The sequence below is a fragment of the Oryctolagus cuniculus genome, chromosome 8, assembly GCF_964237555.1.
Source record: "Oryctolagus cuniculus chromosome 8, mOryCun1.1, whole genome shotgun sequence".
Classification (NCBI taxonomy): domain Eukaryota; kingdom Metazoa; phylum Chordata; class Mammalia; order Lagomorpha; family Leporidae; genus Oryctolagus; species Oryctolagus cuniculus.
This window is the reverse complement of record NC_091439.1, coordinates 33268214-33412392: the sequence shown is the minus strand read 5'-3', so window position 1 is coordinate 33412392 and position 144179 is coordinate 33268214. Positions and strand designations below refer to the sequence as shown.

Here is a 144179-nt window from a genome sequence, read left to right as displayed (position 1 = left end):
AGCCATACTATTCTCAATGATTTCAATAGTAAGCTTAAATTCATGATCTAGTCTCATTTCTATTCATAAAATCCAGGCAACCTATATGGGAAATGATGCTCCATCAAGGGTATATGTCAAGGATTTCAATATTCAAGAAAGGATTTCTAAAATTTCTACTGAGTTCTCCATATTTTTGCTTATAAATGATATGATAATATGTATTTGAGGGGCAGACAAGAGTATTTATGAAATACATTCACCCATATATTGGAAGATTAATATTTGGACACACAAAGCTGTGACATGGCTTTTGTAGACAGTTCTCATATTTGCTATTTTATTCCACACTAGAATGAGCAGCAGAGCAACACTTTCTATTATTTTTAAGTTCCATCTCCAAGCAGTTTCTCCCTTTATTAAATGTGTCATCATCCTTAGCAACTGTGCAGTGTGTGCACTGGACTGCACAGCCTCCTGTGAGCTTTCATCTGGTTTAGTTGATCCAGAATTTGCCATTATTCCTCCTACTAAACCCAATTTAAAATATTTTGACACTGTATACAATGTGTACAATTCTACACTGACTTACCAGCTTTTGGGATAGTGCAATCATCTGAGTCTTTTTCAAGGCTTTATTTCATTCTAGCATGTTATTACCTTCCCCAGCTGACTGGCTGCATATTGCCATCACTGTTTTATTCTTTGGAAACTGAGTTAGGGACCCATCTGTATTATATCCCAACTGTGGTAATTTCTCTTGTATCTTGCAGCAATGAGCAACAACATTTTCTTAAAGATTCATCTACCTATTTATTTATTTATCTATCTGAAAAGCAGAATGAGCAGAAGAGAGAAAGAGAGACAGAGAGACAGAGACAGAAAGAGAGAGAGAGAGAAAGAGACTTTCCATCTGCCAGTTCACTCTCCAAATAGCCACAACAGTTGGGTCTAAGCCAGGGCAAAAGCAGGAGCCAGGAACTCTATCCTGGTCTTGTATATTGGTAGCAGAGATCCTAGTACTGAATCCATCTTCTGATTCCTTCTCAGGGACATTAGTTGGAAGCTGGGTTGCAAATGGAGCAACTAGGGCTCAAATCAGCCTACCAATGTGGTTTGCTGGTGTCACAAAAAGCAGCTTAACTGAACCACAACACTGGCCCAGAATTTTCAATAATTCTTACAATAAGAGATGACAATAATTTATTATAATCAAAACCAATATTGTTTATTTCCAGTTTATATTCAGGGTAAGCAGTTGTATTTTCCTTATAGCATTAAGAAATTTAATGAAATACAACTCTACAGGACATGCAAAATAAGTGTTTTGCAGATCTATATTTCCTGTATTCACAGTTGATTTATAGCTGCATGTTTCCAGGCTTCCCTTGTTCTCCATACCTATGAGCTCAATCTGTGACCACAGCAATAACAGATATTTTAAATAATTTATCAGAAATAATTAATTTACAACTAACAATGTAGATAAATTACCCTATTGTATTATAGCTTTAATTTTATTTTCCTTTGATGATGGGCCAATTTTCTTCCTTTCTATCTCAAGCTCCTTAAACATGTATGTGTTGCCTCTTTTATTATCTTCCTTTGTAATTTTTTAAGGAATACAAACTTCATAAGTACAACTTTAGGAATATAGTTATTCTTCCCACCCTATCAGCCCTCCCACCCACACTCCCACCTCACCTCCATCTCCTTCTCCCCTTGACAGTCTCATTCTCCCTTAAGATTCATTTTCAATTAACTTCATACACAGAAGACCAATTCTATACTAAGTAAAGATTTCAACAATTTGCATACACGCACAAACACACGCAAAACTGTTTGGGAGCTGGTTTTACAGTTAACTCTTAATATAACTCATTGAGGACAAAGGTCCTGCATGGAGAGCTAGTGCACAGTGACTCCTGCTGTTAATTAAACAATTAACACTCTTATGTATGATGTCATTGATACCCAAGGCTTTTGAAATGAGCTGCCTAGCCTTGGAAGCCTTTTGAGTCCACAAACTCTGTCAGTATTTTAGACAGGACCATAAGCAAAATGGAAGTTCTATCCTCCCCTCAGAGAAAAGTGCATCCTTCTTTGATGGCCACTTCTTTCCACTGTGGTCTCACTCAAAGATCCCCTTCATGTAGGACATTTTTTTTGTCACAGTGTCTCGGCTTTCCATGCCTGAAATACTCTCATGTGCTTTTCTGCCAGAGCAGGAAGCTTAAATGGCTGATCCTGATTTCGGAGTGTTATTTAAATCAATTGTCATATGATTCTGCTACATAGATTCCTCCCATGTTGGACATTCTCTCCTTTTTAATTCTATCTATTATTATTACCAGGCATTTGATCCTATTTATACGATGTTCACCTTAACACTTGATATGATCACATTAACAATGAAGATGGCATTATTACCACCAAGTTTTAATGGAATTTGAATTCCCATGACAAGTTTTTAAACTGTACCCTTAGAAGTAAGTCCATAGAAATGTATGCAGAACTATACAGCTTTACAGTTACCTCCCTCCTCCCTTATTCCCACTCTTATTTTTTACTGTGATCTATGTTAAATTGACATTATATACATATGATTAACTATATGTTAAGTAAAGAGTTCAACAAATAGTATGAAGAAAAAGAAAAAATAAAACAAGACTGTTCCTTGACAGTCAAGACAAGGGCAGGTCAAGTCATCCCTTTTCAAAGTGCCAATTTAGCTTCTACAGATTTCGTTTTAGGTGCTCTATTTGTTCTCACAAATCAGGGAGATCATATGGTATTTGTCCCTTTGGAACTAGCTTCTTTCACTAAGTATGATGTTTTCCAGATTCATCCACTTTGTTGCAAATGACCAGCTTTCATTTTTCATACCACTGTGTAGTATTCTATAGTGTACATATCCTATAATTTCTTTGTCCAGTCTTCAGTTGATGGGCATTTATGTTGATTCCATGTCATAGATACTGTGAATTGAGCTACAATAAATATGGATGGGCAGACAGCTCTTTTGTTTACTAATTTCATTTCCCTTGGGCAAATACCCAATAGGGGGATGGCTGGGTCATATTTTAGGTCTATACTCAGATTTTTGAAGAATCTCAATTCCATCTTCTGTAGTGCCTTTACAAGTTTACATTCCACCCAACAGTGGATTTGGTATGTTTTTCCCCACAACCTCACAACATTTGTTGTTTGTTGACTGTGTGAAAGCCATTCTAACCGAGGTGAGGTGAAACCTCATTGTGGTTTTGATTAGTATTTCCCTGACAGCTAGTGATCCTGAACATTTTTTATGTGTCTCTTGCCCATTTGGATTTCCTCTTTTGAAAAACGTCTGTTTAACTCCTTGGCCCATCTTTTTAACTGGGTTGTTTGTTTTGTTGTTGTGGAGTTTCTTGATCTCTTTGTAGATTCTAGTTATTAATTCTTTATCAGTTACATAGTTTGAAATTAATGTCTCCCATTCTGTCAGTTGCCTCTTCACTTTGCTGACTATTTCTTTTGCTATACAGAAACTAATTGAATTTGAAGTAATCCGATTTATTAATTTTGGCTTTGATTGCCTGTGCCTTTGGGGTCTTTCCAAGAACTCTCTGCCTGTACCAATATCTTCCAGGGTTTCCCCAAAGTTCTCTAATAATTTGATGGTGCTGACTCATAGACTTAGATATTTAATCCATGTTGAGTGGATTTTTGTGTAAAGTATAAGATAGGGGTCTTGTTTCTTACTTCGGCATGTGGAAATCCAGTTTTCCCAGCACCATTTGTTGAATAGACAATCTTTGCTACAGGGATTGATTTTAACTCCTTGGTCAAATATAAGTTGATTGTAGATGTTTAGATTGGTTTCTGGTATTTCTATTCTGTTCCATTGGTCTATGAATCTATTTTTGTATCAGTTTTGATTATAACTCATTTGAAAATAAATGCCATGTACCATGTTTTGAAATCTAGTATTGTGATGCCTACGGCTTTGTTTTTGTTATATAAAATTGTGTTAGCTATTCGATGAGTCCTGCGCTTCCAGATGAATTCCAGCATCATTTTTTTTTGATCTGAGAAGAGTGTTTTTTGGTATTTTGATTGCTATCACGTTGAATCTGTAAATTGCTTTTGGAGGAATGGACATTTTGATGATATTGATTCTTTCAATCCATTAACATGGAAGATTTTTCCATTTTTTGTCTTTTTCTGTTTCTTCCTTTAATGTTTTGTAATTCTAATCCAGAGATTTTTGACATCCTTGGTTAAATTTATTACAAGGTATTTGATATTTTGTAGCTGCTATGAATGGGATCGATCTTAGAAGTTCTTTTTTAGCCATGGCATTTTCTGTGTATACAGATGCTGTTGATATTAGTGTACTGATTTTTTTTTTTTAATTTTTTGACAGGCAGAGTGGATAGTGAGAGAGAGAGGCAGAGAGAAAGGTCTTCCTTTTTGCCTTTAGTTCACCCTCCAATAGCCACTGCAGCCGTCGCGCTGCGACCAGCGCACCGCGACCAGCGCACCACGCTGATCTGAAGCCAGCAGCCAGGTGCTTCTCCTGGTCTCCCATGCGGGTGCAGGGCCCAAGCACTTGGGACATCCTCCACTGCACTCCCGGGCCACAGTAGAGAGCTGGCCTGGAAGAGGGGCAACAGGGACAGAATCCGGCACCCCGACCGGGACTAGAACCCCGTGTGCTGGGGCCGCAGGCAGAAGATTAGCCTAGTGAGCCGCGGCGCCGGCAGTGTACTGATTTTGCATCCTCCTTTTTTTTTTTTTTTTCCAAACTCCTCTTTGAGTTCCAATAGTCTCTTGGTGAAATTTTTGGATCCTCTATATAGAATCACATCATCTGCAAATAGAGATAGCTTGACTTCCTCCTTCCCAATTTGTATCTTTTTATTTCTTTTTCTTGCCTAATGACTCTGGCTAAAACTTGCAGGACTTTATTAAATAGCAATAGTGAGATGGGCATCCCTGTCTGGGTGGGAATGCTTCCAACTTTTCCCCATTCAATATGATGCTGGATGTGGGTTTGTCAAAAATTGCCTTGATTAATTGTGTTGAGAAATATTCCTTTTATAGACAATTTGCTTAGTGTTTTCATCATAAAAAGGGTGTTGTATTTAATCAAATGCTTTCTCTACATTGAGATAATCATATGGTTTTTGTTCTTCAATTTAGTCAATGTGATATATCACATGGATTGCTTCGTGAATGTTCTACCATCCCTGCATACCAGTGTTAAATACCACTTTATCTGGGTGGATGATCTACTAATGTGTTGTTGGATTTGATTGGATCGAATTCTGTTGAGGTTTTGTGTCTATGTTCATCAAGGAAATTGTTTTGTAATTCTCTGTTGCATCTTTTACAGGTTTATAAATTATAGGGAAGCTGGCTTCATAGAAAGAATTTGGAAGGATTCTCTCCCTTTCAGTTGTTTTGAATAACACGAAAAGAATTGGAGTTAGTACTTTTTTAAATGTCTGCTAGGATTAATCAGTGAATTCATCCAATCCTGGGCTTTTCTTTGGAGTGTTTTTATTATTGATTCGATTTCTCTCTTGGTTATATGTCTGCTTAGGTTTTCTGTGTCTTCATGGTTCAATTTAGGTAGGTTGTATATGTCTAGGAATCTCTCTGTTTCTTCTAGGTTTCCCAGTTTGTTTTCATACAGCTCATTGTAGTAATTTTTGATGATTTTTTATTTATGGGGTGTGTGTTGTTGCATTTCCTATTTAATCTCTAATTTTATTAATTTGGGTCTTCTCTCTCTCTCTCTGGTTTGTTAATCCATTGTCATGTCAATTTTATTTGTTCAAAAAAACATTTCTTTGTTTTGATGATTTTTTGTATTGTCTTTTTGGATTCATTTTTTTAAATTTCTTCTCTAATTTTAATTATTTCTTTTCTCCTACTTTTTTTTGGTTTGGTTTGTTGTTGTTTTTCTAGATTCTTTTTTAAAAGATTTATTTTATTTATTTAAAAGACAGAGTTATAGAGAGCTAGAGACAGAGACTCTGAGAGTTCTTTCATCCTCTGGTTCACTCCCCAGATGGCCATCATGATCTAATATGCGCCGATCCAAAGCCAGGAGCCAGGAGCCTCTCCTAGGTTTCCCGCATGGGTGCAGGGGCCCAAGGACCTAGGCCATCTTCCACTGCTTTCCCAGGTCATAGCAGAGAGCTCGATTGGAATAGGAGCAGCCGGGTCTAGAACCGGCACCCAGATGGGATGCCAGCGCTTCAGGCCAGGCCTTTAACCCGCTGTGCCACAGTGCTGGCCCTCTAGATTCTTGAATGCATTAATGGCTCATTTGTTTGGTTCTTTTCCAATTTCTTGATGTAGGCAGCTATTGTTCTAAACTTTCCTCTTAACACTGCTTTTGCTATATCCCATAAGTTTGATATGGTGTGTTGACGTCTTCATTTCATTCCAGAAATTTTTTGATTTCTCTTTTGAATTCTTTTATAATGCACTGTTCATTCAGGAGCATGTTATTCAGTCTCCATGTGTTTGCATATGTTATAGAAATTCCTAATTTGCTGATTTCCAGCTTCATTACCCTGTGGTTCAAGCAGATGCGTGGTGTTTTTGATTTTTTTCTTATTTTGATAGCACTTGTTTTATGGCCAAGTATGTAGTTAATCCTGGAGAAAGTTCCATACACTGCAGTGAAGAATGTGTATTTTGCAACTGTAGAATGGTACGTTCTGTAGATATCTGTTAGGTTCATTTGGTCTATAATGCTGATTACACCTGCTGTTTCCTTGCTGGTTTTCTGTCTGGCTGATCTGCGCTATGCTGAAAGTGGAGTTTTGAAGTCCTGTAATACTATTGTCTTGGAGTCTAAGTCTCCCTTTAATTCCTTTAACATTTCTTTTAAACAACCAGGTGCCCTGTAATTATGTGCATATAAGTTTATAATTGTTATATTTTCCTGTTGAATTGATCCTCTGATTAATACACAATGCCCTTCTTTGCCTCTTTTTTTTTTTGTGTGTGTGTGTTAAAGCTTATTTTGTCTGATGTTAGGATGGTTACACCAAATCTCTTTTGGTTTCTGTTGGAATGGAATATCTTTTTCCATCCTTTCACTTTTAGTCTGTGTGCATCTTTGTTGGTGAGATGTGTTTCTTGTAGGCAGCAAATAGATTAGTTTTTTTATTTTTTAATCCATTCAGTCATTATGTGCCTTTTAATTGGAGAGTTGAGGTCAATTTCATCAAAGGTGACTATTGATAAGTAACAACTTTGCCCTGCCATTTTTCAAAAAATATTTCTAGTTTTTTCTTTGAATTTCATTTGAACTTTTACTGAGATATTTTCTTCCTTTACATTCTTTTGAAGAGATGATCATGTTTTGTGTTTCTGTGCATCACACAACCTTAAGCATCTTTTGTAGGGCTGGACAGGTAATGACAAATTCTTTCAATTTTTGTTTGTTATGGAAAGTCTTTATTTCATCTTCATTCATAAATGTGAGATATGCAGCTATTCTGGGTTGAGAGGTTTTTTCTTTTTTTTTTTTTTTTTTCTTAAGACTTGGACTATATCTCACCATTCTTTCCTAGCCTGTAGGATTTCTGATGAGAAGTCTACTGTAAGTCTAATTGGGAAACCTCTTAAAATAATTTGGCATTTTTTGTGCACATTTTAGAACCTTCTTTTTATGTGTTTTTTTTTAACTTTTATTTAATGAATATAAATTTCCAAAGTACGGCTTATGGATTACAATGGCTTCCCCCCCATAACGTCCCTCCCACCCGCAACCCTCCCCTTTCCCATTCTATCTCCCCTTCCATTCACATGAGGATTCATTTTCAATTCTCTTTATATACAGAAGATCAGTTTAGCATACATTAAGTAAAGATTTCAACAGTTTGCTCCCACACAGAAACATAAAGTGAAAAATAGATGATTTTTTAAATGATGATGAAATCAGATCAGACCTATTGTCATGTTTAATCCCAGTGAGAGTCAAGTTGGGAATTGATATTTTTTTTTTTTACAAAAGATCAGTTTAGTATGCATTAAGTAAAGATTTCAACCGTTTGCACCCCCATAGAAACACAAAGTGAAATATATTGTTTGAGTACTCGTTATAGCATTAAGCCTCAATGTACAGCACATTAAGGACAGAGATCCTACATGAGGAGTAAGTGTACAGTGACTCCTGTTGTTGACTTTACCAACTGACACTCCTCTGTTTATGGCATCAGTAATCTCCCTACGCACCAGTCATGAGTTTCCAAGGCTATGGAAGCCCTCTGAGTTCTCCGACTCTTATCTTGTTTAGACAAGGTCATAGTCAAAGTGGAGATTCTCTCCTCCCTTCAGAGAAAGGTACTTCCTTCTTTGAGGACCTGTTCTTTCCACTGGGATCTCACTCACAGAGATCTTTCATTTAGGTTGCTTAGGTTGTGTTTTTTTTTTTTTTTTTTTTTTTTTTTTTTTCCAGAGTGTCTTGGCTTTCCATGCCTGAAATACTCTCATGGGCTTTTCAGCCAGATCAGAATGCCTTTAGGGCTGATTCTGAGGCCAGAATGCTGTTTAGGGCATCTGCCATTCTATGAGTCTGCTGAGTATCTCGCTTCCCATGTTGGATCACTCTCCCCTTTATTTATTCTATCGGTTGGTATTAGCAGGTACTAGACTTGTTTATGTGCTCCCTTGAACTCTTAGTCCTTTCATTATGATCAATTGTGAACTGTCTTACTCTGATGAGTTTGATTACAATGTGCCTTGGTGAAGATCTTTTCTGGTAATGCCTATTCGAAGTTCTATGTGATTTCTGTACTTCTATGTCCTTTTCTTTCTCCAAATTTTGGAAGTTTTCTGTTATTATTTCACTAAATGTCTTCTAATCTTTTCTGTCTTTCCACATCTTCAGAAACTCCTAGAACCCATATGTAGGGTTGTTTTACAGTATGCTATAGTTTCTCAACAGTATTTTCTTAATTTCCTCTTCTTGTCTTTGGTTTGACTGTATAATTTCCTGTACTTTGTCTTATAAGTCTGATATTCTTTCTTCTGCTTCACCAATTCTATTGTTAAGGTTCTACATTGCATTATTATTTGTTCTATTGAATTCTTCCTTTCATTCTGATTTCTCTTTAAGAGCTCATTTAAGAGCTTCATTTCATGGAAGAAATTTTCTTTTCTTTCTTTTTTTTTTTTTTTGACAGGCAGAGTGGACAGTGAGAGAGAGACAGAGAGAAAGGTGTTCCTTTGCCATTGGTTCAGCCTCCAATGGCCGCTGTGGCCAGTGCGCTGTGGCCGGTGCACCGCGCTGATCAGATGGTAGGAGCCAGGTACTTATCCTGGTCTCCCATGGGGTGCAGGGCCCTGCCGCTCCCCCGTGGAAGTGGGGAAAGTGGCAGGGGGAACCGCCCTTCCACGGAGGTGGAAGGGACGGTAGCCAACCCGGGAAGAACCAGCAGCAAACCCGGGGAGGGCCAAGCAGACAAAAGAACAGTGCAGGGTCCTGTGTCGTTCCTCCACGAAGACGGGGAGCGACATAATGGTGCCGTGACTCGGATAGGAAACCTAGGAGGGAATAAATGGGAAGAAGTGGGAAAATACCGGAGAGAGAGACTAGCAAAGAGCCTAAGGAAAAGCAGGACAGAAAAGGTGCGGGAAGAAGCTATTGAAAGCCTAGGCATAGACTCGGATACGGACTGTGGAAAAGAAGTTAGGAGAAATCTCTAAGATTGAAAGCGAAAGTGAAAGCTAGAACAAACAGACTCAGACACGGACTGTGGGGAGAAGCCAGGAGAAATGAGAGGGGAATATTGTTGGAAGAAAACTTAGGGAAACATACCGGGTAGAGAAAAATGTTAGGGAAAATGAAGCTGCGGGGGCAGGCTGAGGTGGAGACGTAAGCCAGCTTGGGATTCTTCAAGTCAGCCCGGGGAGCAAAAGTCGAAAAGCTAAAACTAGAGGCGGACGCGTAAGCCAGGTTGGAATCCGTCAGATTAGCCCGGGGAGCAAAAGACGGGAAGCCAAACCAAAAGGCGCAGACGTGAGCTAGGTTGAATTCGCCAGGTTAGCCTGGGGAACTTAGACCGAATACCGGTGGCGGAAACGTGAGCTAGGCTGTGTGATTCGCAGAAGCTGCCGCGCGCAGAGAGAGCGCTCGGGGCACGAACGGGGAGAGCGCACGTGGCGCTAATAGAGAGAACGCAGGGTTGGCACGAAGACCGCGGAGCACGTGAAGCTGGAAAGTGGTGCAGAGCCGGGAAGCCGCCTCAGGCCAGGCGCCGAGAAGCAGCCTCGGGGCGAGCGCCGGGAAGCCTCGGGGATAAGAGAAACAGAAGTTTAGAAGTAAAATGAGAGAAATAGGAATGCTGGTAGATAGAAGTAAAATGGGAGAAATAGGAATGCCCGGAGATAGAGAAATAGAGAAAAATAAGGCCTCCCCACAATATGGCAATGAGAGAGCTTGGATTCGGTCTGCCTGATTAGTAAGACGATAAGCACCTGTGGGCGGCTGCAGGTCACCGAAGACAGGCACGTTAATCAACACCAATAAGTCTCCCCACAAGATGGCAATGAGAAGGCTCGGATTCGGTTTGCCTGATTGGTAGGGCTTGTAAGCACCTGCAGGCAGTTCTAGCAGAGCAGAGCATGCGCTGCAGGGCACCGAACACAGGCACGCATCAGCGCTTAAAAACCTCCTCACAACATGGCAAAGAGAGGACCCGGATTTGGTTTGCCCGATTGATAGGGCTTGTAAGCACCTGTGGGCAACTCTAGCAAGCAGAGCAGAGTGTGTGCCACAGGGCACCGAAGACAGGCGCGTATCAACGCCAAAAATAAAAAAGAAAGGGGGATCTGTGGGGAGCAACTGGGAGCAACTCGGACTAGACTAAGTTACTGGAAGTTCTGGACTAGACTAAGTTACTTATTCTATGCATCTGCTCTCCTACAATATGGCGCTGGGAGAGGAGGAAACAGCTTCTACCCAGCTGCCTCTCACCAACTTGATAAGCTGGAGGAGTTGCTCCTGATTGGAGGAGAGCAGTGTACTAGGCGTGTGGGTAGCAGAGTTGGGATTGGTGGAAGAGGACTATAAAGGAGGAGAGAGACAACATGCACCGGGAACATCTAAGGAGAACATCTATCTGAAGGAACACCTGTGCAGCCCCCGAGAGAGCCGGCCGGCAGTGTGCTGCTCCCCCGCGGAAGTGGGGAAAGTGGCAGGGGGAACCGCCCTTCCAAGGAGGTGGAAAGGACGGTAGCCAACCCGGGAAGAACCAGCAGCAAACCCCGGGAGGGCCGAGCAGACAAAAGAACAGCGCAGGGTCCTGTGTCGTTCCTCCACGAAGACGGGGAGCGACAGGGCCCAAGCACTTGGGCCATCCTCCACAGCACTCCCTGGCCACAGCAGAGAGCTGGCCTGGAAGAAGGGCAACCAGGACAGAATCCCGTGTCCTGACCGGGACTAGAACCCAGTGTGCCAGCGCTTCAGGCAGAGGATTAGCCTATTGACCCGTAGCACAGGTGAGAAATTTTCTTTCATGTCCTGTTCAGATTTCAGGAGTTCACGCATTTGCTTCTGATTCTTTCTTTTTTTTTAAGATTTTTTATTTATTTATTTGAGAGGTAGAGTTACAGACATGAGAGGGAGGGACAGAGAGAAAGGTCTTCCATTGGTTCACTCCCCAAATGGCCATAATGGCTGGAGCTGTGCCAATCTGAAGCCAGGAGCCAGAAACTTCCTCCTGGTCTTCCATGCAGGTGCAGGGGCTCAAGCACTCCGGTCACCCTCCACTGCTTTCCCAGGCCATAGCAGAGAGCTGGATTGGAAGAGGAGCATCCGGGACTAGAACTGACGCCCTATGGAATGCCAGCACTGCAGGAGGAGAATTAATCTAAGGTGCCACGGTGCCAGCCCCAACTTCTGATTACTTCTATGTAATCTTATGATTAACTTTTTGAATTCCATTTCTTGCATTTCTTCCATCTCATTATCTGCACAATCTATCTAGCATTGAAATGTTGTGTTCTTTTGGGGACTTCATCTTGTATTCCTTATTTTTGATTCTTGAATTTGTGCATTTATTGTTCAACATTTGTGGAGATAGTCTTTGTTGCTTTTTTTTTTTCCCACTGCAGTGGATTTTATATTTGTACTATTACTCTGTAGATAAGTGGAGTGTCTGCCTTCAGTGAATATCTAGAGACTTATAGTTGCTGTGGCCAGGGAGTTCTCTTTGGTTCTTTAGGATTAAGGGCATCCCTATGGTGACACACCCAGGTTTGGTGAGGTAAATCTTCTCATTTATTTTTAATCAGGAGGGAAATTTATTCTGCTCACTAAGCTCTTCTCCTCAAAGGACACCAGTGTCTGAGTGCTATCCCCAGTGGGAACCACATTCGTCCAATCTGTCCCAAAGAACACACAAATGATTTTTGCACTTCTCAGTGTAAGTTGTTTCACCAGGTAACCAGGAAGCCCTGAGTATGTGGTGTCTCTCACTACGACTGCCCAAAGTCCCAACCACATGGTGAGCCGTCTCACACCAACCTTCAGTTTTTTTCACAGTCCCGATACAGAAGCCTCACACAGTCACATACTCCTAGCCCCTTGTTAATTCTCCCCACCAGAGTGAGGAGTTTCCACTTGGCTGATTGCTAGATAGGGACATGAACTGGTAGAGCTGATACATATGTCCAAAATGGCACCCATTCTATAGGCTTGTTACAGGACACCCTTGTAAATTGATTTGGGCAGAGAGAAACATGTCCATTTGTTTTTCTCCTCTAGCTTGGCAGGTACACTATGCCCAATGGGGCTTCAATCTGGGTTCCCTCTAGGGTCTACGTGCAGTTTTTCCACCGGTGGCTTGGGCTGCTGAGGTCTGGTCTCATCTCACTTTCTAACACTGGTGTGTAGGCTCTTGGCTGCTGGAGTCCTGAGTTGTAGGTGTCCAGGTCCTCCACATAGGTCCACCAAGTCTCTCTAATTTCAGTTGAGTTTCATCTGCTGTTTTCTCCCTAACTCTTCCCTGAGATTATACTCTTCAACTTTTTTTATTCATTTAACAGGTAGAGTTATAGACAGTGAGAGAGAGGGAGACAGAGAGAAAGGCCTTCCTTCCATTGGTTCACTCCCCAAATGGCCGCAATGACAGGAGCTGCACTGATCTGAAGCCAGGAACCAGGTGCCTCCTCGTGGTCTCCCATGTGGGTGAAGGGGCCCAAGCACTTGGGCCATCCTCCACTGCTCTCCTGGGTCACAGCAAAGAGCTGGACTGGAGAGGGGAAAATGGAACTAGAACCCAGCACCCATATGGAATGCTGGCACCCGCAGGCAGAGAATTAACCAAGTGAGCCACGGTGCTGGCCCCTACTCTTCAATTTTTTTTAATTATCTTCTCCTGGACTAGAGGAGTAAGCTCCCTTCCTACTCTGCCATCCTGGAACCCAGATTATGTCCCTCTTTTTGATAGAGACCTCAGGGCTCCCCATAAAGGAAAGAAAAGAAATGATGCAACTTTCCAGAATCCCTGAGGAAGCAGCAGATGATGTTGAGTCTGCACAGAACTGATGAAGCACTCTGCACACTTCTGTGCAAGACAGGCTACTCCAATGTTGTTTCCCTTATTATTTCATGTAGCATGACTCTTTAGCACACACTTTCAGTTGCCTGATTGTTTGTGTAGCATATCTCATTAGCATGCAATTTCAGTTTCCTGATTGGCTGTTTTCTTGCCTCTTGATTGGTTGCTATTTTATGCCTCCTGGTTGATATTATCATGTTCCTCTCTTGATTCAGTGAATCTGTACTCACTTTTCAGAAAGAAGCCACTCAGAGAGAGCCAGTTTGTGTATAAAAGAGACAACACTTGCAAGCTTCTCTGGCAAGTCCTCTATTGGTAACCCTTCCTAACTTCTGTGACAGAATGTTTCTTGCTTTTAGTAAACATTGTTTTGCTCACTGTCCCTGTCCATTTGTAAATTATTCAACATGAGATTGACATCATCATGCTGTAACACTTTGAATCATATACTTGATTCCCCCTCTTTTCTTTCCTCTTTTATTGTACATTTCTCTAAAGTTTTAAAGATCCTTTCATTCTACATTTTTTGTTCTGTTTGGTTCCTCTCTCAATATGACAATTCTGAGGGATTAGGGTTAGAGGTAGGTAGTAGTGTTGATTAATAATATAGATGCTGAGATCAAATTAAGTGGTTTTAAAACTATGCTGTATTACTTCTAAGATGTGAAATGGTCAGTAAACTAAATAACCATTCTTCACTTTCCTCATGTATTAAATGTGGATTATAATACCTACCTCACATGATTTTTTGTGAAATTATTTATAATATAATTAAATTTATAAATGGGCAACAATAGAAATTGTCATAGAGTGTGTACTCTAAAATTATTAATATTATTAATATGAAATTTTCTCTAGTTCTATAACTTCTATTTATTTGTCTATGCAGTGGTTTCCAAGAGCAGAGTATTGTTCCTTCAGGGATGTTGCAATTTCTGGAGATGGTATTGATTGTCAGAAGCTAAATATGCTATTCTATACAAGACAGTATTTGTAAAAAAAAATCTAGGCTAAAATTTTGATATTGCCATGATTGAGAAACCCTGGGTAGGGCAATGTGGAACAGAATTGATACAATCAACAGAACTTTACAAAGAGTCTGGTTCATGAAATTACCAGAATTAAATTATCAAGATGATATCAGAATAAATTCTTTAATAAAGGCAAATGAGCAAAGGAGTAATTTTATTGTATGTAGTTCTTCACAGGGCATTGGAACTCAAACAAAATTTGTGGTGAGAAAATCATAGCTTAATAAATGATTAAATCGGGCTTCATCCCCATGTAATGAGTATCTCATTACTAAAGAAGTTTTCAAATAGAGCTTTTAAATAAGGTCCCCTAAAAAGATTATTCTTTGAATAAACATTCTGAAACAGTCTTAGAAAATGGCAATACAATTTCTCATATTTGATTGCATTGAATTGAGAGTTATTGAGAGGCTTAAAATAACTAAAAGTCAAAAAATATATTTACTGTGAATTTTACAGTGAAGATAAGAAAGTTAATGGACCAGTATCCTAAAAAGATGATAGTCATTGTGGCACAGTGGATTAAGCTGCCACCTTCAACACCTGTATCCCACACAAATCTCACATAAGCCCCACATAATCCCACGTAAGTACCAGTTGCTCCATATCTGATGCAGATCTCTACTAATATGCAGCAGAAGATGGCTTAAGTGTGCATGCCACCACCACATACATAGGAGAATCAGATGGAGTTCAAGGCTCCAGGCTTAGGCCTGTTCCAGCCCTGGCCATTATCACCATTTAGGGAGTGAACAAGTACATAGAAGATCTATGTTTTATTGTGTGTGTGTGTGTGTCCTTAACTATGCCTTTCAAACAAATAGGCAAATATTTTTTAAAATAGATTAGGAAAATACTGTGATATCATAATAATCAAATGTAAGAGGCTTAATCACTATGCACATATGAAAAATGTGGCATCCAATTGATACATTTGAAATATATCATATAGAGGAGCAGCTGTACTTGCCAATATAAATAACAAGTGAACACAGTAGACAAAAAGAATGATAACAGCTTTAGTCCTTGAGAACAGTGAGATTGTCTCTCCTTCTAAGAAAATAAAAATAGTTAAGGAAGTTGTAGGTACATTTTTGAAAAGGAAACAAATCATTCAAGTTGCAGTAAAGCCAGAAACATTTATGAAATTTAGAACTCACTCCAAAAGAGAAGAAAAATGGCACAGTGAAATATTAAAGAAAGGGGAAAATATTGCAGAAAAAAGGATTATGCCTTCTGCACAGGCACAGTCAAGTTACTCAGTGAACTGTAGCATTTGAATTTGGAGAACAAATATTCCAGTGACATTTTAAAAACTTCATTATGCTTGGGCCAATAAAACTAGCAAAAAACATGGCAAGTTTCAGTTTTTAATTTTGTTTATTGTATTCCTAACTTATTACTCCTTTAATTGCTTGAATAGTTTATGTATTCATATACTCTATTTGTATTTATATGCATTCCAATACTTTATATATATATAAAAAAGTATTGTGAAAGACATTTCAAATTATAAAAACAAAAAAAATCATATTGATCTTAGAGAAGAAACTGATACATGCATTACAGTGGTATTATTTAGACAATTATTTAGAATTATAAGAATACAGTTACTCATAAAAAGATTCTCTTTTCAATAATAAGTAAGGTATCTATAATTGAATCCTCATTGCACTTTGTCAATTTGATATTTATTACAGTATGCAACATAGTTTTATTCATGCAGATGTAATCTCTTTTCAAATGCTCCTTGTTCTCAGTAATATTTTATATACAGAATGTACTATCCATTTTAGCCAGTGAGTGTATATTTTATTATTTTATTATATGGTTTAATATACATTAAGCTAAAGTATCTTACTATTAAATATAAAATTCAGAAAAATTATTACAATAGTAAATTAGACATATCATGGTCTATGAAAACAAAAATGTATTGATTAACAAGAAAAATTCTTATGTAAAATTTAGAAAGATATAAAAGTACTTCCTAAAATTGTTTGATCATTTCTTAACTGATTTTCTTTTGCTTTATAGTTGATTTATTTAGTTACTTATATATTATGGATTCTAATCCTTTATCAGTTACAGAGTTCACAAATATTTCTGCCATTCTGTCAGTTGCCTCTTCACTTTGCTGAGTGTTTCCTTTCCGGTACAGAAGCATCTTAGTTTGATGTAACTTAATTTAACTATTTTCACTTTTATTGCATGGGCTTCTGGGGTTTTTTCCAAGAAGCCTTTATCTATGCCAATGTCTTGTATAGTTTCCTCAAATGAAAAGGGTAGACAAAAAGAATGATTAAAGTGTTAGTCCCTGATAAAAGTGAGATATAAATTGAGATCCCTGATCCTTTGTGAGTAAGGTAGGAGTCCTGTTTCATATTCCTGTATATGAGATTCAACTTTCCCAGCACCATTTGTTGAAAAGACTGTCCTTTCTTCAGGGATTTTAGGTCATGTGTTTAAGATCAATTGGTTTAAGATGTGTGGATTGATTTGTGGGTTTTCTTTTCTATTCCATTTGTCTACATATCTATTTGTGTACCAATATCAAGTTATTTTGATTAAAATTGCCAAGTAGTATGTCCAAATCTGTTACTGTGATCACTCTGACTTAATTTTTGTTGTTTAAGATTGCTTTAGTTGTTAAGGGTCACTTGCATTTCTATATGAATTTTATGATAATTTTTCTATATCTGAGAATAATTTCCTTGGTGTTTTGATTGGGATCACATTGTATCTGTAAATTTATTTGGATAGTATAGACAGTTTATTGATATTAATCCTTACAATCCATGAGCATGATAGATTTTCCACATTTTGGTGTCTTCAATTTGTTTCCTCAATGTTTTATAATATTCATTGTAGAGAATTTTCAAATCTTCTTTAATCTGAAGGCATTTTAAATATTTCTAGCTATATTTAATGTTACTGACCTTGAAATTTCTTTTTCAACACAGCATTGTTTATTTGAACATATGCTACTGATTTCTGTATATTGATTTTATAACTTGTAACTTTGCCAAACCCTCTTGAGTACCAAAAGTTTCTTAGTGGAGTCTTTTGCTTCCTCTGCATACATACAGGATCAGAGATAATTTGACTTCCTCCTTTACAATTTGTATCATTTTAATTGTTTTTATTGTCTAGTAGCTCGGGTTTCAACTTTCAGAACCAGATTGAATAGCAATGGTGAAAATAGGCATCCTTGTCTGGTTCCGGATTTTAGTGAAAATGCTTTTCCCAAAACAATATAATGCTGGCTGAGAGTTTTTAATATATTGCTTGATTGTGTTGACATATGTGCCTTCAATACTGAATTTTCTTAAGGCTTTTATTATGAAAGGATGTTGAATTTTGTCAAATGATGTCTCTGAATTTATCGAGATATAATGTACTTTTTATTCATCAGTTTGTTAGTGTGGTATATTGTGTTTATTGATATGCATGTGTTGAACTATCCCTGCTTCTCTGAGCTAAATCCCGCTTGGTCCAGTTGGATGATGGCTTTGATGTGTTGTTGGATTCAACCTTGTTGAGTATACTTGCATCAGTGTTATTCAAGGATATTGGTCTACAGTTCTCTTTCTGGTTTTGGAATTAAGGTGATGCTGGCCTCATATAATGGATTTTAGAGGATGCCATTCTTTAATTATTTTGAATAATTTAAGAAATGGGATTAGTTATTCTTCAAAAGTTTGGAAGTATCCAGTAATGAAGCCATCCAGTCCCAGGCTTTTTGTTGGGATAATATTTATTATGGATTCAATCTCTATCTTGATTATTAGTCCATTTAGGTTTTTATATGTTTCACGCCTCGATTTTGGTAAATTGCATCCATAAGTATCCATTTATTCCAGATTTTCCTACTGGTATATAACTATTTGTAATAATTCTGTTTATTTCCATAGCATCAGCTGTAACATCCACTTCTTAATCTCTGATTTTATTAATCTGGGTTTTCTTCTTTTTTTTTTTTTTTTGTTTATTTGGGTTATAGGCTCATCAATTTTGTTTAGTTTTTCAAAAAAAGGCACGGTGCGCTGGCCACAGCGCGCCGGCCATGGCGGCCATTGGAGGGTGAACCAACAGTAAAGGAAGACCTTTCTCTCTGTCTCTCTCTCTCTCACTGTCCACTCTGCCTGTCAAAAAATAATAAAAAAAAGAATGGTATCTATGAAATACATGAAGCCTGATTCAAAGCCATGAGCCAGGTGCTTCCTCCTGATCTCCCATGAGGTTGCAGGGCCCAAGGACTTGGGCCATCCTCCACTGCACTCCTGGGCCATAGCAGAGAGCTGGCCTGGAAGAGGGGCAACCGGGACAGAATCCGGCGCCCCGACTGGGACTAGAACCCGGTGTGCCAGCGCCGCAGGTGGAGGATTCGCCTAGTGAGCCGTGGCACCGGCCTGATTCCCTCTCATAATTTTTAAAGTGATATACTTTCAGTTTACTTTATCATCATATGATTAACCCTACTATAAATAAAGACTTCAATAAATAGTAATGATCAAAAAAACACTGTTCCATGACAGTAGAAACAAGGGCTATAAACAATCAACAAATCTCAAAATGTCAATTTAAACCTTATACAATGCAGTTTTGACACTCTATTAGTTACAGCAAATCAGGGTTGTCCTTTTGGGACTGCCTTATTTCACTAAGTATGATCATTTCCAGTTTTGTCGATTTTGTTATAAAAGACAGGATTTCCTGTCCATCTTGTTGCAAAAGACTCCTGTTGCAAAAGACTCATTATTTTTTACAACTGAATAGTATTCCATAGTGTTTATATACCATAATTTCTTTTTCCAAGCATCAGTTGATGGACATCTGGGTTGATTCCATATCTTAACTATTGTGAATGGAGGTGAAATAAATATGGGATATAGATCACACTTTGATATGATTATTTCATTTCCTTTAGGTAAATTCCCAGGAGCAGGATGGCTGGGTCATATGGTAGATCTATATTCAGATTTCTGAGGTATCTCCACATTGTCTTCCACTATGGTTGTACTAGTTTACATTCCTACAAACTATGCATTACTGTACCCTTCTCCCCACATCCTTGCCACTTTTGATGGTTTGTTGATTTCTGTATTAGAGCCATTCTAACTACGGTTAAGTAAAACTTAGAGCATTTGTCATTCTGTGTCTGCTGTGTATACCACTTCCCATGTTAGATAGTTCTCTCCTTTTTAATTCGATCAATTATTATCAGCAGACACTAACATGCCATAGATTTAGACCTTTCACCTATTCTGAGCTGATTTTTTAATAACATGTAAGGTAGGGGTCTTGTCTCACACTTCCGCAGGCAGAGATCCAGTTTTCACAGTGCTATTTGTTAAAGAGAATGTCAATGTTCCAGAGATCGATTATAGCTTTTGTTTAAAAATTAGTAGGCTGTAGATGTGATCATTGATTTCTGGGGTTTCTATTTTATTCCATTGGTCTACATGTGTTGGAACACGGTTGGGAGGGAGGGTAAGGGAGGAAATGTCCCTATGTTTCTAAATCTGTAGTACATATGAAATACATGAAACTCGTATAACTTAAATAAAATTTTTTAAAAAAAGATACTAACATTATTTGAAGCTGAAGATATTTTTGCTGCAAAATTACATTGAATGTTTAGGATGTGCAAGCCGATATAATAGTTCTTGTCATTACTATTCACTGCTTATCAATTTGGTAGTCATATTACTTCTTTAGTCTTCCAATTTTATTAAAGCCCAAATATTTCCTGTTAACAATTGACAATATTTGAATGATATTAATTTTTCCAATCCTTGATTTGAATTTTCCCTCTTTTGTTTCTTCTATTTTTTCCTTTAATATTTTGTAATTTTCATTGTAAGAGTTTTCATCTACCTGGGTGAGTGTATCCCAAGGTATTTAATTTTTTTCTTAGGTACTGATAATGGGATTGATCTTGGACATTCTTTCTCAACCATAGCACTGCATATCTATTGACTTTTGTGTGTCAATTTTATATTTTGCCATTTTACCACATTCTGTTATGAGTTCTAATAGTTTCTTAGTGGAGTCATTTAGTTCCCTTATATATAGAATCATGTCATCTGCAAATAAGGATAATTTGACTCTTTCTTTCCAATGTACCTGTTCGACTTTTTCATATTTAGAAAAAAAAACAATGCTAAAATTCATAGAGAAACACAAGAAAATAGCTATACATTCCTTTACAACAAAAACAAAGCTAAGACATCACAATAACAGATTACAAGACATACTATTGGTAATTTATAATCAAAATAGCTTGGAACTCACCCAAAAAACAGACATGTAAACCAATGAAATAAAATAGTAATTCTGAGCATTTGCTGAAGTGTATGTTGATCATTTGAATTTCCTCTCTTGAAAAATGGCTGTTCAAGTCTTTTGTTCATTTCTTAACTATATTGTATGTTTTGTTGTTGAATTTTTTGAAATCTTCATAGAATCTAGATGTTGAACTTTTATCAGTTGTGTACTTTCCAAAAATGTTCTGCCATTCTGTTGGTTGTCTCTTCACTTTGCAATGCTTCTTTTGCATTGTAGAAGATTCTTGGATTGATGTAATCTCATTTGTCAACTTTAGCTTTGATTGCCTGTCCTTCTGGGGTCTTTTCCAAGAAATATTTGCCTATGCCAATGTCTTGCAGAGTATCTCCAATGTTCTCTAGTAATTTGACGGTATTGGATCACAGATATAGGTCTTTGATCCATTTTGAGTGCATTTTTATGTAAGGTGTTAGGTATGGGTCTAATTTCAAACTTCTGCACATGGAGATCCTGTTTCCCCAGGACAGTTTAGCAAAGAGACTGTCCTTGCTCCAGGGATTGACTTTAACTCATTTGTCAAAATAAGTTGGTTGTAGGTACATGGATTGATTCTTTTCCATTGGTCTATAAGTCTGTTTTTGTGCCAGTACCAGACTGCTTTGATTATAACTGCCCAGTAGTATGTCTAGAAATCAGATATTGTGATGCCTCTGGCTTTGTTCTTGTTGTATAAAATTACTTTAGCTATTCAGGTTTTCATGTGCTTCCACATGAATTTTAGCACTATTTTTCTAGATCTGCAAAGAATGTCATTGGCATTTTGATTGGTGTCACATTGAATCTGTAATTTGCTTTTGGTAGCATAGACATTGCAATAATGTTGATTCTTCCAGTCCATGAAAATGGAAGGCTTTTCCATTTTTTAATGATTTCTTCTATTTCTCCCTTTAGTGTTTTGTAATTTTCATCATAGAGATCTTTGACATTCTTGGATAAATTTATTCCAAGGTATTTAATTCTTTTTGGAACTATTGTGAATGTGACTGAACTTAAAAGTTCTTTCTCTGCCATGACATTACCAATTTATACAAAGGCTATTGATTTTTCTGCATTGTTTTTATACCCTGCCATTTTACCAAACTCGTTTAGGAGTTCCTATAGTCACTCAGTGGAGTCTTTTGGATTCCTTATATATAGGACCATATCATCTGAAAATGGGGATTGTTTGATTTATGTCATTCCAATTTGTATCTCTTTTATTGATCTATTTCAATCACCTTGGCTTTTGTCTACTATTTTGGCATATAATGATATTTTACAAGTTAAGTTATTTTCATCTGAATATAACTTATTGGCCACCTGAATTTTATATTTACCTTTCAATTCTATAAATGCTATTTTTCTCAGGGAGGCTATTTTTTTAGTCTTCACTGTAAAACTTTATTTATACATACAATCATTTTAGTTGGGATATTTTTTTCTTAGAAGAATTATCAAAATGTATAATAAGATACTCGTGTTTCACTTATAAATATTCATTTACAGTCTACCTATCTCTCCTCAAGTTGCTTTCCATTTGAACAATAAGCTCTTTGAAAACAGGAATCTACTAATCTTTTTTTACAAAAACTTAATTTGTAATTTGTGACTCATAACACAGAATGAACATTCACAGTATTTTTGCAACATGTACAATAGAACAATCCAATGTAAAAAAGAACTAACTAGATTCAAAGAAAAACTAAAAGAGCATAAATGATCATAGAAAAAACAGTGTATATGTGGATATCCCATAATAATTTAAACAGATTAATATTTAAAGTAGGAAGAAATGAAACACAATTCAATGAAAAAAATGTATTAGGTGTACAAAAGTAAAAGGTTTTGAGAGAAAACATAAGATGTAAAGGAGTCAGCATGTAATAGAAAAAATTGAAGACAATGAGAAACCTTTAAAACCTAATGATGAATTTTTTAACATCAAGGGTAAAGAAATTCCCTAGCAAAAGAAATGCTAAATTTTACACGTATCTACAATAATAGGAATTCAAAATAATTACAAATCTGCAAGATGCTTTAAAATACATTAGAAGATTCTAGAAATGGGTACAGCCTGACATAATTGTGTTTCTAGACTAAAAAAGGAAGAAAAATTACTTTATCACATTAAAGTAAAACAAAATGATGTTATGGAAATAGAAACAACCTAAACAACTAAAATCTCACCTTTACACCTGATTCAAGTAATTATGCATACTCTAAGAGTAGTATGTTATCTAAATAGAAACTATAACACTTTAGTCCACAAAAGGTGTATTGAATAAAACTTTTTTAAGATTTTTATTTATTTATTGGAGAGGTAGAGCTACAGATAGTGAGAGGGACAGACAGAGAGAAAGGTCTTCCTTTCGTTGCTTCACTCCTCAAATGGCCTCAAAGGCCAGAGGGAGCTGCGCTGATCCAAAGCCAGGAGCCAGGTGCCTCTTCCTGGTATCCTCTGCCGGTGCAGGAGTTCAAGCACTTGGACCATCTTCTATTGCTTTCCCAGACCACAGCAGAGAGCTGGACTGGAAGAGGAGCAGCCTGGAATAGAACCGCGCCCATATGGGATGCTGGCGCTACAGGCAGAGGATTAACATACTGCACCAAGTCACTGACTGTGAATAAAACTTCTTTTACTGGAAAATATATAAAGTTAAAATGTTATGATCACTTCCATGTGTGAGTATATTCATATTACAGTATTTTAAATATTGGGCAATATATGCACAGCATATGTAACCAAATTTTGAAATACTTGGTAATCCATATTTTCCTACTATATTTTAATCACTATACGATTTTGTATAAAGATCATATTTTCCTTAAAAGCAAACAGCTATTTTCCTATGTATGTGAACTGCAAACACAGAATCTTATGTTTTTAAAGCATTTCCCAAATAAAGTCAATTTACATTTACTAGGAAATCTAACAGAAAACAACTGTTAACAAAATCAAAAATGAAACTAAATTTTTGTGTTTGTTCTCATTGAGTCTGATAATGAATACTGTTTGTTTATTAATGCCAAAGCAGTTACATCAATGATATTATGAAAATAAAGTTTATAATGTTGGCAAACCTCTATATTCTAGAAAAATCCCTTTGAATATAATTAGTTTTGTTTTTGTTAATCTCATACATGTTAGCTAAAAATAACAGAAAATAATACAACCACTGAGAAAAGATCCTTAATAATTTTAGACAATTAATAATCTTGTAAATAACATTTGCTTCTATAGTATTTTAGAAAAACAATGCAGTATCTAACAGCTTTATTTTTAAAGTGACATACGTTGTGTTTATTTTGTAATAATGAACTTAATCCTCTGAAATAGGAGATGAGCCCCTAAAATTTATACAAAATGTGGCCTTTTAGAGTTCCCCAGAAGTACTGTATGGGGTGCCACATATGCTACCGGAATTTGGGTTACCATACAATTTCACTATATCCTTATTAATAAATCCCCAATACTAATAAGCCCAAGAGGGTCCTTGCCTAATATTTAGAGAAGAATTCTAAATACCGGCACAGATAAACAAGGCAGCATGGTACATTTTAAGCTTTATTTAGTGCGAAAGATGCATAAAAGAGTGAGAGCTTTATCTAAGGAGTGGTGGTAAATCTGGGTTCAAACCCAGTACCAGGAACCAGCCACTTAGAAGAGCATCTAGGCCAGGAAGCCTAGGACGGGTGGCCCAAAGGCTACACACCCTGGAGGCACAGGGCTACAGCAGAGAGCTGGATCAGAAATTGAGCAGTTGGGACAGGTACTGGAAGTCATATGGGATGCCGGCAAGGCAGGCAGTGGCTTTACCCCTATGCCACAATACCAGCCCCATCATGGAGTTACAAAACTGGATGTCTGATGTCTCTCCAGATAATGGTGTGTATTAATATTGTGTCTTTACAAAAACTGATGAAGAGAGGGGAAGGAGGGAGAGAGGTTGAGGGGGAGCAGAGGAGTAAGGAAAGTATGTTTGTCTTCTTAGAACTGTACCTATGGAATGCATAAAATACGTTCTCTTGTTGAAGTGAAATGGAAACTATGAGAAACAGTGACTTGATCAGCTCTTGTCCTGACTGTAGATGTACAATTTAATACTTTATCCCTTTTAGTATTTTTTGTTCTACTTAATACTATTGGTTGAACTCTATAATTAACACACAATTATTCTTAGGTGTTTAAATTTAACTGAAAAGTGATCCCTGTTAAATATAAGAGTGGGAATAAGAGAGGGAAGAGATGTACAATTTGGGACATGCTCAATCGGACTTACCCCTAATGGTAGAGTAAGAAATATGTCAGGGGATTCCAATACAATCCCATTAAAGTTGCAGGTACCAATGCCATCTCACTAGTCCCGGTGATCAATTTCAGTTCACAATTGATCACACTGATAGGTGTAAGAGTCAAAGGGATCACACAAACAAGACTAGTGCTGCGAATACTAACTGATAGAATAAAAAAGGGAAGTGGGATACACAGCAGACTCGTAGAATGGCAGATGTCCTAAACAGCACTCTGGCCTCATAATCAGCCCTTAAGGCATGCGGATCTGGCTGAAGAGCCCATGAGAGTATTGTAGGCATGGAAAGCCAAGACACTCTGGGAGAAAAATATCTCTGCAAGTGAGATCCCAGTATAAAGAATGGGCATTCAAAGAAGGAGGTACCTTTCTCTGAAGGGAGGAGAGCACTTCCACTTTGACTATGACCTTGTCTAAATAAGATCGAAGTCAGTGAACTCAAGAGGCTTCTCTAGCCTTGTCAACTTGTGACTAGAGCCTAGGGAGATTACTGATGCCATAAATAAGAGTGTCAAATGGTTAAGTCAACAACAGGAGTCACTGTGTACTTACTTCTCATGTGGGATCTCTGTCCTTAATGTGTTGTCCAATGTGAATTAATGCTATAACTAGTACTCAAACAGTATTTTACACTTTATGTTCTGTGTGGGTGCAAACTGATGAATTCTTTACTTAATATATACTAAATTGATCTTCTGTATATAAAGATAATTGAAAATGAATCTTGATGTGAATGGAATGGGAGAGGGAGCGGGAGATGGGAGGGGTGTGGGTGGGAGGGAAGTTATGGGGGGGGGAAGCCATTGTAATCCATAAACTGTACTTTGGAAAATTATATTTACTAAATAAATATTTTAAAAAATGAAAATTTTCCAAGTGATGTTACATTTTCCAAAGAGCCATGTGTCAAAAATGTACAGATTGAAGTTGGTTTCCTGTCAATAGTTCTAAATCTGAGATGCCTTGTTGTGAGCTTTCCATAGGTGCAGACCATCTGCCTCTCAGATATCATTAGTCTATGTACTAGGATATAAGAAAATCACTAGAAGTAGACAGGGGCTGCTATGTAATTTTGCATTGAAGGCATTACCTTAATAATCAAGACAAAAAGAATCATAGCCCTGTACATTTAATCTTCTTCATAGGGCAGGCATTTGGCTTAGTATTTAAGATAATGGTTGTGATGTGTGATTCCATATTGGAGGGCCTGGGTACAATATCCAGGTCTCCTCCTGATTCCCACTTCCTGCTAATGTACACCCTGGCAGGCAACAAGTGATGGCTCAGACATCTGGACCTCTGCCACGCATGTGGGAAACCTGGCTTCTGGCACCTGGCTCCTGGCAGGAGCCAGCCATGGATGATGCAGGTTTGGGGGGACTAAACCAAATGGTTGGATCTCTCTCTCTTTCTCTCTCATCTTTATCTCTCTATTTATATCATTCAAATACGTTTCTAATAATTTATTTTATTCAACTTATTTTCACTGGAGGAAAAAGAATCAAATTTCAGGATGATCTATTTACAGCACATTTATTCACATATTTATATGGCACTACCAACAGTCTTTGACAATTAAAAAGGTAGCATTTTGGTTTCTATCTCCCTGGCTCTTTAGGCTATTGCTAATAATATTTTCCTACTATTTCTCTCAATTTTGTATAACCAAAAGAAAACTCATTTTCACCTCAAAGAAAATTCTCCTACTTTGATGTATTTGATCTGCTCATTGCTATTCATTATGATAATTGTTTTCTAGTGACTCAAGTTCAAAATTATTAAGATTATGAAATATACTTTATGGATGTACAGAATCAAAGCATAACAAACTTCTGAGTTTAACTGGAAAGTACTTTTCAAAGGCTTACAAAAGGTTTGACAATTAATTTGTACCTTTACTCTCTCCTCATTGTCTGGAGGACACTAGAAATTTACAATGCAATTTTAACTGCTACATATATTATTGATTTTCATGAAATGACTGATTGCTGTCAGATTATAACTTGACTTACTTATATTTTCTATATGTGGAAGTATTTATTTGCTTTACTAGAAATGTAGATATTTAGTATACAGTATGATGGAATTAAATATTTCATGTTTCATTTCATATCATAACAGTTTAATATCTCATTTTCTACAATAATGATCTGTAGTTTACTAATTTTAGTTAGATACTGTCCTAACTGCAGTGCACAACTCATTTTTAAATATGAATGGAAATAATTGCTACCAGCATTTTTTAAAAAAATTTATATGAGAGATAGAGTTATAGACAGAGAAAGAGACAGACAGAGAAAGGTCTCCCACCCAGTGGTTTGCTTCCCAGATGGCCACATGGCCAGAGCTGAGCTTTGATTTGAAGTCAGGAGACAGGAGCTTCCTCAGGGTCTCCCATGTGGGTGCAGGGGCCCAAGCACTTGGGCCATCCTCCACTGCTTTCCCAGGACATAGGATATGGCTGGGTTGGAAGAGGAGCAGCCAGCACATGAACTGATGCCCATATGGAATGCTGGCAGCATACATAGACAAGGGCTTAGCCCATTATACAATCTCTTGTTTTAAGAGATTTAAAAGTGTGCAGATAATATATTTAAGGAAAAAAATTTTGAAATATTAAAAATTTATCTTTGTAAGTTTATAAAGCTCATTTTATTGACTTATCAAATGTGTAAAATATCTTAGGATATCAAAAATAAATTTCATATCAATAAATTTGTCTTGTTTGTCCTAAATATTGTTTCTCAAAACTATGGCCTAAATCTAATTTCATAATTCTTTTAAAAATGGAGTATTTGCCTTTATTATACCATAAAAATGTCTGATGACATTTTCTAAAATAAATTTTCAAGTATGTAAAGTTATTATTAACCATGTCATTTTTAAATAAGTTTGACTAAAAATATTACTGCACTTATTTTCTTTTGACCAACTGACCATCCAGATGGAACCTTTATAAGCAGCCCAACAATCATATATAATTATGTTTGTATGGGTTAAAAAATTCTTTGCAAAAGGCCTCAGAGATGTGAGTCACTTTCCTCTAGGTGGCACAGGGTTAACAAATAGAATACCTTACAGGATAAGAAGCACTTCATATACTTTTATAATGCGAGATGGAGAGAGAGCTACAGGGAAAGAAATAGAGACAGAGAGAATATTCTGTTTCCTGATTCACTCAGTAAGTGCTTGTTACATCACAGGCTGGGTCAGGCCAAATTGGGAGCCAGGAAGTCAATCCAGGTCTTCCATATGGGTGGCATAAATCCAGTAACTTGAGCCATTATTGCTGCCTTCTTGAGTCTGCATTAGCTGGGCATTGGAATTGGGAACCAGAGCCACAACTCAAACTCAGGTGTTCTGATGTGGAATGCAGGTATCATGATCTATGTCTTTTTTTTTTTTTTTTTTTTTTTTTTTTTTTTTTTTTGACAGGCAGAGTGGACAGTGAGAGAGACAGAGAGAAAGGTCTTCCTTTGCCGTTGGTTCACCCTCCAATGGCCGCCGCGGCCAGCGCGCTGCGGCCGGCACACCGCGCTGATCCGATGGCAGGAGCCAGGTATTTATCCTGGTCTCCCATGGGGTGCAGGGCCCAAGGACTTGGGCCATCCTCCACTGCACTCCAACTAGGCCAAATGTACACTCTATACTAAATTTCATTTCCAAGCAAAATAAACCTGTTAAGGACTCACTTAATTAAGAGTTAATCACATTGTCCAAATAAATTATTGCATGAGTAGGAAAGATTAGGTTCTATATGAAACACAAAATAGGTACATAAAATTTAAATTTAACTATATTTACAACATTTGTTAAAAAATGAATTTAATGAGATATCATAGTCTTATTTTTTTGTTTGACAGGTAGAGTGGACAGTGAGAGAGAGAGACAGAGAAAGGTCTTCCTTTTTCCATCGGTTCACCCCGCAATGGTCGCTGCTCCTGGCACACCGCACTGATCCGAAGCCAGGAGCCAGGTGCTTCTCCTGGCCACCCATGCGGGTGCAGGGCCCAAGGACTTGGGCCATCCTCCACTGCACTCCCAGGCCACAGAAGAGAGCTGGACAGGAAAAGGAGCAACCGGGACAGAATCCAGTGCCCCAACCGGGGCTAGAACCCGGTGTGCTGGTGCCGCAGGAGGAGGATTAGCTTATCGAGCCGCAGCGCCAGCCTTATTTTTTTATTCCTATGATTTCACAAGTAGTTAATTCACAAGTCAAGCATCATGCTACTCAGCTCTATGTTGAATATAAAAATTTAAGAAATCATGGCTGGCGCTGTGGCTCACTTGGCTAATTGTCTGCCTGCAGCACTAGCATCCTGGGTTCTAGTCCCGCTTGTGGTGCCAGTTCTGTCCCGGTTGCTCCTCTTCCAGTCCAGCTCTCTGCTGTGGCCCCAGAGGGTAGTTGAGGATGGCCCAAGTGCTTGGGGCCCTGTACCCACATGGGAGACCAGGAGGAACACCTGGCTCGTGGCTTCAGATCGGTATAGTGCTGGACGTAGTGGCCATTAGGGGAGTGAACCAACGGAAGGAAGGCCTTTCTCTCTGTCTCTCTCTCACTATCTATAACTCTCTCCCTGTCTCTTTCACTGTCTAACTCTGCCTGGCAAAAAAAAAAAAAAAAAAAAGAATTAAAATTAAGAGAATTTAATTTGCCATATATGAGAAATGAATTATGTGTCAGTCTAAAAATTAATAAGAATGTATATCTGCATTTCTTAACATAAATCTTTCTTGAAGTTTTATGACAGGTGTTCTAACAGCTTGTGGAAGATGCATGTCATTGAAACTTATGCATGGGTTTCAAAATTCTTTGCATCAAAACATTTACTTTTGCTTACATTTTCCATGAATATGTAAAAGTTCTCTGTTGTGTGTGAGCATGTGTATTCCCTTTGTAGTGGCTTATTGTTATGAATCATTTGCGGTTTTTGAAATATTACTATGATAGTTGTATCCTGAACTGAAAGAACTTGACATTTGGGAGATTCAAAAGATTTTTGACTAATTCAAATTTCAACTTATTGAGAATATTAAGGAAATACAACTATCAAAAAATCATTAAATAATAAAACATACATGAGTGATGATCCATTAAAACATGCTAAGAAAAGTGTCTTTATAGGCTGAGCATTTGACACCGCATTTAAGACACTGTTTGGAAAGCTTTATTCCATGTGGGAGTGCCTGCGTTTGAGTCCCAGGTATTTGGAAGAGTTAGGGATTGAACCAGCCAATGAAGATTGTATGCTGTATATTTGTCTGTCTTTTTCTCTTGGGCTCTCCGACTTACCAATAAAGCGAAATTAAATCAAATAGATTATGGATAATTTCAAAGACACCTTGGAAAATGCCTCAACACTCGCCTCTTCTCTCAAAGCATTAGAGATAAAATAAGAGAAAACTTTTTTCTTCAACTTTGGGAGACAACATTCTAAGGGGAGATAAATTACAAAGAGATTGGTTGCTATTTTTTATTTAGAAATTTTGTCAATAATTTTCCAAGTGGGCCTAAGGATCCCCAATGAGTATTAAAGGTCATTGAAAAATAAAACAAAGCAAACAAACAAAACAAAAACCCAACGAACTCCTTAATCTTTTTTAAAGATTTACTTACTTATAATAGAGAGAAAGAGAAAGAGGAAGAGAAAGAGGAAGAGAAAGAGGAAGAGAGAAAGAGAAAGAGAAAGAGAAAGAGAAAGAGAAAGAGAAAGAGAAAGAGAAAGAGAAAGAGAAAGAGAAAGAGAAAGAGAAAGAGAAAGAGAAAGAGAAAAAGAGAAAGAGAGAGAAACTTTCAACTGCTGGTTTACTACCTAAATTGCTGTAAAAGCCAAAACTAGGCCAGACTGAAAACAGGAGCAAGGGATCCCATTCTGGTATCCTACATGGGTCTCTGGGGCCCAGGTACATGGGCCAACTTGTCTCTTCCTAATCACGTTGGCCTGGACCTGAATTAGAAGTAGAGTCACTAGATTTGCAATTGGAAAAGCAACATGGGATGACAGCGTCCCAAGTGGAGGTTGCACCTGCCGCACCTCAATGCTGGCCCCCAAACTCATTAATCTTTAAAGTTTGTAATGATGTATTTGATTCAGAAAAATTTCTTGTTTATGAGCACCTGCTTTATTGTATCTGAGCTTATTTATTTTTGGCCTCTGAGATTGCACATACTGTGATAAGAATTTATTATCTTAGTTCTATTAGGGGTTCCTGAATATTGACTGAGATTGTATAAGAAATGGGAGCTTTAACTGAGTCCAGAGGAAAGTTCACTTTCACAGTGAAAGTCTTTCCTTTGGTCTAGAATCCAAAGGGAATTCACCAATGACACCAAAGAGTAACATGGAGGACGGCGCCGCAGCTCAATAGGCTAATCCTCCGCCTGCGGTACCAGCACCCCAGGTTCTAGTCCCACTTGGGGCGCCCGATTCTGTCCCGATTGCTCTTCTTCCAGTCCAGTTCTCTACTGTGGCACGGGAGTACAGTGGAGGATGGCCCAAGTGCTTGGGCCCTCCACCCGCATGGGAGACCAGGAGAGGCACCTGGCTCCTGGCTTCAGATCGGCAAGGTGCCAATGTTGTGACAGAATGAGTTAAGCGCTGCCTGCAATCCCAGAACTCCATTTGAGCATTGGTTCAAATCCCAGCTGCTTCATTTCTGATCCAGCTCCCTGATAATGACCTGAGAAAGCAACAGAAGATGGCCCAAATCATTGGATACCTCTACCCATGTGGGAGATCTAGATGAAAGTCCTGGCTCATGGCTTTGGCTTGGCACAGCCCTGACCTTTGCAACCATTTTGGAAGTGAACCAGTAGATAGAAGCTCTCTCTCTCTTTCTCTCTCTCTCTCTCTCTCTCTGTAATTCTGCCTTTCAAATAAATAAAACTTAAAAAATAAAAAAAACCCATATTTTTAAATGTGTAGCAATAAGCTTATTCTTTTTTTAAAAAAAAAAGTTTTTTTTTTTTTTTAATTTATCTGAGAGACATGTTTAGAAACACAGAGAGGGAGAGAAAAAGAGACACGTTGGGGCCAGCGCTGTGGCTCAGCTTAACACCCTGGCTTGAGGTGCCGGCATCCCATATGGTCACCAGTTTTAGTCCCGGATGCTCCTCTTCAAATCCAGCTCTCTACTACGGCCTGGGAAAGCAACGGAAGATGGCCTAAGTCCTTGGGCTCCTGCACCTGTGTGGGAGACCCAGAAGAAGCTCCTGGCTCCTGGCTTTGGATCTGTGCAGTCCAAGCCAATGCGACCAATTGGGGAGTGAACCATTGGGTGGAAGACATCTTTCTCTATCTCTCCTCTCTCTTTGTAACTCTGACTTAAGAGAGAGAGGGAGGGAGGGTGGGAGGGAGGGAGAGAGAGAGAGAGAGAGAGAGAGAGGTCTTCTGTCTGCTGGTTCACTCCCCAAATAGTTATAATGGTAGAATTGAGCTGACCCAAAGGCAGCATATAGGAATGTCTTCTGGGTCTCCTGCATGGGTGCAGGGCCCCAAGATTTTAGGCAATGTTCTACTGCTTTCCCAGGCATATTATCTGGAAGCTGAATCAGAAGTAGAGTAGCCAGAAATCAAACCAGTGCTCATAGGGGATGTCGGCAATTCTGGTGGAGACCTAACCCACTATGCCACAGAACTGGCCCAATAAAGTTATTCTTTTTTTCTGAACTTTTATTTAGTAAATATAAATTTCCCAAGTGCAGTTTATGGATTACAATGGCTTTTTCCCCCCATAACTTCCCTCCCACCTACACCCCTCCCATCTCCCACTCCCTCTCCCATTCCATTCACATCAAGATTCATTTTCAATTATCTTTATATACAGAAGAACAATTTAGTATATATTAAGTTTATATTAAGTAAAGATTTCAACAGTTTGCAACCACAAAGAAACAAAGTGTAAAATACTGTTTGAGTACTAGTTATAGCATTAATTCACATTGGACAAAACATTAAGGACAGAGATCCCACATGAGAAGTAAGTACACAGTGACTCCTGTTGTTGACTTAACAATTGGACACTCTTGTTTATGGCACCAGTAATCTCCCTAGGCTCTAGTCATGAGTTGCCAAGGCTATGGACTTCGATCTTATTTAGACAAGGTCATAGTCGAAGTGGAAGTTCTCTCCTCCCTTCAGAGAAAGGAACCTCCTTCTTTGATACCCGTTCCTTCTACTGGCATCTCACTCTCAGAGATCTTTCATTATTTTTTTTTTTTTTTTGCCAGAGTGTCTTGGCTTTCCATGCCTACAATACTCTCATGGGCTCTTCAGCCAGATCCGCATGCCTTGAGGGCTGATTCTGAGGTAAGAGTGATATTTAGGACATCTGCCATTCTAGGAGTCTGCTGTGTATCTCGTTTCCCATGTTGGATTGTTCTCTCCCTTTTTTATTCTATCAGTAGTACTTGCAGACACTAGTCTTGTTTATGTGATCCCTTTGAAATTGATCATTTGGACTAGTGAGATGACATTGGTACATGCAACCTTGATGGGATTGTATTGGAATCCCCTGACATATTGTCGCTCCCCCTCTTCGTGGAGGAACGACACTAAACCCTGCATAGGTTTCCTGTCCGAGTCACAGCACCATTATGTCGCTTCCCCTCTTCGTGGAGGAACGACACTAAACCCTGCCTAGGCTTCATATCCGAGTCACGGCACCATTATGTCGCTCCCCGTCTTTGTGGAGGAACGACACAGGACCCTGCGCTGTTCTTCTGTCTGCTCGGCCCTCCCCGGGTTTGCTGCTGGTCCTTCCCGGGTTGGCTGCTGGTCCTTCCACCTCCGTGGAAGGGCGATTCCCCCTGCCACATTCCCCACTTCCGCGGGGGAGCGGCACACCGCCAGCCGGCTCTCTCGGGGGCTGCACAGGTGTTCCCCTTAGATGTTCCTGGTGCATGCCGTCTCTCTCCTCCTTTATAGTCCTCTTCCACCAATCCCAACTCTGCTACCCACACGCCGAGTACGCTGCTCTCCTCCAATCAGGAGCAGGTCCCACAGTTTATTGGTTGAACTGGAGGCAGCTGTGTAGAAGCTGTTTCCCTTCTCAGCGCCATATTGTGGGAAAGCAGATGCATAGAATAAGTCTTAATTCCAGTAACTTAGTCTAGTCCAAGTTGCTCCCAGTTGCTCCCCACACATATTTCTTACTCTACCATTAGGGGTAAGTCCGATTGAGCATGTCCCAAATTGTACATCTCTTCCCTCTCTTATTCCCACTCTTATATTTAACAGGGATCACTTTTCAGTTAAATTTAAACACCTAAGAATAATTGTGTGTTAATTATAGAGTTCAACCAATAGTATTAAGTAGAACAAAAAATACTAAAAGGGATAAATTATTAAGTTGTACATCTACAGTCTGGACAAGAGCTGATCAAGTCACTGTTTCTCATAGTGTCCATTTCATTTCAACAAGTTTCCCTTTTAGTGCTCAGTTTCTTATCACCAATCAGGGAGAACATATGGTATTTGTCCCTTTGGGACTGGCTTAATTCACTCAGCATGATGTTCTCCAGATTCCTCTATCTTGTTGCAAATGACTGGATTTCATTGTTTTTGACTGCTGTATAGTGCTCTATAGAGTACATGTCCCATAATTTCTTTATCCAGTCTACTGTTGATGGGCATTTGGATTGATTCCAGGTCTTAGCTATTGTGAATTGAGCTGCAATAAACATTAAGGTGCAGACAGCTTTTTTGTTTACCAATTTAATTTACTTAGGGTAAATTCCAAGGAGTGGGATGGCTGGGTTGTATGGTAGGGTTATATTCAGGTTTCTAAGGAATCTGCAGACTGACTTACGTAGTGGTTTACCAGTTTGCATTCCCACCAACAGTAGGTTAGTGTCCCTTTTTCTCCACATCCTCACCAGCATCTGTTGTTGGTAGATTTCTGAATGTGAGCCATTCTAACCGGGGTGAGGTGAAACCTCATTGTGGTTTTGATTTGCATTTCCCTGATTGTTAGTGATCTTGAACATTTTTTTCATGTGCCTGTTGGCCATTTGGATTTCCTCTTTTGAAAAATGTCTATTGAGGTCCTTGGCCCATCTCTTAAATGGGTTGTTTGTTTTGATGTTGTGGAGTTTCTTGATCTCTTTGCAGATTCTGGTTATTAGCCCTTTATCTGTTGTAAAGTTTGCAAATATTTTTTCCCATTCTGTCGGTAGCCTCTTCACTTTCCTGACTGTTTCTTTTGCAGTACAGAAACTTCTCAACTTGATGCAATCCCAAATGTTTATTTTGGCTTTGACTGCTGTGCTTCCGGGATCTTTTCTAGGAAGTCTTTGCCGGTATCTATATTTTATAGCGTTTCTCCAATGCTCTCTAATAATTTGATGGTGTCGGGTTGTAGATTTAGGTCTTTAATCCATGTTGAGTGGATTTTTGTATAAGGTGAAAGGTAGGGGTTTGGTTTCATGCTTCCGCATGTGGAAATCCAGTTTTTCCAGCACCATTTATTGACTAGACTGTCCTTTCTCCAGGGATTGTTTTCGGATCCTTGATCAAATATAAGTTGGCTGTAGATGTTTGGGTTGATTTCTGGTGTTTTGATTCTGTTCCATTGGTCTATCCATCTGTTTCTGTACCAGTACCATGCTGTTTTGATTACAACTGTAGTATGTCCTGAAATCTGGTATTGTGATGCCTCTGGCTTTGAATTTGTTGTACAAGATTACTTTAGCTATTCGAGGTCTTCTGTCTCCATATGAATTTCAGCATCATTTTTTCCAGATCTGAGGAGAATGTCTTCAGTATTTTGATTGGTATTGCATTGAATCTGTAAATTGCTTTTGGGAGAATGGACATTTTGATGATATTGATTCTTCCAATCCATGAGCATGGAAGAAGGTTATTCTTAATTCTATTTCCAGTGAATTTTTTGCACTACAATTGCACTTTTTTGGTTCAATATTAATCATATGATGTTGATTTTTTATGTAATTTTTCTCATTGCTCTGATTGAATATATCCTATGCTTTTATTTTTGCATTTCAGACCGAATGGGAAAATGGTAATTATTGATCCAAATAGTTGGAGAGAACAGGTGAGGATAAATATGATTGGTGTATAGTCTGGACTGCTTAGCAGTGTATAAGACATCTTTTATTAAGAACAATTTTTGCATCATTAAATTGGGAGTATATTCTAGAAAAGGTTCAATAGTCATCCCACCTACTCAATACAATTGAGTAATACTGTTTTAGACAGTAAAGATAATAATAGCACACAATACACACATACTTTTATTTTATTTATATTGTCTTTTTCTGTTTACATATTCAAAAGCCAGAGTGACAAAGATATTGAGTGAGAGACACATATGGTGGGGGCAGGGAGAGTGGAGGAGAGAGAGAGGAGAGAGAGAAGTGAGATATCCACTGGTTCATTCCCAAAAAGCCAGGGCTGGGCCAAGTTGAAGACAGTAAGCAAGAATTCCATTCAGGTCTCCCATGTGGGTGCTAAGGACTCAAATACTTGAAACATCATCTGCTGCTTTGGCAAACAAATTAACAGGAAGGCAGATAAGAAGTGGAACATCCAGGATTCAAAAAGTCACTCTGAGATGAGATACCAATATTTCAAGCAGAAGCTTAATCCATTGCATCACAATGGTACTCTTAAAACTATACATGTTTTAATTAGAGTTTAATTTAATGAGAATTTCCTATATGATATAAAGTTATAATTACTGGAAAAATTTTGTCATTGATCTTTGAAAATTATTTAGATAATGTCTGATTGTAATTACTTCCTTATACTTATTCAACTATTTTCAGTGAATTAATAATAGTGTTGCAAGGAGATATGAAGTAGATCCTCTCTTCAAGGATAATGAACTCGGATATACATATATATACATCTGATATATATATATATATATAATGTGCTTAGGTAGTTCAGTGTATACATATTAGATAAAGTGTATTTTACACATAGTAACTTGAAAGCAGTTTTTATAGACTATATACATACAGGCAAAGTTTAAAATTCTGGTGTCCTTAATTAAATCTATGGCAGATTGAAGGGGTTTGTGCAGTTGCCAAAGGCAGACTGTGTCCTGACTGCTCTGTGAGCTCAGTTCTGGATGGCATATGAAGTACTCCAAACATTTCACTGTAGATATTGCTAAGGCATGCTTTATTTTATTTTACACATGTACTTATTTTTAATGCTTGCCTAGATTGTCCTTAAACAAGTCATCCCTTGGACAATAACCTGTGTTTGTTATTAATAATTAATTTTTCTACCCCATATAGCTATAGGAAACCATAAAAACACAGATATTAGTTAAGTGTTTGTGAAGAACATCATCTTTCATTATAAGTAAAAATATTTCTGTTTTGTCACAATAAAATTATCATTGTTCAAAGGTCTAAACAAATAGAAATAGAAGTGTAGTCCCATTTGAAAATAAAATAATATTTTATGAAAACTTCAATAAGCGTTTCTTATGAGATGACAAGTCTCTGAGGCCCTAATGTTCAGAATTCATTCTTAAAAAAAAAAAAAAAAACTCTCTATGTTTGAAAAAGCTTTAATTTTTGATACATTTCACCTCAAGTCTTATATTTAAATGCTGTGCCACACATTCTGTATAGTTTTCATGCTATTTTGTCTAAGCCTCAGGTTTGGTTTCTGTTAGGTTTTAATATTTTAGGACAAGGAGATGGCAGATTAAACACAAAAGACTTATTGTAGAAGGGAGAGCATGGTGAAATTCCAAGTCGGATTGTAGCTCTCCTGGAGAGCAGATAGGGGTGCCGAAGTGAGTGTTCAGCCCACCAGCAAATAGGCAAAAGTCTTGATATGAGGGAACCATGTTGCCATGCAGAGAGCCACATACATCTATCATGACGGAAGTGGGCCTGGACAAGCAGAAAGCCTCCTTGGCCGTGTGTTACTCAAGTCAGCAATGCTCATTGTGCAATCTTAGCCCAGGAAGTCTCTGGCAGGGACCTGAAAGTCGGAGTCAAGTAGGCAGGATCTTAGGCAATGAAACACCACAGAGTTACCCCCAGGTCATTTTGTTGGTGCCCAATTCTCCTAGGTGCATGTGGGGAGCAACTCAGACTAGACTAAGTTACTGGAATTAAGACTTATTCTATGCATCTGCTCTCCCACAATATGGCGCTGGGAGAGGAGTAAACAGCTTCTACACAGCTGCCTCCAGTTCAACCAATAAACTGTAGGACCTGCTCCTAATTGGAGGAGAGCAGCGTACTCGGCATGTGGGTAGCAGAGTTGGGATTGGTGGAAGAGGACTATAAAGGAAGAGAGAGACAACATGCACCAGGAACACCTGAGGAACATCTGAGCAGCACCCGAGAGAGCCGGCAGGCGATGTGCCACTCCCCCGCGGAAGTGGGGAAAGTGGCAGGGGGGCCCGCCCCTCCACGGAGGTGGAAGGATGGTAGCCAACCCGGGAAGAACCAGCAGCAAACCCGGGGAGGGCCGAGCAGACCAAAGAACAGCGCAGGGTCCTGTGTGATTCCTCCACGAAGAGGGGGAGCGACAGGTGCAGTTAACCATTTATGCCCCAAAGGCCTAGCAAGCCTGAATAGTTTCTAAACTGGGAGTCATTGATTCAGGCATTTGGTGTAGTGGGGTAAGATGCCATTTGGAACACCTGCATTCCCATATTGGAGTGCCTGGTTTCAAGGCACAGCTCCGCTCCATATTCTGCTTGTTGGTAATGCACTCCAGGAAGCATCTGGTAATAGGTCAAGTAGTTAAGTCCCTGTCACATGCGTGGGAGAATGAAATTGAGTACAAGCCTGCAGGCTTCTGCTTAGCCATTTCTGCCTTTTGTAGGGATTTGGGGAGTGAGCCAGTGATGGGCAATCTCTGTCCATCCTCTGTATCTCTCCCTGCCCTCCATCTCTGCCTTTCAATTAAAATGAATAAACAAAATATATAAACTGAGAGTTCTACACTGGTAAGAAAACACCTTTTCATGCTACATTGAAGTCCTTATGGTAGCTACTGCTTTTTGTACCATCACTGATGAATGTATATATGAGTTATTAATATCTATGTGAAAAGAATAACAGCAATTTTTATTAGAAGGAAAAACCTGGGTAAGCAGTGTATACTTCAGATGTCATATTGTTGAAAACTGTAGCATTTCTTTGCATAGCTTTGATTTTAGAATCAAAGATAGCTGCTTTGTATAATTCATAGTAATATGTAAAATTTAATATTTCAAAAGTATCTCAAACCTAAAAGCCATGTTAAGATTTATTTTTTGTAAATTGGATTTCTTAAATTATTGCATTTAGTGTCACTTTATTCTGTGTATTTAAAAATTTTTAAAAACATAGTGGGTATTTGAATTTTCCAAGAGCTGTGTATTGGTCAAAGAAAATTTTACCAGGAGACAATGTTTTTCTGGAATCATGTAACTATTCTCATTCAATTAATGGCTTTCAATTTTATTCTGAAAGTATATAGTTTTAAATTCATGTCTTCCAGCTCATTAGCACTGTTTAACATGGAAATGACAGGTGAATCTCAGCACATTTGTCCGCCTCCCAGGAACATTTTGTTTTATGACAATGTATACCATAACATGATCTTTACTGTGCTTTCACCATGAAATGTGCCTTGTAATTCTACAAGGTTATCACATTCTCTCCCTGCCTTGAAGTTGCAGTCTTGCTGTGATAAAGAGCAGCATATGTTGTCTACTTTCCCTTGGAAGGATGATTTTCAAACAATTGAAGCTGAAGATGCATCATTAACACATGGCTAAAATTGCTTAACTGCATTTTTAGGGTAATAAAGAATACTACACTTTTCTTTGAAAATTAGGATATTTAACTTGTGCTCCATAAAACCTCTCAAATATATTTTAGAAAACAAGTTGTCCTTTTTGGTTATAAATTGCACAAATATATAACATAATCGGATAATTTTAATAGCCTATTTTTATTTAGTCTTAAATTTAAGTATAATATCATGAAAGTAAAGCTTCTGTTTTTTCTTTATATATTAAGTTCTTACAAATCGATCCTCATATATAGTCTCTCTCTATATAAAGCCTTGTATAAAATAAATAAAAAGGAATTCCTTGTATAAGAGGAATATGTAAAAAGATAACATAATATTTGCACATTAGCATAATGTGCACATTGTTGTAATTCATCTGTATTAGGGACTGTGATCTTATTTATTCATTAAATAATATGATATAAAAGTCAACAAACAAAAATTAAAAGGGATGGCAATTTCTTATCAAGATTGCATTTTAGTGTAATTTAATATGAACATTTTTAAAAAAGAAATATCTTGTTTTTTAAGGAATTTATTAATAATTAGATTCTTGGAGTCACAACAAATGAATGATGACTATAAGCCAATGCTCATCAATTTTAATGTTATATTAATTCTCATGTGATACTCAAATAAAGATAATGGATTCAAATATTAAGTTTTTTTTAAGATAAATTTATTTGAAAGTTGGAGTGAAGAGAGCTAGGAGAGATAGGGCAAGACAGAGAGTGAGTGAGAGAGGGAGAGAGCTTCCATCTGCTGATTAGCGTCCAACATACCATAGCAGTCAGGTATGGGTCAGGCCAAAGCCAAGAACCAGGAACACCATCTTGGTCTCTCATGTGGGTGGCAGTGTCTCACACACTTGCACCTTCTTCCACAGCCTTCCTAGGGGCATTAGCAGGATGCTAAACTGGAAACAGAGCTCTGTGCTTCTTAATGGCACTCTGATGTGGGAAACGGGTGGCTTTAACCTCTGTGCCACTATACTAGCCTAAAACAATAAACAAAAATGTGTATGAGACTTAATGAGGTGATGGTTTCAGTTGTATAAAATCCTGGAGTAGGGGAAACAATGCATCAGGCCTAAGGAAATCTAGGGTGAAGTCCTGAGGTAGGAAAATGCCTGGGATGCATAGGGAGCTGAAGAAAATTCTATGATGGGGAAAGTAGTTAAGAGAGGCCTGAGGTTTGGGATGGGGAGAAGGGAGATTTGGTTGGTAGACATGTGAAGAAATGGTAGATTTCTTAGGGCCTTTTTGGCTTGGACTGAGGTGGTAATCGGTTGAAGGATCAGAGTTAAAGAATGATATAATCTAAGTTATATATTAAATAACATTCTACTATGTTGGAAATACAGCTTAGCTGACAAGGGTTGATACAGGCAGGCTGGCTGGGGGTGATCTCAGGAACACAGGAGAAAGACCGTGGTGATAGTTGGATGACAGCAGTTGGTTGATGACAAGAGGTAGGAGGCTTTATGTTTTTTTGATGTGAAGCCTCTGGACTTCCAGGCAAGTCACATGGTGTGTGAAAGAAAAGGAATTGGTCATGGATGTTATTTTAGCCATGTTCAATTACTCTTGTCCACATTCCACTCACACTTTGTTTTCATTCCTAATCAGTTCTACTGTGATCCAACAGAACCGTGTTACAGTGCTCTCCAGAGATAAACCTTGTTCAGAAAACATGCTTCTCTTTCGGGAGCTATCAGCCATTCATATCGGCTGAAGAACTGTGTTCTTGGTCTCTGAATATGACAGTTTATCCTCAACTCATGCTTTAGCTTCTGAATGTATATAAAAGAAGTAGAAAAAACAAAATTGCATTCCCTGAAGCACAACTGAAATAGGGCATAAGAACTATCTATTCATTTTTAAATATGCCATTTTGGGATGTTTTCTTCTTAGAAAAAAAAAAGAATCTCAAAAGACATTTAATTTTTAAAATTTCCATTTACAAAAAAATACCCAATGATATGGGGTAGTAGGTGGCATTTATATTTTTACCCAAATTTTACAACCCTTGCATCCCTTAATATGTAGCTGTAAACTTTCTTCTGATCAAATCATTATTTATAGCTGACCATATTTCAGATTTTCTCTTACAGAAGCATTTAGAAGAAAACATGGAAATGATAATGCAGACTATAGCTCTACTCATCTTTATCCGGATGTTAATGCATTTTGTTAAAGGGCAGGTTGCAAATGTGAACCCGGCATATTACTGCAAAAACTATTCATTTGGCAAAACCACTCATGTGAGAAATGTGGAAGCAAATGATACAGAGTGAACCATTTACTCAGAAAGAGAAGCTGTCACTAATGCTTCACCTCTCATCTGGTTTAAAATTTCTGGCTTCAAATATATATATTTATATTCTCCTCTAATAACGGTGTATCTCTTAACACAGAAAGATGTGCCTAGTTTAATGGTGGGGTAAGAAGAGAGACTTGTTGACTCATGGATTTGAGAATATCACAAAACCTTTTAACTCAAATAGCAATTTCGTATGTCCAAGTGTACCCTGATGTCAAACCTGCCTACTCCGGGCCAGTGGTATACTAATAGTCAATGTTCTGCTTTGCAGGAGAATGAAGAGTTGAAATTTAGTTGCATTTTTTGGAAATTGGGGATTATGTGAGTTCCCTGGAATGTAAGCAATCAGGATTTGTGACAATACCCACTAACAGTGAAATAATATCAAGATCGCTGGTTGGAGAAACCTTAGACTATTTTTATGAGTTTCTGGTGAATATTTCCCACTGTTTCCCTCTCTACCTTCATTCGAACACTTTCTGGCTGACTTTTAATTTACCTCGTTTTAAATACATTAATTTTGTAGAAGATCCTCATATAGTTTTCTTACTTGCATATTTCCATTTAGTACATAATAAACACAAAGGGATATACTTGACTATCATTCCTTAAAAAAATACTTATTGATCCACAATCATATATCGTCTACAGACTATGGATCCCGTGACAGGGTAGCTTACCTTTAGACTCAGAAAAGATGGCGGAGCTTGTAGATCAAACCCTTAAACTCATCAAGCTGAAATACTGCAATTTATCATCAGGAAAGATCCATTTTCTTACAATGTAAACTATGAAGTCTAACAAGAGAAATAGGTTATTGTCCACATATTTAGAGATGATATATCTAGATGATATGGTCTAGATTTTATGCATAGTCATTAGCTAGAGCTTGTGCGTTAGTAGTGATCCTTATACACAACATTTTCCTCACCCTCTTTGTAACTAAATCATTATAAAATCCTCATTACCTAGAATCAATTATCAAATATAATAATAATTAAATACAAAATCATATGCTTGGACTGGGATTGTGGTGCAGAGGGTGAGGTCAATGCCCATGACACCGGCATCCCATTTGAACATCTCTTCAACTCTGCTGCTCTACTTCTGATCCAGTTCCTTGCTAATGCACCTGGGAGGGTGAAAGAAGATGGCCCAAGTGCTTAGCACCCTGCCACTCAAGTAGGGGATCCAAATGGAGTTCCAGTCTCCTAACTTCAGCTTGGCCAAACCCAGGGCTTTGCAGCCATTTGGGGAATGAACTAGTGTTTGAGGATGAAATGGTATCCCTCTTTATGTATCTCTGAAGATCTCTTTGTAAATCTCTCCTCTCTCTCTCTCTCTCTCTCTTTTTTTTTTTTTTTTTTTTTGACAGGCAGAGTGGACAGTAAGAGAGAGACAGAGAGAAAGGTCTTCCTTTTCTGTTGGTTCACTTCCCAGTGGCCGCTGCGGCCGGTGCACCACGCTAATCTATAGCCAGGAGCCAGGTGTTTCTCCTGGTCTGCCTTGTGGGTGCAGGGCCCAAGCACTTGGGCCATCCTCCGCTGCACTCCCGGGCCATAGCAGAGAGCTGGACTGGAAGAGGAGCAACTGGGAAAGAATCCATTGCCCTGACTGGGACTAGAACCCCAGGTGCCAGCACCGCAGGCAGAGGATTAGCCTAGTGAGCTGTGGCGCCGGCCACCTCTATCTTAATCTCTGCTTCTTTCCATCTGTAACTCTGCCTTTCAAATTAATAAATAAATCTTTGAAAAGCATATGTTTACTGTTTTCTTTTTTTTAAAAAATGAATTATTCTAATAGAATGTCTCCTTCCTCTTCCAACAAAGTTTCAGAGTAGTTTTGCTACCATGAGTCAGAGATAAAAGTTAAGAAAAATATATGGAGTGCATGCTGTGGCTTAGCAGGTGAAGCCACTGCCTGCAGTGCTGGCATACCATATGGGCACAGGTTCGAGTCCTGGATGCTCTATTTCCAATCCAGCTCTCTGCTAATGGGCCTAGGAAAGGACTCAAGTGCTTGAGTCCTTGCACCCAAGTGGGAGACCCAGAGGAAGCTTCAGCCTCCTGGCTTTTGATCAGCCCAGCTCTAGCTGTTGAGGATATTTGGTGAGTGAAACAAGAGACGGAACGTCTCTCTCCACTTTTCTAATAAAATAAATAAATCTTTAATGAATGTAAATATGTAAGATGACAAATGAAATTTCTCAAGTTCCTTTCTATTAATCATCTCTCTATATTAACCACTTCAACCTACTTTTTTTGAGTAGAAAATGGCAATTAAATCCAATAATAGTGTATTAAGTATTAAGGGATGGAGTTAAGTAAACTCTACAGATTTGCTATTCCAAATTGATGATACTTTGACCCTAACACTTTCTGCTCTGTATCACAGATCCTATGAAATGTGCAATATGTTTCATATAAATTAAAATGAGCTATAACAATTCTTAGTATCAAGCTATTAACTGTAAGTTTAAGACAACAAAATAATTCAGAATTTTTAAAATCAATATAGATATTTGCAAAGGTTATTTTGTCCTGAAAAAAAAATTGACATCTTAGATTCCCTAATAAAAGAGATTGATTCTGATTCTTAATGGATTGGAGGAAAAAAAAAATCACAGGTATAAAAGCTTTAGGAATAAAAATGAAGCAACAGTTTTAAAACATGCAGCTAAGGCAAAAGAAACTTACCTGAATTCCCGGAATGAGAAGCAGGGAGATTCTAATGGGGGAGGCACAAACACTGTTTTGAGATTGGTAAGTAGGCAGGTGTTTGCAGGCTCCTCCAGTATTAATTTGTAACTAGGGGCAGTTAACTACTCTATGGAATACTAAGGGGTGTGCATTGAGAAGCCTAGGTTTTCTATCCTGTGAAACCAGAAAATAAAAAAAAAAAAGAAGAGCTGCCTCAATTTACACACTGAAAATATTAGAATTTTAAATGAGAATGAGCTAAAGAAGAGAATTCCAATCCACACCCACATTTTGTCTGACCCTTGAACCACACATGGACAAATCAGATGAGCTCAAAGAAGAAGATCTGAAGGAGATCAGGGTTCCTTGACACACACATACACAAACATACACACACACAAAGTCAGCAACTTGAATCCAGCCACAGATTTCTTGTTAAAATTATAGAAGAAATGCTCACTAAAGAAAACTGATAGAATCCAGGAGCCTCACAACAGCATTCTTAGTATCAAAGATACAAGATTAATGGAAATAAAAAAAAAAAGTGCTATCTTCTTTAATGCAAAGCATGTTAATTGGGTCTGAAACTGAGATGAAAAAGCTGATGATACTGACAAACTTCTTAAAGAACACAATTCTTTTCAAAGAAGCATGGTTTCCGTAAATGCAAAACTCAGCAAAGAATTTTCACATCTTAGCTGAAAAATAGACATGGCAAAAAAGGACCAAATGAACATTTCTGGACTAAAATATATTAGTCATGAAATAACTACCAACAATGAAAAGCTGTGATTGAATAAAAGATCAATGACATGCTCTGCCTATTGTCCTTGCTGGAAAACTTGTTTAGGTCACATAACAATAAAATGCAAATGCAATAGTGTTTCAGTATGCAGTGCAAAGTATTCAGACAAGATCATGCTCAGTGATCTTCTGTCAAAAGAAAGCTAACATCAAAGTTTTCTTTGACTAATTTGAGTTTTGAAGATATTGAATAAAATAGGAATGCTGTTAGAAAGGGTGAGAAATGTTATTGAACAAGATTAAAGAGATAAGATGATGAAGCAGTTCAGTTTTCTCATTAGCTGTATTTTAAAATTCAATTCCGAATGTATGTATGTGAAGGATGTGCACTTATGATAAAATTCAGAAATCATTTCAATATCGAAAATCAAGAGTAAGACTAAATCATCTCACATATGATGAGCATGGTTTAAAAATGACAGGAAAAAAGCTGATATATTTGGTGGGAGTTCAGAAAATAGATGATTTTAATTAGGTCAAATGAAGAGGCTAATTAAGGGAAGGAAGGTGGAATAAGTTGTCATAGAAAAATAAAATTAATGTTACCCTTGAAATCTGGTGCTTAGTAATGTTTTAACTTCCAAATACAGAACAAATATTTAATTTTCTGTATTTTGATAGTTTTAATTTAATTTATTATCACTAATGACATGATGTCCTATATGATACCTTTTGAAGTGCGGTTGTAGGTATTTCTATGATGTAATTTCTTAGTGATCTTTGAAAGATCTTTTAATTTGTGATTCAACAGACTGGGGAAATAAAGCTCCCTAGATTTCTCAATGCTCCTGCAAAAGCCCCCCCCCCCCTTCTGATACGCTTCACACCCCAGGGGAATTTTATATCTAGCCATTTGTCTAGCTAACTGTTCTGATGATTTGAAAGATGAATAGCATTCTCTTTACTTCCTGAGAAAGGCTAATGGTCACAGATGAGACTAGGTCTCTAAATTAAGCCCTAGCTGAGGGAGATTAGATAGCTACCCCAGTGTATTTACATATTAAAAGGGGTGAAGTCCCGGAACAAGGATCTATCTCTGAACCTGAAAGGGGAATCTTGGATTATCTGAGTCTTGGAGAGGTCATATTTACATACCAAAAGAATATAGGCCTTTAAACTTAAAAAAAAAAAAAAAAAGTCACCCTTTTTAGATGAGGAGAGAAATAGATGCCTACTTTCCCTTTAGAAGCAAAGGAAAATAATTTCCTGTCATTTCTTCTCATTTCTTACCAGTGAAGACCACTAAAGCTTATATACCATATTTGGCCTGGTTTATGTTTCATTGACTTGAACCAGGAATAATCAATAAGGCAAGGGGTACCAACACACACATCTATAGTGAAATCATTAATAATCAATCTATTTATGATTCAGAAAAACCCTGTAGGCATATTCAAAATAAAATTAAGAAAGTTATTTACTAAAAGGCCAGGAAAATAGACATCATCAAAATATATACTAAATTCGTGACACCATATTAACATCCCACCAAATAACAAGGTAATATACTTCATGAAAACAGCACAATATGTATTTTAGTGAAAATACATTTATCTAATATGTTATGCAGCAAGTGGTTTATATTTTAATTTCAATTATATTTCTTTTTTAAAGATTTTATTTATTTATTTGAGAGAGAGAGAGAGAGAGAGAGAGGTCTTCCATCCATTGGTTCACTCCCCAATGTCCACAGCAGCCAGAGCTGAACTGATGTGCAGCCAGGAACCTGGAGCTTTTTCCGGGTCTCCCACATCGGGGAGGGGCCCTAGCACTTGAGCCATCCTCCCCTGCTTTCCCAGGCCACAAGCAGAGAGCTGTATCAGAAGAGGAGCAGCTGGGACATGAACCAGCATCCACATGAGTTGTCGCCACAGGCTTAGCCTACTATAGGTGGAGCCTATAGGTGGAGGCTTAGCCTACTATGCCAAAGCTATAGCTCCTATAATTTTTAAAATATAAAAATCATTATGGTGTTTTAAATACTATGTTGAAGGCATTTAGTTAACACACTTTCATCTATATTTATGAATTTACTATTATAATAAAGGAATTACGTTTGGCCATCCTTGTAATTCATAATAGAGCATTGTGTTTCTGAGGGGTGAATTAGTGTCATTGGTCCAATTTCTCTCCAACTATTTCTTTCCAACTAAAGTATGTTTTAGATTCATGGAGATTATTTTTGGCTTTAATAATGCCATTTAATTATGATTTATTAAAGATACATGAGTTCACACACTCACACATATGTCCTTAAACATGTACCATATTTCATTAATCTAGAAAGATAAGCTTTATATATTATCCTTAAAATCACTGACAAGTGTCGCTCCCCCTCTTCACGGAGGAACGACACAGGACCCCGCACTGTTCTTTTGTCTGCTCGGCCCTTCCCGGGTTTGCTGCTGGTTCTTCCCGGGTTGGCTACCGTCCCTCCACCTCCGTGGAGGGGCGGGCCCCCCTGCCACTTTCCCCACTTCCGCGGGGGAGTGGCACACCGCCGGCTGGCTCTCTCGGGGGCTGCTCAGATGTTCCTCAGGTGTTCCTGGTGCATGTTGTCTCTCTCCTCCTTTATAGTCCTCTTCCACCAATCCCAACTCTGCTACCCACATGCCAAGCACGCTGCTCTCCTCCAATCAGGAGCAGGATCAGCTACTGCAGGTCATCACTCAAGTTGGCGAGAGGCAGCTGCGTAGAAGTTGTTTACTCCCTTCTCAGTGCCATATTGTGGGAGAGCAGATGCATAGAATAAGTCTTAATTCCAGTAACTTAGTCTAGTCCGAGTTGCTCCCCACAGACAAGGGATGCCAGCACTGTAGCATACTAGGTTAGGCTGCCATCTGCAATGCCAGCATCCCATATGGGCCCCAGTTCTAGTCCCAGTTCCTTCACTTCTGATCCAGCTCTCTGCTATTGAAGTAGGCAGGCATACAGGTTAAAATTGATTAGGTTTTTGAGCTGGAAGACCATGTCTTCGCCAAGCCCCTGTGTGACATCATGCCCCTACTTGGCCACACCTGAGTGCCCACCGGCCAATCCCTTGAAAGTGGATTAAAAGCCTAGAACAGGGTGGGTCTAGCTCCCTTTCCCTTTCTCCTCACCCTGGCCTCTTGCCAGTAGTGGGCTGGCTGCAGCCCTGCAACTCCAGGGCATGTGGATTTCAGGCCAACCCGCCCCATGCTTTTTGGCCTAGACGCTCTTCCAAGTAGCTGGTTCCTGGTACCAGGTTTGAACCCAGATTTACCCCTCTCTCTTAGATAAAGCCCTCACTCTCTTATGCATTTTTCACACTAAATAAAACTTAAAATGTACCATGCTGCCTGGTTCATTTATGCTGGTATTTAGAATTCTACTCTAAATATTAGGCAAGAACCCTCTCGGACTTATTAATATTGAGGATTTATTAATAAGCATATGTTGCTATCGTGTGGCACCCCAAATTTTGATAACATATGTGACACCCCAGATGGGAGTTCTGGGGAACTTTAAGGGGCCACATTTCATATATATTTTAGGGGGCCAAATTCCAATATCACTATGGCCAGGGAAAACAGAAGATGGCCCAAGTGCTTGGGCTCCTGCACCCACATGGAAGACCTGGAATAAGCTCCTGGCTCCTGTTTTTGAATAAGCCCAGCAGCCATTTGGGGAATGAACCAGAGGATTGAAGACCTTTCTCTCTGTCTCTTCCTTTCTATGTCTTTGTTTAAAGATTTTTTAAAAATTTTTTAAAAATCTTTAAACAAAAAACGCTGTCAAGGGAAAGCATATATTTTTGATTTTAGTCGAGGTAATGGAATACTGCTGAACCCATTTTTTATTTATCCTATCATTAGTTTTTTTTTTTTTTTCTGCTCTTCCTCATAGAAGAATCTCATATTATTTTTCAAGTAATTGATCTAATTTTCCAAATCCTTGTTAATTTCTGGAAACTTTATTAACTTTTACTCATATTTCTTTTAATGTAAGGAATTAAACATTACAACATCACTAGTTTTTCTTCTATCTCCTGAGATATGAATTAATCAGAAGAGCATTGGCTTTTGAGCCATTTTCCTCGGCTCCACCCTTAGTACTCCTAGGTTCTTTCAGCTTACTTCTATCTAATGACAATAAAGAATGCCATTTTCTAAAATTATCTTTAATAATATATTTCTCTTGGATAGTGTTTTCTCTTGGATGGTGCACTTTTTAGGACACTGGTTAAGATGCCTGCCTCTCATATCGGAGTGCCCAAATGGGACACCCCTCTCCAGCTCCTGACTACCGCTTTCTGCAAATGCGGACCCTGGGAAGCAGCGAGTGAAGGCTCAAGAAGTTGAATCCCAGTGACCTTGTGAGAGACCTGAATTATGTTCTTGCTCCCAGTTTTGGCCTGGCCCAGCGCCATATTTCGAGGGCTTTTGTGTAACCAACTGTTGGATGGGAGTTGTCTGTGATTCTGTTTCTATATGTGTGGGTCTCTGTTTCTTTGCCTCTCAAATACATTTTTTTTTTAAAAAAAAATATTCTCTCCTTTACTGGTGCATAAAGTGTAAGAATCACAGAATGCCACATTGAGATGAGCATATTTTTGGACTCTTTCACCATTATCATTTTTGCCATCTAGTATATAAACTTACTGCTGGTATGCCGTTTGCTCTTTAAGATATATACAATACCTTTTGAAGAAGAAAGGTTTTGATATTGTATTTTATCCATATTTTTACCCCTTGTGTACCCCAGTAAAGATTTGTTTGATTTTTTATTGTTTCTTTTTCTAATTTTATGATTTATTTTCTTGATTGACCAGAACTCCTAGGATTTTGTTGTTGTTTTGTTTTTATTTTCTCTGTTCATTTCCAATTTATTCTCCTCTATATTCCTCCAACCCCTCACAAAAAGATACCAAAAAGTTTGGGCATGGTCCCCTGATAGCCTTAGGCAGATGAACTTTGAGGTTTTGTGAAGAAAAATATTTATTATTTAAAATGAGCCCTTCTGAGGTAGGTGTTGGGTGCAGTGGTTTAAACCACCACTTGGATTGCACCTTGGAAGGCAGCAGGTGATGGTTCAAGTCCCTGGATCCCTGCCTCCTACTTGGGACACTCAGGTGGATTTCCAATCTCTTGGTTTTAGCCTGAACAGCCATATATGTTGTGGGTGTTTGAGGAGTAAACCAACATTTCTTAAATCTTACTCTCTGTTTTTCTGTCTCTATTTTTTTTGCCTTTCAAATAAATGAAAATAAACAAACAAAACTTAAAAAAACCTCTTCTATGATGTTAATCTTTTTAAAAAAATATTTATTGTATTTTTTTGAAAGGAAGAGTTACAGAGATAGAGGGGCAGAGACAGAGATCTTCCACCTGCTGGTTTACTACCCAAATGGCTGCAATGGCCAGAGCTGGGCCAATCTGAAGCCTGGAACCAACAGCTTGGGTCATCCTCACTGCATTTCCAGGTGCTTTAGCAGGGAGCTGGATCAGAAGTGGAGGAGCTGGGATTCAAACTTGTACCCACATGGGATGCTGACACTGCAGGCAGTGGCTTAACCCGCTGTGCTCCAGCACCAGTTCCAGATTCCTAATCTTAACCTGCCTTGCAACTCCTAACTTCAGCCTCACAAATGCAAGGGAATAAAATCCAAGTGTTTACTATCAGAGCTGCCTTGTTTAAGAGCGGCTTTTGTTTCCCAACTTTCCATGTTTCTCTGAGTCCAGTATACCTCAAGTTGTTTCAATTCACCTTCCTCTTCATTCATTTTTCACAGATTTATTCCTTCAAATAATCTAATTCACCAATCAGAAATGAAATGCTTGCATGATTTTGCTTATTTAGCATTTTTCTTATAACAGGCTTAAAAGAATCTGATGCCCCCTCACAAGTATGACAAAAATTGAAACTGAAACTTTTTTCAAAATCAACTCCAATTTTAAGAAAATTGTGAATTAATGGAAGGGGACATTTAGCTTAAAGCTGTATACTAGGCTGTGTTAAGAAATAGGGATATTAAGAAAAATCCACACACCTAGGAAAATAAAATAAGAAAATTTAAATGTAATATAGAAGAAGAGATAATGGGTCTGTGAAAGGAATAATAAATATGCTAGGGATTGAACCAAGATAAAAAAAAAAAAAAAAGTGGTCCAGACATGGAAAGCCAAGACACTGCGGCAAAAAAAAAAAAAAAAAAAAAAAAAAAAAACCACCTAAATGAAAGATCTTTGTGAATGAGATTCCTGCAGAAAGAACGGGCCATCAAAGAAGGAGGTACCCTTCCCTGAAGGGAGGAGAGAACTTCCACTTTGACTATGACCCTGTCTAAATAAGATCGGAGTTTGCGAACTCAAGAGGCTTCCATAGCCTTGGCAGCTCATGACAAGAGCCTCGGATGATTACTGACATCATGAATAAGAGTTTCAAATGTTAAGTCAACAACAGGAGTCACTGTGCACTTACTCCCCGAGTAGGATCTCTGTCCTTAATGTGTTGTACTATGTGAATTAACGGTATAACTAGTACTGATATAGTACTTTACACTTTGTGTTTGTGTGTAGGTGCAAGCTGTTGAAATCTTTACTTAGGATACACTAAATTGATCTTCTGTATATAAAGATAATTGAAAATAAATATTGATGAAGAATGGGATGGAAGAGGGAGTGGGGGATGGGATGGTTGAGGGTGGGAGGGAGGTTATGGGGGGAAAAAGCCGTTATAATCCAAAAGTTGTACTTTGGAAATTTATATTCATTAAATATAAGTTAAAAAAAGTGGTCCAGAGTAAATGAATTGTAGCACTATACAGACTTATTTTTATTGATTAGTTAACTGGTCTGTCTAACAAATATTTAATCCATTATTATTGTTATGTTTTAGGTTATAAATAAAATATTTTAGAATCCCCAGAATCAAAGAGTTTATATCTAATAGATGTATGTCAGCCAATATACAAATAGATAAGTTACTGTTTGCTTTCTTTTTCTCTGTACTTTAGAGGCTTACTTATATTTTCTCTTGTTGGATTTTTAGATTAGAAGTTAGGAATATATTTAGGGAAAATATAGGGGATAGATATGAATCATGTTAAGAGTATCAAAAATAAAAAAAAAAGTTTTATTAAGTTAGACAATGAAGATCTTTGTAAGGATTATTTCTGGCCAAGGGCTGGAAAACAAGACAAGTTAATACAGAAATTAAGATTAAATCTATCAAAAATGTTACTGTACTGAAGATATACAACAACTCACCTAGAATACAGAGGTGACTATATTTTTATTAAACTGACTGATTGCTATAATATCTTTTTAATAAAGATTTATTTATTTATTTATTTACTTATTTGACAGCGTTATACAGTTGAGTCCCAATTCCACTGTATGTGATGTAGCTTCCTGCTTTCATATATCCTGAGAAGGTAGCAGAGAATGCTCAAGTAGTCGGATATCTGCCTCCCACGTGGAAGATCTGTTTAAGAGTTCCAGAATACTGGCTTCCCACTGGCCCAGCCCTGATTGTTTCTGATATGTAGGGAGAGAATCAGCACATGTAAGATCCCTCTCTGTGTGTCTTTAGGTCTTTGAAATTAAAAATGGAAGTTAAATTTTATTCTCTTCAGCAATTTTTTGCTTCTTTTGCTCTTTTGGTAGCCATTTGTTACTGGAAGGCAGTATGGTAAAATAAGAAAGGTGGAGTACTTTCAAACACTTTGTTTAAAATAAACAGATCTTGTTGGAGCTGGCACTGTGGGGTAGCATGTAAAGCTACCACCTGCAGTGCTGGCATCCATATGGAGTGCTAGTTTGAGTCCTGGCTACTCTATTTCCAGTCCAGCTTTCTGCTATGACCTGGGAAAGCAGTAGAATATGGCCCAAGTTCTTGGGCACCCGAACCAGCATGGGAGACTCAGAGGAAACTCCTGGCTCCTGGCTTCAGATCAGTGCAACTCCAGCTGTTGTGCCCATTTGGGGAGTGAACCAGCAGATGGAAGACTTTCTCTCTCTCTTTTTTTCTCTCTCTCTCTGGCTCTGCCTTTCTAATAAATAAATAATCTTTAAAAAAACAGATTTTGTATAACTAGCTGCATATCATTTTAGTTTTTTTCTATGTCTAATAGTGAGGCTGAAAATATATATTTTGAAATGTTTATGTGAAAATTCATATTAATGTTGTAAACAATTGTTAATAGACAGTGAAAAATAGCTACATTAATATCTTCTTGCACAAACATAGAGGTATAAGAGCTTAATAATGCAGACTTAGAGGCACTCAGAGTTTTGAGACAATCTAGGTACATCAGAAAGTTGACAGGGACAAAGTAGCATGTCTTACATTTTCAAGAAATGTAAATGACATTGATGGACACCAGGGAGATTTCACCTTAAGGTCTTTCACATTTCTAATATTAAACTGGTTCATGACTTCTGACAATGTTCTATTTTTACAGATTTGAATTTCTGATTATTTTGATACATGTAGATACCATATGAAAATATATGTAGAGAGCAAATAAGGTTAGCAGTGTTACAACCTCATTCCAAAGTTTTATATGTTTTACAGTGTTCAACAGCAGCAGAATGTATTTTGAAGAACAAATAGGTATTAAATTGTTTGGGTCTGACTTTTTAATCATTAAATAAACAGAACTGTTAGGTAGATCTTTTTTTTTCCCAAGATCACCTTTCTAAAGTTACTGAGACATGAAGACTGTTAGTCACTAAAACAGGGTCAATTTTTGGTTCTTCGTGTACAATAATAGCCTCCATGAATTTTTTATAACAACGAACAAAAATATTGGAGCAAATTCCTGTTTAATATTTCCTTTGAATAATGATTTTTTTTACAGGCAGAGTGGACAGTGAGAGAGAGAGAGAAAGGTCTTGCTTTGCTGTTGGTTCACCCTCCAATGGCTGCCGCGGAAGGCGCGCTGTGGCCGGCGCACCCCGCTGATCCGATGGCAGGAGCCAGGTACTTCTCCTGGTCTCCCATGGGGTGCAGGGCCCAAGCACTTGGGCCATCTCCACTGCACTCCCAGGCCACAGCAGAGAGCTGGCCTGGAAGAGGGGCAACCGGGACAGAATCTGGCGCCCCGACCGGGACTAGAACCCGGTGTGCCGGCGCCGCTAGGCGGAGGATTGGCCTATTGAGCCACAGCGCCTGAATAATGATTTATACACACAAATCCTATTCTTCAAAATATGCTGGTTTTATTAATATCTCTAATATAAACTTTAATACAGATAACTCATTAAGTTAATGAACTAAACATAATCTTGTACATCTGAAGAAAAACATGCAATTTATTATTACTCAATACTGCCAACATCATAAATTTGAAAGACAACTACCAATCAGCAGAGGAAGAATTTTTTTATTGATTGTATGATTAGGGCACATTCATAAAATAATGTATTATGTGATGATGAAAAAGAATTTAGATTAGTCAGCATTCTACATTACCAGGATTCTGATGAATCCAAAATAAATAATCACAGATTTTTTATGGCAACATAATAACAGAAACATACAGTATTACATTATTAATATAACTGTGTGTATGTGTTTAAATATTTTATTTATTTATTTGAGCTGGAATCACAGAGAGAGGGAGAGACAGAGATAAAGGTCTTCCCTCAGCTTGTTCACTCCCCAAATGGCCGCAGTGGCCCCAACTGGGCCAATCTGAAGCCAGAAGCCAGGAGTTTTTTCTGTGTCTCCCACATGGGTGCAGGGGTTCAAGCACTGGGAACATCTTCTATTGCTTTCCCAGGCCATAGCAGAGAACTGGCTTGGAAAATATGCAGCAGAGTCACAAACTGGCACCCAAATGGAATGTCGGTGCAGCAGGTGGAGGATTATCCCACTACACCTCAGTGCCAGCACCTATATTCATGTTATGTATACTGTAATTCAATAAGTTTTTTTTTTAAAAGAACTAATTTCTTAACTTGGAGACAGGTTTTTCAAAAATAATACACCAGATTTTTTAAAACAAAAAGAAAAGTAAAATGTTCACAAGAAAACCATCAAGTTTTGTGAGAACAGCATGTGAGCATATTTGCATTATGAGTGTCTCAGAAGGAAAAAAGAGGATAAAGTCATAGAAAAGCTATTCAATTAAATAATTGATAAAATTTTTCAAATCTTGGGAAAGATCTCAAGGTTCGCTTCCAACCAAAAGAGAATGGTATGAAATATTCAAATACCTAAAAGAAAAAAAATAATTGCCAACCAAGAATACTATATCCAGCAAAACTATCCCTCAGAAATGTAAGAGCAGTAAAGACTTTACATGACAAAAAAGCCTGAAAGAATTTACCAGAACCAGATTGGTCCTACAAGAAATTCTTAGAAGAGACCAATGTTAGAACTATCATCAAGAAAACATGTTAAGGTATAAATTTCAACAGCAGAGCAAATGCACAAAAGAGAATGTAGTGAGACAAAAGCCACTGATTCATAATTTATTTTTATCTTTTCTTGTTTTAATTTGCTATGTACATGGTTAAGAATTGTTTCATCTGTCTAATTTGGAATATACTTCTGTCAACTTTTTTTCTTGTGCACTTTAGTTTTGATGTTGCAGTTATGTTGGTCTCTTAAACTGAATTGAAAACACTTGATTCATCTCTATTCCCTGAAAGAACACTCGATTGTACTATTATTTCTTCAAGTTTTTTTTTTTTTTTATTTGAAAGTCAGAGTTACACAGAAAGAAGAGATGCAGAGAGAGAGAGAGAGAGAGAGAGAGAGAGGTCTTCCATCCGCTGGTTCACTCCCCAATTGGCCACAACACTGGAGCTGTGCCAATCTGAAGCCAGGAGCCAGGAGTTTCTTCTTGGTCTCCCATGTGGGTGCAGACACCCAAGGACTTTGGACATCTTCTACTGTTTTCCCAGGCCATAGAAGAGAGCTGGATTGGAAGTGGAAGAGAGCCCATATGGGATGCCAGCGCTTTGGCCGGGGAGTTAACCCACTTCACTGCAGCGCCGGCCCCTCTTTTTTAAACTTTTAATAGATTTCTCCAACCTATTAATACCTTTAGGCGTCTCTGAGGTAATATTTTTTAAATTACTATAAATGCTCAAAAATGTATATGAAATTTTTTCCAATATTTCTTTAAAAATACTTTTATTACAGTTTCGCTATCATAGTAAAAATGAAGGAGGACTAGAGATTACCCTTATAGACATAGCCAAGTTCATTATCAACATCCCGCATAAGAGGGCATATGTGTTACACTTGATGAATCCCCATTGACACGTCAAAACCCAGAAATAAACCATTGGGATTCACTTACAGCTTTGTCTATTCCATAGGTCTGGACAAATGTATAACAATGTACATCTGTTATTTTCATATAGTGTGGAATAAGTTCAATGCTTTTTAGTGTCTCTGTCTTCCTTTGTTTAACTCTCCTCCCATATTCTTTCTTTTAGTATGAAAAGTACAAAATTCTGCATACAAAAGATAAACAAGAAATCATAGAGATATTAGGGAGAATTGTCTTGTAGTGAGTTGCATAATGTTATATTTATTTTCTCATTTATTCATATTTTCTACACATTTTGATTCTATTTTACAATGTTTTGTATTACTTATACATTGCTTTGTAAAGACCATAAATTATTTTAATACACAATAAAAATGCTTTTCCTTAGTATTAATATAAAAACTCATACTTTAAATCATCATCTTTGTCTTCAGTCTTTAGATGATTTTCTGTCAAGTGTACTTATCATTGTTTTTACATTATAAAACTACTGATGAAAGTTCCACAATTTTTGAGAAAATATGTTTTGTTTTTTAAATGTGTATTTGCTTGCTTATTTTTGTTTAACTGGCACATTATTCCAAAGTATTCCTTGAAGATGCTTCTTAAGCTAAATCCATTTCTTTTTAGTTAAAGTATGACTTAAAATTACCTGCTATATAAAAATTGCAGTAAATTTCCAAATAACAAATATAAGTATGTTTTGGGGATAGTTTTTGTACCCTTTTCAATGTTTTAGGTGATCTGCCATTCTTAGAAAATCTTGCTACAAGAATTCTGTGATGGGAAGATATACTGAGATCTCTGGTTACAACCCATATAAGTTTATTATTTTCATAGTAGGTGTAATTTATCATTTCAGCTGAAATGTTTATAAATAAATTCTAAGATGTTTTGTTCCCTAGTGCTATCATTTGGTCACACATCCTGCTGTGGTGGTCAGTGCAAGTCATCATAGCAATAGCACTATTAAGACCTTTTATAAAAACCTGCAGATTTGATTAGTTAAAAAGTAAAGGGAGAAATCAAGACATTCCAAGATCCATTCTATTAGGGAAATAAATAATACATCAGATCATAATAAAATTCTTGAATTTTCCTTTCTCCGATTCTCAGGACAAAGTTAATTTTAACTTTTTTTTTTTTTTTCAGAGAAGAGTGGATTTGCCTATACTGTAGAGCTGCCTTTCTTGGTAGTTAAAGAGAAAATTCTTGATACACTTACCAAAAGCTTAGATATGTAGGTAGTCAAAAAATCTTCCAAATGCTTCCTTCTTCATGTGCTTCCCTTGAAGACAAAGGGGCTCATAGATGGCTTTATTCCCAAAAATTCAGAAGAATTAATATTCCTAAATAGCTATATAAACACATTGTCTACAGAAATATATGCAATTTGTGAGTTAGAGAAGAATATAAATGCTTTTAGTATAATCTTCTAAATGGAATTTCTCCATTGCCCTCAAAAATAAAGCGTGCAATTAAAAATATAATTGTCTGTTTTTAAATAACACAGCTTTATTATAATTTATAATTAATCATTATTTATTAATATGATGGAGACTATCAGAAAAAATAGCAAAATCCACTATGCAAAATGTACACACACCCATACACATGCACACACACACCTTATTTAGGCTGGTTCACATATTCAAAGACTTAAAAAAGATAAATTAGGGTTTCCTAAAAGACATGGTGTCATTGATTTTTGTCAGAATAAACAATATATAATTTTCTAGTGCATTCGATTGTCTGAATGCAAAAAAATTAAAATTCTAATAAAATTATCATTGAAGGCTAATGTCTCCTTGATTTCTAAGTTTTAGTTTGATAAGTTTGCCATAACAAGTACATGGTGTCAAATTAGATGACTTCAGCAGCAGAAATATTCTCTCAGAAATCCAAATTCAAAGTGCCAGCAGGTTAGAGTCATTGTGAGGGCTATGGGAGGGAATCTATTCCCTGTTGCCACTTAATTCCTGATGGTTTGCTGGCATTCTTTGTCTTTCCTGGGTTTGCATCCCCCGAATCTGCTGTCATTCATTCTGCTACACCCTTTTAATATGTAATTCCCTTGCTTTATTTTATTTATTTATAAGTAATCTATAATTGCAAACCATGGTTATGCATTCTTCAAAACATTCATGTCAATTATAAGATATAAGAATGTTTACATAAACAGTTCTAAAAACAAACACTTTTTCGCTTATCAGGACAGCTGGAAGTTTTATTTTGGTAGTTTTTGTGGATATATGACTTTGAAAGGATATAATAAATCTCAGGAAATATATTTTAAATCTATAATCTAAAAGTACATATGGATTGTTAATTTCTGTTTTCTATTTCTGATATATGATAACTTTAGTATTCAATTTATATGCAAATAGTATTGCCTATAATGCTGACTATAAATATATATTTATAAGTAGTTTTTACTGAGTGTAAATATGTCTGAGTGACTTTTACCAGTGCTTCAGATAATGTCTCAATAATACTCAAACAGCTTTAGAAGCCGATATTATACTTAAGATGTATTATGTAGAAAAATCAGATTTTAGAGGCCGGCAACCATGGCTCACTCGGTTAACCCTCTGCCTGCAGTGCCTGCATCCCATATGGGCACCAGGTTCTAGTCCTGGTTGCTCCTATTCCAGTCCAGCTCTCTGCTATGACCCGGGAGGGCAATGGAGGATGGCCCAAGTGCTTGGGCGCCTGCACCCACATGGGAGACCAGGAAGAAACACCTGGCACCTGGCTTTGGATTGGCGCAGCGCCGGCCGTAGTGGCCACTTGGGGGGTGAACCAACGGAATAAGGAAGACTTTTCTCTCTGTCTCTCTCTCACTGTCTATAACTCTACCTTTCAAATAAAAAAAAAAAAAAGAAAAATCAGATTTTAGTCTTACACTTCCTTTGAACTACAAACAAAAGTGGCATATACGTGGTAGAATGGACATTTCTGAATAATTTTTATTTGAGAGGCAGAGACATAGATGAAGAGAGAGACAGAGGAAAGAGAGAGAGAGCGAGAGAGAGAGAGCATTCCCATATGCTAGTTAATTCCATAAATGCCCACAACATGCATGGTTGTATCAACTGGGAGCTGGAAATCCAATAAAGTCTCCGACATGGGTGTCAGAACTCAATTACTTGAACTACCACCAATTCCTCCTAGGCTGTTTATTAGCAGGAAAGTGGAGTGAGGACCTGGAGCTGAGAATTGAACACAGGCATTCTAATATGGAATGTTTGTGCACCCTCCTGACTAAATATTTTTGAATCACATTTTTAAAAGTTTGATGTACTAAGTTAGATATTTTGAATAGCCTGAAAATTTATTCATAACATCTAACACAGATTTCCCACTTGGATTAAATTCTCATCTTTCTTGTTGGTGCATGTTACATATAATCAGGTACATAGAACAAATATTGAAAATCAATTTGACCCAATTATCTCACGTGTCTGTGTATTGAATAAACAGAGAATCACAGAATATGCAAATTATCTAAAAGTAACTTCTTAGGCTATCATACTAATTTAATATAGTATGTCGATCTTATTTCTATAATATTTTAATAGCACTTTTTATCTAATAGGAGCATATCAGTGTATCCCTGTCATTTATAACTCAAATAAAAGAATGTGGACTAAATTAACCGTATTTATGGTCACAAATTTTAAAACTTCAGTGAGCTTAATATTATATAAAAACTATGGCAGACAATGATATCATCTATTTATAAAACAAGGATCTTGTTTCTCTTTTCATGTTATCTCACAGTGGAAGAAACATGAAATTCAGTCTAATAAAATTTATTAAGCTTTGAAATAACTCATATATTATGGTTTAATGATATTGAACTAGCAATAACCCTTGCTGCTTTTAAATTAGTCTTCTCTATGTATGTACTTCTAAAACATTTAAATTTGTATATGCATACATTCAAATGTATTTACATATATACATATGTACTGTATGTGAACATGTGTGCATGTATATATAACTCAAATAATATATACACAGAAGAGATAAACACACATCAAAGTGGCAAGGAAAGAGAATGTTTCAATCATGAATGTGTTGAGTTCAACTTTTAAATGTATTACAACTCATTAAATGAATAAAGGATGATATAAGATTTACTACAAATCTTGATTCAGGGGTAAGTGAAATATGTATGCTTCTCTTGAATACATACTTGGACCTTGATAGCTATGAATAAAATTGTATTTGTATATATAGAGATCCAATCAAAACAGCTCATATTACTATTCATTCTCTTTAAAGATATATATGATCCACAGTTAATTTAGATTACATGGATTAGATTATATTTAAGGAAATAAGCATTTTTATATTTGAACTTCTTGTACTCTTCTCAATTGTGACATAAATACTCCTACTTCTTTGAGTTAGTGAATGAATCACCCTCAATCTATTGATCCTTTTAAAGCTGATTAATGTTCATTAGTCTACTTTTAAAAGTATCATTACATTTCTATGTAAATAATTTTATTCTAAATATATATAAATCCAAGGTGGGTTCAACAATAACTTTTTTCTTTCTTTAATGATTTCTTTATGCTTGAGCCTTGTCAAACATCTGAAAGATGTTTCACAGTAGATCATTTTGACTTATCTGAAACAATAGGGAACAGGAAATTCCTGAAGTCTATATTTTACTGGAAATTTGAAAGGCAACAAAATATTGACTTATGTTATCTAAAACCTTTAGAGATTGTAGAGAACACTCTGAGAACAAACCTGTTAACTTAATTTCTTTTTTCTGTGTTGTTCCCTGCTAAAATTTTAGAATATAAAGCTTGTTCATCTTCAGAATATTTTGGAGTTCTAAAAGAGTAATAGCTTGCAATTTAGGAAAATTTACAAAAAGTGTAATTTAGGAAAACTCCTGCGAGCCAAGTTATATTTTAGATGCAGAGAATATGTACCAGTCTACATCAAAAGTTTGTGGAAAATTGAATTAATAATAGTTTTATTTTGGTGAAAATATTAAAATCCATGTATATGAGGGTTCTTTATATATTCATAAGAATGTGTACTGTGAAAGATTGTTTATAATTTTTAGGAATTTTTCACCCAAATAAACTTTAATTCCATTTTTTCTCAGACTTTTCAAAGGGTGCTCATATTCTATACTAGTATAGAATACAAGATGAATCAGAGCCATTATTCCTTGTTTAGTTGAGGAAATGGGTTAAAAAAGTAAAGCTGGAGTTGAGGGTTCACCTTGAGTAATCTGTGGTGTCTAAAAATCATTTACAATTTCCAGTGAAAGTATTTTCCCCAGTTATTTTGATCTATAGATGAGCTTCTCTGGGCTATCACCTAACCACTTTTTTCTAAAATGGATTTTTAGCTGTTTATAAACAATTTATTTCTACCTCAGAGGAAAAACTAGAAGCCCATGAATTTATTGTGTAATTTCATCACAACTTTACAGCAATAACTTTTCTCACTATTAAGTAGTAGAGATTTCAGGAATTTGTAATAAATATAAAGGTCAGAAACCAGAAGAGTGGAGAGGGCATTGTGGCACAGTATTTGCCCTGCCACTTGTGATGCCCATATCCCATATCCCATATCTGAGTGCCTGGAATGGAGTCTTGCCTCTGTTTCTGACCCAGCTTACTACCGTTACACACCCTGGGAAGCAGCAGGCCATGTTCAGGTACTTAGGTCCCCAGCATTGCTGGAGGAGACCCAGATAGGGGGTCCCAGCTCCTGGTTTTGGCATGTTCCAGCCCTATGTATTGCATACCTTTGGAGAATGAACTAATGGAAGGAAGATTCTCTCTGTCTCTCTCTCTTCCTGATACTCTACCTTTCAAATAAATCCAGTACTATTTAATACTTACTGCTCTCAAATAAATACAGAAGTAAAACTTTTTAAAATATAATCAGAAAAAGGGAACATTTATTGCTTTAGATAGTTCATTTCATTCTCCTCCACCTCCCATCAGCAAATACTATTGACACATTTATCCAAATATTTAAATAATTTGAAAATCTAAATACAATATTAATTCAAATTGTTTTCAGGTCAGCATTGTCCTAAATTATCTAATGTGTCATCAGTATTGATTCAGTATGTGATTTATAATTTATCTGAATCTACCTAAAATATAATTTTAATACATTCAGATATATTTAATTTTATGTATTTATTATACTTTATCATAACAATTTTATCATTTGTGGATAAACTGATCATCAAAATAGTGATTATTTTCAATAGCCAGAAGCTTAAATCAGAGTTCCTTTTTAGGACAAATACCCATTTGATTTATATAAGTTGATTTCTAAACAGTGCTTTTATATCTTGTTCTTTGTTAATAGCATGCCCGCCATAAATAGAAACTCAGCATATGTTGCTCCCCCTCTTCGTGGAGGAACGACACTAAACCCTGCCTAGGTTTCCTATCCAAGTCACGGCACCATTATGTCGCCTAGGCTTCCTATCCGAGTCATGGCACCATTATGTCGCTCCCCCTCTTCGTGGAGGAATGACACAAGACCCTGCGCTGTTCTTTTGTCTGCTCGGCCCTTCCCGGGTTTGCTGCTGGTCCTTCCCGGGTTGGCTACCGACCCTTCCACCTCCATGGAAGGGCGGTTCCCCCTGCCACTTTCCCCACTTCCACGGGGGAGCGGCACACCGCCGGCCGGCTCTCTCAGGGGCTGCTCAGGTGTTCCTTCAGATAGATGTTCCTGGTGCATGTTGTCTCTCTCCTCCTTTATAGTCCTCTTCCACCAATCCCAACTCTGCTACCCACACGCCGAGTACGCTGCTCTCCTCCAATCAGGAGCAGCTCCTACAGCTTGTCAAGTTGGTGAAAGGCAGCTGTGTAGAAGCTGTTTACTCCTCTCCCAGTGCCATATTGTGGGAGAGCAGATGCATAGAATAAGTCTTAATTCCAGTAACAGTCTAGTCCGAGTTGCTCCCCACAAGCATACACTTAGTGAAAAGATGTGACTGTAACATGCAACCAAGTGAATTACAGACCATATATTGGTTTCAGAATCTTAGATTAAGAATATACTTGTATAATAAGAACAAAAATTCTAGTTTCTACCCATTAAAACTTCACCAATTTGAGAAGTCAGGTTTTTTTTTTTTTTTTTTCTGATAGCATAAGCTCCTAAGAATATTGAATGTGAGATTCATGCACTTCTGCATAGTCCAAAGGCAATTGGAAACGTGTCAGACCTCTAGATTTAAACAACAAAGGAAGAATTATTTATTAATCTTCTTCAAAATACACCTTAATGTTTTAACTGAGAAAAGTCTATTTACAAAGTCAGTATTCTATATACTGCTTTCCAAATAAATTTTCAAATATGATAACAACAATTACAGCTAATAGAAATTTAAAGTGAGAAAAATAGAGAAGCAAGCAAAACATTTTACAGTGAAATATTGGCTATAATAGCAGCAGCAAGTTTTTCTTCTTAAAAAGGATGCAAATGACATGCAATTTACTCCTCAAATTATTTAATATCCAGGAGGGAAAATGTTAGTGTGCATACTGATGACTAGTCTTATTCTTAAGCAAGATTTGCATTTTCACTCAATCTCCTAAACAAGTGAAGTCAACAGAACTATAGTAGTTTATATGTTCATCCTAAGTTCTCATCCACTTTTAATATTATACAATATTTTTTATTATTTATTTATTTATTTTGAAGGGAATAATCACAGAATGATACAGATATCTTCCATTAACTGGTTCACTCCCCAGATGTTCACAACAACCAGGAGTGGATCAGACCAAATCCAGGAGCCTAGAACTTCATTCAGATCTCCCACATAGGTAGCACATGTCCAATGTCTTGGGCCATCTTCCTTTGCTTTCCTAGGCACACTGGCAGAGAGCTGTCTTGGAAGCAGTGTAGAAGGAACTGCACTCATAGGGGATGCAGGCATGGCAGGTGGTGGCTTAACCTGCTGTGGCACAACACTAGCCATAAAGTTTTCTTCTAATTCCACTTTTCCACCAACATTTTGTGGTATCCTTGTGGGTGTGTACACAGCATTAATTCTATAAGGCAAATATAATACTATTCTCACTATTTTATAATCTCATCTTGGGTACTAAGAAATAAACAGGATAACGTAGACACTGTAGCACAGTAAGATGCATTTCTGTTGATTTCCTCAATGAAGACAGCTATTACAATTATGGGCAAGACTTCAGGATCCGCTCAAACTCATTCTCTAACACACGGCATCTCTGTCAATGCTCTGGTGCTTCATATCAACTATTTTCACTGCTGAGGGTTTCCAGATCAATTGTAATCATCCACTCTCATGTCTTTATTTTTGCATTGTTAATTTCAAGAGTGGATTTTACTTCCTTGGTTACCTGAAGGAGATTCAGGAGATTCTGTGTTGCTTCAGTGATCTCTATCTGCTCTGAATTCTTTTGAGAGCTTTCCAGGAACTAGTCGGATTAATATATCTATATAAAATTTAAAAATATGTCAGACCCTCATAAACTTGAGCTTTAACCTTTCAAACAAGAAATGCATCTGGAAATTACACCAGTCCTCATATTTACAGACTGTTCATCATAGTTTCTACTTTTGAATCATAAGTCCTGAGTTGTGGGTATTGTGCCTTCATGATGAATTACTTCTCATTTGTGATTTCAATCTCAAGGGTCCTGGTTTTCTCCATATGAAAAATGTCAATCAAATTATCCAATATCTACATCCTTTTCTGATCTGTCATTCCTTGATTCATTGTGCTTATACATTATTATTTCTGTACTCAGAGTCTCAAATGTATGGCATAAACATTATTTAGAACGTGGTTATCTAGTGTTATTTCTGATGTTATTGCATTTTCCTTATATTTATTTATATATTGAATAATTGGATTTTAAAGCTGTATATTTCAATTTAAATTTTATTAACTGATCATTATTGTTATGGATTATCAGCATTTAAATTTATTTGTTAATACATAGTTTTTATTTTTAGCATCCAATGAAATAGTGTTTCTTCATGAGTATTTATTCTGCTATATCTTAATTATATTTATTAAATGGCTGGATTAAAGATTATCTGTTTTAGCAGCTAGTACATGCAAGTAGATATTTTTTCTAAAACACACATATATTACTTTCTCAAATCTAAAAACTTGTGGTAGCTGGCTTTAAAGGGGTTAAATTATTTCTTATTTTAACTAGACTAAGATAGACTATTGACTTCTGAATATTCATCTTCATTTATGTTACCTGAATATACACACATAAAATCTGGGACAGCCAAAGATTTATTATTTATTCTTTCACTCTAAATAATATTGGAATTATTACCTTTGGCCTCTTGCTTACCTCTGGGGCAATGCAATGAATGTCAATGGAAGTGTATTCTACACAAGTAGGCAATCATTACTTGGGGTATAGCCCAGAAAATCATTCATTGCTTACACAGGAAAAGAGGCAGCTGTCCACTGCTCTACCTGGAGAGATTTCCTTGAAAAAATAATGTGCCTAAATTCTTATTCCAGACCACTGCGTATAAAAACAAAAACTCTGATGTAGCTAGAGAACTTGATGTGTCTCAATTATGATGGCCTAGAAAAATCTTCACATTCTGTGGCTTCATCCTTTGACATAAAGGTACAGAGAAAAGGATCTTGAGGCTCTTCCCCTCAAGGACTTAACCTGGGAAACTAGTCCTGCCTGTTCACCATTTGGATCTCTCAGGAAGACAAGAGAAGTTCATTTTTAAATCATTTCAAGTCTAAGCAGTTCATTAGAGAAATGCCTGAAGACCTAATTCTCGTTGTATGTGAGCACTATCAGGATGCTAAGGCTTCTGTAGAAACAGTGAAGAATCCAGGAAAGTTTATTTTCCTCTATAGAGAAAATTTCACACAACTTCAGTGTAATGTTCAAGTGTACACCAGCCTTTGTTTTGTTAAAATACACCCAAGGCATAGTAGCATACAATATCGGCAGAGTTTGACCAATTGATTGATTTCACCTAATGTTTGCTGAATGTAGCCATGTATCCATATTTTTGCTGCCTTCTCCTCTATTGTCTAATTGATCCTAGTTCCAGAAGGTTAGCAGAGGCAAATCTTTCCAAAGAAATGTTAGAAACAGAGAACAGTGAGGAAACACATCCCAATATTCATATTTTTAGACAACGCCAGGAATTTTCACACCTCGACTTTCATCTATTTCTTGTGGCTAAACTTACTCAAATGATTGATGTCTGCTTTGTCTTTTATGCACTTTTTGGCACTTTCTCTGGAAGTGAACAGAGTAGGAGATAGATTCATGTAGGAGAATAAGGTAATGCAGGAGATAGCAGCAACCAGAGCAATTACCAATGTGTCATGTTTGAATTTGATGGTGAAGGAACAATCTTCAAAGATAAAAAGGAGATGATGGTGGTGATAATGGGAAGAGCTGATCAAGGATATTTGATTCCTGTAATTTGTATTATTTGCACATATATGTAATTTTTTCATTTTTTTTTTTGACAGGTAGGATTATAGACAGTGAGAGAGACAGAGAGAAAAGTCTACCTTCCGTTGGTTCACCCCCCTAAATGGCAGTTACGGTCCGAGCTACGCTGATCCGAAGCCAGGAGGCAGGAGCTTCTTCCTGGTCTCCCATGTATGTGCAGGGGCCCGAGTACTTGCACCAACCTCTACTGCCCTCCCAGGCCATAGCAGAGAGCCGGAGGGGAAGAGGAGCAACTGGGTCTAGAACCCTGCGCCCATATGGGATGCAGGCACCTCAGGCAGAGGATTAACCAAGTGAGCCACGGTGCCAGCCCCGTAATTTTTTCATTCTTTGTGGCACTTTTATCATTAGAATCAAGACGAGGTGCCCAAAATGAGAAGACAAAATCACGATTTGTATATATATATGTGTACACACACACACACACACACACACACAAAGTGTGCAATAGTGAGACTTTTCAAATAAAATGCTGATCCACTACATCTGTCACAACCTACACAACCTATCCAGGAAAATTTAGCAACAATTAGTTCCAAAGTAGTTGGATTAGACCAATAACGCAATTTCTCCCATATCTGTCCCTATTGCCACCTCATGTTCAGCTTCCAAACTAGGACCAGAGACAGGTATGCTTCTAGTGAGCCCTCCTTTAGCTTTCTATGACAACATCCAGTTGGAGCATACTTTATACCTTCACTTTTCCAGTACAAAGCATTCACAATCCCTGCTTCCTCCTTTTGTGTTTTTGCCAAAACCAAGTGCCGATGGTTCTCTGCAAATTTTGAATAAATATACCTGGATTCCATTTGTGTGGTCTGTTTGTTTCCTGGGCAATACATTAGGAAAACATATATTTTAAAGGATCAGTAAAAATTATTTTGTCTAGAAAATCTAATCTTTAAGGTTATTTTTACATGTTTAACAAAGAATAGATGAAAGTTACACCCATAGAAAATGAGATGGGAATTTTAGATACTGTATTACTATCTAATATGGTATTCAGAATAAACTTTTCCTCTCATTCAATCAGGCTGTAAGTATATATTCTTATGATAAAAGAGTTATCTTAAATGCTTAAAATACTGTCATCACTTAGAATACTAGGCACTTTCTTTATTTGCAAGTGTTAAATTATTTATTAAAGACACTTATCTAGGCCGGAGCCATGGCTCAATAGGCTAATCCTCCGCCTTGCGGCGCCGGCACACCGGGTTCTAGTCCCGGTTGGGCACCAGATTCTGTCCCGGTTGTCCCTCTTCCAGGCCAGCTCTCTGCTATGGCCCGGGAGTGCAGTGGAGGATGTCCTAAGTGCTTGGGCCCTGCACCCGCATGGGAGACCAGGAGAAGCACTGGCTTAATCTAAAACTCTTTGACACAAAGGCTTTATTACAGATTTTTATATTGTTTCACACCTAGTCAAGCTAGACACCACTCACCATTACTAAATTCAGTGAAAATGAAACATAAAAATGATCCGGGCCTCATTATACTGCTTATTGTAGAATTAAATTTAGTCTCTCTCTCTCTCTCTCTCTCTTTCTCTCTCTCTCTCTGTAACTCTGCCTTTCAAATAAATAATTATTTAAAAGTAAAAACAAAATTAAAATTAAGCATAAAGAAGAGTTGTGATCCTCTTGATTTTCCAGACCTTCTGAGGAGAGTCAGTCATAAATGACTCTAAGTCTATTAGAAATGAGGTGGCTTTCACTAATAAGGAATCATTTAATGTGAAATTCATCCAGCATGGGCCATGTTGATTTTCAATCTAATATATTAGATAGACTTTTCTTTGCCATTGTGTGTGTTAACATGTATGAAGTTAGGTGTTAAATCCTTACGTTTTCCTTTTCCATACCTTCTAGACATGCAAAGAAATTTCCTAAAATTACCATTAATATTTGAAATTTACTGTCTCTGTAGGTTTCTTGGATCTCTAAGACTTGAAGAAACACAATGATTTATAGATAACTCATTAGAAGCTTAATGGGAATAATCTGAAATTTTGTTCTTTTTTTTATAATTTGAGAGAGACACAGAGAGAGCATCCTAATTTATTGGCTCAGTCCCCAGATAGCCACAATGACCGTGAGTTGGGCCAGGAAATGAGGCAAGAGTCACAAACTCAATCAAAATATGCCACTAGGGTGGCAGGGGCTCAGTTACTTGAAGCATCATTGCTGCCTCTCAGGTTGTGCAACACAAGAAGCTAGAGTCACAAGTCAAAGTCAGGTATGAAGCCCAGGCATTTCTACATGAGATGTGGGCAGCTTAACCATGATGCCAAACTTATACCCCTGATTGACATTTTTTTTTGACAGGCAGAGTGGCCAGTGAGAGAGAAAGGTCTTCCTTTACTGTTGGTTCACCCTCCAATGGCCGCTGCGGCTGGTGCGCTGCGGCCGGCGTACCACGCTGATGTGAGGACAGGAGCCAGGTGCTTCTCCTGGTCTCCCATGCAGGTACAGGGCCCAAGCACTTGGGCTATCCTCCAGTGCACTCCTGGGCCACAGCAGAGAGTTGGACTGGAAGAAGAGCTATCGGGACAGAATCCGGCGCATCAAGTGGGACTAGACCCAGGGTGCCGGAGACACAGGCGGAGGATTAGCCTATTGAGCCACAGCGCTGGCCTCCCCTGATTGACATTTTAAATGAGGTGATATGGTTAAAATTTTTCTATGTAAATATATATATATATATATATATATACATGCACACATACATATGTAAAAGTTAAAAAAACTGTATGTATGTTCTTTTTGAAGTCAGATGTAATACAAAGTAGGTATTTTTTTCTATTAATTTCTGTTTATGTTACAGAACATTTATTAAAGCTATGGTGATACAATAATATTGAAGATAAATATCCTTTGAATTTAACTTTGAATATTATAAACTACATGTTTATTTTTTTATTTTTTAAGATTTTATTTTTATTTGTTTGAGAGGTAGAGTTACAGACAGTGAGAGGGAGAGACATAGAGAAAGGTCTTCCTTTTGTTGGTTCACTACACAAATGGCCATAACAGCTGGAGCTGTGCAGATCCAAAGCCAGGAGTCAGGAGCTTCTTCCTGGTCTCCCATATGGGTGCAGGGGACTTAGCACTTGGGCCATTTTCTGCCTCTTTCCCAGGCCACAGCAGAGAACTGTATTGAAAGTGGAGTAGCTGGGACTAGAACCGGTGGTCATAGGAGATGCTGGTGCCGCAGGAGGAAGATTAACCCACTGCACCATGGCACCAGCCCCCATATGTTTATATATTGTGAACAATATTTACACTACAAAATAGTAAAAGTTCGTCAGCTGTAACTAGTGGTTCACCGTCCCAGGGGCTGTTTATTTTCACTCTTCAAAGCTGTTAGGAAACATCGCAGATATCCGCAGCCATTGCTCAGTGTAGTGTGGGCCAGACTTACATAGTCCCTTCAGCCCTACCCTAGTGTTTTCTCTTAAAGCCCAGGATTGGTTTCTTTGAACTATTACAGCCTCACCAAAGGCTCCAGTTCCCCAAAACACTGCTTGTCTTCCTTCTGGGTTCTTCCTGCCCCGACAGGGCATCCACAGGGCTCATCCCCTAGGCAAACATATGGGGTACAGCACTGTCCACTGTTGCCTCCATCTAGGCCAACCCCAGCCTGGCTCCTTATTCCAACCCTGAGATAGATGCAGGACTGTGCTCCCACAAATAGCCCTCCACAATGTAGTCCTCTTAAATCCATAGCCTCTGCCTCATGGCTTGTGGAGAGAAGCTGATGGCCACTCTGTGTGGGATCTTGGGCAAGTCACCTGCCTCTATGGTTGTCACCCACATAACAGAGATTGAAGGGAGAGCTAACAACTTCTCCACTGGAGAGACTGAAAGGACCAGGTGTTGGAAAAAAAAGTTAAAAACGGAAATTTGCCCTCAGAATTTTATTGTTTAAAATATTTATTATTTTAAAATTAAGAAATTAATATAATGTTTAATCTGTATAAATACCTTCTTTAAAGGTTTTATTTATTTATCTGGGAGGTAGAGTTATAGACAGTGAGAAGGAGAGACAGAGAGAAAGATCTTCCATCCACTGATTCACTCCCAAAATGGCTGCATTGGCCAGAGCTGAGACAATATGAAGCCAGGAGCCAGGAGCTTCTTCCGGATCTCCAATATGAGTGCAGCGGCACAAGCACTTGGGCCATCTTTTACTGCTTTCCTAGGCCATAGCAGAGAGCTGGTTCAGCAGTGGAGCAGTGGAAGTAGAACCAGTGCCCATATGGGATGTTGGCGCTGCAGACGGAGGATTAATTTACTGCGCCACACCAATGGCTCCTGTATAAATCTCTTTAAATGTTATCGAGGCAACTTTAGGGTTGCATACATGTTTGCCTTTATTATGAGTGTTACCAATACATTAAGGACTGTTTAGATCAAAATTTTAGAGTAAGATTTTACTAGATAGAAGGTACAACATCAAAGTGTATGAATATTATAAGATGAAATGAAAAGGGAAAATATTTGTGACCCATGAAATTGTTCCATTCATTCATTTTAGGGGAATAAAATTTTAGGGGAATAAAAATATCTAATACCTATCAAAAAAAACAAAAACAAAAACAAAAACAAAAAAAACAAGACTTTAACCGCACACTGGTGGGAACCATTGTATTGCATTTTGCATGTCTCCTTCACAATTGTTTTATCATTCTGTGACTGAGCCAATTCTTATTTTAAGGTGAAAAAATTTCAGTAGATGTTGTAACATTCACTTAAACTCATTTGTAGTGTGTATTCCTTTCAAATAAATAAAAACACAGTAGTGGTTATTTAAAAAATAATTTAAGAATGAGGTTAAATAGATATGCCGGTAAAATTACAAATGATTTTCAGTACAGAAATTTAACCTTTTGAGACAGTATCATAAAATAGTTAACTAATAGTTTTATGATGAATTGAGTTGCTATAAGTAGCTCAATAATTCTCCTAGGAGGAAATCATTTCCAGTAAAGTTATGACAAAAATGTAAAATTTTGCTTTAAATGGTATTCATTCAATAACTTATGCAGTACTTCACAATCAATAGGTTATTTATGTGATTAGGTACTACTGGATGCCATCAAGCAATCATAAAGCCATTTAAAAATTTTAAAAAATTATCTGTATTATTTTTATTATTTGAAAGGCAGAGATGAATACAGACTTAGAGACAAACAGAGAAAGGTTTTCCATCCACATGTTCACTCCCTAAATGACTGAAATAGCCAAGGTGGAACTGGCCCAAGCCAGGAGCCGAGAATTCCATATAGGTCTCTTATATGGACAGAGTGACAGGGAACTAAGGACTTGGGTGATCATATTTGTCTTCTCAGGGTACATATTTGAAGAAAGATGGATTAGAAGCAGAGGCTCCAGGATTCAACCTAGACACTATGATATGGGAGATAGGACCCCCAGTGGCATCTTAACTGCTACACCAATTTTTTTAATTTTAACATCTATTTTATTTTGGTCTGGATTTCCAAGTTTGATGTGAGAGTGTGGGACTTTCAGCTACATCCAAGTAAGGAGACTGACATGTTTTCTCTCCAACAAGTCGCTAGAAGGCTGGAGATATTTGATCCAAGATAAACATCAGTTAAGAAGCATTTCTGCTTCAAAAACAGTAGACCTTTGATAAGAACAGTGGGAATTTCTAGAATTTGGGCTGGAGCTGCACATGCTCCCTCCAAGCTTGGTTAAGAAAAACTTTCTGGCAACTTTGGAAAGGCCGTATGATTGGAAATTTCTCTTCATGATTAAAGGAGGGAATATTTGACAAGAAAAATGAGCACTACCTAAGCCCAGCATCATCACTGATAAATGCGACACCTCAGGGTCACAAGATGGGTCCCAGTGCTAAGGCGTGGCAGAGCTGGCATCCCATAAGGATGCTGGTTCAAGTCTCAGATACTTCATTTACAATCCAATTCCCTGTAAATGTTCCTAGGAAAAAAGTGGAAGACACCCCAAGCCCTTGGCCCCTGCATGAATGAGACCCACAAGAAAATCCTGGCCATTGGTTTCAGACCAGACTAGCTCCAACCATTGAAAACATTTGAGGAGTGGTCCAGCAGATGGAAGATTTCTTTCTATCTCACCCTCTCTCTCTGTGTAATTCTTTAAAATAAATAAATGTATGTTTTTCAAATACTTTTAACATGTATTATTAATATGAAAGGCAGTGTTTCAGAGTGGTAGAAGCAGAGAGAGAAAGAGAGACAGAGAAAGGCTTCCATCCACTGATTTACTCCCCAAATGGCCAAAAAATGGTCATACCTTGGCCAATCCAAGCCAGGAGTAAGGAGCTTGGACTTGGGCTATCTTCTAATGTTTTCGAGGCCATGGCAGAGAGCTGGATTGGAATTGAAGTAGTGCCCATGATGGATGCTTGCAGTGCAGATGGAGGCTTAGACCACTATGCCACAGCACAGCACCAAATAAATCCTAGGGGGCACAAACTTAACTTGCAATCAAATATATATCCACCCAAAGACAGGTACACAAATGTTTCAAAAAACATTAATAACAGTAATCTTAAAGGTGGAAACAATCCAAGTGTCTATCAACTTGTGAAAAGCTAAACAAAATGTAGCATATCCATGAAATTAATTCAGCAAGATTAATAAAATCAATACCGAAACCTAGTACAGCTAGAATGAGTCTTAGTAATATAACCCTGATTTGTAGGCTGCATATTCAAAGTCTTTCTTGTCAATTTAGTTATTTTCAGAATGCCTGCTCATAAATAGAATCCATTATACCTTCCCTTAGATCCAGATACCTAAAAGCTGTATTTAGAGTGCTATGGACCCATCACAAAAGTATAACCCAACTTTGACCATGGAGTCTTGTGGATGTCCACTGAAAGAAATTGTCAGGATTCAGTAGTCTTTCATTTCATTGACCTAGATGTGCTAACAAGGACCTTAGTAACTCGACTTCCAATATCCCTACCAAATTCACCCCCCTGTACCAGAAGATCTATCTTAAGAACCTGATAGAAGTGAGAAGATGTTCCAGGAGAACAGAGGTAGCTTGCCCAAAGGAGGAGAGATTTAAGGACATTGTTATCTGAGTGGAAAGAAAGGCTGGTAAAACTGAGATACCTGTTAAATGACAGATATTCTCAGCATAAGAGAACAAAGCAGAGATGTTGGTTTTAATGGAGTTTGGAGTGAATCAGTAAGTAAATCATTCAAATGTAGCTACAGATACTACATGGATGAGATCTTTCTGAGAAGGCCAGGATAGAAATTATTTATGACAGAGTCCATTTAAGTATAATTATGGCTTATTTTGTACCATTCTTACTGTTTTTTGTGGTAGATAGATAACAATAATTTACATGGAATCTGTCAAATGAATGCATTTGTGTTACTTCCAATATACTTTAGAACTTTTGGTTTGACTCAAATAAGAAGTACCAATAAGTTTTGTGTACCACCATTTGTATTAGAAGACAGAAATCAATTAGAAGAAACCCAACACCAATAACTGAAGTACTAAGTAAGCTATGGAAAAGCAATGCAAAGAAAATACTGGATATTTTGGCTAGAGAGGATAGGTCATTACATTTTCTGGTTTTCAAATATTTGGATTGCAAAGAAAGGGAATTTTGATATATGATTTCAAAAAAAGTTTATAAAACTGAGAGAATTACCCTAGATGTAAAACAGTACACTTGTATGATTCTATGTTTATGGAATATATGGAAAAGATGCATTTGTAGAGAAAGAAAGCAAATCGATTCTGTCAAGGTATAGGAGTAAGAAGTAGAGATTAACTGCAATTGAGTCTAGGGAAAACTTTGTTGTGGAAGTATTATTGAATTGTGTTTATGGTTGCACAATTGTATAAAGTTGTTTAATGACTGGGTTGTGAATTTATGATGGATGAATTTCATGTTATATAAACTATACATCCAGAACTGTTACAAAGATTTTAGTACTCATAAAGGGAATTGGGCATAAAAGAAGACCACATTTGTGAAGAGGAATCCAGTGAAACTGCACCCTTTGATGATCCTTAGTAACAGTCTGAAGCGTCATGTACACACTGCTGTATTATGAATTCCTGATCTTCTCACTGCTATTGCTCATGGAGTGTGAAGGCCTGGTAAGATTTGAAACTACATTCACTGAAGATGATAGAAAAAGGACATTCTAGAGGAAAGAGCAAGAACATTTTTCAGGTTCCATAGAACATTCTCATAAAATTATAGATAATAGTTCTGTAGGGTATTTTATATGATAACACTATTTCACTTAAGAGTCCTGGGAGAAATGTGTTGTTTTGCAAATGTCTTCTAGTGGTTCTGAGATTGATGCATCTTCGATTACCAAAGGTGAAATGAATATCAGAGTTCACTGTGTCGTGACGTTTGTCATGAAAAGTAGAAAGCATTTGCTTATTTAATCCAATCAAAAATATCATCACTTTGTGATTGTTCTCCTAAACGATGTTTGGATGACCACAGGCAGGATATGCAATGTATACTTTCTGTGTTTCCAACCAGAAATCTGTACAATACACTAATTTGTTGGACTATTTTATTGCTTCTTGCTTTTTACAGACATATTGGATGATAACTATCAGGAATGACTCCACTTTAGATCCCATGTTGTGGGAAGAAAAACCTTATTTGTTAAGAATCTCCTAGTGGATTTCTGTAAATGAAGGAACATGATTTCAACCTAGTTATTTCAGAGAATATTTTGCTTGTCACAATATGATTTTTTTTGACAGGCAGAGTGGACAGTGAGAGAAAGAGACAGAGAGAAAGGTCTTCCTTTGCCATTGGTTCACCCTCCAATGGCCGCTGTGGTCAGCGCTTGGCGGCCGGCGCACCGCACTGATCCGAAGGCAGGAGCCAGGTGCTTCTCCTGGTCTCCCATGGGGTGCAGGGCCCAAGCACTTGGGCCATCCTCCACTGCACTCCCTGGCCACAGCAGAGAGCTGGCCTGGAAGAGGGGCAACCGGGACAGAATCCGACGCCCTGACAGGGACTAGAACCCAGTGTGCAGGCGCCGCAAGGCGGAGGATTAGCCTAGTGAGCCGCGGCACCAGCACAATTTGATTTTGAAAAGACATTTATTACATGTGCTCTGCAGTCTACACCCAAGGGGGTAAAGAGAATGGAATATACATAAATTTTGGAATATGTGTTATAACACCACCAGAAAACACCTGCCAAAAATTTAATCAAACATCCCGTTTTTCCTATAATTCTTCTCTTAATGGTGAGCTATGGCTACTCAGTGATCTTTGGGCATATTTCACTAGGAGGATGAAAAGGCACTGACCACTGGCATGAAGCTGAGCTGAAGAATAACATTTGGATTGAATACCACACAAGTGTTATACTCATTCAACATGGTTTGGCTTGTAACAATCATCCACCATACCACAAGCACAAAATACAAATAAGAAAGAAACAGATTCCATACATGTTTATAGGGATTGTAGAACAGAGACCGAGATTGAACAGAATTTATAAGGACAAAAAGTATGTCTGGTCACTAAAAATTCTCCTTACTCTTGTACTTCTGTCAGCAATTAGCTATTGAGTTTAGGCTTATTGAAGTATACTGTTTTAATAATGTCTCAATCATGAGAGGATCTGAAAGTAGAGGTTAAGCCATTTCTCTGATAACAATTTCTTCAAAGCCAATAATACCAGGTTCTTTCTCTCATCAAGAAAGACAAGAAAAATTATAATGTGAATTATCTGCAGCCAGAAAGACCTATGTATTCTTCCCAAAACATAATGATTTCAATTAATATAGCATCACAACCAAATTGTGGAACACAGTAAGCCCTCTTCAGCAGATGCATCCTGGACTGACTAGGGAAAGATGCTTACAATATTCCAGGCAGTTTCTGATATCCAGACGATGTTGATTAGTAATGCAACCCTAATTTGCCACCAAGGAAGAAGCAAATGATGCTACTCTTCATGATGGCTTACTGAGTCCATGGGCAATAACATGAGAAGTCTAACCTATTTCTCATCCTATTCCTAGCTTGAACAGTACAAATCCACAATAATAAAAATAGGCAGAGTACATTCAGGAAAACAGTTTAGAGTTGGTATCTGGAAGTTGGTTAATTTTGGTTGATTATAAGGATTAAACACAGTGCATATATTTATTTGGGAACAGAACTGTGGGAGAAGGCTCTTGTCACTTCATCTCCACTACTAAGTGCTACTCTCCGTGCCATTTTTTATGAAAGAAAAAAAAATAAAAAGATTATGAAAAGACATTGTCATTCCAGGGACACAGAAAGGACTCAATGTGAACAAGGTTCAGGAGAAAGGAGTAGGAAGTGAGGTCATACAAACAGGATATGGTTTCCTCAGTGACTGGCAATGCACACTGTGACTGAGTAAGAAAATCAAGTCAGTAAACAAAGACAGAAAAGCTCTTCTGGAAAATCGGCCTTCCTTGTGGACCCTGATAGAATGAGATCTCCATTTGGATGCAAAAATCCTAAGACACATTTTTCAAGACTCTACTTATTTGCTTTGACAGTTAAAGTTTAAAATCATTTAAGACAAGGCATGTACTATGTGATATCTTCCAGGAGAGGATAAAAGGTTAGAGTTTCAACAGTACTGAATTAACTAGAATTACATTTTAAGCATTTTTTTCCATTTTATTTCTTTATTTGAAAAGCAGAGAAACAGTTGGGCCTGGGAAAATCAAAACCAGGAGTTGGGAATTCAGTCCTGCTCTCCCACATGGATGGCAGGCACCTATGTATTTTTACCTACTTCCTCCAACTATGTGCCCTAGCAGGAAGCTAGAAATGGAAATGGAGTTGAAACTGGAACCCAGTCAATAGAATCTGAGATGCAGGTGTCCCAGATGGCATTGTAACCCCTGCACTTAATACTTTAAGTACAATCTGGTGTTTTACTAACATAGTAGTGGTTTGGAATATTTTATTTACATTCAGAATCATGAGATTTTAAAATTTGTCTATTCTGATATGTCACTGAATGATTAAGTCAAACTATTGATATCATCCAATTTATATATAGCTTCTCTTCAATATCATAATACTCTACCTTGTTATTTACAAAGTGGGAGAAATACATTAGTGAGTATATCAAGGGATAATTTTCCATATTAAAAATTCTAACTAATCATAGTTTATAAAAGTAGGAACTACTACTTACCACGTCTCTTTAAAATGTAAATTTTAATATTGTATGCATATAAAATTCAAATTTTAAATACATATCTGGGGTACATTAACATAATAATGTATTTAAGATGAATGCTTAGAAAGGCTTATTAGGTTGTATTTTATATTTATTTTTGGGAGACATTCATTTTTCCAATACGTGGCTGAGAGTTCTATGGTTATAAGATTTTTATCTTTATTTGGGGAGAATGAAACATGTTAAACAGACAAATTGCTGAGGGAAAAGAAGAAAAGAGGGCAATATTTTGGGACAGTGAATAGAAATGAGGATACAGTACAATCTTATGTTTTAGGACATTTGCATAAAAATAAAGAGGATAATTAGTATTCATACTTTAAGTACTGATCTTAAAATATATTGTTGTTGAAGCAAATAAATTATAAAATGTGATTGGACCATAAAAATGGCATGTATTATGTTTAATATTAACACATTTTTTCTCTTTGTCTTGGTTCTTTTTAAAGAGATGGAAACCTTGTATTTCAAAATCACTGAGGCGCATGGAAAATGACAAATTCAATGTTACAATAGAATTCAATGCTCTAGGATTAAAAATTAGGAACATCCAGAAACTTAAGAAAATTTATTTATACAAATATTTACTGCATTAATGTGGACAAGGTGAGGTGTGACTGGTATGTATTTTTTTTTTTTTATTTGACAAGTAGAGTTATAGACAGTGAGAGAGAGAGACAGAGATAAAGGTCTTCCTTCCTTTGGTTCACTCCCCAAATGGCTGCCACGGCCAGCACTGCACCAATCCGAAGCCGCTTCTTCCTGGTCTCCCATGTGGGTGCAGGGGCCCAAGTACTTGGGCCAACCTCCACTGCCCTCCCAGGCTACAACAGAGAGTTGGACTGGAAGAGGAGCAACAGGGACTAAAACCCGGTGCCCATATGGGATGCTGGCCCCCCAGGCAGAGGATTAACCAAGTGAGCCAGGGCGCCAGTCCCTGGTAAATAATTTAACAGCACCAGCTCCTGGTAGGTAATTTCTGAAATCTAATTATGTTATTAATAAATACAGTGGTTAGATTTTTGCTCTCCAGTTGTCTGATATTTTTTCTGTTGTAAAGCTAAGCCAAGTGGCAGAGAGAACAGTAAAATCTCCCTTGATAATTTCATGAAACATACTTGGAAGTGGTGTACATGGAAGCACTAAAAATTTCATGGAAATATGGGATTAAAGGATTAATTGATTTTTGTACAAAAGTTTTGAAATCATGAATTTTTCATAAAATTGTTGAAAATTTCTGGTATTTTGTTTCATTAATATTCTATTAGCCAAAACAGTTACATGACTACCTAATGACAGTAGAATGTGCAACAACTTGCTTGTCTATGAAGAAAAGAAAGGCATACTGGTGAGAAAGATCATTTTTGTTTTGGTATCATAGAAAATATGTGGTTTTGATAAAATAGACATGTAAAAAAATTAAAAATTTGTATATCTACCAAATATTTATATTTGTATATTTAGCAAATATTTATATTTGGCAAATTTGTATAAAATTATGAAGAAATTCCTAACAGTTCTATATATTTTCAAGAAGGAAATAGTCCTGTTTCGAAATTTAAAATATCTTCAATATAATCATAAGAAAATAGATTTGAAATCAAATGTTCTTTTTATGTGATTATTTTATGAATAGTTTTAAGATTAGTCAAACATCAGCATCAGCTTACTCACTGTAATATGAGATTTCAAATGTTAACAGAATATTTCTCAAATATCAAGTCTAATAATTTAATAGATTTCAATTGTATGTTAGCATGTGCTTTTGAAATCCTAATAGAAATACTAGCTTGTAGATATAGTTAATGGGTATAACAATATCATATGCATTTTTATAGTAATGGATTATGGGTGAATAGTTCACCTGGCAGCATCTCCAGTCATTAATATTCTGAATGTATCGAGCAAAATTGAAATATTCATTCTACCAATGTGCTGACATGCTATCCCTTTATTTTTATATGAAACTCAGCTTCATCAAGGAAATGAACATCTAAAATACATTTTTCCAATACAGATAGTTTATAAAGATATATTACACATTCATTTCCAGGAAGATTAAAAATAGACATAACTAGATGTATGGATATTAAATAGCAATTAAATTAAAAATTAAATCTATAACTAAATTTCAAAGATGTACTAAATATTATTAATGATCATGTTGACAGTGTTGTCAATGATTATGGTTTGTACAAGGCATTTGTGAATTGTGGTCTAGTCTGGCCACATGTTTTTATAAATAAAGTTTTATTGAAACACAGTACTGTCATTTATTTATACATTGTCTATGGTTGATCACTTGTAACAATAGCATTGTTTCTGCTAACATATCATGAGACTTTTTCTCATGTTCTATATACTGATTAAAAGTTAACATTAAAATTTTAGTACAATCTTATGAAATTATTTTATTTTATTTAAAATAATACCAAATGTTTAACTTGCTGAGAAATCATAGGTAAAATGTGAAGCTGCAGCAAAACTTGTTTTCATAATATAGGACTAAAATTATACATTGAGTTGCACACATTAAAATATTTATTATCTTTATGTAAATGAGAAAATAGTTGCTTTTTAAATTATACTATAAAATGTTTTCACAAATTTTAACATCTGGATTAGGGATTAAAATATATATTTGTTCCAAACCATTTGGCAAATTATAAATTTAACGCTTTAACTGTCTAGCTATATGCTGACTGAAGTATGTGTTATTGCATCCAAGTTTACTTTCTTTAAACAATCTAACAAAATAAGATTTGAGTCTCTCAGTCATGCACTAACTTCCTCTCAATTAAATGTTAACTCAAAAGCATGAATTTTCATATAGACTATATAGATTCTTTTTGCTGAATCATACTAAGCAGTAAATACATTGCTATTATTTCAAACTCAACATAATGACGTATTCAATATGCCTAAGTTCTGAACATATTATGAGTAGGTAGCAAATTTGAAAAATTACAACTATGATATTTAAGACATCATTGACACTGATGTTGCTGATAATGATAGAGTTTGACATCAGACATAGCTTTTAAAAATGATTTATTTTAATTTATTTGAAAGGCAGAGTGACACAGAGAGGAGAGACAGAGAAAGAAAAAGAGATTCTCCATCTGCCAATTCACTGTCAAAGTGGCAGCAACGGTAGGGTTAGGGCCACGCCAAAACCAGGAGCCTGAAACACTATCTGTGTCTCCATATACAGTTGCAGGGGTACAAGTACTTGGGCCATCTTCCAATGCCTTTCCATGCTTAATAGCAGGAATTTGGAAAAGAAGCGGAAAAGCTGGGACTTGGAATGGTGCTCTGATATGGAATGCAGGCATATCAGTCTGAGGCTTAACACACTGCACGACACCACCAATTCTACCAGAAGTAGTCTAATCTGTTGTATTCTCATTGGTTACAATCCATGTAACACTAATGGTAAGGTCTTCTGAATATTAAATATTATCAGTTTATCTTCAATTACTTAAAGAACAGATTGGTCAGTAGGTAATTAGTTGTTTTGAGAAATCATGTGGGTGTAATCTACAGAGGAAGTTTTTGAGAAAAGATTACTATTAATAATTATGGTGAACAACAGGCATAGTTTAGACACTCCCTGATTCCTATCCAGTTGCCATTTAAGCAGTGCAGCATGAGAAGACAAAAATTAATGATTTCTCTTTCTCTGTGTCTACAACCATAAAGGAAAACAGTATAGAGATTAATCAGAGATCTGAAAATAGATCTACAATGTGATCCAGCCATCCTACTCCAGGGAATTTACCCAAATGAAGTCAGCACATGAAAGAATTATTTGTACTCCCATATTTATTGCTGCTCAAATCAAATAGCTAAGATATGGAATCAACCCAAATGTCTGTCAAATGATGGCTGGGTAAAGAAAGTGTTATATATACAGTATGGAATACTATTCCAGCATAAAAATGAATGAAATCCTGTCTTTTGCAATAAAATGGATGCAATTGGAAACCAGAATGCTTAGTAAAATAAAGTCTCAAAAGGACAAAAAAAAGCTGTTAAAAATAAACTGAATAAACTACAGTCTCAAAAGGACAAATACAATATGTTTTCTCTGATATGGGATAGTTAATACAGAATAAAAAATGTGGGATATTTGGGATATGATTGTCATTTTTATCCCTTGTTTATACAGCTGTGGAATGGTGTTATTCCGACATTTTGCTTGTTAAATATTATAACTAATGGCAGATTAAGCCATAAGTGAATATGGTGTGTATTAACATTGTGTCTTTATAAAAACTGATGAAGACAGGGGAAGGAGGGAGAGAGATTGAGGGGGAGCAGGGGAGTGAGGAAAGTGTGGTTGTCTTCTTAGAACTGTACCTATGGAATGCATAAAATCTGTTCTCTTTATAAAAATTAAAATTTTAAAAAAAGATTACCTTGCGTGACCCTACATAGCTAAAATTTGATATTTCTTTGTCTCTTTCTTGCTGAGCCATTTTCTGGATGGAATGTGATAATGTTACTCGTTAATTTAGCTGTTAGACAAAGTAATGCTTATTATTGCCATTTAGGTGTTATGAGTCATGGATGTATTACTTCTAAGCATTATTATGACTTATTCAGATAATTATTTTGAAGTTGGTCTTCATTTCTGGTTTATACTCATTTTCTCTTCTACTAGTGGTTTCTGTAATAATTGCCATGACCATTTTACAAGAAACTGTACTGCTTTTTATCTAATACAATACTGATGGGAACAACAGAGTCTCCGGCTTGCCCTTTTTGCTATGTTCTCCTCCTAATTACTCTTGATAAGTTCCATCTTTTGGGATGTAATATATTAGCAATTTTCCTGAACACTTTTATAAAATGAATACACTGGATTTTTCTGTACTTTATTTGATGACAAAATCTATACATTTAGCCTTTTAAATAATTCATTTATGTTTTATAACTGAGTGATTGTACAAAACGCAATGCATATCAGATTTTATATATATCAACACACAGTCACACATACACACATAGGAGGATTCTTCAGTTCATAGAAAATGCATAATATCTCCTAATTTCATTTTCCTTGTACTTTTTAAAGTACTTACATCTATATAAATTTTTTCAGTTAAAAATATCTAGCAAATAAAACCTTAATAAATTATGAAAAAGTGAACTACTGCAAAGATGAACAAAAAGTTTCACTAGCTCTACCAGCACCTGCTTGTGTTCACTTCTTAGTGAACCTCCTCCCTACTCCCCAAAGAAAATTGATTTTCTTGATTTCTAAATTGTTATTTGAACATTGCCTTTTTTTTCATTTTTTAATTTTTAACTTTTATTTAATGAATATAAATTTCCAAAGTACAGCTTATGGATTACAATGGCTTCCCCCCCATAACGTCCTTCCCATCCGCAACCCTCCCCTTTCCCACTCCCTCTCCTCTTCCATTCACATCAAGATTCATTTTTGTTTCTCTTTATATACAGAAGATCAGTTTAGCATACATTAAGTAAAGATTTCAACAGTTTGCTCCCACACAGAAGCATAAAGTGAAAAATACTGTTTGAGTACTAGTTATAGCATTAAATCTCAATGTACAGCACACTAAGGACAGAGATCCCACATGAGGAGTAGGTGCACAGTGACTCCTGTTGTTGACTTAACAAATTGACACTCTTGTTTATGGCCTCAGTAATCACCCTAGGCTCTTGTCATGAGCTGCCAAGGCTATGGAAGACCCCTGAGTTCACCGACTCTGATTATATTTAGACAAGGCCATGGTCAAAATGGAAGTTCTCTTCTCCCTTCAGAGAAAGGTACCTCCTTCTTTGATGACCTGTTCTTTCCACTGGGATCTCACTCGCGGAGATCTTTCATTTAGTTTTGTTGTTGTTGTTGTTGTTGTTGTTGTTGTTTTTCCCCCAGAGTGTCTTGGCTTTTCATGCCTGAAATACTCTCATGGGCTTTTCAGCCGGATCCATATGCCTTAAGGGCTGATTCTGAGGCCAGAGTGCTGTTTAGGACATCTGCCATTCTATGGGTCTGCTGTGTATCTCACTTCCCATGTTGGATTGTTCTCTCCATTTTTTATTCTATCAGCTAGTATTTGCAGACACTATTCTTGTTTATGTGATCCCTTTGGTTCTTAGTCCTATCATTATGATCAACTGGGACTAGTGAGATGGCATTGGTACATGCCACCTTGATGGGATTGAATTGGAATCCCCTGGTATGTTTCTAACTCTACCGTTTGAGGTAAGTCAGCTTGAGCATGTCCCGAATTGCACATCTCTTCCCTCTCTTATTCCCACTCTTATATTTAAGAGCGATCACTTTTCACTTAACTGAAAAGTCAACCTTGCCTTTTAAATTTTATTTTTATGTAACTAAAATTGAAAGGTTTTACTTTGACTTTTTTTTCAAAAACATTGTCTTTGTAACTTATGCGTGTGATATAATTTATTAGTTTTATTAGAGTGACTTAGTATTGAAGGCCTAACAACTGGCCATTCCCTTTCTTGACTAGCTAACCAGGACTACCCTCCAATCACTTCTCTTATCAGGCTCTCTTACTCTATGTCACTATGTACCTACCCAACTAACCCAGGTCCAGATGCCAGAAAGCTAGGGACATGATTTAAATCACACAATCCACAAGGAATCCCTAAAACTTAGCAAGCCCTTACAACTTGCCAGACATGAGCTTCCCCTATGGCTCTAGCTTGCTGTTACTCATTCCCTACATGTGGTCCTCTCTGACACCCTTCTCTTAGTTGCAGTTGTACACAATGAAGAGTTCTTCCTCTCATCTTGCTCAGAGTCAATGCATCATGTATTGCCAACACAAAAATCTTTGTGTCTTAAAAAATAATACAGTTACATGTAGATATAGTTTAATCATTCCTGCATCTTATTTTGAAGAATGCTAAAAATTACTTATATTGATGAATATTTTGGTGGTTTCTTAAGGAGAAATTATACATTACTGTGCTAAGTACATCCTTGTACATAACAATTCTGCACATATGTGTATACATTTCCATGGTATAGATCTGGCAGTAAAATTGCTATTTTATAACGTCTTTTTATTAGTCACTAATAAGTTTCTCAAGATAATTCTTAACCAGTTGTCACTAATATCAGTGTAAAATGATAGCTGTTATTGCTTCCTGTCATGTTGTTGTCAAAGTTAATTGATTTTAGAAATTCTCAGGGTGTAAGAAGTAGTATCTAATTTGCATTCCCCGATGACTTATGCCACTGTGCCCCCTTAATACCTTTATATTAATCTTGATATCATTTTTGAAGTACAATTTCAAGTCTGCCAACTAATATTGAATTGGGATTTGCGCTTTTTTTGTCCCAGTTAGAAATTTGTTATATGTTAATATACTGTTTTTTGTTGGGTATGTGTGTTATAATTATGTTCTCCCCTTCCGTGGCTTATCTTATCTTTTCCCTTGTGTACTTATATTTATTAATGAAGATAAATTCTTAATTTTAATGTAATATAATTTATAACTTTTTATTTCAAGCTTGATTTTATAGCTTGATTTAGAAAAATATGTTCCTTTCTCAAATTCAAACCTTTATAAATTTTCTTCCAGAAGTTTTATCATTTCAATTTTCACATTTATAGTTATGAACCATAAAGAAAAAAAGAAATAGTTTTCTCTATTTTACCATATACAAGTCAATATAACTTCTTTTCTTCTTTTTTTATTGCTGAAATTCTAATAACTCAGCACCTTTATTGAATATACCTTCTTTTTTCTACTTCTTTTTATTTCTCCCCCAAAGAAACCTTTTATTTAAGGAATACAAACTTTATGCATTTTATAACTTTAGGAATATAGTACTTTTTCCCACCATACCCACCCTCCCACTCACTCTCCCATCCTTCCTCCTCCTGTTTGTCATTAAATGTGTGTGCTTATGTGTTTTTTTTTTTTTTTAAATTTCTGGGCTCACTATTCATCTAGTTATTCATGTCTGTGTCAATAACTTACTATTATAAAGTAATTTATGATATAACTTCATATATAATTATATAAGCACACTAATCTTCCTGTACTTCATGTTTCTGTTTTCATTCACCCTTTCCATTTATAAATTACAAACAATATATTGTCAATTTCTTCAAAATCAATGTTGGGACTTTTATAGAATTCTATTCAATGAATATGCAAGCACTTCAAAATCTTTTTGAAAGTGGAAATTAGAAACAAGTTTGTAATTCACAAGCAGTTTTTCATAGTATGCTTTTTCCATGAACTTTTTGAATATACTTTGTGTGCCAGATTTCAAAAAATTTTGCACAACAGTAACCGTATATATTCTTAGGTTGCTTTTTTTTTAAATCTCTTTACTTGCAAGGGAAACACACACACACACACACACAGAAAGACAGAGAGACAGAAAGAGAGAGAGAGAGATGGAGGATCACATAGAGCTCCCCTCTGTGGGTTTGTTTTCTAAATGCCTGAAACAGCTAGGATTGAGCTTGGTCAAAGCCTGGAGCTGAAAAATCAATTCAGGTTTCCTACATGGATTGCAGGAACCAAATTACTTGACCCATCATCACTACCTCTCAGGGTATACATTAGCAGGAAGCTGGGATCAGCAGTCAAAGCTGAATATCAAATCAGGCACTTTTATATAGGACACAGGCATGACAATTGACATCTATGCTAAATATCTCTCCCATGAACTTGTCTTATAATTCCTTTACCATGAATTTTTTGAAAGTACTCTAGTGGATGAACTTGAAAGTATTTTACATACTTACAATACTCAATACTAAAAAAAATACTGATACTCAACTTTTTGTGACTTTTATGATTCAACTCAGTACTTTCATTTTATTTGGCTCATTATTCACACTGATGATTTATGGATTTCTGTATAGACAACTCATATTTTCTAAATATTTCTTAGATACTTAATGTTTTGAATGTTTTGTGAATCTATTTTAAGTTAACTCTATCTTTTTTTACATTTCGTTTTGTTTCTGGAATTGGAATATAATTGAATTTTGTTAATCTTGTATGCAGCAATTTCCTCATGTTCTTTTAAAGTATTACTTGTCTATAAGTGCATTGGAATTTTCTACATACATAGAGAAATGAAATGAAAACAATGATGTTTAGGTTTTTATTGTTAATCAGTATGCAGTTTTTCATTGCATTTTTCCTAGATCTTCTAGTTTAACTTGAATAAAAGTACCAGACCGTGGCCCTCCTAATCCACTAAGTCTTCACAAATTGGTGGAATTAATATGTTTTTGTGTAAGATTTTCTTTAGCTACCCTTTATAAAATGGAGGTTGAATGCTGTTAAATAATTTTATCTATATGCTGAAATGAACATTTTAATATTTTTATTCAAATGTGCTGAATTTGTTGATTATTTTTGATAGGCTACCAGAGGCATTTTTGGAATAAATCCAGATTTTTGAGACTGCATTTTTTGTGGAAAATTGAATTAAATCCTTATTTATTAGAAAGGTTTCTGATAATTTTGCATAGTTTTTAATACTATGTATTCACATTAGCTTTTTGATTATTCCTCACACAGTTATTATAGATTATAATGCACTATATTGTCTTCAGAGAGCATAATTCTAATCCATTGATATTTGCATTTTGATAATTTCTGTGGCTTAATACATAGCCAATTGTTTTTGGTTTTTTGCTTTATTAACATTTTTATTTATTAATATGTAGAGAACAAATTTCATGTATTTCACAGATAGAATTCTAAGAATATAGTGATTTTTTTTATCTCTCCTTACTTCCCTATTCCTTCCTATCATTTCTTTTTTACATTTTTTTTTGCAATAACATACTTAAAATTTACTTTAAAATCAAAGACTTTATTCTCCTCTAAATTAAGTCTTACAGGTCAAAAGACCACTGTTCTGCAGGAATATAGTAGACAGGGGTTATAAATGCTAATCAAATAATAAATCATTGAATTTAATCTTATACATATTTTTGTAATGTACATATTAGGTACTCAAAATCAGAGAAAACACATGATATTTGTTTTGGGAACTGGCTTATCAAATTCTGTTCATCCAGTCATCAGTTAACTGACATCTGGACTGATTCTATGTCATAGCTATTGTGAATTGAGCTGCTATAAACATGGACCTGCAAATAGTACTTTTATGTGCTAATTTCAATTTCTTTGGGTGTTTTCCCAGGAGAGAGAATCCTGGGTCATATGATTGGCTTGAAACTATTTCATTAGTATTTTGCATTGAGTTGAATGGTTTATACTATCTGTTAAGTTCTGGATCTGTGTTATTATACTGATATCAAAGCATATTTACAGAAGTATTTCCTTTTTGTTTTCTAGATGATGATGTAATATTGCTCTTTCAATCTTGCTTAAAATTTAGGGAAGCCAGCGCCGTGGCTCACTGGGCTAATCCTCCGACTTGCGGCACCGGCACACCGGGTTCTAGTCCCCGTTGGGGCGCCGGATTCTGTCCCGGTTGCCCCTCTTCCAGGCCAGCCCTCTGCTGTGGTCAGGGAGTGCAGTGGAGGATGGCCCAAGTACTTGTGCCCTGCACCCCATGGGAGACCAGGAGAAGCACCTGGCTCCTGCCTTCGGATCAGTGCGGTGCGCCGGCCGCAGCACACTGGCCACTGCGGCCATTGGAGGGTGAACCAACGGCAAAGGAAGACCTTTCTCTCTGTCTCTCTCTCTCTCACTGTCCACTCTGCCTGTCAAAAAAAAAAAAATTAGGAAAAGAAACTAATTTCAGTAATATAATCTATAATTCATTATGAATAGCTTTGGGGAGTTTTGAAGTTTGAGTTCAATTTCTTTGTTAAGTATACCATGTATATAGCTTTTCCGATAATTTCTTTTATCAGTTTTGATAACTCACATTTATCCCAGATTGCATATATATTTCTGCTTTATCAAAATTTGATGTTAACAAGAAGTAACACTTCTTGTAATCTTTTTTAAATGTGTAAAGCAAATGCCTTATGGTCTCTTTTGTATTAGTGATTTTCAATATATATGCCACAGTTCCATTAATAACTTTGTTTTTTTTTATCAGTTCATTACTGTGTCTAGACTGAATTTTATCATTTTATACATTATATTGCATGTGAAATTTTACTAATTTCCACTCAGTTTGTCTACATTTACTTCTTCACAAAGGTGTTGAAATAGCTTCTGAAGGTAGGCACAGAGGTTCACTAGGCTAAGCCTCTGCCTGTGGCGCCGGCACCCCGGGTTCTAGTCCCGGTTGGGGCGCCGGATTCTGTCCCGGTTGCTCCTCTTCCAGTCTAGCTCTCTGCTGCGGCTCGGGAAGGCAGTGGAGGATGGCCCAGGTCCTTGGGCCCTGCACCAGCATGGGGGGCCAGGAAGAGGCACCTGGCTCCTGATTTCGGATCAGCTTGGTGCGCTGGCCATAGTGGCCATTTGCGGGGTGAACCAACGGAAAAAGGAAGACCTTTCTCTCTGTCTCTCTCTCTCTCACCGTCTAACTCTGCCTGTCAAAAAAAAAAAAAAAAAAAAAAGAAAAGAAAAAGAAAAAGAAATAGCCTCTGAAAAGTGTACCCTCTCTCTCTTTCTTTCATGTTCTCCAGAATTGTCATCTGTTCTCTTAAATTCATCATCCATACTGCAAAGTGTACTTGTAATTAAAAAAAAAAAAGCAAACATGCATATATTGCACTGTTCAGATCAACTGAGGACTGCTTATTGAATTTTCCTATCATAGAAACATGGAACTTGAAGTGTTCAGTAAACATCTTGCACCTATTCTATGTAACTTGAATTGTCTATTTACTTAATATTAGTCAACTAGCTACTAATTCTTTTAGGGGTTTTCCTTATTTTTTTTTTTTTTTGACAGGTAGAGTTATAGACAGAGAGAGAGACAGAGAGAAAGGTCTTCCTTCCTCTGGTTCACTCGCCAAATGGCTGCTACGGCTGGCGCATTGCACCCATCCGAAGCCAGGAGCCAAGTGCTTCCTCCTGGTCTCCCATGCGGGTGCAGGGCCCAAGCACCTGGGCCATCCTCCACTGCCTTCCCGGGCCACAGCAGAGAGCTGGACTGGAAGAGGAGCAACCAGGACTAGAACCCAGTGCCCATATGGGATGCCGGTGCCACAGGCGGAGGATTAACCAAATGACCCATGGTGCCGACCCTGGTTTTCCTTACTTTAAGAATCAGAAAACACTTTCTTGCTACTTAACCTAATAAATACTTTCCCTTTGCCTTTGAGTCCTATTCCTGACTTCATCAGACTGAATGCAATATCCTGCAACAGGCTTCTACAGCATTTTATAGGTACATGTAATTGTAATACTACAGCAATGTGCTATAATAGTTGATTTTCTATATGAATTCCCTGTTAAATACAGAACTTTACCAACTCTGTTATGATTTGAGTGGGTCCACTTCACAGTTCAGGTGCTGTCATGTGACAGCATTAAGAGATAGGGTCTCTAAAAGGTGATTAATGAAGGCTGGTCTTGTCATGATTGGTATTAAGTCCCTTCCAAAACAGGCTTCAGGCAATGTTGGGACAGCTTGCTTTCTTGCCATTCTACCTTTCACCATGTGAAGACACTGTGCTGCTCTACTCTATGGATTGCAGCCTTCTCCAGACACCAAACCTACAGGTGCCTTGATCATGGATTTTTCAGGCACCAGGTATGTGAGAAAATGAAATCTTTTTCTTTATGAATTACCCAGGCTCATATATTTCACTTTACCATCAAAAGTGAACAAAGGTCTTCTCTATTCCAAGTTCTTAATAAAAAGCTAGGAAGATTCAGTGTCCCTAAATATTAAATGAATTACTGGTATTAAAAGGTTTATTTTTAAGAATTCATTAAAATGTTCTTTTTAAAATTTCATGATATTCTTTTGATTCACATTTAATGATATTTAAAATTGGATATTTCCAACTCCACCACTTGGGGCAAGTCAGCCTGAGCATGTCCCAAATTATACATCTCTTCCCTCTCCCATTCCCACCACCATGTTCAACAGGGATCACATTTCAGTTAATTCCAATTTTCTGATTACTCTTTGTAGATCACATTCTAAATTTAGAAAAGATCTGAAAATGGCAGAATAGAAGTATCCAATACTCTCCTCCTCCTCCACAAAGAGAACCTAAGCAACAAATAGACAGCTGAATTTGGAGGTGGAGGACTCTAAGGCTGCAACTCAGCAAAGGAAAACCTGGAAGCCTTAAGACATTGAAGAAGGAACAAGAGATATTCACAGCTGAGGCCCTGGCTTCTCAGCCAGTGGGACTCCTCATTGCAGAGGAAAGGATGAAGGGGAAAACCTCACCAAATCTTGTCTCTGTCTCTGAATATGGGAGAGTTCCGGTCATCACAGGTTTTTGGCTCAGTTAGGTGCTACCTGGGGTCTGCACAAAAGCTTTTCTTTGGAAAAGCAACTTACATTTTCCCCCATACAAGCCCCAGAATCCTGCCTCTCTAGCTCAGTGCTATCTGCAGAAGGGAACAATTGTCCATATTCAAATTGCCCTGAGGCTCAGAAGCCTTTGCCTATCCTCAAATCTAGACGTCCACAGAAATTCTATCACACTAGCACAGGGGGCTGTAGCCTCATGGATCCAAATAGCACAAGCAAATAAACTATGACTCTAGCACCCAAGCTGGCACACTTCCCTGCACTGTAGAAAGCAGACTGTTGGGGCCAGCACTGTGGCACAGTGGTTAAAACCCAGCCTGCAGTGCCAGCATCCCATATGGGCATCAGTTAGTTCAAGTTCTGGCTGCTTTACTTCCAAGCAACCAGCAGATGGAAGACCTCTGTCTCTATCTCTCTCTGCAAATGCGTTTTTTTTTTTTTTAAATAAACAGAATAAATCTTTAAAAAAAGAAAGCATATTTTTTAATTACGAGGACTGACACACAAAAGTCTTAAGAAACCAAGGCACTTGCTCCTAGCAGCTGTGGCCAGTCACCATCCACTTGCCTACATTGCCTCTCCAGCATGGCTACCCATGATCCTGAAGGCAAGTGATTTAAGTTCTATGCTGCTGCTGGTACTGCCACTATCATGGACCCCACACAATAGCAGATGTCATCCCAAAAAGACCTGAGAAATTGTCCATGACACTTGTAATATCACCACTATTATTGCCAGAATTATCACATTTTGGGAACCCTATCCCAAATGCTGTGTTCACCATCTGAGCCACTACAATATCCCATGTCCTAAATGGTCCCCAGAGACAATGATTTTCTCTAAATCAACTCACAAAAGTGCTCCACCCGAAACCATTGACTACGACCAGAAAAGCAACTTCGGCTGGCTGACAAGGTCACAGCAGAAGGTCTGTCTCAGCAAGGCATGAGAAGGACAGCTGCTGTCCTCTTGGTGGTTTTAGGTTTGTTGGGAACTATACTCCGCATAAGAAAGCCAGAGCTTCCTGGTGGTTCTGCTATTGATTGCTGTATTCCTAATTTTAGAGAAGAACGCTTAGTCTCATTATCCCCAAAATGTCCAGTACTTTGTAAAATTTTAATCAAGCAGAATGTTAGTGTAGGAGAAGGGGTTAATGCTTTATACAAGGTTGAGCTGTTTGTGGAAAAGAATTAAAAGGCAACAGGCTCCCTGGTATATACTTCCCACTAGAATAAAGATAAATGTTATTAAAGCTATAATTCAATATATGCTACAAATACTACAATGGTTAGGATGTCAAAACTGTGGAATAGATCTAGTGAACATTTAAATAAGTACAACAAAGAAATCTTTTTTTTTTTATTTCAAAGAGGGGATACATTTTAAAAAGGGTCTACTTTGAACTTGGGGCTTCTAGTAAAGATTAGATTAGGAAGGTAGTATTCTAGCTTGTGTAGTCAATTTCTGCATAGCTCGACAGCACTCCAGGCCTTGGCTGGTGTGGGCAGCCCATTATGTCGCACCTGTCTGTGATTGTAACCCATGCTCTGAATATGCCCTTGAAAATCAAAGAAATTGTAATTAGAAAAAAAATGGACAATAGACTTGTTATTGTGAGAAAAAACATTATTTGACTTATGATATAAAAATAAAGTCTGGTGCTGGAGAGTCAGAGGCATGCCATCAGCCTTGCTGTGAGTGTGTCTCATTTCTTTGAGCGCTGTGACACCTCTTACACCTTGGAGCCCCTGGACTGGGTGGAGCTGATCTCCTGCAAATGTGGGTTATAGGCAAGTATATATATACATTTGTGATACATATACTTATGTGATGTAGGTATAATCATAAAAATCCTAACTATTAAATACCTAAAGTTTACAATAACTTCTGTTGCTTACAAATAACACTTTGGAATAACATAAAATATGTTGTAGACTAAATTTAGCCATTTTTGTCTCACTAATTGTTTTTCCATATTTTATAATTTTGTTTAGCTTGAAAGACCTAAGCCATCTTTCTATTACTGAATCACTACCCATATTTCAGACAAACACATCCAGGAATCAAGGTCAGTTCTATTTTTCCCTGAAAACATAATTATGTGTTATTTAATTTTTAGCAAAAAGCTTCTATTTAAGTGCACTTTGGTAATATCTATGTGCTCCATTACAGATTGAATATTATGTCCCATCACAAGAGCAACAATAATTCCTTCAACCTGGTTTTACTTTTTCATTATGATCAGCTTGAAAAAGTTTCCCTCTTCACTATTCATTTCACTTTTATTCCAGTATCATGATATTGAATAATCAATATTTGGTTTTAAATCAAGACCTCTATTCTAAACAATAGGTAATACCTTGGCCCATTACATTTGAATGCAATTCCATCTTTATCCTGTAAAGTACTTTCTATAATATATCTATACTGTCCATGGAAAGAGGTTAAAAAATACTAGACCATTGTTTAACTATTAAGGAGACAAACAAAAGAGTTTAAAAAGTACAAAAATGTTCAGATTAAAATATTTTAAAAATAAGTATACACATTTCTATTTAAATTTCATAGTTGGACTTATATCAACTTGCTTTGGATCCATTTCCCTTTACTTCTATGTTAATTACATATCATCATAACTTATAATCTTCCTTTTTAACCCAAAGAAAGTGCTTGATGGATCTACTTTCATATACATAATTTCTTTTTTACTCCAATCACTCATAGAATCTCCAAAACTTAAGGCCTTATTCCTGATTCTTTCCTTTGGGTAAAGAGGGGATTACTGAAATTTGGAGATTTCTCTATTACCGCAATGATGACTACATGGCATGATGTTATAAATTAAAAACAAGGACTAGTACAAATCTGTAATAATGCATTCATCAATTATCCACTTATATGTATATGAGAGAAGTGTGATTTTGGAAATACGTTATGGTCAATATTAATTTAATAATTCAAAGTCTAATAGACTCATAAACATAACTGTTTAAATAGTCTCTTCACATTCCTTAGATGTTATATCTTATTGGTTTATAATTTGATTTTACAAATAGCATAGTAGAATAATCTTGGATGTGAATTTCAAAGTTGAGATCAATGTAGGCTTTCACTTACTAGAAATTATTTCAAACAAGTTACTTATATTTTAGATCATAATTATTTATGATTATTTATGATTATTTATAATTATTTTATGATATAGATCATAAAATAAAGGTGTTATGGATTTTTTGTCAATTCTCCAAAAGATTTTTCATTCAGTATAGTGGTATAGTTGCAGAAATGCTGATAAGACTGACATTACGTCAGTTCTGTCTGGCACCATATGTCCTAAAGTTCAATTCACTTCTGACACTAAATGCACAGCTTTTCAGATCGTGCAAGTTATTACTCAAATTCTTCACAAGAATTTCTCCACTTTAAGAGCCCACGCAAAGCCTGGGTGGAACTACCATAGTACTGACTTCCCAGCTACAAACTCGGACCTTTCCTACAATTCTCTCATTTTTGATAATTTGCTAACAAGACTCATGGTGCTCACGGAAAGGACGATAACCATAATTGCAATTTTATAAATAATACAGATCAGGAACACCAAAATGAAGTGTTTTCTTTCTTTTTTTATTTTATTTTGTTTATTTTTCAGAAGTTGTTTTGATTTCATGTCTACTTATATTGTATTCAAACAATTGAAGTGTAATCATACAATGTTTTAAAGATCTGTTGACTTTAGGCCAATGTGGTGGTGTAGTGGGTCAAGCCACTACCTGTGATGCCAGCATCCCTCATGGTTGCCAGTTCTTGTCCCAACTGCTCCACTTCTGATCCAGACCCTGCTAATGGCCTGGAAAAACTGCAGAGTATGGCCCAAGTACATGGGCACCTGCCACCCATGTGTGAGACCCGCAAGAAGCTATGAGCTCCCGGCTTTGGCCTGCTCCAGACCTGGCCATTTCAGCCATCTTGGGAATAAAATAACACATAGAAGACCTCCTTCTCTATCTCTCTCTGAAATACTATTACTAAATAAATAAGTCCAAAAAAAAAAAAAGACCCTACAAATGAAGATAAATCATTTTGGATAATAACTATATCACTAATTATCCAAATGATCTGATAGAGAAAATATTATGATCATGTAAACCTTTGTATTCAATATTGATTTCTTTTTACCTATAAAATAAAATGAACATTCTATAAACATTGCCTACATATTCCTTAAACTTAATCTTATTCTTGCTACTCTCCAGAAAATTACTAGAAACCCTCTGTTCAATCTTTACTCATGGATCTGAGTACACTCATGAGGATACTCATGCATGCAAAATTACATGCGATCTAGGAGAATAAAAATGACATTCCACAATTTAGAATGTTATGATGTAGTTCTCTTCTTTCTGAACTACATCTATCTAAAGTCTTTCATTCCATCCTCAGCTCTCTTTCCCATTAACACTTACTCACCTTTTTTCCAAATAAACCTTTTATTTATTGAGTACAAATTTCATAAGTAAAACTTATGAATATAGTGGTTCTTCCTCCCATACACTGCTCTCCCACCCCCACTCCCATGCAACTCCATCTTTCCTCTCCCATTTCCAGTCCCATTTTCCATTAAGATTCATTTTTAATTAACTTTATACACAGAAGACCAACTCTATACTAAGTAAATATTTCAACAATTTGCAACCACCCACACACAGATAATATAAAACACTGTTTGAGAACAAGGTTTACAGTTAATTCTCATAGTAAATCTCATTAAGGACAGAGGTACTGCATGGGGATTAAGTGCACAGTGAATCCTATTGTTGATTTAACAATTAACACTCTTATATATGATGTCAGTGATCATCCGAGGCTCTTGACATGAGCTACCAAGGCTATGGAAGTCTTTTGAATCCACAATCTCCATCACTATTTATACAAGGGCATAAGCAAAGTACAAGTTCTCTTCTCCCTCAGAGAAAAGTACACCCCTCTTTGATGGCCCGGTCTTTCTGCTGGGATCTCACTCACAGAGATCTTCATTTAGGTTTTTTTTTTTTTTTTCTTTTTTTTTTTTTTTTCTACAGTGCCTTGGCTTTACATGCCTGACATTCTCTCATGGTCTTTTTAGCCATGCCAGAATGACTTAAGCGTTGATTATGAGGGCAGAGTGCTGTTTAGAGCAATAGTCTTTCTATGAGTCTGCTATGTAGACTGCTTCCCATGTTGAAACATTCTCACATTTTTAATTCTATATAGTTTTATTACTAGACAGTTGATCTAATTCATATGGTTGCTTAATCATATCTATAATTTCAAATTAACACTTAATATGATAACTTTAGCTGGCGCTGCGGCTCACTAGGCTAATCCTCCGCCTTGCGGTGCCGGCACACTGGGTTCCAGTCCCGGTTGGGGTGCCAGATTCTGTCCCAGTTGCCCCTCTTCCAGTTCAGCTCTCTGCTGTGGCCCAGGAGTGCAGTGGAGGATGGCCCAAGTGCTTGGGCCCTGCACCCACATGGGTGACCAGGAGGAAACACCTGGCTCCTGGCTTCAGATCAGCACTGTGTGCCGGCTGATATAATATATAATTTATATAATTTTAATGTCTTAGCTATTGTGAATTGAGCTGAAATAAACTTGGGGGTACAGATAATTCTTTCATTTGCTGATTTCATTTCCCCTGCCTAAATTCCCAGGAATAGGATGGTTGGGTTATATGGTAGGACTATAGTCAGATTTCTGAGATACCTCCAAACTCTCTTCCACAATGGTTTTACCAGTTTACATTCCCACCAAAAGTGGATTAGAGTACCTTTTTCCCATATCTTTAAAGCTTCATAATATTCTAAGTTTTTCAATAACATTTTCACTGAATAAAACAAAATGAATTACTTTCTTTTTTACTTATCTACCATAATTTGCATAGGCTCATTTTCAGTGAATAAACTATGTTCATATACTTAATTATTGATGTGCTGGTGTGGTAGTTGTGGGGTTGTGAGGTAAAGTATTGATTGGAATGCCTCTGTCCCATAACTGAGTGCTGATTTGAGTCCTGGCTACTCCACTATTGATCCACTCTGCTAATATGCCTGGGAAGCAGTGGATGATAGCAGAATACTTGAGTTACTGACACTTATGTGGGAGACCCAAATGGAGATTGTAGCTCCTTAGTAACAGGCTGGTCTATCCCTGGGTATTGGAACCATTTCAGGAATGAACAAGTGGGTAGAAGATACTTTCTCTCTCTCTCTCTCTCTCTCTCTCCCTCTCTCTCTCTACTTTCTCTCTCTCTCTGTCTCTCATGCTCACTGTCACTGTAGCTTTCAGATAACTAAATAAATAAAAATTTAAAAAATTGATATGCTTTTCTCTTGCACTAGAGTAAATAACTTTGTGGCTGGGGTAATATAGTAGTTGATATTGCATTAAAAACACAAAACACATGACATATTCATTGTAGATTTACCTAGATCTATGCTAAATTTTAAGATAAATGACATCTGTTGATTAGTTGGGTTCTGTGTTTTTTTTTTTCCTTCTTGATTAGAAGTGAACATACTTGCTAGAAAATTAATAGTGAATTTTTATTCCATTATATATTTTAAGATGGATGTCATGAGGAGAAGAGTAAGTGAATATGGGGTAAAAACTGCCCTACTAAATGGAATTAATTTACTTAATTCTTTGATTGAATATTAAAAATGCATCTCCTAGGGGACTTTTTGCTAAAGAAATGCAATTACCAATTATAATAAGAAAGAACAGGAAGATGAGGGCATATTTAATAATTGCATACAAATTACCTCATTGAATGCATGTGTTCTAGAAATGTTTCTCAAAATCATCACTGTATTTATTATTCACAGAAAATATCCTGTATTTTATTTCTTTGCCAAAAATGTAATATGCTATTTTTATAGAAAACTAATACCTAGGATTTCTGGTAATCTTCAACTGGAGGCAAACTATAATTAGAGACATGTAGGTATATTATCAAAGTACCTGAACTTATAGGTTCAGAATTCTTGGATCTCAAGGCATCTTGGATTCTAATTATCTTCACATTATTCATCCTTCTTAATGTGTTCTGCATCTCTTCTCTCCAATTCTTCTTTTCTTTTTTCCCTTTATTTTTAGCCAGCCTCAAAATCCTTAGAACATTAATGATAGTATGAAATGTGAAAATATTAAAAAGAAAGACAAAATGAGACCTCCTACCTGAAACCTCAGCCTTACTTGTTCACTAAAAATAAACTACAATCACAGATATTATCTTAGATGATGTAATATTTAGCAGGAAAAATGAATTAATCAAATGAAAGAGATTATACACATATTTAGGATGCATCTGTTTTTAAAAATTAAGTAATTTTAAAATGAGTCATTATGCTTAAGGGTTTTGTATAAAGGAGCTTTAGTTCTAAATGTGGCTAAATAATTTTTGTACTACCACTCATTTCAAAAACTATTTTACCACATTCTTTTATTCAATTTGCAATTCTGTATTAATGCTGATACCACTATGCAATATCTTTCATTTTCCTTTTGTTTTATATGTCATTTATGTGTTATTTTAAAAATAACAGAATTGCCAATAATGCATATGTAACTTTGATCCTTGGAAAGGAGGTATGTTGTTTGAATGAAAATGATATTTTCATAATATCATCAATTTGTGCTCACTGCCTTGAAAAAATAACTTTTCCTTACCATGTTAACTCTGTTCTCGTTATGATAAGCTGCACCAGGGGGAGAACCTATAACATCCAATACAACTTTATTTAAAATAATTTTGTGCCGGCGCCGCGGCTCACTAGGCTAATCCTCCGCCTAGCGGCGCCGGCACACCGGGTTCTAGTACTGCTTGGGACGCCGGATTCTGTCCCGGTTGCCCCTCTTCCAGGCCAGCCGTCTGCTGTGGCCAGGGAGTGCAGTGGAGGATGGCCCAGGTGCTTGGGCCTTGCATCCCATGGGAGACCAGGAGAAGCACCTGGCTCCTGGCTCCTGCCATCGGATCAGCGCGGTGCGCCGGCCTCAGCGCACCGGCCGCGGCGGCCATTGGAGGGTGAACCAACGGCAAAGGAAGACCTTTCTCTCTGTCTCTCTCTCTCACTGTCCACTCTGCCTGTCAAAAATAAATAAATAAATAAATAAATAAATAAATAAATAAATTTGTAAGAATGTTCAGAGATGAAAGGGACTTCTTTAATTCCAAATCAATAGATTTGAGGCATATTTATTAATTATTTAATTTATGTATTTATTTTTATTTGAAACACAGAAAGAGAAAGAGATCTTCCATTACTGGTTCACTCCTCGGATGCTTGTAAAAGCCAGGACTGTGACAGTCTAGGACAAAGCTGAATCTAAGAACCTTGAATTCAGCCTGAATCTATCATATGAATGGCAGGGACTAAAATACTAGAGCTATTACCTGCTGCCTCCCAAGTTGAGCTGTAGCAGGAAGCTGGAATTTGAAACAGAACTGGGACATAGGTGTCTCAAAAAGGGGTTTATCCTAGTGATAAACACCTGCTCAAGGTGTATTTTGAAAAACTGAGAGTTTCTGCAGGGCTGCTGTAAGAATCAGAAATGTTTCTTAAGGATGATTGAATTGAGGTTGAAGTGGTGATTCTGTGAAAGAAATACAGCTCCTAGTTCAAATAAATCTAAATATACTATGTCTTCAACATTATTCCTTGTTCTCTAGCACAGATTTCTCTGTATGAAGGTCTCCTTAATTTTAACAGCACATACAAGTGGTGGTGAAAGAAATAATGCTTATCTTTCAAGAATAACATTCACAGAATTAGCAATCTCTTACTTTTTTTAACTTTTATTTAATAAATATAAATTTCCAAAGTACAGCTTTTGGATTACAGTGGCTTTTTCCCCCCATAACTTCCTTCCCACCAGCAACCCACACATCTCCTGCTCCCTTTCCCATCCCATTCACATCAAGATTCATTTTCAATTATCTTTATACACAGAAGATCAATTTAGTATATATTAAGTAAAGATTTCAACAGTTTGCACCCACACAGAAACAAAGTGTAAAGTACTGTTTGAGTACTAGTTATAGCATTAATTCACATTGTACAACACATTAATGACAGAGATCCTACATAGGGAGTAAGTGCACAGTGACTCCTGTTGTTGACTTAACAATTTGACACTCTTGTTTATGGCGTCAGCATCACCCTAGACTCTTGTCATGAGTTGCCAAGGCTACAGAAGCCTTTTGAATTCACGGACATCAATCTTATTTAGACAAGGTCATAATCAAAGTGGAAGTTCTCTCCTCCCTTCAGAAAAGATACCTCTTTATCTGATGGCCCGTTTTTCCACTGGGATCTCACTCACAGAGATCTTTCATTTAGGGTTTTCTTATTTTTATATTTTAATTTATTTATTTTCCCCGGAGTGTCTTGGCTTTCCATGCCTGAAATATTTTCATGGGCTTTTCAGCCGGATCCGCATGCCTTAAGTGCTGATTCTGAGGCCAGAGTGCTGTTTGGGACATCTGCCATTCTATGAGTCTGCTGTGTATCTCACTTCCCATGTTGGATCATTTTCTCCTTTTTGATTATATCAGTTAGTATTAGCAGACATTAGTCTTGTTTATGTGATCCCTTTGACTCTTAAACCTATCATTATGATCAATTGTGAACTGAAACTGATCACTTGGACTAGTGAGGTGGTGTTGGTACATGCCACCTTCATGGTATTGAATTGGAATCCCCTGGCACGTTTCTAACTCTACTGTTTGGGGATAAGTCCGATTGAGCATGTCCCAAACTGTACATCTGCTTCCTCTCTTATTCCCAGTCTTATGATTAATAGGGGTCACTTTTCAGTTAAATTTAAACACCTAGGAATAATTGTATGTTAATTAAAGAGTTCAACCAATAGTATTAAGTAGAACAAAAAATACTAAAAGGGATAAAGTATTAAGTTGTTCATCAACAGCCAGTACATAGGCTCATCAAGTCATTGTTTCTCATAGTGTCCATTTCACTTCTCTTACTATTTTTAAATTAAAGATACATTTTCTAGTATCTACTAGAAATAAGTACAGTGAAATAACTTAAATAAGTGCAAAGGGCATTTTCTTCAACCTCAAAGGAGATATACACCCATAATGCTTGCATTCGCTTGTCTAGAATTTTCTTAAAATTCTAATTTAATTTCTAACTCTAAATTTTAGAAAGTTATAAATAAAGAATATAAGTTTATTCTACAGGAATGTTTAAAAATTATAATAAAACAATGCCACATAATCCCACCTGCACTCATATTTATGTGGGTTGTTTTGTAGATGTGCATAATTATGTATGCTTATATAAGTATTTTATATATTAAGGAAAGAAAGAGAGAAACCGAGAGACAGAGAGAAACAAACACACAGATCTTCCATCTGATTATTCGTTTCCCAAATGCCCACAAAATCTAGAGCAGTGCCAGGCCAAACCAAAGAACTAGCTAATTCATCTGGGTCATCCACATGGGTTTCATGCCGGCGCTATGGCATAGGGGTAAAGCCGCTGTTTGCAGTGCTGGCATCCTGGCTGCCCCACTTCTGATCCAGCTCTCTGCTATGGCCAAGCAAAGCAGAAGATGACCCCTGCACCCACGTGGGAGACCCAGAAGAAGCTTCTGGCTCTTGACTATGGATCAGCGCAGCGCCAACCATTGCAGCCAACTGGGGAGTGAACCAGCAGATAGAAGACCTCTCTCTCTCTCTCTCTCTGCCTCTCCTTCTCTCTGTGTGTAACTCTGCCTTTAAAATAAATAAATAAATCTTTAAAAAAAAGCATGGGTTTCAGGGACACAAACACTTGAATCATCTGTTGTACCCTAGTATACATTAGTGAAAAATGATCAAAAGAGAAGGAGCCAGGACTCAAACTGGGCCGTTCATATATGGGATTCAGATATCCCAAGCAGTGACTCAAACACAACGCTAACCCCAAAATTCTGTTATAACATCAGTCTTTCACTAGGATATCTGAGAATACACGAAAAAAGAGCAGTATCTTTTCTATGCTTAATGCAACATTAAGAATAATTTATACAACTGGCAAATGCTGAAGATTAGAAAGTGATCTGATAAAGGAGAAGAAAATAATTCTTTGGGCTGTGAATTCGGTCTTCTGTATTTGCTTTCAGAAACTGTGAATGTAAAATATTTAGGGTATGAGTAGATTTGGCAATTTTAGGTTCTGTTGAAAATGACCACTGAATCTGTTGCCTGGGAAATAGAACAGGAAAAAGAGAAACAAGTTTCCCGGGGCTTCCTTTTCCCTTCAACCTGTTTTATAGAGTTTGGTTTACTTAATTTTATTCCTCTGGTTGTTCTGTTATAAAGGATAATTTTGTGTCCTAACTTCTGATATGTTATTAGCACTTGAGAAATACTGATCAAATAATAATTAAAATTTTTAACACTACTAATAAGAAGAACATGAAAACAAGTTATGGTTATAGTGTGCTGACCTTTGAAAAATCCACAAACAACTTATTCAAGCTTTCTTAGGAACAATATTTCTTTTAAAGCAATTTTTATATGTGCTCAAGTTCATTTTCCAATGGCTACCTAAGGTCAAGAAATTTTGAAAATTTTCTGTTCTTAGAATATTATAGTTTTCAATAAAAATAAAAAAGTAAGACGTTCATGTAAAAGAACACATGAACAATTTATTATTTTAGCTGAGGCTAACAAAAACCTGGAGATATATACACACATATACACACACACACATACATAAATACATATGTAAAATTACTGTATTTAAAGGATTTTAGAGGTAAAATATTTATATTTTTATTAACAAAGTATTCCTCAAGCTACAATTGTAGAATCATAGCAAATTAATCATCACATGATTTCATATTTTTGCCTTAAAATTGTTTATTTGTGCCTATGAATTCTGGAACGGGAGAGAATTTAAGTGTATATAATCTAATGTATATATACTCCAGCCATCATAGACCCTTTGTAATACTCTAGACTTGTGAGTCAGTGGCTATCCACAAAAGGACTTCTCCACTATCTTTTTAAACATTTTTTAACTTTTATTTAATGAATATAAATTTCAAAAGTACAGCTTATGGATTACAATGGCTTCCCCCCCATAACGTCCCTCCCACCCATAACCCTCCCCTTTCCCACTCCCTCTCCTCTTCTATTCATATCAAGATTCATTTTCGATTCTCTTTATATACAGAAGATCAGTTTAGCATACATTAAGTAAAGATTTCAACAGTTTGCTCCCACACAGAAACATAAAGTGAAAAATACTGTTTGAGTACTAGTTATAGCATTAAATCTCAAGGTACAGCACACTAAGGACAGAGATCCCACATGAGGAGTAAGTGCACAGTGACTGCTGTTGTTGACTTAACAAATTGACACTCTTGTTTATGGCCTCAGTAATCACCCTAGGCTCTTGTCATGAGCTGCCAAGGCTATGGAAGTCCCCTGAGTTCACCAACTCTGATCATATTTAGACAAGGCCATGGTCAAAGTGGAAGTTCTCTCCTCCCTTCAGAGAAAGGTACCTCCTTCTTTGATGACCCGTTCTTTCCACTGGGATCTCACTCGTGGAGATCTTTCATTTAGGTTTTTTTTTTTTTTTTTTTTTCCCCCAGAGTGTCTTGGCTTTCCATGCCTGAAATACTCTCATGGGCATTTCAGCCGGATCCGCATGCCTTAAGGGCTGATTATGAGGCCAGAGTGTTGTTAGGACATTTGCCATTCTATGGGTCTGCTGTGTATTTCTCCACTATTTTCTAATCTGGGAATTTACCCTTCCTTACTCTTAGAAGCAGGGCAATTGATGACCTCAAATTCATGGAAGAACTTACCGGCACTAGGTCTGTTTCTTTGGATACCACAGATGTAGCAGCTACTTTTAACATAAAACAGTATCTATCCTGAACTATGCCCTTTGCATGCTACACTGCTTCTTCTAAATCTTATAGTTCTGTTATATAATCAGAATCAAGTATTAAAAAAAAAAAAAACACAAACTAAGTAGCATTTGAAAAATGAAATATAGTAAAGAATTTCTTAGGATGCATGAAAAAGGCCAAATGATCGAAAGGGAATTCAGAGAAGTAAATTAATAAAAGGGGACTAGCAAAACTGCAGAAACCTGTAAATGCTCCAGGTATACGGCCCATGAGCCTCCATCTGCTGCTGAGCAGAAAAAGATGCATTCTTAATCGTCCTGGGAGCTCTGAGAAGATCCTTTCTCAGGGGTAGGCAACTTAGGAGTTTCAGTCACTTTAGATACTGTTAGAGTTGTCCATCAGAATTCCCTGCTGTTGCCACAGTGATACCAGCAACTGTTAGCAGCTTTCATGCACTTCAAACTTGGACACTCACATCTCAACTTCTGAACCACAGACCTACATACTCATCATAGTTTTGAACATACCATTTCTCTGTCAAAAAAGAAAAAAATCTTTCCAAACTGTTTTCATGCAATGCTTTAAGGACTTCACCCTGTTTGTTTCATTTTCTTTTAGCAATTCTATATTTTTCTAAATGTTTTAGTTATTTACTTTATTTCAAAGAGAGAGAGAGAGAGAGAGAGAGAGGCTTTCATCCAACCTTTCAGTCCCAAAATACTACAATAGCTGGGGTTGGGCCAGTTGGAAGTCAGGAGCTAGGAACTGAATCCAAGTGTTATTCCTGGGTGGCAGTGACCTAAGTATTTTAGGCATCACTTGCTGCCTCCCTGGGTGTGGAATGGAGAGTGGAGTCATGACTCAAATGCAGGCACCCTAATACGGGATGTGGGCTCACAAGCAGCAGTTTAACCAGTACACCAAACATCTTCCAGTCTAGCAATTCTTCTGTATACTTGGCAAATGACACAATCTCAGAAAAGAATTAATCTCATTTTAGTAGTTGTACAACTTATACTGTGTGCCTTGCCTCCTATCCAGCTCTCTGCTGATGTGCCCAGGAAAATTTTTAGAACATGACAAAATTAAGGCATTGTCCTTACTAGTATTGATACAATAAATTTTTAAAACACATCATTTGCTTTTTAATTTTGCATAAACTATAGGAATTTTTATTGCTATGTATTGTACTTAATATTTCTGAGTTTATGTCTACCTTAGTTATGTGTCCTTCATTCCATGTGTTTTAATTAAAGTACCATACTTCTTCATATAAACTCACTATTTTGTCATAATACGTAAGTTTAGTAGAAAATCAAATATTCATGTCCAGGGGCCAGCAATCTAGAGCATCCAGCAGCTGGTTCAGCTATCCCCATCAATGCTGACATCCCACATGAGCATCGTTCCAAGTCTGGGTTGTTCAACTTCCACTCTAACGTGCCTTGGAAGGTACCAGAAGGTGGCCCAAGCACCTGAGCCCCTGCCACCCCCACCCATGTAGGAGACTCTGATGGAGTTCCAGGACCCTGGCTTCAGCCTGGTCCAGCCCAGACTTTTACAGTCATGCGGGGTGTGAAAAAGCAGAGGGAAGATCTCTCTCTCTCTCTCTCTCTCTCTCTCTCTCTGTGTGTGTGCTTCTGGTTCTCTGACACTCTGTTTTTCAAATAAATTAATAAAGTCTTAAAAGTATAAAAGGTCCATGTCCTTCACCAGGTAGGAGATAAACATGAAAACATTTTCTGCACCAAATCAAAATCTTAGAGTTTGCTTCCTGAAAAACATATGCTAAGTAGAATCCAAAGCAATTGTGCTTAGATGATGGTCCTCAAGCCTACTATAGCTCCCTGAAAATTATAAATCTTGCTTATTTTTCATAATATATTAAGTAGCATATGTTCACTTTCTAAACTGATATTCATCAGAATATCCTACTGATACAGAAGAGGTTGAATAGATTATGAGCATCAGCTTAGAGTTGTGGTGCTCCAATAAGTGTAGGAGCAGGAGCCATTTCGTGTTTGAAATGCACTATGTTATTAAACAAGTGGGTTCAAGTTTTTGATTTGATGTGCTGCAAGTAGAAAATGATTACTTAATTTGAAAAGACTGTGGGAGAGAAAATCTTTGCCTCATATGGTTTATTGCACAAGCCTAGGGGAAAATGATGAATGAGGAAAACATAAAAGTTGTCAGAAAATCAAATATGCATTTTAATTCTAGAAAGTAGAGTTTGTGATTTAGGAGTGTACTAACTGAATCCCCAAAGTGTGTGACTCCTATACTCAAGGTGTGTTCATGATTGTCTCTCATTTAGGTTGTTCAGTTTCTACTTCGTGATTCTTTTTCTGGGCTCTACAATCTCTTCAGCTTGTCGTGGCACACCAAAGATTATTATCTGAGTGGTTAGTGTGAATATTTTAGATGAAGGAGAATTTTTATGTTAGCTAACCGTTAGCAGACTGCTGCTGCTTTGCCTGCATGTACTAATGTATTCCGGAAGGCTGTCCTTCTCACTGTGACTTATGACATCATTAGTTCTAGCACAGATAAGTCCAGGTTTTTTACCTATAACTGAGAGTTCCATATAAAGTTCCGAATTTTGAATCCTGAAATGTAGATGTAAAACTGTTTACTTGGATTTATTCTCTTTTTTTCACACTTGTAAACAGAGGCATTCCATTACACAAATTCATTTTATTCAATTGTTTAGTCACATTTTAGTCTACCAAACCTGAATTCACATTTCCTAAACTCTATCTACTTTTCTAATTTTGAATTATATTTAATCTCAATGTAGATTTTTTATGGAATTTACTTTCTGCATATTGGATAATTTTTTTGTCCTTGAAAAGTATTAGAGGGGAAAACTGAGTAAAAGCATTTAAAGTGGAACTCTCAATTACACTCTCAATTACAAACTTCTACAGAAATTAAGAGGAAAAATTCTAATTTTTCATCATATCAGTAAATGAGTTCTAATAATACTAAGGAGAATCAATTCAATGACCTAATCAACAAAGGCTTATAACACTCATTAGCAATGGCTGAATCAGCATCAATACTGATAAGCCTAGTGAGCAAACCATATTTGATTATGTCTTACACTTAAAAGTCCATTGAGAAAAGCAGAACAATATGGCTTTAATATGCTAATGAATCACTCATTGTATCCCTATTGTTTATGCTTTACAAATTAGCATTTTTTAACTATTAGTCATCTGTGAAATAAGAATTACATCCTCTAGACAAGATTAATACTGATGACATATGAAAAAATATTTCAACATTTGATAATTTAGCACAAAGTGTGCAATCAAGGAGTTTTTTAAAAATGAAACATTTAAAGGGCATGGAAGTAGAATTTATATTTAGGAACATTCTCATAAGTATTAGGCAATTTGAAATTTATGGCAAAACATTGTTCTGTGACTATAATGTTAGTTCGGTCTACTATAAGTGATCATGGGTATTTAGCTTATATTAGCTATTGATTACATGAACAATGGTGTTAATATCTTTGTTTTAATTCTGATTTTTGAATGCTATTTAAAATAGTATTTCCTAATTCTGACTAATTAGTATATGTTATGCCATGATTTTTGTAAGAGTAAATTTAAAAGTCATTGTTTTATCTAATTTTCCAGAAATCAAGGAAAAATATTGAAATTTATACAGAGCTAGATAGTAAAACAGATTGAATTTTGTCACTGACAACCACTCCCAACACTACAGATTTCAATGTTTTGTTTATGAAAAACAAAACCTTAATGTTCTTGGCCAACACTGCGGCTCACTAGGCTAATCCTCTGCCTGCAGCGCTGGCACCCTTGGGTTCTAGTCCCGGTCAGGGTGCCAGTTCTGTCCCTTTTGCTCCTCTTCCAGTCCAGCTCTCTGCTGTGGCCCACGAAGGCAGTGGTGGATGGCCCAAGTGCTTGGACCCTGCACCCGCATGGGAGACCAGGAGGAAGCACCTGGCTCCTGGCTTCGGATCAGCACAGCACGCTGGCCCTAGGGGCCATTTGGGGGGTGAACCAACGGAAGGAAAACCTCTCTCTCTCTCTGTCTAACTCTGCCTGTCAAAAATAAATAAAATAAAATAAAATAAAATAAAATAAAATAAAATAAAATAAAATCCTTAATGTTCTTAAAAATTGAAGAGTTTGGGCTAACACTGTGGCATGGAGGGTGAAGCTGCCTCCTAGGACAGTAGCATTTCCTGTAGATACCCAGCTGCTTCCCTTCAGATCCAGCACTCTGCTAATGCACCCTGGAAAGCAGTGAAGGATGGCCCAAGTATTTGGGTCCCTGAACCCATGTGGCGATCCAGAAGAAGCTCCTGGCTAATGGTTTTGGATTGGTGCAGCTCCCACTGTTGTGGCCATTTGGTGAGTGAGCCAGAGAATGGGAATGGGAGATATATGGGAGATCTCTCTCTCTCTCTCTCTCTCTCTCTCTCTCTCTCTCTTTCTCCTTCTCTGTAACTTTGGCTTCAAATAAATAAATCTTTAAAAAAATTGAAGAGTTTGAGATACAAACATTTTAATTTTCTAGTATATAATCACTCTTGCGGGGCATGTGCTGTGGTGTAGCCGGTAGGGCTGTCGCCTGCAGTTCTGGCGTCCCATATGAGCGCTTGTTCTATCCGGCTGCTCCACTTCGGATTCAGTTCTCTGCTATATTCTGGGAAAGCTGGGAAAGATGGCCCAAATCCTTGGGCCTCTGCACCAGCATGGGAGATCCGGAAGTTTCCAGCTCCTGGCTTCAGATCAGCTCAGCTCTGACCATTGCAGCCATTTGGAGAGTGAACCAGTGGATGGAAGTCCTCTCTCCCTCTCTCTCTCTCTCTCTCTCTCTCTCTGTCTGCCTCTTTGTAACTCTGCTTTTCAGATAAATCAATCAACCACTTTTGCAGAAGTCTACTTGTCAATTTTCTGTATGTTCTAATGTTGTAATTTATTTATTTCCAGATTAAAAAAAAAAAAAACAGATTCCTCCATCCTCTTTTGAATAAAAAATTTGAGTTTTTTAAAAAAAAACTTTCATTTATTTGAGAGGTGGAGAGACAGAAACAGAGACAGACATTGAGAAGCAAGCTGGTACATTCCCCAAGGGGCCACAACAGCCAGACCCAGGTCAGGCCTAAGCCAGGAGTGCGGACTAACCTCCTGGTCTCCCACATAGGTGTCAGCGAACTAAATAATTGAGCTACCTTCTGCTGCCTTCCCAGGGACATTAGCAGGAAGCTGGATTTTAAGCAGAAAAGTTGGGATTCCAACCTGGACTCTAATATGGGATGCTGTCATTTAAAGTAGTGGCTTAATCCACTGAATGAGAACGTTGGCTCTTTATTTTTCTCATGTATATTATTTTTTAATATTTTATTGATTTATTTGAGAGGTAGAGTCACAGACAGGGAGTGGGATTTATCAGAGAGAAAGGTCCCTCATCTGCCTGTTCACTCCCAAAATGGCCACAACAGTTGGGGCTGGGCCTATTGGAAGCCAGGAGCCAGGAGCTTCTTCTGGGTCTCCCAAGCCAGTGCCTGAACTGTCTTCTAATGCTTTCTCAGGCCATGCCAGAGAGCTGGATCAGAAGTGGAGCAGCTGGAACTTGAACGAATACCCATATGGGATGCTAGCACAGCAGGCAGTGGCCCAGCCCACCATGCCACAGCACTGGCCACTTTTGTTAGTTTAAACTTTTTTTTTTAAGTTTTGTTTTTTAAACTTATTTTGGAAATCTTTTTATTAATTTTGTGCTAATTACAATATTTGTGTTATCTGTGGATTTTTGTCTTAATTTTATATCAAGCACTTTTCAAATTATTATTCCAATTTTATATATAAAAATATTTTACAATTTCTGCCTGAATTCTGAAAGGACTTATTCTTTCCTCAACTCCATAGTTAGGATTGTGCAGTCACTGAACACCTCAGTCCGATGACAGACTAAGCTGTGTCAAAGTTGCTTTGCAGCCTAACTCTTGCTCAGAATTGACAAATACCCTTACAGTCAGCTAGGGACAAGAGGAATTTTTCCTTCAGTGCAATTTGATTTTGTATAGTCTTTAATAAAATTTTATAATTTGTGATTTCACAATTATCTTACTTTCACAGCTGTTCGCAGAGAAAACACTGGTTACCTATACAATCCCAGGAAGTAAGAGTCTTGAAGTAAGTTTTACTAAATCCAACTTATCATGGAAATTGAAACACACAAAGGTGGAGAAAGGAATTCAATGTTGTGAGGCGAACTTCTGAAGTAAGCCTTAATCTAGTGTAAGTTCCAGGGGAATTGGAAGCCTGTACTCTGCTTCAGCAACAATAAAAATGAGTTCTTAAATATGTAAATGGCTGTATTAATATTTTAAATGATTTTAAGGATTTATTTAATTATTTATTTGAAAGGCAGAATTTACATAAAGAGACAGAGAGATATCTTCCATCTGCTGGTTCGCTACTCAAAGGGCCACAATGGCCAGGAGGCAGGAGCTTCTTCCAGGTCTCCCACATGGGTGCAGGGGCTCAAGCACGCGGGCCATCTTTGCTGCTTTCCCACATGCATTATGAGGGAACTGGGTCAGAAATGGGGCAGCAGGGACTCAAACCAGTACCCACATGGGACGCCAGCATTGCAAACAGTGGCTTTACCTGCCATGCCACAACACCAGATCCTGAAAATGATTTTTAAGCTGGAAAGGATAAGATATATTTATTGTCTGACCTTAATTTAAATTCTTACACTACCCAGTTTTTACTTGACCCTGGGGACAACCACATTCCATATCTAAGTGCCAATTCTAGCCCTGGCACCTCTCCTCCTTTTGCAACTTCATGTTAACATATCTGGGAGGCAGCAGTTGATGGCTCAAGTATTTGGGTTTCGGCTGCCCATATAGACCTGGATGAGCTTCTAAGATACTGGCTTCTGACTTGCCCAGCCCTGTTGCAGGCATTTCAGGAGAGAAATAGTGAGTAGAAAATCTCAATCTTTCTGTTATTCTACCCTTTAAGTACTTGAAAATAAACAAATTAGAATATATATTTAAATAATATTAAAGTAATAACAATAATAAATTAAATTTATCCCTTCATGGAATACATCCTGCCTTTTTGGTCTACTCTATGCGTGAAAACTACACAACTATAATTTAGACACAACATTTTGTGAATTAGAAACACAAATTAATTGATCTTTTAATGAATGACGTTTCTTTTTCACTGGTAGTTTCTTCTAAAAAGCATATAAACTGATTACATATATCAAGAGAAAACTATGAAGTGTAGCTATTAGGGAAAAGTACATATTTTAATTCACTCTTTTATATGAGTTAAATAGTGAATCACTGGTATTATCAGTATGTTGAGATGTAACCCTACCACAGAGTTCAGTGTTTTCTATAAAATGTGGGCATAATTAATAACAGGTGGCCAATTATATAATTCATATAAAGTCCTTGATTAGATGCTGCTGGAAATCTTTAATATCTAATATTTTATTAAATAAATTAGATTAATGGATCCTAAAATATATTTGATGGCTATTTTTTCCTATTGCATCATATAACATCAAAAATAAAAATGATCGCCTTCTGATGTAGTAGAGAATTTAGTTTAGAAGGAAGAAAATCTTTTATTTAAAACTTCATTCATTTTTGCAATGTTTTGCAAATGTCTCATATATTCCACTTTAAGTATCAGAGCATCTTATTATATCATATATTTTGAACACAAGAATCTCTTTTAAAAGGAGAATTACCTTTTACCTTTTAGAGATGAGAAAACAAATATTTTTAAAAATCAGGTAAATTAGTAGAGGCCATACACTTTTAATTACAACCAGCTATGATTCAGACTTCCAAATTTTTCATTGTGTTTTTCTACATCTTAGTTTGAAAGTATTATTTCTGTGTTCAAATACATAAAAGTTAACTTATTTTTACATTATGTCTAAAATTAGAGTGTGTGACTATTGATATTTGAATATTATTTTATTTATAGAAAATTAAAATATAAATTAATGCCATTTCAAAAATCTTTGGAATTTGGACTAGAGTTCATTTTATATTACTTATGTTTCATTATTTCAAAAATATTTTGTGTTGATATATTATTTCTACTAAACAACTATCATTGTGTAGGAAAAAAATTAGTTCTGTCCAACATTCCATTAATTCATTTTGTGTTATTTCAGTTGTGATTATATTTGATAATATAAACTGGTCAATAAAACTTCACAGGATCAGGCTGAGTCAAATAGTTATCTTAAGTGTACTTTATTCAATGACTAAACACTATTTTAAAGTGCACAGAAGCTAACAGTAGATAACATTAAGAGCTTAGTTTTCCCTACATGTTAAGAATATATTGAATAACTTAATGTACATGACTGGCAGTTTGTCAATTTTTGAATTTGTAGAAGTTGAATAAGTTGGTACTATTTATATGGAGGAAGTTATTTGTGTTGTTGTAGATACTTGATATATCTATAAAATTTCTTTGTGAATATTTTATATATATATTATATATATAAATATAATTATATTTAATTATATATGTATATATATTTATATATATATAAAATTGGGTCCTATTTTGTTTAGAATCAAATGTAAAATATATTGGAAACATAAACTCAAAAATATCTAGAATCAAATAGAATAAGTCAAAGAATATTTCATGGACAATTCTGGTCTTTTGTTTAATCTAATATTTAACTATGGTTATTAGTATGTTGGAAACCAGAGATTGTCTACCAAATTTGCAGCTAAGTACTAAATTAGATACTGAAATCAATGATTTTTGTTAAGAATTAGGATTTTCAGAATTCTAGGTTTATTTCACATAAAGTTGATTATTTTTCTTCTGGACAATGGAAACAATATTTTCTGAGTAGGCAGTGGAGCCTTCTGAGCCTACTGCGAGTCCCATGCAGTGTGAATGTCTTATACTTCAGAATAACAATTTCAAAACAAGAAATGTTAAAATAACAGTTATGACTTTATCTCTTTGAGAAAAAAGACTTTTTTTTACTACTAATGATTACAATGTCCTAGGAAAATAAATGCTTGGTTAATAATTATTTAGAGATATTATTTAATATATTAAAGTCATAGGAAAATACAAATTAATACATTTTCACTTTTATAATGGTTACATATTTTTCTGAATTTTGTGTGGTATTTAGCAATAGTCTCTACTTTGAGAGAAATATAAAATTTACCTCATCAGATGCTGATGAAATTATGAATTCGTTTAACTTTGTCAAAAGCACAGCCGACAATAATTTGTTTCTAGGAATACATTTTTAAATTGAAATGTGCGTGTTAAGAAACATGAAGAAGCATAAAATCACATACAAGGGTTTACTCTTTAACAAAATGATTAAGTTCTCAGAATGTAATCAACAAATATCTCCGAGTATCTTAGCATGAGTGTGTTCTAAGACACCTATTTACTAAGGGATCTCTTAAGAGTTGCTTAGCAGAGCTATTAAGTGGAAGAAAAAATTTCATCCTTGTGGTAGTCATTTTTTGTTGTTTTCCAAGGAGTTACACTTTTGACATAAAACATACTTGGAAAATAGAACATAAATTGTACAGTCATTCCTCTTGGGATTCATGTTAGCAGCCACTATATGGCTTCTGTGTCTCTGGGCTTGTCTATGTGTATGATATGGCTTTCTCAAAACCAACCACAAAAGATCTAATTACGTCTCATTTTAAACAACCCTGGAGGATAACTGTTTCACCCTGCAATATGTCTCACTAAGATACACATAGTAAATTTGGCACACAGACAAAACTTACTTAACATTGCAATACTGTGTATATACTTGACCTATTTAATTTTAATAGGTTCAGATATTTTTCAAATATAAAGATAACAAACAAATGTATAAACAATTTTGTTCACACATATTTAGTAGAATATATTCTAGACATCATGACTTACTGAAGGAAAATGTAGGCAGTTAACTTCTTCAGAAGCTTCCACCCACAAAACTAGTTTATTGCAGTTATTGCAATCGTTTCCCATTTATATACAGAAATATTGCAAACAGCAGCAAATAAGAAAAGAGGAAATCTTACTTGCTCTGCATCACTGTTAGCAAGAGCAGTCTAAGATTTGGGTGAAAATAGAGAAGGGACTAAATGTTAAGACTAATTGTTTTGAGGCTGTTCAAAGTCATTGCTTCTCAAAGTGTCAATTCCACTTCTTTTTTTTTATTTTATTTTTTAATTTTTTGACAGGCAGAGTGGACAGTGTGAGAGAGAGAGAGAGAGAGAGAGAGAGAAATGTCTTCCTTTTGCCATTGGTTCACCCTCCAATGGCCGCCGCGGCCAGCACGCTGCGGCTGGCGCACCGTGCTGATCAGATGGCAGGAGCCAGGTATTTCTCCTGGTCTCCCATGGGGTGCAGGGCCCAAGCACTTGGGCCATCCTCCACTGCACTCCCTGTCCACAGCAGAGGGCTGGCCTGGAAGAGGGGCAACCGGGACAGAATCCGGAGCCCCGACTGTGACTAGAACCTGGTGTGCTGGCACCGCAAGGCGGAGAATTAGCCTAGTGAGCCACGGCGCCGGCCCCAATTCCACTTCTATACATAGATTACCCCCAGAAGAAATTCTTTTCAGTCAAGCTTTTGTTGCAGTGGTTAAGAAGCTGCTTTAGACACTGGCATCCCATATCTGAATGCCTGAGTTCAAGACCCAGATTCTTACCAGATTTCAGCTTCCTGCTAATACACACTTTGGGAGGCAGAAAGTTTTAGCTCAAGGATTTGGGTCTCTTCCATCTACATGGGGGGCCTCAGTTGAATCTTGCCTCCTACTTTTGGTCTAGTTCTGCCCTAATTGCAGGCATTTGAGGAACAAACCTGTAAGTAGGAGATGTCTGTCTGTCTCTTTCTATCTAATCTCTTCTATCTGCCTTTTTTTTTTTTTTTTTAAGATTTATTTACTTATTTGAAAGTCAGAGTTACAAAGAGAGAGGAGAGGCAGAGAGAGAGGCCTTCACTCCCCAATTGGCTGCAAAGGTCAGAGCTGCGCTGAACCAAAGCCAGGAGCCAGAAGCTTCCTCAGGGTCTCCCACACAGGTGCAGGGGCCCAAGCACTTGGGAGCTTTTCCACTGCTTTCCCAGGCCACAGAAGAGAGCTGGATCAAAAGTGGAACAACCGGGACCAGAACCTGTGCCCGTATTGGATGCTGGCACTTCAGGCCAGGGCGTTAATGCGCTGAGCCACAGAGCAGGCCCCTCTCTCTGCCTTTGAAATTAAGTTAATAAATTAATATTTGTAAAAGAATGATTGTTTTAAATAACTTGAAATATTTAGTATTCCATACTATCACAGGGCCTTGTTAAAATTTGTATTGGTATAAATAGTTTAAAAGAACTAAATTATGTTGTGTACATGTATGCATTGGTTGTCTTTACTTGTCTTTGGTAGAAACCTAAGATAATATTATCTTAAGCAAGATAAAATGCATCCCTTTTATAAAAATTTCCTGTGCAAGGCAACTCTATTCCATAATGTACCTGAGGTTCAGTTTCCTTATTTTATTTTCATCTCTGTAATCTGAGATGTTTTTCTTTATCTGTAAAGTTCATAATGACTTGACCTCAATTTGAGCCTAAGTAAGGAAGAAAGTGGAAAGGAAAGGTTTTCAGTGCATCGTGTCCTACACTCAGCTCCGATTGACCAGAATCGTACCTTACGATTAAGTATAGTTATAAGTAGGATCGGATTCGTTAATTTTGCTGTGGGTAAGGCTATGCACCACTAAAAATTTGAGCTGTAATACACAAGTCATTTGTCAAAAAATACGTAAGAAATAGCGGGTAATCCTCAACAACAATGTAATAAAAAGTTCTTGAGGCACAGGTGTCATAGGAAATTAACAGAGGGAAAGTTGTCTAAAGATTAGAGATTCTGGGTAGAAGCTAGCTGTCTTTCATAGAAAACAGAGCAAATGAAATTGCAATTGTGGAAGCATGGATGAAGAACTTCCTTCCAAGAGATGTGTTCATTTGAGGAATCCACACTTTAGAGAACAGACTATGACAACAGGAAAGGGGGCCATTTGGCCAGAGCTGGAATCTTTGATGCCCATTGCTTTAGAGAAATGACCCGTCATAGGAAGACAGTTGGAATGCAACAGGAAAAATTACAAATACTCTTGTTCTTCATATAGCAAGACAATTACGAAAGAAACATGGAATGTAGAATCCTCCAGAAGAGTGGGCCAATTATGACAGGTAGATAATTATTGAAAAAGAATTCTCTATTCTTTAGCAAATTGAGAGAAAAAATAACTTCTATTTATAAATTCTTTTAGTTTAAGTGTAATCTCACTTTAGAATATTTCATAAAATGAAAACTAAACAGTCTAATAGTAGTAGTCAATACCACTACTTACCTGGAATCAGAGAGAAATGCAAAGGAATGTAAATATATAATACACAGATAGACAGTAAAAAAAAATACAACAGAATAACATTGATTTTGTGTCAACATTAACGAAGCTAGATTTTATTGTCATAACTTCTTTCTACCACTGATAATCCCTTATCTTCCTTGTGCTCATCCAGCATCTCAACTGGCCAGCATTCTTTTCTCTGATGAGGTATTCATCATTTTCTTCACATGTGTCTGGGTTTCAAAGTGAGTCTGCTTTTGAAGGGTAACACATGTTTTGCATTAGCTTGTACTCTTGCTCATAGAAACACAAATAAGAATCCCAGAAAATTCTCGGTCTTTCAGACATAATTCTCCCTGCTCCCAAAGTGTATCAGCAATTATTAGCAATCCAGAAAGTACTCCAGGCAGTTAGGATCAATTGCCCAAGTCTGTTCAGATACCTACTAATCGGTAGCATAGACCTCTGTACCAATCAATGGTAACCACAAATGGCCTGCTACTATGTAGAAGTCATGCTCCTAGTGTGTTAGTTTGCTTTCTGTTGCTGTTATCAGAATTTCATGTACTGGAAAATTTATAAAGAAAAGTCTATTTATCTCACATTTTTGGAGGCTGGGATGTCCAAGACCTTTACCCTGGCCTCTGGTGAAGGTCTTCATGATACATCACAACATTGGCAGAAACGCAGCAAGTGAAAGTACAGTGAAAGAACTCAGTTTTATAACAACTCACGCTTGTGGTAAATGCCCATTCCTCTAATATTGACGTTAATCCACTCTATCCATCATGACCCAGTCACCTTTTATCCACCTGCCAATATTACCACACTGGGGATTAATTTTGCATTTGTGGGACAAATACAAATCACGTCACACAGGAACTGGCAAAGTGAAAGGGACAGGAAGCCTTTTTTCTTGAAGGAAAATAATTATCTACAAAGGGAGCATAACTTTTTCCGAATACACTAAGCACTTGAATTTTAATTCTCTGAATGCTGCAGGACAGTCACTCCATACTGTGTCCTGGTTTACAATAGACACTTCAAGTACCAGTGGATCAATTTAGTTACAAAAACTAATTGGAAGATAAGTCTGAACGTACTTCAAAGATTTCTCTTCTTTTAAGCCTCACTGAAAACCTGAATTTCTATGAGTTCTTCATTAAATAGGACAGAGAGTCACACACAAATGTTGTATATGGTGTACTAACATTCAATATTCTTGTCACATATTTTGTCTACTTTTGCATTGTCTGAATTTCAAGTTACAGAATTTTTTTTTTAACTTTGGAGTATATATTCCAATACACTATAGATCAATGTTCTCCTGGAAAAATAATTGGCATTGCAGTCTTTGGCAGATTCACAGTTCTATCTTTTTCATGTGTGGTATACATGTTGCTGAAACATCCTTAAACTTATTACTTTATTATCATCAGATCTAATCAGCATGTGTCCTTAAACAAGTGGACCACAATAATTGCTTATATGATATCAGGGTAACTGTATAATGGAAGGAATACGAGCACAGGAATAGCCCTTAGACAAGAAAGTAAAATTGTACTTTGATTCTGCTAGTTAGAGAAAATTCTCTCTGGGAGAGAGTTGCCATCTTTATATTTTCACATTTTTGACATTGGCAGGGATTTATGACATTTCATGAAGAAAATATATTTTGCATTGTTTATTAATCTGGTAGGAAGAAGTTCCTTGAATTTCTATCGGCTCTTCCTCAAAGGTATCCTCTTATGACATAAATGAGTGAAATAAATATTTCTCCAGTAGCTGAATAGCTCTATGGCAATTAAAAATTAAGGAACTGGAAAATCACTGAAAGATATGTTTATAGAACCTCTTGACATCATGTGAGATAACTCATACTACAACCTGTGTGTTATTGGACCCCCAACATTCCACTTGTAAGAGTGGACTCAAGGAGTTTTCAATTTTGGAATTTAGAGTATATTCCTGAAGGGCCAGCGTGTTTTGCCTTTCTTCTATACACAGTGATCCTGTCAAAAGAACATGGATGTCTTTAAGGAAAGTTTAGAATAGCTTTAAGAATAAGATGTCACTATTTAGTCAAAGTGTGAAGACAGAAAAATGAGAAAGAAAAGTCAAATTTCATGTCTCTTTTTATCTTCTGATCTCCTTTTAGTATCTCCCACTGGCAAAAATCAGAGTGACAACAGGTGACACAGGAACATCAGAAACCCAGTTACATAAAGCTCCAAAATTGTAGAACAGAATGTAAATGGGTAGACAGAGGATTGAGATGATAGAAAAATATCCAGCCAAGCTTACATATCACCAACTCTGCCATAAAAAATCACATAAATTTTGGTTATGGAAGCAAATTTTTTCTTTACATGTCATTTTAATATAGCATATAGTCCATATTCCATATAGAATATATTAGACATTAATGACTATTTCACAGACTACTCAAAATTTGGTGACATAAATAATCAATTATAATTGTTTATTAATCTGAGTCATATATATATATATATTTCTTTGTATTGGCTCTGTCTACTTGCATGTCTTTGATCATCTACATATTGGTTAGGTAGATCCAAAGATATTGGCTGTGTTTCATATGTGGGGTTAATGAGGCAACCAGTATTTCTTGCACATGGTCTCTTAACGTTTGTCTATCTACCTGGGATTTCTGATTGGTTGTTTGCTTCATGACGGATAGGTTTGAAACTGAAAAAAAAAATATATATCACTTTTGCTACATTCTTTCAACAAAGCAAAGTAAAAACATCTCAGAAATGAAAGGTAAGGACATAAAGTATGCACATCGTGTTTACAATATTCAAACATCATGTAGTTAAAAAGTATTGTGGTAATCAGCCTGCTGTGTTTCCAACCTCTTGGTATTTCCCTTTGCCTGTTCTTCCGCTTTATGTTAGAGTTGGTCTCAATGAAATGAAAAAAAAATGAAATAAGGCAAATGTTACGGTGTGTCATTTTTGAGACAAAATCTTGAAAGACAGGCTATCATAACCCCCTGATTATTTGCTCAGATACCCCTATTTCAAGGAACTGAGTTGTACCACCAATGATGTTTGCAAGAAGAACCTCAATCAAGTCCGGTCTTCAGTGATCGCAGCCCTAGCCAATACCTCAATTAATCTTAGGAAACACCATAAATAGATTTGTATTCAAGCTGCTCACGGATTCTTGACTCCCAGAAAGAATAGGACATAGGTGTTGCTTTAGGTTGCTAAGAGTTAAAGTAGTTTCTTACACAATGATGGCTAACTAATGTATGTGTGGGTACAGTAAAGAGGACACTTTTTGGCAAATGATTTGGAGAACGTTGAGGGAGTCATTGAGTTGGTGACAATTATTTATCTCATTTTATACATTGGTGACATTATTTACCTTTGGTGACATTATTTATCTCATTTTATACTTTAATGATATAGTTTAACTGTAAGGATTATACCTCAAAATTCATCTAAATTCCATTTCTTTCTTACATCAGAGTTCTCTAATTGGATGCCTTTTATAAATTAATGGGAAAAAAAGAATGTTTTTATTCTGCATCAGTAAGCTATTATGATTTATAAATATGCCAGTTGTGACATGGGAGAAATATCCAACAAAAAAGTTAAAAAGATTTTCTCAAAGAACTGTGGTTTCTTTTAAAAATCCAATAACCTCAAATTTCTGTATATATTTGTATATATTCTGTATATATTTGTGTATATAAATGTACACCTCATGAAGTGAAGTCCATGCAGATAATATTGACTGTTTTCACTACTAAAAAGATAGATGTTTGCAAGAGAGAAAAAAATTAATCTACGAGTTGTTAGTGCCACCACAAATTAAATAAAGCAATTAGAATCAGATCCTGCATTATTTTTACATTGTGGTGAATATGGTGAAGTCATTTTAATTTTAGTACTTGACAAATACCCCATAAAATTCAGAACTTCCACCATTATTCAAAAATAAATCTCTACCTGTGATATAATCTATCTTCACCACCAATAGCAAATATATTAGGCAGAAACATGTAAGTCCAGTAGCCTTATAAGGAAAATACATAATCTTTTCTATAAATATCTCCAATGGATGACTAGAGAGTAGCCCCATTTGCTTCCATCATATTTTTTTATTATCAAAATTTATTAACGCAAGTATCACTTAGAAAAGCTTAATAAAGGGTATTTACCTCTGTACTTTTGCTGCTTTCCCTTCAATAAGGAACCCAGACAATAAGAGCAGATGGGTCTCCCACTGTTCATTTGGCTTTGCTTCTGATGCATGTTGACTGGCAGCCACTCTGCTCTCCCTGGACCATGGCCACCAACCTACATCCCAAGAACAACTGCTAATGGCACTTCCTGTAGACCAAGGATGCAGAGCACTGTATGAGTTTAAATAAAATGCATTTGTGAAATACTGGTTCACTTTGGCATCTGAGGTCCAAGGCTTTAACTTTGTTTATTTATTGAAAGAGATATTTATAAAGCAAAATTAAATTGTGCTATAAAGTTATTAAAATATGTTATCCATGTTTACATTCAATATGTAATATGCTCATAATTTATTGCTACATGTTAACAAAAGTACATATCAGATAAGACAAATGGCAAGGGGTATCAGAAAATGCAGCCTGAGGAAACAAATCCAGAAAGTGAAAAAATTACAAAAAGAATTTAATAGTGAAAGAATTAGTGACAAAGAAACTAAAGATTATGAAAGTATGAGATGTAGTAGATGTTGGGAAGAAATAAAAGAGCAATCAAAGACTGTAAGAGAGAAACTCAAAGGTAATTAGTAGGTTCTAAGCTATCAGTCAAAGCGCATTACTTATAACACATATTTTTTTTAATTAAAATATATGCTTTAGTAAATTTAACACTGCATTTTATATATTAATGATCTAATTAACCTCTTTTCACAGCTTTTCAAATTTCCTAACTTGTAAAGCTTCAGTGCAGCATTTAGCAAACTGCATTTTGTGGAAATTCAAGTTTTCTGAAAAAGGCTTCAATACTATAATGTTTATTTGTAGTTCAATTGAATTGTCAATGTTTTAGAACTAATTAAAAAGCAGGAATACTCAAATATATCATGTGAAAATTTATAACTCATTGGAATCTTTAGATTCTGCTGCTGGACTTACTGTCTGTTTTGATATTGTTTATATTGTTTTGTTTTTGCTGCAGGCATAAGGATAATGTTTCTGCTACCATTTCTATTTAAATTGTGTTTCTCACATGTGATACATAACATTAGTATGAAAACATTTCTATATAACACATTGCTGTAGGAAACAATTTTATTTTGAACTATTCATCTGAGTGACTCAAGAATATCTCAGACTCATTGGATAAAAAAAGAAGACTTATTTATTGGATATACTAAAATAAATAATATTGATTTTTAAAATGTAAACAATAAAGAAGCATTATGGTAGTCTGATTTTTTCTGAAAACTTTCATTTAAAAACAAAACAAAGCAAAACTGAAAACGAAAAACTTAGAAACATTAGAGCAGTTTTAAGCAATTAAGCTCAAATCAGAATTCAGCTTAAATTAGGAATGCTCGTGTTTTGTCATTTCTCTAAAATAACGGTGGTTTTCCTCTCCATATTCATTTCAGCACCTGGAAAAGAAAAAAAAAATCTTATTAAAGAAAAGCTAAAAGAGCTCATCATCTGGCTCCCCAGAGGAAGTTATGAGTTACAGACAGCAAATTAGGAGCCAACATAGGGTCCTTGTGGTTATTCGCTCAACATGCAGAACAATTTCCCTTTTTAAAATGAATTTAGTTTAAAATGCCTTTGAGATGATTCATAGTTCATTGACAGCTGTTTACCTTCAAGCCCACCTCAGATAATTTACTTTTCTCTCTGGTTGCATTTGAATTCTACATAAACATGCTCAGTAAATTCTCCTGGTAACAAGTTAAAGGTTAGATTGTCTTTTGGCAATGGATTTCCGAACAGGTGGAAAGTAGAGAAAGAAGTTGCACATTCTTGCAAGGGCAAAATTAAGACAGAAAATTTTTAATTGGCCTCCAGGTGTGATTATTTTTATTGGCTAAATTCTAATTAAATGGTGTAAATTACATGCAATTTTGCCTTTCTCTGTTTTCTTTGTGTTTGAGTAATTTTCAAAGATCATCATTGATCTATTAAAATATGCAACGCAATATAAAATCAATTTCTGATGTGATTCATTCATTTAACATTCTCATTGTGGGTACAAGTCAAAGATTTTTATTGCAGATTTTCTTTTACAAAAAGCTCAGAACTGGTGTTTACTCTTCAAGGTTGTATTGGGAAACAATAGTGTAGAACATAGTCTGATGTGGACTCATTATATTCTTATGGTGGTGGATTAAATGTAATAGGTCACATATTAAGGTTTTGAAGCTATCTTTATTATAATAAATATTCTATTCTCCCAAAATTCTTTTAGACAAAATTATATCCTCATTTTATACTAGAAGATATGGGAGGACATTGTGGTGCAGTAGGTTAAGGTGCTGCTTGGGATACCCACCTAGCACATCTAAGTGCTTCTGATGAATTTTCTCTTCACTTCTGATTCAGTTTTCTGCTAATGTGTCTGGAAGGCAATAGATGGTAAAGGTCTAGGAGTTTATGGAACTTGGCCTTTACTAACTTTATTACTCCTGTCCAAGTCAAAACTTTAAATCACGTCACATTTTTTCTGGTGCACATGTCCAAATCAAGACACATTTTTTTAATTTTATTTCCACAGATCTAAATATATTTGCTTATTTTTGTTTTTAGATTCAAGATAGACACTGGTGAAGACATGCATCTCAAAGCATTTTTGTTTTCTGTTTTTGTTTGTCATGGATCTTAATTGACAGGCCCGGGTACTGTGGTTTGGCGGGTTAAAGCCCAGACATGCAGAGCTGGCATCGCCTATGGGCAATGCTTCAAGTCCTGGTTGCTCCATTTCCAATCCAGCTCCCTGCTAATGTGCCTAAGAAAGCAGCAGAGGATGGCCCAAGTGCTTGGGCTCCTGCACCTGCATGAGAGACCCGGAAGAAGCTCCTAGCTCCTGGCGTGGGATCAGCCCAGCTCCAACCATTGTAGCCATTTGAGGAGTGAACCAGCAGATGAAAGACCTCACTTTCTCTCTGTCCCTACCTTTCTCTGTAACTCTGTTTTTCAGAAAAATGAACAAAATAAATCTTTAAAATAAAGGATTTTAATTGATTTCCTCTTTTATTGTTTTCCTTCTTTTTTCTCTGAGGTTAAGTTTGGGATGGGTGTCAGGCGGTAGATGGAGCAGCCATAAAGAAAGAAAAAAATGACTCATATTCCCTTTCAAGTGTTTAAATAATTTGCCAAGAGATTAAATCAAACAGTTCTGAGGTGGTTTTTTTGAGTATTATGTAATTCAGGTTAAGAAGTAAATCTCAGTCATCTTTATGTTTGGCAATCGTGACTCACAGAAAAGGTGGATACTAGAAGAAATGTATATCAGTTTTTTAAAAATACATATTGTTTGAATTTCAAGCAGCAGAAATCAATGTCAAATGCATCATTAACTTTATGGCACAGTATAAAGATTCTCTACCCTGCTATCGCCTCCAGATTATGCTTCAATTTCTTGGTAAGGGCCCAGGCAATGCTATTTGTAAATGCTTTCCAAAAGAGTGTAATACACTGCCATGGTTGATATCTAATAGAAGAACTGATGTTAGCTTGGGACTGAAAGGCATGGGTTGTCTCTCCTTAAACACAGGTGTGAAACATGTGTCTATTTAACTTTTATTGAGCATCAGATTCTTTCATTATGAAGTCAATGTATTACATCTTATTTCATAAGATTTCTGGGAAGATTAGTTCGTTATCAATACTTGCTCAGTTCTATGTAATGTTGGAAACTTGATTTTCTGACTTACAAATAATATATTGAGGAAATATAAATGTAAAAAAAAGCTTAAAAAAGTTTTTTATGTTATGTTATGCCTCTAAAAAGGATGAAGTGATAGGGCCGGTCTCTGGCTTAAAAGATAAACCCACCATCTGCAGTGCTGGCATCCCATATGGGTGCTGATTCAAATCTGAGCTGTTCCATTTCTGATCCAGTTCTCTGCTATGGCCTGGGAAAAGCAGTAGAAGATGGCCCAAGTCCTTTGGCCCCTGCACCCCTGTGGGAGACCCAGAAGAAGCTCCTAAGACATCCCCTTCTACCACCTCTCTGTAACTCTGCCTTTCAAATAAAATCAAATAAGTCTTTTAAAAAAAGATGAATGCAAATGAACTGTTTCACATAACACAGAGCAATAGTTCCTGCAATCCTGTGTTAGATATTGTTCTCCCAACTGCCACTTTCCATAGCAGTTTCATCATGGAATCCCTCCTCTCTGTTAATTTTTGCTTTTTGTGCAGATCAGGTTTTCTGTTTATATGGATCAATTTTGCCTCTCCTGGATTCTGCTAAATCTCTTCTACATATGCTAATCTAAGTCTTCACTGTAAATGCCAAGAAACAAAAGGGTTTGGAGGGGTGGGAACCTCTTTTAAAGAATACATTTCAAATTTTTATGTCGCTGTACATTATTATGATCACTTGCAAAGAGACTAATTGCACAGAATCCCTATGATATGTATAATGTCATTATAAATTAAAACAGAGGACTAATAAAGGTACATAATGATGAGTTAATATCCTAAAAGAAATATCAAAAATAACTAAGCACAGGAAGACCCCTCTTCTGAGGCAGAGGCAGAGAGGCCAGCTGCTGGTAAGAAAACTGGTTTGCTTTAGTTCTTAGGCAACACTAAAAAACTTGGGGGCCAAGTTTATTAAAATTAATATTTTCTTGAATTCTTTAAAAACATTCTTCTAAATTTTGGAGTTTATATGCAGTGTTTGCGCTGTCTGAAATATCTTTATCATCCAGGCTTTTCAGAGCAAACTTACTGCACATGTGAAGCACCAGAAGCTTACGTCGAAAAGTCTTATTCAGTAATTTCAGCATGAGACACAAAACATCTGCATTTCTGAGAAAGCCCAGATGGTTTTCAGGATGCCTGAGGCTTATGCTATAGGTCTATGAACCACACTTTATGTAGCAAAGACTTGGAGGCTATTGTATTCCAGAGAAAACAGACAGGCAAATAATGAAGAAACCAATATTATTTAATCACTAAGTGCACATTTTTCAAAAGATTTATTTAAAAATCCGCATTACAGAGAAACAAGAGCAGAGAGAGAGAGAGAAACAGGGAAATTTCCCATCCATTGGTTCACTACCCAAATGGCCACAATGGCTGGCATAAAGCCAGGCTCAAACTAAATTCCTCCAAGTCTGTCACATGGGTGGGCCTTGAGACATCCTCTGTTGCTTTACCCAGACCATTAACAGGGGGCTAGACATGAAGTGGAACAGCCAGACATGAACAGGTAGTCTCAGGTGGTGGCTTAACTGTGTATGCCACAATGCTGGCCCTTAAATGTTCATTTTGTTTATAAAAGCTTGGACCCATTTAATTGTGTCAACCTAATAAAAAGCACAGGAGCACATTCAGTAAATTTAAGATGTCAGTGTTTGGGCCCAGTGTCAGACAACTGTGTTGTCTATAAAAAAGCTTCATATATTACAGGACCACTGGATAAATATATAAATATAGCAAGATAAAAAGAATTGCATATGGTAATCAATGTCATATTTATGCTAAGGATGTAACTTCTTTAATAAATTTAAAAATCACCTCCTGTTCTTAAGCAAGTATGATCATTTGATTAGCTGATGTTTCTGCTCTTTTATTTCAAGAATACTTTAATTGATTTACTTGTTATTTTATCATAAACTAAATATAAATTAATTTTATATTTGTATTTTTAGTTATTTCATTTTTGAATTTACTTCCCAGTATCATTGGAAGTCTTTTTTGGGTTTTATAAACATACATTAAAGATTTCAAGAACAATAGAAAAGAGGTCCTTGGTACAAAATATCAATCCCATTCTTTTATAAATCCCTTAATTTTTTATTGCTTTTTTAAAAGGTTTATTTATTTTATTTGAAAGGCAGAGTTACAGAGACAGAGGAAGGACACACAGAATCTTCCATCTTCATGATTGTGGTGGAATGAGAAGGTGAGAAGGTTATGCCAAGATGGCCACTGACAACAGAAACTGCCTAGCAACAGGCTGTGATTGGTTAGGGCATTGACTGCCCCTTGACCAGATTGGCTGCCTTGGCTATATAAGCAGCTGTAGCAACTCGAAATAAATGAATCTGCAGGCTGCTTGCCTCAGGAGTGCTTTCACCCGAATCCCGGGTCTGTGTGGTGAGTCCGTGCCTCTTGCCCCCACCATGCTCCTGCTCTCAGAAACGAATCCACACCAACACATGTTCATTCCCCAGGCTGGGGTGGGGCCGTTGGGCCAATCCAAAGCCAGTAGCCAGGATCTTAATCTGGATCTTCCCAATGGGTGCAGGATCACAGGCATTTGGATCATTTTCTGCTATTTTCCCAAGCACATTAGCAGGAAGCTGGATCAGAGGTGGAATGGCCAGGACTCAAACCAGCAGCCATATGGGATGCTGGTACAGCAGACAGCAGTTTAACCCACTATGCCACAATGTCTACTCCAGATTTCTATTTTTGATTTTTCTTTCTTTCATATTACCTTCCCATGGTAGTATTTTTCCATAAAATTTTCAAATACTATTCAAATATCTTACAACCTATAAAATCATTCTTTAGCATTTGTTTTTATTTATTTGGATGTATTGCTTAAATACAACATTTGGAACATAGCAATTCTTCCTACTATACCTGCCCTCACACCCACTTTTCTGTCACTCTTCCTCTTTACTGTTCAATCTGAGAAAGAAAAAGAAAATGAAAGGAAATAAAAGAGAAAAAATAAAGTGAAAAAAATAAGAAAACTGTTTATCAGCAGTCCAGAGAAGGGCTGTTCAAAGGTATTGCTTCTCAAATGTGATTTTTGCTTTTATTTTTTCCCTTTCTCCTTGCCCTTCTTTCTTTACCCTTCTTTTCTTCTAGAAAGTTAATTCTCTTTAAAGAAGAACCCAAGAATGATACATATTTTGTGAGCTCTTAGACACAACTATAAGTTTTTTTGACAGGCAGAGTGGACAGTGGGAGAGAGACAGAGAGAAAGGTATTCCTTTGCCGTTGGTTCACCCTCCAATGGCCGCTGCGGCCGGTACACTGCGGCTGGCGCAGCGCGCTGATCCGATGGCAGGAGCCAGGTGCTTCTCCTGGTCTCCCATGGGGTGCAGGGTCCAAGCACTTGGGCCATCCTCCACTGCACTCCCTGGCCACAGCAGAGAGGTGGCCTGGAAGAGGGGCAACCGGGACAGAATCCGGCGCCCCGACAGGGACTAGAACCCGGTGTGCCGGCGCCACAAGATGGAGGATTAGCCTAGTGAGCCCCGGCCCCTGCATGACATAACTATAATTTATGAGACATAATAATACCCTCCACTTAATACACCAAAGGAAGTGATTCTTGAGGAAAGTTTTACTATTGAGTCTCATGATACAACTCGTTGAGGAAAGAGGTTTTGCATGGGAAGTTAGTGCACAGTGACTCCTGTTGTTAATGTAACAATCAATACCTCATGTATGATGTCAGTAATCACCCAAGGCTCTTGACTTGAGCTGCCTCAGCTATGGAAGCCTTTTGTATTCACTAGCTCAACAAGACCATAAGTAAAGTTGAAGTTCTTTCCTCCCATCAAAGGAAAGTACTTCCTTCTTTGGTGGCTGCTTCTTTCCACTAGGGTCTCACCCACAGAGATACTTTACATAGAACATTTTTTTTTCCAGTGTGTCTTGGCTTTCCATGCCTGAAATGCTCTCATTGGCTTTCCAGGCAGACCAGGATTCCTTAAGGGCTGACTCTGAGGTCAGAGTGCTGCTTAAAGTTATTGATGAATCAGCTATGTGGACTGCTTCCCATGTTGGAGCATTCACTGCTTTTTAATTCTATTATTATTTTTAGACACTTAGCTCTATTTATATGATCACTTCAACACTTGTTCCTATTTTTAGTCACAATTTAAAAATAATCTCAATTTGACTTATAACTCTTTCCATCTTTTTAAACCTGTAAAACACATTGCAGAGATTTATTCATTCTATCTGGGTATCCTCCATGTATACATGTGGTATACATTAAACTTCTGTGTGTATGTATACATGTACACACACATGCCACATACATACATGTATTCTTACTATATAAACAAAAAATACTTCTACTGTTACAGAAACCTGGGGTGGGAAAACTCCCTCCATTCATACAGGCACCAGAAACATTGGAAAATCAAGCAGTTTATTACGCCTGCAGGTTCAGCTGGAATCATTTCCTGAGAAATGAGCAACAATCTATAGGTTCATTAGCATCGTATCTTAGCTGTTACAGCATTGGTGGTTTTAAATTGCAGCCTACATGACTTAAGACCACACTTCCAATGGTAGGTGGGTCTGATATGTTTGTAAAAGAGATATCAGGGCAGATTTATCTGGACAGATTTATGACTAGAGTTTACAGAAGCAGAGCTTAGGACTTCTTTTCTCCCTAGACAAGATCACAGTGGGCAGTTGCTTCACTTGTTAATTGCAAGCAGCCATTTTTCAAGGTCTGTGTTGGGAGGAAGAGTCTGCTTTTCTTTCTTTATCTGGTTGCAGCCATATTTCCTCTTCATTAAGACTTGAAGAATTAAATGAGAAACTGTGTTTCAACCACCAACTAAAACCATGCAATGTTTCTCATTGTTTTTGAAGCTCCAGTAACAACTGTTTGTTTCTATATATACTCTTTTAAAATAATTTTGTTAATATATAGTGAGAACAGATTTTACATATTTCATAGCTGTATTTCTATGAAGATTACCACATTTCTCTACCTTCCTCTCTCCATCCCTCAATTACCCTCCTTCATTCTTTTAAGTTTTTTTTTTTTTTATTTTTTGCAAAAATTTAATTTCAATCAACTCTGTAATTACAGGCTTATTGTACCAGTAACCATAATATTCAACAAGTAAAATGAACTACCTCATTTCCACAGGAATGTAAAGAAAGGCCAAAAGCAACAATCAAGTCACAAGATGTCCATTTCATTCTTACAAATTCTTTGTGTTCTATGTTATGTATTGCATATCAGAGACAACATATATTTGCTTCCATATACATTATAAATACTTAAATATGTAGGTTAATTCTAATTAATATTTAATCCCATTTAAGTTTCTCTATATAGTTTTATATATTTTCATTTTATAACATCATGATAGCAAAAGTCTTTATTTCTCCTAAAAGTTTTTTTAAAAATCCTTATTTTTTAAATATTTATTAATACAAAGAAAACAGATTTCACATATTACATAGATACAACTCTAAGAAATTAATCATACTTCTCTACTTCCCTTTTACCCTCAATTACCCTTACTTCTTTTCTTTCTTTTCTTCTCTTAATTTCGTAAAAAAATATACTTTCAAATATAATTTGTACATACTTTAGATTTTATACTTAAATAAAAATGATAATAATGAGCACTTTATAGCTATTAATAAGCTCAAAGGTATTTAGGTATTTTATGTTAAAAGACTATTTCATTAAAATAGAAATGTGGAATACGTAAAATAATGAAAAAGAAGTGTGAGTAGAAATTGAGAATTAATTCTTATTTTTAAGTAAATAATATTCCATTATATTTCTATGGACAAAAACTTAAAACTTTTGTTTATGAGTCATGTTAGAACAATCACTTTATACTTCCTTTTTAGTATAAATCAGGACAGTAATAATATATCCCTTAAATTTGAAAATTTATTTAAATATATTATACATTACTATAAATGTATTATAAATATATTTTACTATACAGTTAAATTATGCAGTTTGTATTTTTTGGAAGTAAACATATTAATTTAAGCAACTAATATTTTATTTCTAGTGAGTAAACAAATGTTTATTCTGATGATCAGGAGTAAGGTAATGATCTCCCCTTTTATCATTCCTTTCAAAATTATACCTGAAAAGTCCTAGGATATAAATAATATGAGGAGGCAAAAAGTATACAGATTGAGAAAGAACAATTCACAGATCACATGACTGGGAAGAGAATACAGAATACAAGTTTATACACAAATGTCCATCACTTTCCTATATACCAGCAGTGAGCAATATGAAATTCGAATTAAAAACAAAATATTATCACTCAAAAATACAATATTTAAATATAAATCTAACACACATATATGATTCTATATAAGAAAACCCTTAAAACTTTGATGAGAAGCGTGTTGTGGCATATTAGGTAAAACCACTGCCTGCAATTCAGAAATCCCATGTGGGCATCACATCACATCCTGGCTGCTCCATTTTTTATCCAGCTGATGGCCCACGTTCTTGTGAGTTCCAGAAGACCTCCTGGCTTCTGGTTTCAGTCTGACCCAGCCCAAACTGTTGGGGACAGTTGGAGAGTAAACTATCAAATTGAAGATTCTCTCTCTCTCTTCAAATAACTAAAATAAATCTTAAAAAAAATTGATAAAATAAATCCAAGATCTAAAAAAATATGTTTTTCATGTTTCTTCCCAAACTGGCCTACTGTTTAAACTCAATGAAAATTAAAAATTGCAGCAAGTTATTTTGTAGATGTCAACAAACTGATTCTAATGTTTATGTGGAAATTACCTTTCCCAGGGAAATAAACACAATATTGACATTTGGAGAGTGAACTAGTGGATACAAGATCTCTCTGTTGCTGTTGTTTTGTCTTTCAAATAAAGAAAACCAAGTACACTTAAAAAACTACTGAATAAGACTAAAGGGAGGGTTGACACTTAATGATTTAAAGATTAAGTACCAAATCAGAGTGAGATCAAAGGAGAAAGTTCCTGGCATTACACAGCCTGGGGAGGAGACTATAGTACACAATAACCTAATATACTTTGCATGAAAAAACAGAAGCTCAAACTTCCAGTTGTAAAATAATATCTAAAAGGAGAAATATTGATTACCCTGGTTTTATCAGTACACATTGAATGTATTATTGAAATATCACAATGAAGTCCCTAAATATGTATAATTAATGTTAACAATTTTAAAAGCTTGCATGAAAATGGAATTAAAGATAAATTTATCAAGTTGCAAAAATTTTGAAATACATGCATACTTTTAACAATACACATTTCTGGGAAGTATTAGATAGCCTCTTTATACATGATTTCAATATTTGCACCAAAATATACTTGTTCTTTAATTCCATTTTCCCACTGGTGTAATTTTTCTCACACTTAGACATTTCAATGTGTATTTTCAGTTTCTTTTTTATGAAATGGTTCAAGGCTTACTGGCAGCTTTTCCAGTGAATCTCTTTCAAAGGTATGACAAATACTGAATGAAAAGAAGAGGATCGGGTACAATTCTCTGTTCTCCAGATTTGGTTTCCAGAGTAAGCTTTTGTTTGTTGATGTGTTTTTGCATCCCAAAACTCTCATTGTCTAAGGCAGGAAGAATTTTCCAATTTCTCCCTCAATCAGGAGATAATTAGAGGTAGAATGATAAATAATTGCCTACACTTTGTGAGTCCACTATAATTCAGGCCAGAAATATCTAAGTTGTATTTCTTCTTTGACATCAATGCAAGAGTAGTGATTAATTGTCATGCATCAAATGTTTACTTTTCAAAATTCAAAGAGGTTTTAAAAATAGCACTAGATACCCTGTTCCAAAATAGCTTCAACATTCTTTGTAGTTCTTATTTCCATACTTTAGATAAAGTATGATGAGTTATGTATAAATGTATTTTGGGTAACAAGCAATGAATTTATTATAATGAAATATCCAATAAAATTATTATTATTTTTAAAATATTTATTTATCTTTTGAAAGTTGGATTTATAGAGAGAGAGGGAGGGATAGAGAGACTCTTCCAACTGCTGGTTTACTCCCCAGATGGAAGCAATGGCCAGGGCTGAGCCAGGCCAAAGCCAGGAGCCAGGAGCCAGGAGCCAGGAGCCAGGAGCTTTTTCTGTTAATAAGCAATTCATAAATATATAGAAGGGGAAATTTCATAATGGAACAACCAGTTAAGATGCCACTTGTGACACCAGCTTCCCATATCAGAGAAGCAGTTCGGATTTTGACTGCTTTGCCTTCGATTCAGCTTCCTGCCAACGAGCCTGGTAAAGCAGCAGATATGGCTCCACTACTTGGGTATGTGTCACCAACATGGAAGACTAGGAAGGAGTTTCTGCTTTCTAGCTTTAGCTTGGCATAGTACAGGCCATTGTTGACGTTTAGGGAGTCAAGCAGCAGATGAGAGACCTCTCTCTCTCTCTGTCTCACTCTCTCTCTCTCTCTTTCTCTCTCCCCCTCCTTCTCTCTCATCTCAGTTTCCCTCTGTCTCTGCTACTCTGCCTTTCAAATAAGTTTTAGTCATTTTGGAATTTAAGAAGGTTAAAACAGCATTCTATCTGTCATTGATTTGATTGATTTATCTTGGATGATTCATGGGTGATTTTATTATAAAAAGCCAAAATTTGTACTTTGATTATTTTAGTCAGTAACAGGCATGCAGTAATCCTAAAATTCCCAATCGGTCTTTTCCTATTACATAGTGATTATTATCTTTAATTGGCTTAAAGTAAGAAAGTCCCCTTCTTAAAATTATGTAACTAGCAAACATTTAAATTATTTTATTTAGCTGAAAAGCAGAGTGACCGAGGGAGAGACAGAGAAAGGCATCCCCATGTGCTGTTTCATTTCCAAAATGGCTGCAGAAGATGGTGATCAGCAATGTGAAAGCCAGAAACTTGAAACTCTATCTGGGTCTGCAACATGGGTGGCAGGGACCCGAGTACTTGGGCCATCTTCTGCTACTTTCCCAAGCCCAGTAATAGGAAGCTGTAAAGGAAATGGGGCAGCCAGGACTTATCCCTGTGCTGATATGAGATGGCAGCCTTGTAAGCAACTGGCTTAACCTACTGTGCCACAGTGCTGGGCCCAGTAAGTTTTGTTTAATAGCTGTGGTCGTCACAAGTATTTGCCACTATGTAATTAATCATTGTTAAGTTATTTGTGTTTTTCAAAACCAAGTCAGTTGATTTCAGTTACAATCATCTGTAGTCTTTTTATTTTATTTTATTTATTTATTTATTTTTTTTGACAGGCAGAGTGGACAGTGAGAGAGAGAGAGACAGAGAGAAAGGTCTTCCTTTGCCATTGGTTCACCTTCCAATGGCTGCCGCGGCTGGCACGCTGCAGCCGGCGCACCGCGCTGATCTGATGGCAGGAGCCAGGTACTTATCCTGGTCTCCCATGGGGTGCAGGGCCCAAGTACTTGGGCCATCCTCCACTACAGTCCTTGGCCACAGCAGAGAGCTGGCCTGGAAGAGGGGCAACCGGGACAGAATCCAACGCCCCGACCGGGACTAGAACCCGGTGTGCTGGCAGCGCAAGGCGGAGGATTAGCTTAGTGAGCCACAGCGCCGACCACCATCTGTAGTCTTTTATTATTGCATTCATGAACCTTTATTCTTTAAGTAACCAGTTAATTATCCATAGATAATTCACACAGAGCTTCACTAAAAGTAATTTCCAGGATTCTCATTTATAAAAATAATGATGAATATAGATATAACTCTTATTTACATGATTGTTTTGTTTATAATAATTTGTTTACATATAAGCTATGTGATCCTTGAAAGAAGAGAGTCAAGGTTGAAGTGCAGGAAAATTTTATAATATGCTCAGATATAAAGACTGAAGCCATTATGTCTAATTTACGTTAATAATCAATTCATGTACCATTAAACCTCTATAAATTCTGCCTTTGAAAAATGACTTTTTCTTGCTCTCAGAAAAAAATCAAAAGAGCACAGCATATGAAACTAACAAAAAATGAGTTTATTTAATAAAGCACCTACGTTTTACTCAGCAGTTTACACATAAAAATTGACACATATCTAGACATGAAAAAACTCAGTGCTAATTATATTACTAATAATAACAGCAATACGCCTAAGTACATATTTCAATATCTTAGCTGCCAATCTAATGATTCAGAATGAGATGATGAGTATTCTAGTCTCTGATATGATGGAATGTGTTGTATTAGAGTCAGTTTTGTGCTGTGAGCTATTAAAAGGTGGAAAAAATAACAAAACAATTGTTAAGAGAATCAGAAGGTAATCTGCATAGCTAAGACTTGGGAGATTAAGTTCTTGGGGTGAAGGGAAACATTCTAATTTCAGTGCTATAAAAGCGTGCTATGGAATCAAAAATTTGAAGCAGACTCACTAGTCAGAGGAAACATAAATGTGATTTCAGAGCTAATAAATAAACAACAAATAATGGGTTAATATGGAAGACAAAGTACATGCAAAAAACCACATCCAATATCCTCTGCGTAATTTTCCATTAGAAATCTGCTGATTCCTAAATCTGATATAAAGGAGTGAGAGATGAAGAATTTCAACCATAAAGCATTTCTTAGAAGGACAAAGGGTCAAGTCAAGACTTTAGAAGTTTGAAAGTTATGGTTTAGGTTAAAATTGGACATCAACATACAAGGAGAAGGAACCTAATAAATAACTCCTAAATTCAGTGGAGACAAATGAAGGTCAAACTCTATAAGGGGAGAATAAAAAAATGGGCATTCTCTTACAAGTGCTAAAACTGAGTATTGAATCACTTGAATTTCTGGTGGGGTTCAAGAATATTTGCAGTGTTACTGCTACAAAAGAGAATTATATTTTGTCTGAGAAAAAAATGCTTTTTTTTTTTTATGAGAGGCTACCTGGCAATTGTCTAATCACCAATCAAAAAATTCCAGCATACCAGCACACAGAAAAAAGTAAGAGAAGCAATAAGAAAAACTGTAAGTAAATCAGACCAAAAATATTCTTTACAGTGGAATTTATAATGCAATCTTCTCAGTAATTGTTGCAGACAAGACTGCTAAAACTAAAGGGTGATTGTATTCCAGAGAAGATATTTGATTTTCTCAACATATATTAAAATAATCACTAACTACCAAGACAAAAACAGTAATTTATAGTAGAAAAACTTGACTGAATTCATTTTAATAAAGTGTTTAAAAATTATGGGATATATAATCTATGGAATACTACACAGTGGTTAAAAATGAAATCCAGTCATTTGCAATAAAATGGATGAATCTGGAAAACATCATCCTTAGTAAAATAAGCCAGTCCCAAAGGGAGAAATACCAGATGTTCTCGCTTATCTGAGATAACTAATAGAGCACCTAAAAGGAAATCTGCAGAAGTGAAATTGACACTTCGAGAAGCCATGACTTGAATAGCCCTTGTGTTGGCTATTGAGGAACAGTTTTTTTTTTTTTCTTCTTCATACTATTTGTTGAAATTTTACTTAACATAGAGTTAATTATATGTCTATAAAGTCAATTAAAAATAGATCTCAGTAAAAAATAAAAGAGAATAAGAAAGGGAGGAGGTAGTTTGTGACTATAAAGCTGAATACAGCTGACACTGCGGCTCACTAGGCTAATTCTCCGCCTTGTGGCACTGGCACACCGGGTTCTAGTCCTGGTCGGGGTGCTGGATTCTGTCCCGGTTGCCGCTCTTCCAGGCTAGCTCTCTGCTGTGGCCAAGGAGTGTAGTGGAGGATGGCCCAAGTGCTTGGACCCTGCACCCCATGGGAGACCAGGATAAGCACTTGGCTCCTGCCATCGGATCAGCGCGGTGTGCTGGCCGCGGCGGCCATTGGAGGGTGAACCAACGGCAAAGGAAGACCTTTCTCTCTGTCTCTCTCTCTCACTGTCCACTCTGCCTGTCAAAAAAAATAATAAAAATTAAAAAAAAAAACTGAATACATTCATATGGACTTACTTCTCAGAGTAAAGTTTAAAAACTTGCCATTGGACCCCAAATACCTTTAAGCTGGGTGGTAAAAATGCCTCATAAGTGTTAAAGTGACCATAGTAAGTGTGAAAATGATGATACAGATAGGATTAAGTGCTAAAGGGATCATATAAATAAGATCAAATGTCTGATAATAATAATAGAATTAAAAAGGAGAGACTGTTCCCACTTGGGAAGCAGTCTACACAGCAGACTCATAGAATGACAATTGCTATAAATAGTACTCTGATCTCAGAAACAACCCTTAATGCATTCTGTCCTGGCTGAAAAGACCATGACTGTGGCAAAAAAAAAAAAAAAATGTTCTATATAAAGGATCTCTGTGAGTGACACCCCAGTGGAAAGATGTAGCCATCAATAAAGGTTGTACTTTTCTCTGAAGAGAAGAGAGAACTTCCACTTTGCTTATGGTCTTGTCTAAATACTGATGGAGATTGTGAATTCAAAAGGCTTCCACAGCCTTGGCAGCTCATGTCAGAACCCTTGGGTGATCACTGACATCATATATAGGAGTTTTAATTATTAAATTAACAACAGCTGTCACTGTGCCCTTATTCCCTATGCAGTCCAGGACTATTGTCCTCAATGATTTGTATTATAAGAGTTAACTGTAAAACTTCCTAAATAGTGTGTGTGTGTGTGTGTGTGTGTGTATGTATGCAAATTGTTGAAATCTTTACTTGGTATAGAGTTGATCTTCTGTATATAAAATTAATTGAAAATGAATCTTAATGGAAAACTGGACTTGGAATGGGAGAGGGTGGAGGATTTGGGATAAGAGTGGGGTGCAAGGGTGAGGATGGTGGAAAGAACCTGTATATTCCTAAAGTTGTACTTAGGAAATTTGTACTACTAAATAAAAAGTTTCTTTGTAAAAAAAAAAACTAATGTGACAAATAAAATGAACATATGATATCATAGAACTACTTTTGTGACTTACTGAGAAAGGTAAGACAGCACTTCTATAGTATTTGTGCTGAAAATAATATTAAAATAAACATCAGAGCTGGTGCTGTGGCATAGTGGGTAAAGCCGCTGCCTGCAGTGCCAGCATCCCATATGGGTGCCGGTTCGAATCCTGGCTGCAACACTTCCAATACATCTCTCTGCTATGGCCTGGGAAAGCAGTAGAATGTGGCCCAAGTTTTTGGGCCCCTGTACCTGCATGGGAAGACCTGCAGGAGGCACCCGGATCCTAGCTGCAGATTGGGACATCTCCGGCCACTGCAACCAATTGGGAAGTGAACCAGCGAATTAAAGACCTCTCTCTCTCTTTCTCTCTGCCTCTCCTCTCTCTGTGTAACTCCGACTTTCAAATAAATAAATAAATCTTTAAAAAAAAGAAACATCAAAGTTGTTGTCATGAAAAAACAGAAGGTGAAACCAAATTAAAGGACAACCCATCTAACCAATACTCTGCATAATTGTTAAGCCATGAAATCCCAGGAAAAGATCCATATATTAAGATTATTATATCAATGTAATTTTCCTTCTTTCAATGATTTTCAATGATTATGGATGCTATTAACACTAAGAGAAACTGTATAGAGTACTTTGTGTATAATTTTTGGAATTTGTTTAAAATATTTTAATTTTATTTAGTAAATACAAATTTCCTAAGTACAGTTTATGGATTACAATGGCTTCCTCCCCATAACTTCCCTCCCACCCGCAACTCTCACATCTCCTGCTCCCTCTCCCATTCCATTAGCATCAGAATTCATTTTCAATTATCTTTATATACAGGAGATCAATTTAGCATATATTAAGTAAAGATTTCAACAGTTTGAACCCACACAGAAACATAAAGCAAAAAATACTGTTTGAGTACTAGTTATAGCATTAATTCCCATTGTATAACACATCAAGGACAGAGATCCTACATGAGGAGTAAGTGCACAGTGACTCCTGTTGTTGACTTAACAATTGACACTCTTGTTTATGGGGTCAGTAATCACCCCTAGGCTCTTGTTATAGGTTGCCAAGGCAATGGAAGCCTTTTAAGTTCCCTGACTCTGATCTTATTTAGACAAGGTCATAGTCAAAATGGAATTTCTCTCTTCCCTTCAGAGAAAGGTACCTCCTTTGATGGCCCATTCTTTCTACTGGGATCTCACTTGCAGAGATCTTTCATTTAGGCTTTTCCTTTTTTTTTTTTTTTTTCTTGCCAGAGTGTCTTGGCTTCCCATGACTGAAATACTCTCATGGGCTCTTCAGCAAGATCCGAATGCCTTAAGGACTGATTCTGAGGCCAGAGTGCTGTTTAGGACATTTGCCATTCTATGGGTCTGCTGTGTATCCCACTTCCTATGTTGGATTGTTCTCTCCCTTTTTAATTCTATCAGTATTAGCAGCCACTAGTCTTGTTATGTGCTCCCTTTGACTCTTAGACCTATCATTATGATCAATTGTGAACTGAAATTGATCACAGTATAATGTGATTATAAATTTCAGGACAAGATGATAAATTCATTCATCAACCTTGCTGCTGCACTTGTTTCAAAGTACATTTTAGTACAATTTTGAGAAAAATACAACACTTGCACTAGAATTTCTTCCCTAGAAAGGTACACTCTTAGTCAGGAGTGGTTATCTGTTTCAAGTAGATTATCTTTAATTGCTTTGAAAGGACCCAAGAATCACTGGGAGTGCATAACAATGCAGATTTAACATAGTTTTATGGTTTATACTTTGGGTATTATTTACATGTTCTTGTTAAATCTTATTTAGAATTTTCATGAATGTCTCTATTTTCCCATTAATTTCATGTATGATTCTCTGTTATTTGTACTCATCAATTTAGAAGTTGATTTTTTTTTTCAAGGTTAAGGACAACTTTTATTGCTACCAGAGGCTTTTAACATCAGGACATGGTTCTGACTGTAGTGCCGCCTTCAGATTGCAAAGGGAGCTCAGGATCTAGAAGTCATTAAGAGGAACAAAGGTAGGTTGGGGAGATGGGAAGTAACTTTTATCAAGAAAATCCCAATACAGAACTAAAACTAGGGTACTGAATTTAGTTAGTATATGTTACACTCAAATCATAGAGCTGCCCAACATCTAGACATTCTTCTACTGATTATAAATGAGTGGAAACGCATCAGTTACAAAAACCTAATTTTAGTTGTTACATATTTCTTTGGTGAGCACCTTGATATATTAACTTTATCACAAATTCTTTTATATACGCATATCAAAAATGCTTTCAGCAAATCTATGGGTGACCTAATATGTGCCACTTTAAAAAGCATCTCAAAGACAGTGATTTTGCTTTCAAACAATAGAAACTGAAATAAGCGAAGTGGTATTGTGAACAATTTTCCTATTACCACTTCTTACTTCACATAGGACAATTCCACAGTACCTTTCTCAAACTAGCTAGAATTTGAATCAGGATTAAACATGGCGATTAAGCTGAAATAATTGTTTTAAAAATTTGGGGGGGGGGCTTTCGGTGGATATTGGGGTATAGATCAACATGCATAAAATTCATTATTCAATGGAGAAGCAGGCAAAAGCAACAGGAAAATTTGGTTTGGATGCTCGGGATAGGATTTGCAAGCTATGGATTCTAAAATTTAAAGAAAATTTTTGACACAGGGCAAGCTACATTTTAGCAGAAGAGCAGAACTTACAGACTACAAGGGGATTTTTTACTTTTTAAAAAAATTTGGATATTTCTGAAGTAGATAGATATATGTATCTATCTCGATATAGCTGTCTTTATGTGAAGTACTGAATTACAGTTAGCCACATAACTAAATGGGGGCATTTGTTTCTGGCTCACTTCAGATCAGCCTGATAAGGTATATATCTTTCTATAGCCTTTCCTGATTTTTCCGTGTTCTCATTTCTAGAGTGGTCTACCTTAGTTTGTACTTGAAGGTAACACCCATTCAAACTACATGACAGAAACAGGCTGCAAAGGTGGACAAGGGGAATCATGTCCCTCTTGTCTTGATAAATCAATGCCACACACAGAACCCACGTTTTCTGAAGCATTATCTTCATTATAGAGCCGTTTGATTCCATCGTAGAAGTCATCCACTTTCATTTCCTCTACTTTGCGTTTAGCAGAGGTATGCTTGCACCCAAGGGCAGCTGGGAGATGATGGTAGAAAGCTGCTGTACCTCTGACTGGCACTTCTGGCTTGCTGTTGTCCGTGGAGGAATCTGGGCCCGGGACAGAGGAGGGATGTAATCTGAACACTCCTTTGTCACAGGTCACCAGGGTGTGCTTGAGGGGACGGTAGACATAAACGGAATTTAGAGGCAGGGAAGACTCCAGAGTAGAAAGGTGGTGTGCCACAAGCTCCCGACAGTGGATCAGCTGGGAGCTCTCCATCTGTGCTTTCTGATGCAGTTCAAGTGTAAGAGGAAGCCAATCAGGAATGAGTTTCTCCATTTCCAAACTAACTATGGCCAGAGCAAGCATGGATCCTTTGAACTGCAGAAGGTGGCTGCAGGCCATACAGTGAAGCGGTTGCTTGGTGAGGACTGCCAGATGTTGAGATGGGCTCAATTTGGGCAAACTGAACAGTAACTGTGGCCTAGTTGACACTGCAATGGCATGAAAAATGTGAAGAAAAGCCAACGGTGTGGCTGTGTGAAGATCCCAATTCAACTTATCCAGAATAATTCTCTGCATTCTCAAAATTTCAGATGAGGAACATCCACAGAAACTATCTCTTGACAATACCTTCAGTACTGAATTCTCTCATCTTCCTCAACAGTCTTAGCAGCTAGGAAAAAACAACTGATGGCAATACAACTCAAATATTTCGGGTGGGCTTTTACAGTAGCTAAAAAACTGTCCAAAAGACTGCTAGCCAGAGCAAACGTTTCTGGGTAAAGATCGAACTGGTACTTGAGTTTGGCCAGCCACTGAATTACTTCATCTCTCTGGGATGGAGAAACATTCTGATCTGTAGGGAATTTCGGCACAGTCACCTTCCACATCTGGGCTTCCCTAGAGATTGCCTTTTCCAATAGGAAAGACAATCTCTGGTTTTCCAAGGGTCCTGGAAACTTCATGATATCCTTTGGAGCTGCCTGCCACCCAGCTTGATGTAGCTACCTTCTCCTCCTCTTCCTCCTCCTCCTCCTCCTCCACCCCAGCAGAGCTGTAGGCCTCACAGGGGTGACGCGGGGTCATCCGGGGGCCCCGTCACCGCCTCATTTTCCTCAGCGCGCAACGTCGGGGTGCGCGGGACACCGAGCCCGCTGATGAGGAGGGAGAAGAGGGGGTGCGGGTCACGGAGGGCGCAGGCACTCGGGCGGGATACACGCCTGCGGCCGGCCAGGCGCTCAGTGAGTTAGTTCCATGGTGACCCTGGTCGAGAGGCCGCCGCCACCGGCCCCGCTCCTCCAACTGCCGCCGGTGGTGCCCGGGTGAGGAGGAGGCTCCCTCTCGCCATAGGGCGGTGGTGGCCGGGGGAGAGGCGGGGGGGTGAGACCGACCGGCTCTGCCCCTGCCCGGGGGAAGCGCCTCCGAGCGGAAATGGTGAAAGGGGGGAAGGGGAGAAAAAGGGAGAAAAAAAAAAAAAAGGAAGGGGAAAGGGGGGAAAAATAAGAAAAAGCGAGACAGAGGCGCTGCCACGTCTGCTGGAGGGGAAGGCTGGGGAGGGAGGGGACTAGAAGATGATTTTGAAGAGAGCATGAGCTTTTGCAAGAATGCATTATACCGCTTTCAAACAGAAACACCTCACATATTACACTCTATTAAATAATGGAAGCACATCAAATAGCATATGAACAATACAAAATATAAATTTTAAAAATTTGGAACATTTAGGCTATTTGATGATTAATTCTAAACTATTCTGAATTAAATGTTTGCTCACGTAGGGAATACTTACCATCACATAACCAAAAATGCTCCTCTATTAATAGAGGTGACAAACAATTGAGCTAATAGTGATTACCTCCAAACATTTGCCTCAACTCTCTTGAATTTGCTTTTCAAAGGTTTCTGCCTTACTACATGAGAACTTAATAATATTAAAAGTTATGTGTTATGTGAGAACATTTATATTCAATGGCTCAGAGAAAGTCTAGGAGTCTTTACTCTTAATCTTTTCCTGTAATTAATAAACATGATTTTAGAATGAAAAAAAAATATTTAAATGGCTTAGCATATCCACAACTGACTCATAGACTTCATTGCCAACATAATTCTTTTCCACTTTTTTATTTGATAACTAGCAATTAATTCATCCAATAAACACCTGTTGAATTTTATGATGTTGCCAATATTGTACTAGGTGCTGTGAGAGATTGTTTGGTAAGCATTGTATCCTATGGCTTCATAAATTTGCAGGCTGGTAGAAGATATTTCCTCTGAGGAAACTGACATTTGAGCTGAGACCTGAAGGATGAGTAAATATTAACTAGGTGAAGGGCAGGAGCAGAAGAGAATTTATTGCTAGCATCCTGCAAAGCAGGTGCTGCAGCAGAAGTGATTATGGTATGCCAGAAAGATGAAAGGTGTCTGGCATCCTTGGAACATTAGATGTAAGGGAGAGAGAGCTGCAAGACAATCACGGAAAGCTAAGCAGGGATCAGCAGGGGCTTGTAGGCCAAATCTGTGAAGTTTAATTTCATAACTAACCTTTATTTTGTACCAGATGTCAAAAGTATAAATATTTGTTTTCACATTGTCTTTAATACATAATACTGTGAGATACATACACTT

General features: G+C 36.9%; 1 pseudogene; it reads right to left on the bottom strand.

Moving 5' to 3' along the window:
• Nucleotides 1–141240: 141240 nt before the first annotated feature.
• LOC100339580 (cyclin-I-like) lies at nucleotides 141241–142655 on the bottom strand (annotated as a pseudogene).
• Between the last annotated feature and the right edge of the window lie 1524 nt (nucleotides 142656–144179).